We start from the raw sequence: 144,179 nt of genomic DNA on the forward strand, positions 1-144,179 counted from the left end.
TTTCTGAGAACTCAATAAATTTGGTATTGATGGAACATACCTCAAAATAATAAGAGCTATTTATGACAAACCCACAGCCAATATCATACTGAATGGGCAAAAACTGGAAAAATTCCCTTTGAAAACTGGCACAAGACAGGGATGCCTTCTCTCACCGCTCCTATTCAACATAGTGTTGGAAGTTCTGGCTAGGGCAATCAGGCAAGAGAAAGAAATAAAGAGTATTCAGTTAGGAATAGAAGAAGTCAAATTGTCCCTGTTTGCAGATGACATGATTGTATATTTAGAAAACCCCATTGTCTCAGCCAAAATCTCCTTAAGCTGATAAGCAACTTCAGCAAAGTCTCAGGATACAAAATTAATGTGCAAAAATCACAAGCATTCTTATACACCAGTAACAGACAAACAGAGAGCCAAATCATGAATGAACTTCCATTCACAATTGCTTCAAAGAGAATAAAATACCTAGGAATCCAACTTACAAGGGATGTAAAGGACCTCTTCAAGGAGAACTACAAACCACTGCTCAGTGAAATCAAAGAGGACACAAACAAATGGAAGAACATACCATGCTCATGGATAGGAAGAATCAATATCGTGAAAATGGCCATACTGCCCAAGGTGATTTATAGATTCAATGCCATCCCCATCAAGCTACCAATGAGTTTCTTCACAGAATTGGAAAAAACAGCTTTAAAGTTCATGTGGAACCAAAAAAGAGCCCGCATTGCCAAGACAATCCTAAGTCAAAAGAACAAAGCTGGAGGCATCACGCTACCTGACTTCAAACTATACTACAAGGCTACAGTAACCAAAACAGCATGGTACTGGTACCAAAACAGAGATATAGACCAATAATCAATACAAACTTTCTAAACACACCATGACAAATTGAACTTTTCTGGACACACACATTAAAAACTTTACTGTTTTCTTGATGAGTAGGACTATGTATTTGGAGAGAAGAAATCTAAGTTTTTACTTTATAACTTCTTTATTGTTTATTTTTATCAATATATGCATTTATCATATATTGTTTGTATAATTGTTATCCATAGGTCCATTCAGCATATATTGTTTGTATAATTTTTTGACATTAAAATGTTAAAATTGGCCAGGTACAGTGGCTCATGCCTTGAGTCCTAGTATTTTGGGAGCTGAGGTGGGAGGATCACTTGAGCCCAGGAGTTCGAGACCAGCCTGAGCAACATGGCGAAATGCTGTCTCTAATTAAAAAAAAGAAAAAAAAAGTTAAATCTGTAAAAAGATATCTAGGAAGTCACTCGAATGTGATAGAACTTAACACTTAGATAGATCGAGCTAGATTGCCATTATTAAGTTTTCTTCTTAATTGCCTTGCTGAAATTTACACAGTCAGTAATAAATATGATAATAATTGTATGACCCAATACATTTTTGATTAGAACCAGTTTCTGGATTCACAGTCTAATTTTCATTTCACTACAACATAGAATTTTCCTATGATGCCACAGTATACTTAATTCTTTTGTAGTTGTGATTTTGTGGCCATAACTTAAGATCTTATTTACCAAAACACTGAAAAATTATGACTCTGGTCCTTATCCTGGAGGCAGAAGAAGCATGGATTTTGGAATTAGAAAAATCTGAATTTATACTTGATTTCATCTGTTACTAGCTGTGTGATCTCACACAAATTTGTTAAACTCCTTTAGTTTCAGTTTCTTTATCTGTAAAATGAGGATACTGTCTTAGTCCATTTAATTTTGCTATAAAGGAATACCTGAGCCTGGGTAATTTATAAAGAAAAGAGGTTTATTTGGCTCATGGTTCTGCAGGATGTACAAGAAGCATGAGGCCAGCATCTGCTTCTGGTGAGGGCTTCAGGCTCATGGCAGAAGATGAAGGGAAGCTGCTGCATGCAGAGATCATATGGTCAGAGCGGAAGCAAGAGAGGCAGGGTGGGAGGTGCCAGGTCACAACCAGCTTTCACGGAAACTAACAGAGGAAGCACTCACTCTTCCCCCGCAACTCCACCTGAGAGAGGGCATTAATCTATTCATGAGGAATTCAACCCATGACCCAAACACTTTACCCTAGGCCCTATCCCTAACATTGGAGATCAAATTTAAACATGAGATTTGGAGAGGTCATACAAACCAAACTATAGCAGTCATACAAGGGATATAATAAATAGTAATCTTTGAAAGTCAATAGATCTTTTGGACTACAGCTAATATTTCATGATCTCTAATATGCAAATGTTTATTTTTATTTTAGGTTTATGAGAACAAAACACTTCAATAAAAATTATTTTTCTCATGTCCTTATGATTTAAACTCAAGTTTCTTATCTTCTATAAAATTATCATAAGGTTTATAAATATCAGTAATTTTTATGGGTTCACTTTTATATTAAAATCACCCTATAGATATGAGGGATCTTAGAGATAAATGAGGTAAAAAATAAAATATTTGTGACTTCCAACAAAGTCACAAATCTTTACAAAATTTTTTTAGTAGATTATCATGATACTCTTTGGTGGTATACATAGTAATCCTCTATAGATTTTCGACTATTAAACTTTTGGTGAATACCAGTAAAGCTGTAGCCTCAGGTAACCCTGAGATAAATAACAGCCACCAGGAGAAGGCAATGATGATTACAGCAAAGTGTACTTTTGAAGTTCCAGAATCCAACCAAGCCTATGTGTGTAGAAAAGGGGTTCTGTGTAGCTAAATGTAAGTGTATTTAAAGTTATATCTCTGTGAAAATATTTGAGGAAAATATATTGACTCTGTTGCTTTAATCCCAAAATTTGGTCTTAGAAAACTCATCATTCTTCATATGCTGAATTGAAAAAAAATTTGAATGCTCACAAAAATGTCAAGTACTCTTTCAACTTATCAGCTATCTCCTAATAAATGTTGGTTTGAACAGAGTCAATGAAGGACAAGGTTTCATGAAATAATAAGATTTTAAAATTAATAATTGGAATTAATTCAATTAGGAAGGAATTAAGTATTTTTATAATGTGGTTCTTACAAATATGTTAATTTCACCATCTCAGTAGTAGATTTTGCTTTCATTAAATGAGTTCTACCTAACATTTTAGGGAAAGGGAGAGGAAAAAGAATTAATGTTTATCGCCCAAAGTGGTACAGGTTCTTTGTGTAATTTATTGTCTAATACCAAAAGAAAATCTTACAGGTTAGAGATTATTTCCTTCACATTACAGATTAAGTAACAAAAATCCAAAGAGTTCAGGAAACTTGCCCAACATTCCAAAGATAGGTGTAGCAGAGATTCAAAGCCAATTCTCTCTCAGTCCATAGCCAGTGTTTTGTTAAAATGATTTGGTTGTATTAGATTGATTGCGTTTATTTTTATTTATCATTAAATTGTAAGCTTGTTCATATTTATACATATATTGTTTGCTAATTTATATTAACAACAAGGGGCTGAATATTTTAAAATTACATTTCACTTTATGTTTTTGATAATTTTGTAGTTACAATGATTGTAAGTGTTATAATGTGGCAAAATTTTAAATGATTTATTTTCTAATAATTAAGATCTTCTTCCTTGGGCAAAAAAATCAGATTCATATTTGTTAATGTAGGTTGTACCTTAACATTGTGCATTGTAGAGACACATATATAGATGTCATTCAGAACAGACAACAATTCAAAAGGCTTTTGGATGGTCTAGAATCCTTTTGTATAGTGGCCTGAACCATATAAAAGCAACTGAAATCACACTACAATTCTAGAATTCCTAGCTGCTGTTTACTTTTGATGGTATGTAGAAATGTCTCTCAATCCTTCCCAGAGTTTTAGAATTGTGTTTATTAAGCCAGAGGCTATATATACTGGAAGTCACTGGAAACATTTTCCTTGGGTGAAGATAGGAGTTTTACCCTATTCTTTTTCTTGTCATTTGGGGATGATTTTAGTCTTTGGGTGAGAAAAGTGACCAAGTGTAAAGAAAAAAATTCTCCAAATGATTAGTACCATTTTCAAAGGACCATCAAAACATTTCTTTCTTTTGAAATAATTTCCCTCAATTTTTGGAGCGACTAGTTTATTCTCATGTGTCTCATACATTCAAGATTATTTGAAGATTTTAAGTTTTACAATATTATTTTAATTACTGGAACCACGTATTTTATAATACATCTTTTTTTTTTAAAGAATGGAAGATTGTGGGAATAATATCTATCTCCTGCACCTACTCATTCCGCTTCCTTCTTCCTCTTTCTCTGCATTGCTCATACTCATCCCATAGAACTCAGCTGAAAAGTTACTTTCTGGGGCGGTGCCTTGTCTGATTTCCTAGACAAGACTAAGCTTCCTTTGTGTGTAGCCCTACTCACCCTATGTTTTTATTCTAAACATTTTTTATTTGTCAAATAATAGATGAATATAATCAATGGTTTTCCCAAATAGCCTCTAAATTTTCTACAGTTTTGTTTTTCAGGCTTGTTTTTATGTTGTTTTGCTTTTCTTAAAAGTAGACCGGCTGAGCATGGTGTCTGAAACCTGCAATCCCAGCACTTTGGGAGGCCGAGGTGGGCGGATCACCTGAGGTCAGGAGTTTGAGACCAGCCTGGCCAACATGGTGAAACCCCATCTCTAAAAGTACAAAAATTAGCCAGGCGTGGTGGTAGACACCTGTAATCCAAACTACTTGGGAGGCTGAGACATGAGAATTGCTTGAACCTGGGAAGCAGAGGTTGCAGTGAGCCGAGATCGCGCCATTGCACTCCAGCCTGGGTGACAGAGCGAGACTCAGTCTCAAAAATAATAAATAAATAAACAAACAAATAAATAAATAAATAAAGTAGACCATGGCCACCCAGATCCATTTCATTTATGGTACTGTTGAGCTGGGTCCTTAATTAAAATGAAGTTATGCTAAATGTAAAAATATACATATAAGTATGCATTAAACATAAAGAGGTATAATAGTTTAAATCATCCTGTCACAACCTCACAGAAACATGTAGACCTCATTTGCCTTTAGCAAAAGTAGAGCCCTTTACCTTTCTTATCTTTCTTAAAATGCCATGCTCCTCAGGTTCAACATCAAAAGCAACCATCAGTCCATAGAGTGTACACTACAAAGTCTCAGTTGCTTTTGTAGTACTCGTTAAGCCTGAAAGACACTCTTAAGTGCCTAAAATGTATGTAAACAACTATACATTAATGGGTTATAAATGTTACTACAGTTTAACTGGGCTATGTTCCAAAATATACAAACTTTGCATGTACATTTCCACAGTATAAAAATACTTTTCTGTTCGTCAGAGTAATTAGGAGATTGTAAAAAGAAGTTGACAAATTATGCGAATTCACTACCATAGACTTATGAATAAAAAGTTTATTTACAATGAAAGCTTGGAAGAGAGACCTGGTGAAAACTGGCCAAACATTGACTCGGGATGGGGCTGCGGGAAGTGACGAGGATATAATTATAGACTGAAAATATTTGAAGGTACTGATGCCCAAGAAGAGAAAAAAATCCTCATATTTGATGTTTTCCGTTTTGATTTTTATTCATTTATATACATTCAATTGTTATTTGTACACTCTTTATCCCAAAATGCCAACATAAGGCTCTTAATATAGGAGGCATCCGATTTTACTGTTTTACTGATGTGAAACAGTAAAATTGTATAGAATAGATGGTAGTAGCAGACTGAAGTGAGCAAAATAAAAACTTGTGTGTGTGTTTCTGTGTACACATACACACTGCTATAAAAGTGGATTCCTTGAAAGGTAGTGATAGCTGAGAAATAAAACCATGAGATATCTAAATAGTAGACTTTTTAACAGTTTGCAAATTGCAAGGAAGGCAAAGAGGTGAGTAATTGTACATATTAGGTATGGTAAAAGTTGTGTTAATCTATAGCAGTGCTGATCAATGGAACTTTCCAGTGATGAAAATGTCTAAAGAGTAGTCCTAGATACCTGTGATTACTGAGCACTTGAATGTGTCCAGTGTAACTGAGAACCTGAATTTTAAATTTTTTATTTAATTTTAATTAAATGGGTAAAGTCTACCATATTGGACAGCACAGATCTACAGTCAGAAGCTTTCCCAAGGCTCACCAACCTTCTTTAAGTTTTGTTTATGTTTTGATTTCAATCCCCCCACAAGTCTCAAGTAGTTTAGCTTCTAGATAGCAACATACAGGGACCATCTTGATCTCAGTAAAGAAATGTAGCCTGATTCTGTAAACATCTTATAGCTACATGATATAATCACATTTCTCTTGTTCATTAATTCTAAAAATATTTAGGGAATATAAGCTATATGACAGAGAGGAGAGGGGTCAGCATTGGCCAAGTCCCTGAGAAGACAGTATTCTTAGTATGTTTAAGAAGCATCAAGGATGACTCCAAGGTTTTAGACGAAGCAACTAGATGAATAAAATTCATCTAGTTTACTATGATGAGAAAGCCTGGAGGAGGACTAGTGTGTGGGGGGAAAAATTGAGAGTTTAGTTTTAGATAAGTTCCATTTAAAATATCCATTAGATATCCAAGTGCAAATGTTGAGTGACAGTGCAAGTTCTGGGCATAAGATATGAACCTGTCAATTACCATCACTAAGATGATATTTAAAACTGTGAGCCTGGATATAATTTCTTTGGGAGTGAGTATAGATATAGAGGAGGACTGGGTCACTATAACATGTTGAGCCTGAGAATGTATGACGGAATCAATAAAGAATTTGGGCCAGAGAAGCTGGCGAGCAACAGAGAATAAGTAGGGACTTAGAGGTCAAGTAAGCAGAGGGTATGTAATGGGAGGGAGTGATTACCTACACAAATACTTCAGAGAAGTCAGGTAAGATGGGAGCTGAGAATTGGCCATTAGATGTGACTTGGAGGTGATTAGTCACCATGGCAAATAAAGTAAGAAAAGATGACACGGTTCTTTTCCAGAAAAATCTTACTAGTAGGCAATCAAGCAGGCTGGTGGATTCTAGGGAATGGTGCAAAAGAAGTCTGTCCTTTCTCTCTTGGGATACCAAACAATTCTGAGTTCACCTTGGATGGCAGAATTCCTCCAAGGACGTCTCTTCCTTATCTCTTCCTCTTCTACAATTCCCTAAGCCTCCTTAACCCTATGCTATCTCTGCAAGGTTTTACTGATTGATTTGCTCTAGCCCTGGCTCAGTTCCTTTGATTTTTCCCTCCATGGGCCTAGGGAGGCTCTGGGGATGGAGTCCAACCTTTATATTAAAATCTACTATTTCTTTTTATGATGTCAAATATTATTATAATTTGAAAATGTCTATCGGTCTCTATATTTTCCTGACAAAATAAAACCCCCTTTTGTTATTAGTTTGATTTTAAGTGGTAACTTGCACGTCTCAAACCCAGTAATTCCAATTCCCCTTAGCCTGATTTTTTTTTTTTTTTTGCGCTGTAGTGTGTATTACCTTCCTGCATAATGCTTGTTAATTGTATCCCAGTTCTCCTTAGCCTGATCCAATTCCAGTAATTCCAACTCCCCTTAGCCTGATCTTTTTTTTCTTTTTGCTATAGCATGTATTACCTTCCTGCATAATTACTTGTTAATTGTATTCATTGATTATTAATTGTCTCTTCTGCTAGATATAGACCCCAAGTGGGCAGTTATTTATTCCTGTTGTTGCTCACTGGTACATCCTAAGTCCTTAGTATATTGTGGAGCTTGTAGTAGGTGCTCAGGAAATTGTTGCTGAAGAAATGAATGCTGTGGTCTCCAGGAGTGGATATGGGTTGTGCTATGTTACAGGAAGTGGATATGGGCAGCAGTGGAAACATTATGCTGTTACAATTAATATATGGTTTTAATTGATGTGCAGATAATTCCTTTACCCTAATCAATTGCATCTGCTTTGAAAATTAAGTCCATGCCATTGGAATAGAAGGCCTGGCTTATAATATTTTAATATCTCTTGAAAGAGTTAGGTTGTTGCTGATCCTCAGGAATATAAGGTATAGGAAGGGATGGTGATACAGAGAAACACATTCTGGAAAACTAGTACAGGAGCTTGTTACATTGTTCAGATAAAACCAAGAGAAAACAAGCTAAATGTAGACTTGTCTCAAATATCAAAGCCCAGAGAGAAGCCAGGCCTTCCTCAATTCAGGAATCAGTGAAAATCAGCCTGCTGACAATTCTTTTTCCAATACTTTTTAATGATCCAACTAAGGAAAAAGCAGTGGGAAGATTGGTGGGAAATTCATAGCCAGACTGTAGTCACAGGCAGTTTGCAACTCTGGAAATACAGGGCTGGAATGGTGAAAGAGAGTTTGGCTCTGTCCACATAAGAAAAGAAGAATCTCATGGTGACAAGGAAGTGGTGGGGTCTTGTCTGTATTCCTAAACTTCCTTGAAGTTTCCACCTGCTTCTCACTTTGTCCCTTTCTTTTGCCTACTTTTGGGTGGAATGAAGTGGTTTATCCTATTTTAGGTTAGTAACTTTTGAGGTGTTTATCCTGAACAGTCTGAGTCTTGGTTAGCATTTCTACTTGGCTGAGATCCACCCATCCACACTCCCATAACTTGTTTCCCTGTCATTGCACACTGGAAACTGAAGCACCTGTAGTCATGCTGTAAAACAAATGTGATAATATGTGTGAAGCAGTGGTAAATAATAAAAACTCAAGATTTCAGGATATGAGTTATAAGATTATTTACTAAATTCATGTACTGATTTAATATTTCTTTCCTCTTTTATATTTTCTTTTTTTATTTTGAAAATTTTTAACACTTGCAAAAGAGTTGCAAGTACATTACAAAAAAAATCCTCCAGGACAATTTTTTTTTAATTTTTATATTTTTATTTTTTGAGGCGGAGTCTCACTTTGTCACCCAGGCTGGAGTGCAGTGGTACAATTTCAGCTCACTGCAAACTCTGCCTACTGGGTTCAAGAGATTCTCTTTCCTCAGCCTCCTGAGTAGCTGGTACCACAAACGTGAGCCACCATGCCCAGCTGATTTTTCTAATTTTAGTAGAGATGGGGTTTCACCATGTTGGCCAGGCTGGTCTCAAACTCCTGACTTCAGGTGATCCACCCGCCTCGGCCTCCCAAAGTGCTGGGATTACCGTCCGGCCCCCATATACAATTTAATCTCCTGAAAACAAGGGTATTCTTCCATATAAGCACAATACAACCATCAAAATCAGAAACTGATACCCTGCTACCATATAATACTCACATCCCATTCACATGTCATCAATTTTTCCAGCAATGTCCTTTAAAAAAGTATCTACTTCACACATTGCATTTAATTGTCAGTTCTTTTTTTTCCCCTCAGTCTGGAACAGTTTCTACATATTCCCATGACTGTCATAATCTTAACAATTTGAGTATTTTAAAAAATGTTTCTCAATTCCAGTTTGTCTGAATCTCTGTGTTAACAATATTTTCTTATTTTGTGTATTCTTAATACTCTGGCATCTGGGGCCTTGCTGACTGGGCAGAAACTGCCTATCTCAAAACTGGCCAATTCTTAGTCTGGCCAAGCTATACTCCCTGAGAGAATGTATTTCTTTCTTTATTTTTTAAATTGTACTTTAAGTACTAGGATACATGTGCAGAACATGCAGGTTTGTTACACAGGTATACACGTGCCATGGTGGTTTGCTGCACCCATCAACCCTTCATCTACATTAGGTATTTCTCCTAATGCTATCCCTCCCCTAGCCCAACCCACTGACAGGCCCCAGTGTGTGATGTTCCCCTCCCTGCGTCCATGTGTTCTCATTGTTCAACTCCCACTTATGAGTGAGAACATGTGGTGTTTGGTTTTCTGTTCCTATGTTAGTTTGCTGAGAATAATGGTCTCCAGCTTCATCCATGTCCTTGCAAAGGACATGAACTCATCCTTTTTAATGGCTGCATAGTATCCCATGATGTATATGTGCCACATTTTTTTAATCCAGTCTATCATTGATGGGCATTTGGGTTGGTTCCAAGTCTTTGCTGTTGTAAACAGTGCTGCAATAAACATACATGTGCCTGTGTCTTTATAGTAGAATGATTCATAATCCTTTGGGTATATCCCCAGTAATGGGATTACTGGGTCAAATGGTATTTCTTGTTCTAGATCCTTGAGGAATGGTCACACTGTCTTCCACAATGGTTGAAGTAATTTACACTCCCACCAACAGTGTAAAAGCGTTCCTATTTCTCGGCATCCTCTCCAGCATCTGTTGTATCCTGACTTTTTAATGATTGCTGTTCTAACTGGCACAAGATAGTATCTCATTGTGGTTTTGATTTGCATTTCTCTAATGACCAGTGATGATGAGCATTTTTCATATGTTTGTTGGCCACATAAATGTCTTCTTTCAAGAAGTGTCTGTTCATATCCTTCGCCTACTTTTTGATGGCGTTGATTTTTTTTTTCTTGTAAATTTGTTTAAGTTCTTCATAGATTCTGGATATTAGCCCTCTGACAGATGGATAGATTGCAAAAATATTTCTCCCATTCTGTAGATTGAATGTTTACTCTCATGATAGTTTATTTTGCTGTGCAGAAGCTCTTTAGTTTAATTAGATACCATTTGTCAATTTTGGCTTTTGTTGCCATTGCTTTTGGTGTTTTAGTCATGAAGTCTTTGCCCATGCCGATGTCCTGAATGATATTGCCTAGGTTTTCTTCTAGGGTTTTTATGGTTTTAGGTCTTACATTTAAATCTTTAATCCATCTTGAGTTAATTTTTGTATAAGGTGTTAGGAAGGGGTCCAGTTTCAGTTTTCTGCATATGGCTAGCTAGTTTTCCCAACACCATTTATTAAATAGGGTACCTTTTCCCATTGCTTGTTTTTTGTCAGGTTTGTCAAAGATCAAATGGTTGCAGATGTGTGGCATTATTTCTGAGGCCTCTGTTCTGTTCCATCAGTCTATATATGTATATTTTTGGTACCAGTACCATGCTGTTTTGGTTACTGTAGCCTTGTAGTATAGTTTTAAGTAAGGTAGCGTGATACTTCCAATTTTGTTCCTTTTGCTTAGGATTCTCTTGACTATACAGACTCTTTTTTGGATTCATATGAAGTCTAAAGTAGTTTTTTCTAATTCTGTGAAGAAAGTCAATGGTAGATTGATGGGGATAGCATTGAATCTATAAATTACTTTGGGCAGTATGGCTATTTTCACAATACTGTTTCTTCCTATCCATGAAAATGGAATGTTTTTTCATTTGTTTGTGCCCTCTCTTATTTCCTTGAGCAGTGGTTTGAAGTTCTCCTTGAAGAGGTCCTTCATATCTCTTGTAAGTTGTATTCCTAGGTATTTTATCATCTTTGTAGCAATTGTGAATGGCAGTTCACTCATGATTTGGCTCTCGGTTTGTCTATTATTGGTGTATAGGAATGCTTGTGATTTTTGCATATTGGTTTTGTACCCCGAGACTTTGCTGAAATTGCTTTTCAGCTTAAGGAGATTTTGGGCTGAGACAATGGGGTTTTCCAAATATACAATCATGTCGTCGGCAAACAGAGACAATTTGATTTTCTCTCTTCCTATTTGAATACCCTTTACTTCTTTCTCTTGTCTGATTGCCCTGGCCAGAACTTCCAATACTGTGTTGAATAGGAGTGGTAAGAGAGGGCATCCTTGTCCTGTGCCAGTTTTCAAAGGGAATGCTTTCCAACTTTTGCCCATTCAGTGTGATATTTGCTGTGAGTTCATCATAAGTAGCTCTTATTATTTTGAGATACATTCCATCAATACCTAGTTCATTGAGAGTTTTTAGTGTGAAGGGGTGTTGAATTTTATCAAAGGCCTTTTTTTGCACCTATTGAGATAATCATGTGGTTTTTGTCATTGGTTCTGTTTATGTGATGGATTGCATTTATTGATAGGCCTATGTGGAACCAGTCTTGCACACCAGAGATGAAGCCGACTTGATTGTGGTGGATAGGCTTTTTGATGTGCTGCTGGATTCGGTTTGCCAGTGTTTTGTTGAGGATTTTCCCATCGATGTTCATCAGGGATATTGACCTGAAATTTTCTTTCTTTCTTTTTTTGTTGTGTCTCTGACAGGTTTTTAGTGTCAGAATAATGTTGGACTCATAAAATGAGTTAGGAAAGAGTCCCTCTTTTTCTATTGTTTGGAATAGTTTCAGAAGCTATGGTACCAGCTCCTCTTTGTACCTCTGGTAGAATTCGGCTGTGAATCCATCTGGTCCTGGGCTTTTTTTGGTTGGTAGGCTAATTACTGCCTCAATTTCAGAACTTGTTATTGGTCTATTCAGGGATTCGACTTCTTCCTGGTTTAGTCTTGGGAAGGTGTATGTGTTCAGGAATTTATCCATTTATTCTAGATTTTCTAGTTTATTTGTGGAGATGTGTTTATAGTATTATCTGATGGTAGTTTGTGTTTCTGTGGGATCAGTGGTGATATCCCCTTTATCATTTTTTATTGCATCTATTTGATTCTTCTCTCTTTTCTTCTTTGTTAGTCTGGCTAGCCATCTATCTATTTTGTTAATGTTTTCAGAAAACCTGTTCCTAGATTCACTGATTTTTTGAAGGGTTTTTCATGTCTCTATCTCCTTCACTTCTGCTCTGATCTTAGTTATTTCTTGTGTTCTGCTAGCTTTGAATTAGTTTGCTCTTGCTTCTCTAGTTTTTTTAATTGTGATGTTAGGGGTTGATTTTAGACCTTTCCTGCTTTCTCTTGTGGGCATTTAGTGCTATAAATTTCCCCCTTAACACTGCTTTAGCTGTTTAACAGAGATTCTGGTACATTGTGTGTTTGTTCTCACTGGTTTCAAAGAACTTATTTATTTCTGCCTTAATTTCATTATTTACCCAGTAATCAGGAGCAGCTTGTTCAGTTTCCAGGTAGTTGTGTGGTTTTGAGTAGTTTCTTAATCCTGAGTTCTAATTTGATTGCACTATGGTCTGAGAGGCTGCTTTGATTTCCATTCTTTTGCATTTTCTGAGGAGTGTTTTACTTCCAATTATGTGGTCAATTTTAGAAGAAGTGTGATGTGGTGCTGAGAAGAATGTACATTCTGTTGATTTGGGGTGGAGAGTTTTGCAGATATCTATTAGGTCAGCTCGGTCCCGAGCTGAGTTGAAGTCTTGAATATCCTTGTTAATTTTCAGTGCCTTCAATCTAATATTGACAAGGGGGTGTTAAAGTCCCCCACTATTATTGTGTGGGAGTCTAAGTCTCTTTGTAGGTCTTTACAAACTTGCTTTATGAATCTGGGTGCTCCTGTGTTGGATGTATATATATTTAGGATAGTTAGCTCTTCTTGTTGCATTGATCCCTTTACCATTGTGTAATATCCTTCTTTGTCTTTTTCGATCTTTGTTGGTTTAAAGTCTGTTTTATCAGAGACTAGGATTGCAATTCCTGCTTTGTTTTGCTTTCCATTTGCTTGATAAATATTCCTCCATCCCTTTATTTTGAGCCTATGTGTGTCTTTGCATGTGAGATGGGTTTCCTGAATACAGCACACTAGTGAGTCTTGACTCTTTATCCAATGTGCCAGTCTGTGTCTTTTAATTGGGTGTTTAGCCCGTTTACATTTAAGGTTAATATTGTTATGTGTGACTTTGATCCTGACATTATGATGTTAGCTGATTATTTTGCCTATTAGTTGATGCAGCTTTTTCATAGTGTCAATGGTCTTTACAATTTGGTATGTTTTTGCAGTGGCTGTACTGGTTTTTCCTTTCCATATTTAGTGCTTCCTTCAGGAGCTCTTGTAAGGTGGGCCTGGTGGTGAGAAAATCTCTCAGATTTGCTAGTCTGTAAAGGATTTTATTTCTTCTTCACTTATGAACCTTAGTTTGGCTGGATATGAAATTCTGGATTGAAAATTATTTTCTTTAAGAATGTTTAATATTGCCCCCCACTCTCTTCTGGTTTATAGAGTTTCTGCAGAGTGATTTACTGTTAATCTGATGAGCTTCCTACAGGGTAACCCCACCTTTCTCTCTGGCTGCCCTTAACATTTTTTCCTTCATTTCAACCTTGGTGAATCTGACGATTATGTGTTTTGGGGTTGCTCTTCTTCAGGAGTATCTTTGTGGTGTTCTCTGTATTTCCTGGATTTGAATGTTGGCCTGCCTTGCTAGGTTGGGGAAGTTCTCCTGGATAATATCTCGAAGAGTGTTTTCCAACTTGGTTCCATTGTCTCCGTCACTTTCACATACATCAATCAAACATAGGTCTGTTTGGTCTTTTCATATAGTCCCATATTGCTTGGAGGCTTTGTTCATTCCTTTTCATTCTTTTTTCTCTAATCTTGTCTTCAAGCTTTATTTCATTAAGTTGCTCTTCAATCCCTAATCTCCTTTCTTCCACTGATCAATTCAGCTATTGATACTTGTGTATGCTTCACGAAGTTCTCAGGCTGTGTTTTTCAGTTCCATCAGATCATTTATGTTCTTCTCTAAACTGGCTATTCTAGTTAGCAATTCATCTAACCTTTTTCAAGGTTCTTAGCTATTTTTCATTGGGTTACAACATGCTCCTTTAGCTTGGAGGAGTTTGTTATTACCCACCATCTGAAGCCTTCTTCTGTCAATTCATCAAACTCATTCTCCGTCCAGTTTTGTTCCCTTGCTGGTGATGAGTTGTGATCCTTTGGAGGAGAAAAGGCGTTCTGTTTTTTGGAATTTTCAGCATTTTGCGCTGGTTTTTCCTCATTTTCGTGGATTTATCTACCTTTGGTCTTTGATATTGGTGACCTTCAAATGGGGTTTCTGTGTGGACGTCCTTTATATTGATGTTGATGCTATTACTTGCTGTTTGTTAGTTTTCCTTCTAACAGTCAGGCCCCTCTGCTGCAGGTCTGCTGGAGTTTGCTGGAGGTCCACTCCAGACCCTGCTTGCCTGGATGACCCCAGTGGAGGCTGAAGAATAGCAATGATTGCTGCCTGTTCCTTCTCTGGAAGCTTTGTTCCAGAGGGGCACCCACTAGATGCCAGCTGGAGCTCTCCTGTATGAGGGGTCTGTTGACCCCTATTGAGACGTGTCTCCCAGTCAGGAGGCACGGGGGTCAGAGACCCACTTGAGGAGGCAGTCTGTCCCTTAGCAGAGCTCGAGTGCTGTGCTGGGAGAGCCACTGCTCTCTTCAGATGCAGCAGGCAGGAACGTTTAAGTCTGCTGAAGCTGTGCTCACAGCCACCTTCCCTCATGTGCTCTGTCCCAGGGAGATGGGAGTTTTATCAATAAGCCCCTGACTGGGGCTGCTGCCTTTCTTTCAGAGATGCCCTGCCCAGAAAGGAGGAATCTAGAGAGCAAGAGAATGCATTTCATATGCAAATAAACCTATCCTGAGCACAGACCCTGAGCTACTTCCTCTCTCCAGCTCTTACATGCCAGGAAGCAATATTTCTTTGCAGGAATCATGCCAGGGCCAGGTATCGGAAAACTGGAGATACCACTATATCTCTGAGCCTACTGAAATTCTTCAAATTAGCCAATCCTAAACCTGGCTACTCTGCCTTCCTTTGCCTTTTCCAAGGAAACTACAATAAAGGCTCCTGCTTGTGCTTTTCCCTTGCTCTTTCTCCCTCTTGATCCACCCTGGTGAGGCCCTGCATGACAAGGTGTGCTCCTTCCTCTTGGGAACTGTAATAAACTCTGTATTCAATGATGATTTGTCTCTTAATCTGTTGGCTTCACCATACCTAAATACAGGTTTACCACAGAGATATTGTGGATTTGGTCCAGACAACCACAATAAAGCAAGTATCACAATAAAGCAACTCACATGACTTTTTTTTTTTTTTGGTTTCCCAGTGCATATAAAAGTAATGTTTACACTGTACTGTAGTCTATTGTGTGATAGCATTATGTCTTTTTTAAAAAGTACATACCTTAATTTAAAAATACATAATTGCTAAAAAATACCAATGACCATCTGAGCCTTTAGTTAATCCTAATAATTTTGCTGATGAAGAATCTGGCCATGATATGGATGGCTGCTGATGGATCAGGATGGTGGTTGCTGAAGGTTGGGGTGGCTGCAGCAATTTCTTAAAAAATGACAATGAAGTTTGCCATATCAATTGACTCTTCCTTTCTTGAAAGGTTTTTCTATAGCATCTGATGCTATTTGATATATTTTTCACATCATATGAACTTCTTTCAAAATTGGAGCCATCTTATCAAACCCTGCTGCTGTTTTATCAACTAAGTTTATGAAATATTCTATATCTTTTCTTGTGATTTCAAGAATATTCATAGCATCTTTACCAGGGGTAGATTTCATCCCCCAAGAATCCACTGTATTTGCTCATCCATAAGAAGCAATTCACCATTCACTAATATTTTATTGTGAGATTACAACAATTCAGTCACATCTTCAAGCACCACTTCTAATTCTAGGTCTCTTTTTGTGTCTGCCACGTCTGCAGTTACTTCCTATGTTAAAGTCTTGAACTTCTCAAAGTCATCCATGAAAGATGGGATCAACTTCTTTCAAACTCCTGTTAATATTGATATTTTGATGTCCTCCCATGAATAAAGAATGTTCTCAATGGTTTCTAGATTGGTGAATCCTTTACAGAAGGTTCTCAATTTCCTTTGCCCAGATCCATCAGAGGAATCCCTGTGTATAGCAGCTCTAGTCTTATGAAATGTATTTCTTAAATAATGAGACTTGAAAGTTGAAATTTGTCCTTGATCCCTGGGCTGCAGGCATGAAACAACATTAATCTGCTTGTACATCTCCATTATAGCTTTTGGGTAACCAAGTACACTGTCAACAAGCAGTCATATTATTAAAGAAATCTGTTTTACTGAGCAATGAGGCTCAACAGCAGGCTCAAAATATTCAGTAAACCATGCTATAACCAGATGTGCTGTCATCCAGGTTTTGTTGTTCCATTTATGGATCACAGGCAGAGTAGATTTAGGATAATTTTTTTTTTTTTTTTGAAGACGGAGTTTCACTCTTGTTACCCAGGCTGGAGTGCAATGGCATGATGATCTCAGCTCACTGCAACCTCTGCCTCCCAGATTCAAGTGATTCTCCTGTCTCAGCCTCCCAAGTAGCTGGGATTACAGGTGCCTGCCACCACGCTCAGCTAATTTTTTGTATTTTTAGTAGAGACAGGATTTCACCATGTTGACCAGGTAAGTCTTGAACTGCTAACCTCAGGTGATTCGCCCACCTCGGCCTCCCAAAGTGCTGGGATTACAGGTGTGAGCCACCATGCCCAGCCCAATTTAGGATAATTTTTAAGTGCTCTAGCATTTTGGGGATGGTAAATGAGCATTGGCTTCAAATTCAAGTCACCAGCTACGTTAGCCCCTGAGAGTCAGCCTTTCCTTTGAAGCTAGGCATTGACTTTTCCTCTATCTATGAAAGTCATAGATGGCATCTTCTTCCAATATAAGGCTCTTCCATCTACATTGAAAATCTGTCATTTAGTGTAGTTGCCTTCATCAATAATCTTAGCTAGATCTTCTGGCTAACTTGCTTTAGGATCTACATCAGTACTTGCTGATTTACCGTGTACTTTTATTTTATGGAGATGTATTTTTTTCCTTAAACCTCCAAAACTAGTCTCTGCTAGCTTCCAACTTTTCTTCTGCAACTTCCTCACCTCTCAACTTTCAAAAGATTGGGAGACTCAGGGCCTTGCTTTGGATTAGGCTTTGGCTTAAGGAATGTTGTGGCTAATTTGAGGTTCTATCTACTTTCTCCATATAGGCAATAAAGCTGATTTTTTGTTTTCTTGTCATTCGTGTGTTCCCTGTAGTGGCACTTTTAATTTCCTTCAAAACTTTTCCTTTGCATTCACAACTTCGTTAACCAACATGAAAGGCCTAATTTTTGGCCTATGCTGGCTTTTTACATGACTTTCTCAGAAAGCTTATTCACTTCTAGCTTTTAATTGAAAGTGAGACATGTGCGTCTCTTTTTTTCTACTTGAACATGAGAGGCCATTGTAGGGTTATTAATTGGCCCATAATTGGCACATATTTCAGTATTGTTGTGCCCCAAGGATAGGGAGACCTAAGGAGATAGAGAGGGAAAAGGGAATGGCTGGTCAGTGGAGCGGTCGGAACACATAATATTTTTCAATGAAGTTTGCTGACTTGCAATTGCTGTGATGCCCCACAGCAATTACAATAATATATAAAGTCAAAGACCACTGATCATAGATGATCATAACAGATATAATAATAATGAATTTTTGAAATACTGCAAGAATTATCAAAATGTGACACAGTGACAGGAAGTGAGCACATGCTGTTGGAAAAATGGCACCAAAAGAATTGCTAGATGCAGGGTTGCTGCAAACCTTCAATTTGTAAAGCATTACGATATCTGCAAAGTGCAATAAAGCAAGGTGCAATTAAATGAGGTATGCCTGTAATTATGGAACTTAAATTTACAAACAGTCTCCTCATATTTAGATTCAGGTTATGCATTTGTCATAGGCATGTGACAGGAATAATACAGTTATTCTCACTGCATTTTATCAGTTGGGGCACAATTTTGATTTGTTCCATTATTGATGCTGCTGACTTTGCTTGATTAAGTTGATGTCTTCCAATGTTCTCCACTGTGAGTTATTTTTTTCTTATTTGTAATTGTTAAGTCTTTTGTGGGATAGTACAATGTAACTATGTAAATATTATGTTCCTCATCAAATTTTCAATTTCTTTCTTATTTATTAATATCCATATGGAATAAGTTTTCTATTTATTCAGTTATTTATTTTGATGCTCAAATTTCCAAGGATTGACTAGTGGGATCCCCTAAAACCAGTCCTTAGGCCTTTTTGACAAATCCTCATAGTTCTCTGAGCATTTTCTTACTTTTTGGCACAATAAGATATTCCAGGTTTATTTTATACTTTCCTTGGCCCAGCACTGATATCAACCATTTCTTCAAGGAGTCCTGCTTCTATGATCTGGGTGCTAGATGTACTCAATGCAATTGGGGTGTCACTACTCCAGACCCTCTCAGTAGATGAGCTAGGAAATATGCCATATGGTTATGCACACTTACATATGTGTGTGTATGTATGTGTATATATGTAAATATGTATACATACATATATGTTTGCATACATTTACATGTATACTTGTTTTTATTTCTACCTATGCGTATACTAAAACCCAATAGCTCCGATTTTAATCTAACATAACTGTCCCTACTTCATTATTTAGTCTCTTTACTCGCATCTACTGCCACTCTCCACCTAATAGCCTCGGCTGCATTCAAACTGAATTACTTGGAGTTCCCTAAATATGTCATACTCTTTTTCTCCTCTAAGCTTCTGTGTAGGTTGCAACTGCCTAGAACATCTTGGCACTTGTCTCTATCTGATGCAGTTTTATTTGCTGTTCAGGAGCCAGTTGAGACATCACCTTTTTGGGGAACCTAACTTAAACCTTTCCCTCCTACTCCTAACCTAAGGCTTTGTTAGATGTGTCTTAGCACCCCGTAATTACCCTTTGTGCCCATCCCCCCTTGCATGCCTTTTGCACCATATTTGGTCTGTGATTCCTCATACGTGCCGTTCCACATTAACATTCCACTCCCTCTACTCAGATTTTGACACCACATGCCAGTCCATCCAGGTAATACATTTTGCTTTGCAATTTACACCTATGGGAACATTTTGTTTACCTTAAAATACTCTTGAATATTGACTGTGATTTTTAAGCATTAATTGATATGTATCAAACCATACTAGAAATCTATGAAAACATGGTTTTCATTAGAGGGATAGTACATTAGAGGGATCAAGAATCACTCTTAAAATTTTTTAGAATTAAAACTTGCTTTCAAACCTCCACATTATTGGAGTTCAAGGAATTACCTTTGCTGGCTGAAGTAATAAAGAGCAGCACATGGCTTTACCGGGTTACATGCAATATGCATCAGAAATTATTTTATGGCAACTTATAGCTTGGTTTTAGTACATAATAATCATATCCAATTCTGGTTAATCTATAAGCACTCTGGTAGGCCACAATGGAAACGTGGGAATGGTACTTTCCAAACCATGACAATGGATCAGGAATACAGGGTTACTTCCTTAATGCAGCATGGTCAGGTTAGCGTGGGTGAAGAGTAACCATCTCAAATCTGATGATCATTGATCAGGAGATTGGCTACTAAGATTACTAGATATAGCTAGTTGTCTAACATCTGACAGACGTCTGTGACTCTCCAGGTCTCTTAGTACTTCATCTGCAAATTAAAAGTGTTTGTATTGGTTAGGATGCATATGGCTGATATGAGCAGACAATTCTGACTCAGGTTAACCATACAGACAATTCCTTATCTACCATACCAAGAAGTTAGTGTTTTAAAGACATCATTAGGAGCTGGCGTGTGTGTGTGTGTGTGTGTGTGTGTGTGTGTGTGTGTGTGTTTTCCTTTCCCTAACCATTCTCAGCATGTTTACACATCTACTAGTTACTAGGCTAGCAGCCTTAATAACCATAAAATGGCAACAGCAGAACTAGATATCCTATCATGACATACAACATGCAATGGAATAAGGGGGACTTCCTCTGTTTCTATAATTCTTATTATTATGGAGGAAGCATTTTCCCAAAGACTGTAGCAGAATTTTTCTATTTTAATGGATAAAATTGTATTACACGCCCATTTGGAAACCAGTACATAATGATTGCCTCCTACCAATCATTATTCACTTTGTAAATGGAGCTAAGTCTCATACCCCTTAAAGTTGTGGCTGGAAATAGGAGAGCAGATAACTCGGGGGAGAAAAGGTGGGAGGTTTTAAAAGGTGGTAACAATTGGGTAGGCAGTCACACCATGCCTCCTGATGTATTGTATTATGCCAAAGTCCTTTTCAACTTTCTTTCTTTTTAAATTCAGTTCTCCCACTTGGTGTTCTTATAATGTTCTCATGGGCAGGACCATGACTTTTCCTCCTAGTGCTTAGCACTAAGATTAGACTCTTAGCACATATCCATTGAAATAATGAGCAAGTAACAATTTCTTAAATCATTGTCTCATCTTTTTTGTCGTGGTCCTGACTATTTAAGTTACCCTTAGCCGTGGCCTTATATGGTACATCTACCTACTCATTTCATATACTGATGGTAGGAAGACAGATTTATTTTATTTCTGTATTTCAGTTGAATAAAACATGTGGACTTTTAAGCAATAAAAATTACTTTCCCTTATATACAGATTTCTTCTAGTTACTCAGGCCTCAATGTGGCATATGAGAGCACTTTGTTGACCATGCCTTGTATTTATCTTCCGCTGGATGTGGTGAGTAAGCCTTTGACAACATATAGCCAATATCCGCAGCAGTTGTGGGAGTCAATTTGGTTTGCGTGTCTACCATTGCTTTCCACCCACTGAAAGAATTCATGGATCAGTGTGGTTAAACACAGTGATATTATAGTGCAGAAGGAATTAACAAATTCCCTCTCTGCTTTGTACTTAGAAAGTATCAAAAGTACTCAGGATGTATAACAACTGGTTTATAATTCTGAGAGTTGGGGAAAAGTCCATTCTTTAAGGTATTTGCTTTTATTTATATAAGAAGAATTTTATTAGGAACATCAGCTTCCAGGCATAACTAGAATAAATAAGGTTTTTAATTTGTTTGTTAATTGACAAACTGATTAAGGCTTTACAGAATCGCACATGAAGTGAAACTTAATTATATGGAATGCTAAAGTTGTTTGTTTCTATTTAAAAATAAAAGCTGAATAATATGATATTTTTAAATGTTCTAAAGGAAATTAACAATATTATTTTCTTTATCTGCATGGATTTTAGAGTTCTTTACTTAGGAATATGTATTCATATATACATAAGAATGTATTCCTTTGTGTCAGAATACATAAAACCCTGTCCATTTCCTATACTTTAGGACACCTTGGGAGATCACTAAATATCTCTGTGCTTCAGTTTAACTGTTTTTAAAGTAGGAACTTGTGACAAATTAATAATTACTAAACTAAATGTATTTTGATAATAATTACAGAAGAAATTTTAGAAAAAAAGTTTCTGTTATATAGTGCTGTTCTAATAGAAAGATTTTGAATGGCATAAACATAATTCTTTAAAAAACCCTACTTGTCTCAAATGTCCCTATATTTATGATTCCTGTAGTTTAACAGGTTCTCAATCTGAAATTAGTGGAAACCTAGAGACACAGATGTGGCAAATCGTATTGAATGTTTGTGACTAGCAAAAATAAAGGCTAAATTTAACGGAAATTTTCTCGTGTTCATTTTGCTTACTTCTCTGTAGCATTTGAACTGTTGACAAATTCTTCTTTTTAAATAGTTATATTTTCTTTGCTTCTGTGATTCCACTCCCTTTTGAGCTTCCTCTGACCTGTATGATTGTTCTTTTTTAGCCACTTTCTCAATGTTTTCCTTTCTTTCATTACCTATAAATAACATTGGTTTCCACATAGTTAATCGTCTATATATCCTCTGTATATCTCACTTGATACACTCTCTGAAGTTAATTTCACTTGCTCACCATCTATAAACTATTGTTCTTCAACTGCTAGCTCTAAAATGAATCATTTCTCTGAGCTCCAGATAAGTCTCTTTAGCTCTCCACCTGGGTGTTCCATCGGCATCTGAAAGTCAATATTTCTAAATATCGATGTCTCTCTTAAACTCATTGCAATCAGACATTCTGCTTATATTTCTTGTTTCATAAATTGGCACCAGCATGGTCTTAATTGTTCAAGCCAGACATTCTGGTACATTCTCAATTCCAATACCCTTTCTCAACTTTACAAACAATAAATCAACAAATTTCATTGATGGTGCTACCTTAATATCACTCAAATCTGTCTGTCCACTTTTCTCCAATTCCTTCGTCCCTATTTATTTGAGGCCTCTACTACCTTTTCCTTTGATCAATATAAAGTACCTTCTAATTGATTATTTTGCTTTTTATCCTTTTTGCTTCCATTGAGAGAGATCTTTACAGAAAGAAATCTGATCATAACACTCTCTTATGCAAAACACTTCAAAGTCATAGCATGAAACCTGAATAGAAATGATGTGTGGGGTACATCACATTCTGTCCCTACTTCCTTATTTAGTCTCTTTACTCGCATCTACTGCCACTCTCTACCTAATAGCCTCGGCTGCATTCAAACTGAATTACTTGGAGTTCCCTAAATATGTCATACTCTTTTTCTCCTCTAAGCTTTTGTGTAGGTTGCAACTGCCTAGAACATCTTACCACTTGTCTCTATCTGATGCAGTTTTATTTGCTGTCCAGGAGCCAGTTGAGACATCACCTTTTTGGGGAACCTAACTTAAACCTTTCTCTCCTACTCCTAACCTAAGGCTTTGTTAGATGTGTCTTAGCACCCCGTATTTACTCTTCAGTAAATACTTATCCTACTGTGTGAATGAATGATTTAATTACCTTTTAGCTTATAACTCTATGCAGAAAATAATTAATTAGTCTCATCTACCGCCTATGACGTTTATGTATCTAGGTGTGACAACAACCACAAACCCAAAGGAACAAGTAAATTACACTCAGATCATATCAGACAGTACAAAACGACACACATTCATAGCAAAGGATATGCTTGTTCTATATTAACTGATAAATGCTAAGTTATTAGTTAAAACAATTCCTTACTATAGTAGTAGTGAAAAACATTGCATTTTATCCACCTTGTGACTCTGGTGACTTATCAGAAATGTATCTTAAAGTTATATTCAAAAGTGCTTTGTTTTCCTTTTTAAAATTGGTTTCCAGCCTCAAACCACTTATTTTATTTTATTCTACTATAGCAATTTCTTTTGTACTGCTATATATATTCTCAAAGTAAAAATGTATCTTTTCCACTTTCTCCTATTTTGTTAGTCTTTGCTTTGGATAACTGAGGCTGAAATCAAGGTTTTCAACCATTAGAGTGAAATTGGGTGATTTCCCTTTTGCAGTAAGGAATTTGCTACTTATTCAATATTTTCAAAACTTCAGTTTTGATTCTAAGCATTTAAGGCAAGATGATTCGATTCTCTTTTAACACAGTTTTATTTTTTATTAACTCAATGATTTTTGCAAACCTTTAATTTGCTCTCTTTGGTATTGGGACAGTTGATTGTCTTATTGATTTTTTTATTTCTTCTCTTCTGGAGGAAAGTGACTATTTCTCTCATGGGGAGGCATGTGTTCCAAATATTTATTGATGTAAAACAAAGCACCCCATCTCAGTGGTGCAAACAATAATCATTTTATGGTCACATATTTCATGTTTCAGAAATCCAGGAAGAGTACAATGAATGTCTTAATTCGTCCTGTGCTGCCATAATAGAGTACCACAAACTGGGTAATTTTTTTTTTTTTTTTAAAGAAATGTATTTGTCTCATGATTCTGAAGGCTAGGAAGTCTAAGATCAAGGGCCCACAGCTGGTAAGGGCCTTCTTGCTATGTCATAACATGGCAAAAGGGCAAGTGAGCATTGCAGACAGAAAGAGGGAATCAGGCCAAACTCATCCTTTTATCAGGAGCCCACTCCCAGGATAACTAAGCCACTCTAGAGATAATGGCATTAATCCATTCATGATGGCAGAGGCCTCATGACCTAATCACCTCTTAAAGACCCTACCTTTCAGTACTGTTACAATTGTAATTAAATTTCAACATGAATTATGTAGGAGACAGTCAAACTGTAGCTATAAGTATGGCTTATTTGGGGCTTCAAGTGAGAAAATTCAGAGAAGATTTGATAGCTGGGGAATGGATTAATTTTTAGACTTCTTTACTCACATTTCTGGGGGTTGATGTTGACTATTTGGAGGACTTTAGCTGGTAGTGTTGATCAGAATGAGATGACGTATCCCCAACATGGGTTAGATTGGACCTCTTCACACTGTGGTGGCAGTGTTCAAAGAAATAATGTTTAAAAAATACCAACCAACCAAACAAACAAACAAACAAATAAACAAACAAAAAACCAAGATGGAAATGCATGGCATTTTTATGATCCGATCATGCAAATCATTTCAACACACTCTTTTGGGGGATGTGCTCACAAATGTCAGCTGAAATTCAAAGGGAGGAGACTTAGACCTCCCCATTAGGTGTCACATTGTAAGAAGAGCCTGTGAGATGAGGCATATTGCAGTGGCCCTCCTTGGAAATTACAATGTCTCAGCATACATTCAATACAACATAGCTTCTGGAAAGGGCAAATGTATCATTGTGAAACTCTTTAATTTCAGACATCTAAAAAGCATTTCTAAAGTTTTTATTTAGGATGATAAAAGTAATAGGTATTCACTTTAAAAAGCTTGAAAAATACACAAAAGGAATACAGTAGAACTATTTGCCACAATTTACTTACTAACAATTTTCTAATGTCAATGAATTGTTTTCATTTGTCAGTTATTTTAGGGAATGCCATAATAAACATTTTTTCATAAATCTTTGACTACTTCTTGATTTCCTTAATATGTAGTTCTAGAGGGTAAAATTACTACAACAATGGTGTTTATAATCATTGTACAGAAAAACAACTCTCAACCACAGCCAGTATACGTTTTCATTAATAAATTGGTTAATAATTTGTTGGCAGTATACTATAGGTGCCTTAGCTTAGATATTTTATCAAATCTCAGAGTTATTGTTAAAGTACAGCCTTGAGAATAGGAATAGAATAGAGATACCTAATTACTATATAACTAAGTATTCCAGTAGATACCAGTGACTGCTATATGGGAAAATAGTATTGGTCTAAAGGAATAATTAAACATTAATTCTGAGCATAGCATACCTTAACTCAATTCTGGACTAACTGCAGCCAAAGAGCCATTTTTAAAAATACTATTTAGACCTTATTAATCATTGTAGAAAAATAATACACTAGTAGCAGCACCATAACTGTGTAAAAGTTATAGAATATTCTCTAAAAACCTTTTCAATGTATTTTATGACTGTTACTTAAAGTATGTCCTTATTATTACATTTTCCTAGATATCTTCTACTATTCCATATAATATGTTATAGAAGGCTTTACATTTTGAGAAAAAAAGAAATGGTTCATATACAGTACAGATACTTCCCGACTTCATGATAGTTTAGTTTATGGATTTTTCAAATTTATGATGGTAGAAGAGTCATATGCATTCAGTAGAAATATCCTTCGAGTACTCATATGACTATTCTGTTTTTCACTGTCAGTAATGTATTTAATAAGTTACGTAAGATGTTCAACATTTTATTCTAAAATAGGCTTTGTGTTTGATGTTTTTGCCCAACTGTAGGCTCATATAAATGTTCTGAGCATGTTTAAGGTAGGCTAGGCTAAGCAATGTTGTCTAGGTTAGGTATATTAAATGCATTTTTAAGGTAGGGTATTTTCAACTTATAATGTGTTTATCAGGATGTAACCCAACCATAAATCAAGAAGCATCTATATGCATAGTTCAACTTCAATTTTTTGGATTTGATAAATTATATAAGAAAAATATGAGGCAAAACTGCTCTAAAATTGTAAGTTATAAGAACAATTTTAATAATGCTGAAACTTCATTGACTTACTCCTTACATATCTGGAAATATTCTGAAACCTATATAATTAAAATGTCTCATTGTAGGAAAAGTATTTTATGCTACTATAGCTACTCTATTATGGGTCAAATAAAAATCATTATCGAATTTAGGACATACTACGTGGATATAAGAATATGCTTTAATCTACCAAGTACCATTCCTAGAAAGAGTAATAAACAGTGCCCAGAGCTTCTTTGGTAGGTCATGTGCCCCCCGCCCTCCACCCCATGTACTGTAGTGATAGAAATCCCAGATGAGGTGTCATATGATCTAGGTCTTCACTATGTGACCTTGAGCAAGTCATTTAACCAGTTTACATTTTTAGTTTCTTATCTGCAACACGAGGAAGGGGACCACAGTGATCTCAACCTTCTAAGGTTTTGTAATCATGGCTTGATTTGTGGTTTAATGAGAAAGCTGAAAACTAACAATACAGAATTCATTAAGAGATATTAATTGTATATGCACAGAGGAAGGCTATGAAACATTTGACCCACATTCTTCTGTAGCTTGTCTCAGAGGTTTCTACCTGAGAAGTGGTTTATGTAATCTTCTGATCATTCTACCCAATTAGCTATTTATGTGGCACTTAATACTAGTGCCTAGTTTCCTGACAATGAAAGAAAAAAACGTTGTATCACTTACGTTAAGAAAAGTCAGGAAAATTCTAAAAAGATGCTTATTTGCACATACCTTTTGAATTCTTTACTGCTGTGTGCATGATACACTGAAAATTCAGTTCTATAACAGTAAAACTACAGCTGATATTTAGTGGATAAATCAAGTATCTTATCACTTCTATCTGAACTTAGAAACAGTTCTCTAGTTTCCTTGGAAGAACTGATGTTATGAATGACAAATTCTGTGCCTACCTTTAGTCATTTATGATTCTTTAGGAAAAGGGAAAGGAAACAGGTAGAAAATTTAAGTCTCAAAAGAAATGCAAATAGGAATTGTTTTAAAACTGGGGATGGGGTATAAAACCTATTGAATTATCAATATATTTTTCTTTTTAAACTGAATTTTCTTATTTATGGGACAAATTGTTAACATTTGCATTTGGCTTGTATAACAAAAATGTAGAAGAGGTATTTTCAAACTGGTAAAATTTAGATATATAAATTGATCAGAAAATTTTGAAATTATTTGTGTATGTTAAGTACTAATATATACTTCTCACATATATATATCTCTGGATATGTTGGTGTCATTTGGTGGAGGTATCACATAAAGTCCTCATATATCTTCTCATGTATCTTCATATAAGGTGTACACCTTTCATATGTTTTGTAATTTAAAATTAAAATGATTATACCTAATTTTTGATATTTAAAATTTTTCATTGTGGGGGTTGGGCGCAGTGGTTCACACCTGTATTCCCAGCACTTTGGGAGACTGCGGTGGGCAAATCACTTGAGGCCAGGAGTTTGAGACCAGTCTGACCAACATGATGAAACTCAGTCTCTACTAAAAATACAAAAAGATTAGCCAGGCGTGGTAGTGCGTGCTTGTAATCCCAGCTACTCTGGAGGCTGAGGCAGGAGAATCGCTTGGACCTGGGAGATGGAGGTTGCAGTGAGCTGAGAATGCGTCACTGCAATCCAGGTTGGGTTGCAGCCTGGAGTGGAGTGAGTGAGACTCCATCTCAAAGAAAGAAAAAAAAAAATTCAGTGTAGGAAAGGAAGCAGGAACAAAAATTTGTAAAGGAATTATTTAGTAATTTAAGTTTAATTAAAATTTTCTAGAAATACATTGTCAGCTTTCTGGCACCTAACTTTGAATCCAAGAGAAACCCTGTGGTCATAAAAGAGACATCTTCAGTTTATTACCTTCCTCCCTGTGACTGCTTGCACAAGCAGCATTACTAAGACAGATAAAAAATCATCTCTGTATTGCTTTAAAAAATTTAACTGTTTTCAGAATTTTCCATAGCCTACCGTGAGTGTATCAAGTATTGTACTAAATAAGCATTGCAAGGTACTGAGCCATGACTAATTTATTACCTGTAGAAATGCCGTAACGTTTAATAAGGTGTTAATTGCATTCAGGTGACACAACTGTACTTGGAAAGATAATTTGGTGCACCTTATCTGAGCTGCTGGAAGTGTGGAAAGCATTCAGGTTACACTGCATTAGGAAGGGCAATTTCTTGCAGCTCATCAGCACTTGATAATGGACACTTAGCAGTCTAACTAGTAAATGCCAATTATCCTATCACCATTAATGAAAGCATTTCAATTAATAATAAGAGAAAATGGAAGTTTTGATTTTTAAGATTTTGAGTTGCTCTCTTTTAAAAAGGCATTAGTGTGACTAACAGGAATATAAATTTTTATTAAATGCTTATTATCCCCATCAGTAAGTCATTTAGGAGCTTTATGAGATACCTATCCCGAACAACACCAGCATATTCAGATAGAAGGTGAAAAACTCAGTGGATCATCCGCAGGGCTGCAAGTTTCCACAAATGAGGATATGAACTAGGGTTGATGTTTGTAGCTGAAAGAACTGAGTGCAAGATCATAGTATTTTGAGTTGTTGTTAAAATCTACTGTCACACGTTAGTTTGATTTGTCATGGGTGTACCACAGACACAGTTTGCTAAAACTTTACTCGCTGTGCAAATTGCAAATATTATTTCCTTAGCTGGTGCTCAGGATCACTCACATGTTTTACATGCTGAACTTATTCAAGATAACAAATGATTAGCATTTACAGTAGATCCATATGTTCTAAACCAAAATAAGCCAATATGAAATTGAAAATGTTTACAGTTTTTCATATATATCTTGTACTTAAACATTTTTTTTCTTTAAGTTGGTTTTCACCTTTCTCTGGTATCTCCTTGAGTTGCTTAGTAATCAGCATTCTGAATTCTTTATCTGGCAATACAGACAGTCCTAGAAAATCATTGCAGGTTATTAGGCCCATGCTGGCTTTATCTTTTTATTTCTCACAGATCAGTCTCTGGAATAAAATTTATAGTTGATACTTGTATTTGCATTAGTTTCATTTTGGTTTTATATACACACAGATTGGCATAAATGCAATAGTTATCACATAAAAATAATAGCTGACTTTTTTTAGCACAAACTGTGGTCTAAACACTGTTTTTGTATAATGTGCATTATTTTATTTAATTCCCATAATAGCTCTATGAAGCAAGTACTAGTTTTAATCCCCATTTTCCAGATGAGGAAACCAGAGCTCACTATAGTAAGACTATTATTACATGCCTAGTAAACAATGCTTACTAGTAACTGAAGTGAGGCCAGCTTAGACTTTTTTGATGTCTTAGGCTCAAGTATCATATAAATTGGGTGAATGAAACTTGAATGAAAGTTGTTTTATTCCACAGTGCATGTCTATGAGGTATATTTTTCTTTTATGAAATCAGTTTAACTTGATTTTCTTTCTTTTTCTTTCCTCCTCCTCCTCCTCCTCCTCCTTCCTCTTTTTTGGCTTCTTAAATTGTAGAATGGAATTTGGCAAGATTGTAGAGGCCTTACAGAATTCGTACATGCGCAAACACCAAGGGAATGTTTTGTGGCATAGATGCACCTGCCTATTGAAAGACCGTAAAGTTTGGACCTTTTAAAAGTTATACCTCTTGGTGATGGTTAAGTTAACTAATTGGTACTAAAAGAAATTGTTAGGTGATAGCATAATTGGCAACATTGAAGTTGAAGCATGACTCCTTTAGCTTTGATTGATTTATTTGATTGATGCTGCATTATATGCTTGTGAGTCATCAACATGGTGCTCGTAAAATATTATTTTAATAGTGAAAAAACTCCAGATAAAAAGGGAGTAATATGAGAAACAGTAGGAAAACTTATTTATCTTCATTATATTTCACTATTTTATATTTTCTGCTTATGGATAATGTAGAAGATTTGAAAATAGTTGAAAAGGTTGTTAAAATTTAGGGAATTTGATAAGATAAATACATTTCTGAGTGAGACAATGTATGTTTTAGTGCAAATCAAATCTTTTCCCCTTTCAAGCCTCCCATGATTTTATGCATGTGACATCTAGCTTACATGGGCATTAGGAATCATCCAGAGAGAGAGAAAAAAAGCAATAAAAATTCAACAGACAGCCTCAGATGTGTAGAGAATAGGCTAGGAGGGAAGGTTAATGTGAGTAAGGGACACTGTGCTAGGATCTGAAGATGTAGTCCTTGTCCTTAGGAACTTTCCAAATAATAAATGAGTATACATAACATACACACACACACAAACACACATACACCATACACACACAAACTGCCACACAAGGAGGTAAAGAAGCCCCATTTGTGTAATATGGATAAACTGCTATAAGACTTCCTGGAAGAGGTAGTTCATTTGTGAGTGGGTGATGTGGAAATTTTTCATGCAGAAAGTAATATTTGAGCTGGATCTTGCAATATGGGTAAGTTTTCAAGACATTCTAGGTAGAAGTAATGGAATTAGAAAAGGCATAATGGAAGCAGTGTGTAAGATTCATTAGATGGAGAAATGAGAGTTAATTAGGGCCTGGATCATGATTATGACAGTAGGAAATGGAGAAAATGAATTAAAGGGAAATTGTGAAAGAAGACTCACTAGATATCTCATGTCCGTGATGTGAATGTCCCTTGGTTTACAATGACTTTAGATTTGAATCCTCAGCCTGGAAAGTCCAAATAGCAATGATTTTACCAGTTTAACCAAAGGTAACCCCACTCAGGGAAACTGGTAACTAAACACACACATACACACGAGAGAGAGAGAGAGAGAGAGAGAGAGAGAGAGAGAGAGAGAGAGAGGAGGCCAATTTATTTATTTATTTTGACAAGCTGCAAGGAAAAATATAATAGGAAGTAAAGAAATTAAAGTTTGCTTAACTTTTACTATGACAGATATATTTAAATACGTAACAATTATTAGACTTCACCTGTTTGTGGGTTCAAACAAAATATCTTTTTTTTCATTTCAAAACTGCTGTCTCAATCTTAGCCCATACCTTAAGGATACTAAGACCTCAAACATTTGCTGTTTCTCCTCTTTTCTAGCTTTCTCTGAAAGAGCCCACAGTGTATTTAATGACTCATTTATCAGGTACCTTTATCTTGGTTTTCAATTGGATGGTCTTGGAGAGACTCTTGGGTTGCTGCTATGCAGTGAATTTACTCAAGCTATCACCTCCAGTTTCCCTGCACTATTGGCTTTGTCCAATTGGCTGCTGAGTTTGCTAAGCCATCATTTGGAGCTCCCTTAGGCAATAATCCACTAGCTATCAGTGCACTAGTCTTGACTTACCTCTGCCCCTTTTATTCTACTATCAATGTCTGTATATTACTAAACCTTCATGGATGTCCTGGTCTGTACTCTATCCTCACTCCTGCTGTAGGAAAATGCTGTCCTTCTCTATTTTATTATTATCTGAGTGCTTTTCAGGCCTTATGGGTAAAGTTCTTTTTAATTCTGTTAGCACTGTTCAATGTATACACACACACACACACACACACACACACACACACACAGAGATCATTTTCCTCCCTGGGGTGCAGAGTCACTGTGTTGACCAAGATTAACACCAAACCATAGTAATGCCCCCTTATCTGCAGCCTTGCTTCCCATAGTTGCAGTTATCCATAGTCAACTGTGGCCCAAAAATATTAGATGGAAAATTGAAGAAATAAACACTTGATAAGTGTTAAATTGCAGGCCGTTCTGAGTAGTGTGATGAAATCTCACACCATACTTCTCTGTCCTGCACAGAACATGAATCACACTTGTCCAGTGTATCTTCTACCTGCCCATTAGTCACTTAGCTGCCATCTCAGTTATCAGATGGATTGTCACCTTATTTTACTTAATAATAGCTCCAAAGTGCAAGAGTAGTGAGACTGGCAATTCAGATATGCCAAAGAAGAGCTGTCAAGTGCTTTCTTTAAGTGAAAAGGTGAAAGTGCTTGACTTAATAAGGAAAGAAAAAAAAACATATGCTGAGGTTTCTAAAATCTACAGATCTATGGTAAGAATCAATTTTCCATCCTTGAAATTGTGAAGAAAGAAAAAGAAATAGTGCTAGTTTTGCTACCACACATCAAATCCAAAAAGTTATGGCCATGGTCCATGATAAGTGCTTAGTTAGATGGAAAAGGCATGAAATTTTTGGCTGGAGACATGAACAGAATTGTGTTTCAATTGACGGCGGTTGGGTTTAGTATTATCTGCGGTTTCAGGCACTCACTGGGGGGCCTTGAACATATCCCCTGAAGATAATGTGGGATTACCAATCTCCTCTGACTCTTCAGCCTTGTTGCTGAGTCTAGATCTTCTGCCTGGATTCCTTTATCCACGGTGAATTATCTCCAAATGCCTAACCTTTATCCTTGCGATTTAGCTTCTGTTACCTGCCCTAGATTTGTCACATACCTTTTAACTCGGTAGCAGCATGACCCACTTAGAAATTAACATTAGACACTCAGATATCTCTGTAGAAGGGTGACCCACTTAGAAATTATCTTGCTTTTTTTTTTTGTTTTCGTTTTGTACTGTTGTTGCTGTTGTTGTTTTTCCCTTGCTGTGGGGAGAAGACCTCCAATCTGTTCCTGGGACAGGGTTGCACATTTAGAAAGAATGAAGATTATCCAATATGGCAAGGTAAACAGAAATTTGTGTGTCTAAGATCTTAGTTCTTTCTATCCCTAAAGAAGACATTGAGGCTCTTTTGAGTTTCTGAAGGATACAATTTTGAGATTCTGATAGGGGGCTAAGGACCATCACCCATAGAAAGAGGAAGAGTGGGATAAGAAGGAAAGTAGAGTTATGCAGAATGGGAAACACACACTTGAGAAGACGAATACTGGTTTGGGGTCCTTCAGGGTAGAGGTCTGAACCTACTCTGGGTGAGTGGCGGCACTAAGACGAGAAAGGCTCTGTGTGAACTGAAAGGATAGAGTGCCATGACCTGCAGCCTTGGGAGCCTGGACATGGGATGTGGATAACCAAACTTGCCCCAGAGAAAGTATAGCTGCTGGTCAATCATCCTTCCATGAAGGACAAGGCATGCCTGGGCAGGGCTTTTCTTGGACCCAGGGTTGCAGCTTTGAGCAGGGAGTGGAGAGCTATCATCCAATTCCTGCCATGTGTGGCAGCAAAGTGCAATGGCAGCTGAAGAGTGAGAGATACCAGCATGCCTCCCTTCTTGAAAGTGGAAGTACCAGATGACCTTTTGGCACTGGGTAAGTCTCAGAATGCTTAAATGATCAAGAGTGGAAGGAGAAGGCAACTTGACTTTCTCTCAATCTGGTGGGTGAAGTTTTAAGCCAGTACAGATCAAATGTTAAACATAAAGACATGCGAGACTGCTTGCCTCTTGAGAGTATTCAACAGTGACCCCTCCGAGCCCCACAGAAATCACTGAATTGGCTAACAGATATGATGAAGGTGTTGGTTTTGGTAAGGGTGCTTATATGTTTCTTCCACCACACATCTAGCAGGTCCAACTCTTAGAGTCAACTCTTTCATGACCCCTGATTGAATTCTCACAATATCCTGCAATAGATGGCATTATCTTCATTTTTATCGATTCCTGTTTATTATGCTAAGTGTATGTGGTAATAATTAGTGAAGAGTTAACTAATTGGAGGAGAAGTTTTGATAGTCTAAATTGCTAGTATAATAATCATGACAGATTAATGCATTTGTTGCTATCAGATAATGTCTGCCAAAGTATTTAAAACATAAATGGTCACTCTCAGGCATCTTTTTCTATAACACTGCTGGGAAATTTTGACAAATTTTTACTCTTTGATGCACATGTTTCTGTATTATACCAACCTTCTACTTTACCAGCACTGCAAATAACTCAGATATTTGAGAAATCAAAGACTGTTTCTAGAATTACCTTTATCTTCATAACTAAATTTGGAGTATTGTCTGTGTGAACAACACTTTTACATTAAATTTATTGGGCAAAGTAAAATTGAGGAAGACCCCTACATTTTTTTTTTATTATACTTTAAGTTCTAGGGTCCATGTGCACAACGTGCAGGTTTGTTACATATATATACATGTGCCATGTTGGTGTGCTGCACCCATTAACTCATCATTTACATTAGGTATATCTCCTAATGCCATCCCTCCCCCCTCCTCCCTCCCCACAATAGGACCCAGTGTGTGATACTCCCCTGCCTGTGTCCAAGTGATCTCATTGTTCAACTCCCACCTGTGAGTGAGAACATGTGGTATTTGGTTTTCTGTTCTTGCTATAGTTTGCTGAGAATGATGGTTTCCAGCTGTATCCACGTCCCTACAAAGGACATGAAGTCATCCTTTTTTATGGCTGCATAGTATTCCATGGTATATATGTGCCACATTTTCTTAATCCAATCTGTCATTGATGGACATTTGGGTTGACTTCTAGTCTTTGCTATTGTGAATAGTGCTGCAATAAACATACGTGTGCATGTGTCTTTATAGCAGCATGACTTACAATCCTTTGGGTATATCCCCAGTAATGGGATGGCTGGGTCGAATGGTATTTCTAGTTCTAGATCCTTGAGGAATCGCCACACTGTTTTCCACAATGGTTGAACTAGTTTACAGTCCCATCAACAGTGTAAAAGTGTTCCTATTTCTCCACATCCTCTCCAGCACCTGTTGTTTCCTGATTTTTTAATGATTGCCATTCTAACTGGTATGAGATGGTATCTCATTGTGGTTTTGATTTGCATTTCTCTGATGGCAAATGGTGATGAGCATTTTTTCATGTGTCTGTTGGCTGTATGAATGGAAGACCCCTACATTTTGTGTTGACTTCCGTTTCAAATTTCTTTTGGGAGTTTTTCCTGACTGTCCCACTGAATTAATTCCCTTTATTCTGGCAAAATCATTTTGACAGCTCATGTCAGAGTGACCATATGTATGGTCCAACAATTAAAATAAATATAGAAGTCAGGAAAAAGGGCTGGTTTTTCAGGGAAAGTTCAATCTGGATATATTGAGACTGAGATTCTGGTGGGACAGCCAGGTAGAATTACCTAGGAAGAATCAGGAAATGTTGAAGTAAGTACCTGTTCATTTAGGAGACATTCAATTAAAACTTTGAATTGAAGACTGCAGAATACAGCACAGCCACCGTGGAAGGGAATTAAAGGGAATAGAAACAGGCAGAGCATTTTAAAGCATATCTTGGGCAGTGGGAAGGTGGCACTCAGGCAGCATTGATTTTTTTCTCCCAGTTGGTTTCTTCTCTAACTCACTAGCCAAATTTCTGCAAGCACAGCAGCACCAGGAAAATGAAACTTGACAACCTTCACATTAAACAATTACTGCTTCTGGTAAATCAGTCGAACCACATGTCATGATTCCTGCCCAGGAGGAGCAATAATCTCAGTCAGAGAACAATTCAGAAGCCTGTTAAAGCAACATTGCCACCTCATTTCCAGAACAACCCTGGCTCCAGATGACAAAATCCATAACCGAAACTGAAAAAGCCACATTATCTCATCCAAATTACCAGAGCAGGCCCTGCAGATGATTGAGAGGGAAGCGAGGAGGAGATCCTATGCAAGGAGAGCCCATAATGTATAATTTTCTAAATGATTATATGTTTTTGTTCCTCTTGGTAGAATTATGTTAAAATTCACAATGACATTATTAAATTTCACACACTCACATACACATAATTTATCAGGCAGTCTCAGAAATAAATGTTACCAAAGGGACCTATCTGTCAACAAGACAGGACTTCCAAAGGATTTCCCTCATGAAAGGTGCCTTTCTATCATAACAACTAGGGAGAACTTGCAAGTGTTGCAATTTTCCTCAACAGGTTTTTAAAAGACTCCCTCTGTGTGTCACCCTTTATAGTTGATAGAGTCCATAACTATTTCATAACCTAAACTAAAACCTCGGTGCTCACATCAGAGTTACTATGTCACCAACCATAGAAGTCTTAAATTTATTGAGCAGAGTAAAAGTAAGGAAGATCCCTACATTTTGTGTTGACTTCCACTTCAAATTTCTTTTGGGAGTCTTGATTTTCATAGAAATTTAAGACTTATTTACATTTTCTTTATTTTATTTTTTGTTTTTGAAAGTATATCCTCTGTCCCAGGAGTGAGTTAAGGAAATTCTCTTGAATATCTTACATGCCTACCTAAGCTATAAAAACTTAGTTTTTCTGCCGGGCATGGTGGCTTACGACTGTGATCCCAGCACTTTGGGAGGCTGAGGCTGGCGAATCACCTGAGGTGAGGAGTTCGACACCAGCCTCGCCATCATAGTGAAACCCATTCTCTACTAAAAATACAAAAATTAGCTGGTCATGGTGGAAGGCGCCTGTAATCCCAGCTACTTGGGAGGCTGAGGCAGGAAAATCGCTTGAACCTGGGAGGTGGAGGTTGCAGTGAGCTGAGATCGCATCATTGCACTGCAGCCTGGGGAACAAGAGCGAGACTTCATCTCAAAAATACATGGCCGGGCGCGGTGGCTCAAGCCTGTAATCCCAGCACTTTGGGAGGCCGAGACGGGTGGATCACGAGGTCAGGATATCGAGATACATCCTGGCTAACACGGAGAAACCCCGTCTCTACTAAAAAATACAAAAAACTAGCCGGGCGAGGTAGCGGGCGCCTGTAGTCCCAGCTACTCGGGAGGCTGAGGCAGGAGAATGGCGTAAACCCGGGAGGCAGAGCTTGCAGTGAGCTGAGATCCGGCCACTGCGCTCCAGCCTGGGCGACAGAGCCAGACTCTGTCTCAAAAAATAAAAATAAATAAATAAATATTAAAAATAAATACAAACTTAGTTTTTCTGCATCACTCTGTAATGATTATTTCTTTGCTCACATTCTCTCAGGCAAACCATTTGTTCTCCATTATCTTAAGTATATCCATGTCCTTTATTTGGCATGCATATTTTCTGTAGTTTTCTCAATCAGGTTTAAGTTCTTTAAGAACTAAGAGATTGCTGGACGTGCTGGCTCATGCCTGTAATCCCAGCACTTTGGGAGGCTGAGGCCGGCGGATCACGAGGTCAGGAGATCAAGACCATCCTGGCTAACACATGAAACCCCGTCTCTACTAAAAATACAAAACATTAGCCGGGCATGGTGGCGGGGGCCTGTAGTCCCAGCTACTCCAGAGGCTGAGGCAGGAGAATGGTGTAAACCTGGGAGGCGGAGCTTGCAGTGAGCGGAGCTCACGCCACTGCACTCCAGCCTGGGTGACAGAGCAAGATTCCGTCTCAGAAAAAAAAAAAAGAAGAAGAACTAACAGATTGAAGAATCTTCTTATAGTTTTTAGGTGTGTGCTAAGTCTGAGTAAAAAGTTCACTAAAGGGTAGATTAAACTAAATCAAAATAGGCTTATAAGGCATATGCTTGATTGACCTGCATTCACATGATTTTAAGCTAATAGTTGACCTAAAGTATATTTTTAATAAACGGTCTCATTACTCTAAATAAAAATCTGAAATAGTATAGGAACAGTCACTGTAGGATTAGAAAGAATCACACATGTAGTTGCCAACACATTAGGCACTCTTGGTGTGTGTGTGTGTGTGTGCACATGTGTGTGTAATAGTGACAATAACAATAAAACAAGATTGTTGTGACTGTTATTTCCTTGCCTTATAGAAATAAAAATAACTACAGCATAGAAAATATTTGAACCACTGAGTAAATAACTTAATCAAATTTTTTAAAAAGGAGTGATAGGTAAAGTATTTTCTACAAGTATAGTGTTTGATTTCCATATAGGCAAAATTTCCAACTAGGTATTTTGTAATTGAGAACTTATCCACACTTTCCTACTCATTTTAAAGTCAGGATTTCTTGACACAGTCAAATTACTAAAGCTTATTCTAACTTGATACAAAATAACCAATAACTTGGGTTGTATACAAGTCGAAATTATCTGCTAAGAAGATCATAATATAAAGCGGATACTTTCAAACTTCAGTATTGAACTATAAGATTGGTCTCAAGATGCTTCTGCAAAATGAAACTCTGGCAGACTTGTTAAATTTGTGCCTTTCTCAACACCTCTAAATTCATGTGACTCCAAGACATGAAAAAAAGATTAGGGAAGGTTGTAAAGTCAATATTAAATCAAATAATCAATATCAAAGCTTGTCAGTATCTACACTAGACTCTTATTATTTGGCATCAAAACCTCTAATGAAGGCAAAAGAGAATTAAAATGTGAACTTGCTTTGGGAATTTCATCAGAATAAATATTCTTGGAAATTGTCTCATTCTCTGAAAAAAAAAAAAGTTTGATTTTCCTCAATCACTTCTGATTAAGCCAGGAGTAAGGCAAGTCAGATTGAGGAGCTATTTGTTTTCAACTCACAGGTTACTCAAGTAAGGAGTGAAAGCTTGAAATGACTCAACAAAGCCCTTATTGCAGCTGTTTCATGTGAATATAGGTCTTCACATGCCATGAAATTTGACAGTCTATTTTCAACCTATCAGTTCCAGATATCTGAGTGCATGGGATAGTTGAATTGAGTAGAGGAGCTAGATCACTTAATAGATGGGTAATACTGTAAGAGAGGCAGAATGATAGTCAACTTTTACAGATGGAAGGATAAGCTGCCATGGAATTTTAAAGGATTTCTTAAAATCTGTGGTATTGTAAGAAGTATAATATGTTATTACAACAAATGCATATGTATGTTTCCTTGTGGTGGTCATATTATTACTTGTGCTTGTAAGAAATAGGCCTTTATATTTGAGGCTTTATAGAACCCTGAGCTAACTCTCTGAACACCTCAAGTAAATAGTCACATATATTGTATGATTTTAAAAGGCGTAGGGAAGTTCCTCTCTTAAATATGTTTTTATAACCAAAGAGCTTTCTCTTTCACATAATTTCCTGAGATAATGTCCTAGAAATCATCTCTACCTTTTCCTTTTTCATTCTCCATGCTTCTTCCACATAGCAACTTTGCCTATCCATCCCATTATTACCACTTTCTGTTCTACCCTAGCCCTTGTCATGTCTTATACAAACTTTTCCTATAGCTTTTTTCTTTTATGATTCTTTCCATCCAAGTTTCCTTCTTCTTGTCTTTTAAGAACCTGATGGTTGATCCATACACAATACAATATGTAACATGTATTGAAGTCTAAAGCTTAATCCTATCATGAATGCCACCCAACCCAAGGAAAGAACAGTGATCTAATTCTAGGTCTGCACCATCCACCTATGTGCCCCTCTCCTAGCCTATACTCTCCTTCTCCCTAGAGGTAAGAACTCTCTTGAATGTTGTATTTGTTATTCCCTTGATCTTTTTTAAAAATTTAATGATATATAGTGTTTTCATGAGTCTTCCTGCTATTAGAGCTAATTATGCCATTTCTCTTCCCCAGTTCTTAACTGTCTTTGTGATAAATTGAAATGCTTTGTATACAAGGTCATTCAGATTATTGCCCCCTTACCTATCTATTCTCAAATTCTGTCACTCTCCCTGAACGCAGAAAATATTCTATATACTTTTATTTCTACATACTTTTTTATATACTATATTTTGTATTTGGTATGTTCGCTTAGTCACTTTACAAATTCTATTTAAAATGTGGATCAAACTTCATTTCTGTAAATCTGTTCTTTGTCCTTCCCACCTCTTCCTCTCTTCCAGGTCTTAAACTCAGGCAAAAGTAATAAATTCTCCATTTTGTTCATATAGTGTTTTGTATATATCTTTGCTGTGCCTCTCATCATGCTGTAAATTGGTTGCTTATTTCATATTTGCCTCCTTAGTCAGAGTGAGGATTCTACCAAGACCGTGGTCAGTATGTGTGAAAGTGAAAAAAAATTTGCTCAACTGAGGCTCATGAAGATTTTATCATATATGTTATTTTATACATTTTATAATTTTAAGCTGGGCATTATGGCATGTGCCTATAGTCCCAGCTACTCAGGAGGCTGAGGTAAGAGGATTGCCTAAGATGAGAGGATCACTTGAGCCAAAGTGTTTGAGGCCAACTTGGGCAATATTAGTAAGACCCTGACCCTAAGACAAAAAAGTTTTCTAGCTTAGTTTTTACATACAGATCTAGAATGCAAGTGCTGGGCATAGTGGCTCATGCCTGTAATCCCAGCATTTTAGGAGGCCAAGGCAGGAAGATTGCTCAAAGCCCGGAGTTCAAAACCAGCCTGGGCAACAAAGCAAGACCCCTGTCTCTACCAAAAAATAAAAAAATAAATCCAGGTGTGGTGCATACACCTGTCGTCTCATGTACTCAGGAGGCTGAGGCAAGAGGATCCTTTGAGCCCAAAAGTTCACAGCTGCAGTGAGCTACGACGGCACCACTGTACTCCAACCTGGATAACAGAGTGAGACCCTGCCTCTAAAAAAGTAAAAACATTAAAAAAGTAGGATTTATTTAATTTTTGTTTATACTATGAGGTAAGAATCCATGGGTTTTTCGTTTGTTTTCTATACAGATATCCAGTTGTTCTATTTTACTGAAAAGACTTGGCTTTTCCTGTTGAATCTCTTTTGGACTTTTGCTTAAAATAAAATGACCAGGCTCCCATATATATTGCATTATTATTTACAATAGCCAAGATAAGTGTCTTTCAGTGGATGAATGAATAAAGACAATGTGGTGTAATCTACATAATGGAATAGCATCCAGTCTTTTAAAAAGAAGGAAATATTGTCATCTGTGACAACATGAATGGACGTGGATGACATCACATTAAGTGAAATAAGTCAGTCAGGAATAGAAAGACAGATACATCACGATCTCACTTATGTGCGTAGTCTAAAAACACTTGAACTGACAGAAGCACAGAAAAGACAAATGAAAGTTGTATATATTTATGGTGTACAACTTTTATTTATCAATTTAAGAATATTAGAATTTTTATCTAAAAAATAAAAATAAAAAAATAAAATGACTATGTATGTGTGACTCAAATTCTGGAATTTCTGTCCCTTTTCCTATGTCTCATTTTTACTGCTACCAAACTGATTATGAAGGTTTAGAGTAAAACTTCAAATCAGGTAGCTAATTATTTCAACTCTGTTCTTTTTAAGAAATTGCTTTTTCGGCCGGGCGCGGTGGCTCAAGCCTGTAATCCCAGCACTTTGGGAGGCCGAGACGGGCGGATCACAAGGTCAGGAGATCGAGACCATCCTGGCTAACACGGTGAAACCCCGTCTCTACTAAAAAATACAAAAAACTAGCCGGGCGAGGTGGCGGGCGCCTGTAGTCCCAGCTACTCAGGAGGCTGAGGCAGGAGAATGGCATAAACCCAGGAGGCAGAGCTTGCAGTGAGCTGAGATCCGGCCACTGCACTCCAGCCTGGGCGACAGAGCAAGACTCCATCTCAAAAAAAAAAAAAAAAAAAAAAAGAAATTGCTTTTTCAACTCTAGGTTATTTGCATTTCCATATAACTTTCAGAATCAGCTTGTCAGTTTTGACAAAAAAAACCTTTTGGAAATTTTCATCAGGATTGCATTGAATTTCTAGGTCAATTTGGAGCTAGGATACTCCTTTATAATTTAAGTACTTCTGCAAATGGTAACAACAAATTATTCGCATCATAGTGATTATGTAAATGAGAGAGATTTAGCAATAAAAGCAGAAAAAGGTCTGGCAAGGATTTCATCTACTGCCATATCTCCATAATTTCACTTAGAGGTAGCCTCAATTAAACCTTGAATAAGATTTTTCTCTAAAATCAGAAAAATAAAAAATTTATCTATACCTAAGATCCCAGTTTATAATGAAATATGTTTTGCAGTCTTTTTCCTCCTATTCTAAAGAAAAACCGCACAAGGTATCTTTTTACACAAAATACCTATGCTTGTTTTAAAAACTACTGTTTCAACGTGCAAACAGCCCAGTATTGAGAAATACAGGTTACTGGGTGTTGGGGAAGTACCGTCCACTTGGAACCTTGTCCTTTCTGCATACTTAAGCACCTACTGATGAGCAAAGGAAGGAAATGTTTTCATGATTTAGACAGTAATGCATCAAAAGAGTGAAAACCACTTTCAAAACTACTTCACTTGGAGAGGTATTTTGCCCCTAAAGAAGTTTTCAGAAAGCCTCAGAGGACAAATGCACAGAATTCTAGCTCCTTGAAATTTTTCTTTGACCTTTTAAGGGACTCATATTTTCCTTCATTTGCTTTTGTTTGTTAATCACTGAGTTATTTCTGATGCTTTTTGGTGTTTAGTATGTTCACATGGGCACTTCTTATTTTGAACAAAACTTTGTAACACTCTTAGAATATATTGAAAGTAGAAAAGTACTACTTAAAACTATTATTAATAGAATAATCCAGAATGTATTTTATCATGGAACTGAGATAATTGCTGAATGGAAAAGACAGTTTCCTACCGGTTAAATATATAAAATTTAGATTCTATACCTAGAAACATGGACTTTGTTTTTTAAGATTTACTCATTTTACTCTGTACTCTTGGAAACCTTCTTTTTGCCCTAGGAAGGGTACTTGGTTCTCATTCTGAAGATGAAGGAGACGTAATTTGAAAGTCTTAAGCTCTAACTGGAAGACAGGAATTATACAAACACTGTCTCTCTGGACTGGTTTATATCCCTAATAATTCAAACATTATTTCCACAATTATTGTCACAATATTTTCTGTTTTAACTATGGTAGCAGTGCTAATATATTCATTCAAGAAAATGTTTTCTAGACTATAGAAGGTAAATTGATTCAGATGCTTAGAAAACTGTGGTTTTGTGTATTTGTTTGATTCTTGTGCAATTATCATCCATGAAATTCAAGAAAATCTGAGAGAATCAAAGATGAGTCCTCCTCCCCAGGCACTACCAAATTACTTAACTCGATCTAAACTCAGATAAAAACAATTGAAGTTTTGTAACAAACTTCTAGAGGAGTTCCACAACTTCTTGTGTTATATTTGTTTTGATCTTAGTTACATATATTACATATACATGCTCCATACACATAAACACAGAGAGAGGGAGAAAGAGACCCTGATTTATTATGTTACTCCTCCTTTTAATAAAAGATCTAGCTACATTTTTACTTTCAGACTTGATTAATCATGCTCATTCATTAATATACCGAAATGACCCAGTGTCCAATGCATATCTTTTTCTGATACTAGCATGGGAGGATACCAGGACATGAGGGATCAACAACTACAGCTATTGCCCTACTTGTGTCCTGTCTTCCCACAGTGTTTGTCCCCTCCCTACAGCTCTCTGGAGCCTCTGGAGCTGTTAGGACCATGATTACCATTTCATATGTACTCTTGGGAAGGAAGAAAACTGTCACTGCTGAGTGCTTCCCACGTGCCAGGTGCTCTGTTAGGCACATAATACATGTGAGTCAGTGTTTCCCCATGGTATGTGTACCCCTGAGGGTACGCAAATAATTTTAGATAGGGTGATCACATCATTGATTGTCTAGACTGGGACATTTTGTGAGTCAAAAGAATGTTATTAATAATTACCCCAGGACAACAGAAATAAACAACAGAAATAATCCCAATGGGATTCCCCTAGTTTTCGGAGATTCATATTTATCTTTTGTGATGCTTTCTATAAATGGTACGGGATAATGTTAATAATGATACAAAGTTTTCTTTTGAAATGTGTTTAAGGTAAAAATCATAGTAAATAATAAAACTGGTCTTAGCTAGACTTAATACAATTTTTGAAACATTATAAGAAATAAGAAATACTGAGGTTTGGAAAATGCTCCATTAATCTCAGAAAACCTGTGGGAAATGTTAGTGTCTTTTGTTTTTAGTTAATGTGGAGAGTGAAGCTAGAAGAGTTAAGAAATTTGCTCAAGATTATACAGATAATAAATAGGTGAACTGGTATTTAAACCCAGTGCTATATGGTTTTTTCTTAGTAGGAGCTCTGAGTTTTATTTTTATTTTAACCAGGGTCTTAGATTTTCCCTGTTTCTCTTAAGTTGAGAAAAGGTAGAAAAATTTCTGCTCCAGTTTAGGTAGACTCTGTGTAGTTTACTATAGTTTGATGTCTTTTTGGCTGAGGCAGCTGGGACTTGGACCGGTCTTGGGTCTTATAGAATCTTCAGGCTCTCTGAGACCTTCCTCTGTTACAGCAGCCTCTTCAGTCTTCCCTAGTGTTCAGTTCCATTTAAAAGAAGATGCTTTTCTTTCTGGCCCACAGAGAGGCCTGTTTGGGGCCTTACATAATTTTGTTTAATGCTTCTGTTATCCAGAGGACAAGCTATCTGATGGATGCCACTGATGGGTACCATAGACTGAATGTATATGTTCCCCTTTCTCCCCCAAATTCATATGTTGAAACTTGATCCCCAATGTGATGAAATTTGATGGTGGAGTCTTTGGGAAGTGACTAGGTCATTAGGGTGGCGCCTTCATGAAAAGGATTTATGTTCTTATAAAAGAGACTGCAGAGAAGTCCCCTATCCCTTCTGACATGTGAGAAAACAGGAAAAAGCCATCTATGAACCAGGAAGCAGGCTCTCATCAGACACTGAAACTGTTAGCACCTCAATTTAGGACTTCCTAGCCTCTAGAACTGTGAGAAATAAATGTTTGTGGTTTATGAGCCACCCTGTCTATGGTATTTTTGCTATAGCAGCTCTAACAGACTAAGATAATGTATATCTTTCTGATCTATACGATTTGACCAAAGCATAAGCACTATTTGACCTTCGAAGCTGGTTTAATCATTTTTCTAAAACTTCACCTTTATCACACTCATTTTCAGCCAGTAGTCTCCAATCTTTGTGATCAAGTGCATTCTAATTCACTCAAAAGCAATTTTTAAAAATGTTTCTATATCCCAGCATTCTTCTAAAACTCAGGAAACTTCAATAAACAAAACAGACAAAAAGATACGGTCAATGACAAACAGAAACTGAAAGACACTTGAACACAAAGCCCACAAATATGTATATATTTAGTAGATATATACTCTTTTGAGTCTATACATTAAATATTAGTAATGTTTAATTCTTTTCTTAGGCAAATACATATAAATGTTAACTTTTTTTTTTCATCATTCATGTGGATGATCCTGCACATTCTTTGGGTAAGCGCATCCCAATTTGGGCACCATGTTTAAGTAACTCTCTGCAGAAACTAAGTAGCCTCAAGATTGATATCATGTGTTCTTGAAATGTATATACCTGTATTAGTCTGCTCTCACACTGCTAATAAAGACATACCCAAGACTGGGTAATTTATAAAGAAAAAGAAGTTTAATGGACTCACAGTTCCACATGGCTGGGGAGACCTCACAATCATGGTGGAAGGTGAAGGAGGAGAAAGGCATGTCTTACATGGTGGCAGACAAGAGAGTTTGTGCAGGGGAAATCTTATTTATAAAACCATCAGATCTGGTGAGACTTATTCATATGATGAGAACGGTATGGGGGAAACCACCCCCAAGATTCAGTTATCTCCACCTGGCCCTGCCCTTGACACATAGGGATTATTACAATTCAAGGTGAGATATGAGAGGGGACACAGAGCCAAACTATATCATTCTGCCCCTGGCTCCTCCCAAATCTCATGTCCTCACATTTCAAAAGGATATACTTTCACTCCATCTCTTCACTACTACCCAACTTTTCTTGTTTCAAAGGAACTGCCTTTTGGGTTTTCACTAGGTTCCTGTTTCCTACCTGAGGAATCTACTCTGGGAAGCAGATCCCAAGTGACTGAGCAGTTCTGAGCTCCTCAAATGAGGAAACCTTTCCCAACTCAAGTTACTACTTGGTAACTTAAGTTACCAGTTCAACAGGTGATTTTGTGGGGGCCAGGAGATTCATTATTCAGTTATTACTCCTAGCTTTTCTCCACTCATATAATACCCAAAGTGGTAGTCCAATCATTACGTTTTATAAAAATAAATGTAATATGCAGTAAATATTAAAACAGTGAAAAGGAATATAGTTCTTATTTGCCATGTATATTTCAAATTGCAATGTGAAATTGATACATGAAACAGATGAATCAACTTGTTCTTTGACAATCATTGCTAGTTATTCCACAACAGATTTTATCAATCATCTTTCAAGTACAAACCACTATGGGAAGAATCTTGTGGACTACACAGAGTACTCAGCCAGAATCCCTGTCTTTTGAATGAACTCTTTTAGCCCAGTAGTTTTTTGAACTTAGCCTACACTCTAATAATAGCAACATTTCTAATTTTCAAACATTCTTGTAGCTATTCTCTTTGCTCCTTCTAAGACTCTAAAAAGGCAATAACTGCTTTTATTTATTTATTTATTTATTTTAAAAATGGGTTGTCTATAAATACACCTGGTAATATGACTCACCAACCACCAAGCCATCCCACATAAAGAGGCAGAATTGTTTTGGGGCCACAGAAATCTGGTTTTGAGGGGGTGCTGTCTGGTTTCACAGCCTTGACTCCCATCTCTCTTCATTGGAGTCTTTCAAGGACGTCTCTGAATGGCTTTGCACAGTACAGTGAGATGTGGTTTTGTGCAGAACTTAGGGCAAGGGGGAAAAAAAGAAAAGAGAAAGAAAGCTTCCCTCTAGTAAATTGGCAGAAAAACATTTCTAAAGGTTACACACCACCCACACATTCCTTTCAAATGATCAAAGTCTTACAAGAGGTCATGGAAGGAGAAAACAAGAGGAGAAAGGGAGCCTGAAATATATTTTTTAAGTGTTCTGTGTTGCAATTCTTGCTGAATAAGGAACAAATTAGGACTCTTGTTAACTTTTCGAAAATTTTTGGATTGAAAGAAACAAACATTAAATTGAATCGGTAAACTGATATCTCTAGAATGAACGATGCCTATCCCTTTCTACATCTCATTCCAAATTCAACACTGTTTTTGTCCATCGCATTTTTAAGTATTTTATTTATTTATTTATTTTTAGATTTAATTTGCATAGTCCTCTATACTTTCTGGTTGCAGCAGAATGCACTAAACTAGTCATTTTCGTATGCCAGTCCATCCCCAAATGGGAAATACTTGACATTTAAAAGAAATCTGTTTGGACATGATTTTCTTACCTACCAGTAGTTTCTAAACTCACACTTTGTCTTTCAAATTGGCCTTAGTTTTGTATGTATCTTGGGTCATTCTTTATAGCTTGGTTGTGGCTCTCTACTCATTTTCATCAGGTAGGGTAGAATGATCCCTTGTCTATATTTTCATAGCAATATACACCTTGGTTAGAACTTATAAGTTTTGCTTGCTGGCCTCATACTGTTAGTGTAATCTGCTCAAGGGAAAAGACTGTTTTCCACGCAGTTGCATCCCTAACTCCTGGCAAACTGTCTGACAGGTGATGGATAATCAATAAATATTTGTTGAAAGAATTAATAGATCTTTTTTAACTTGCAAAGCTCCAGGTATAAATCTGTGGTTTTTCTTGACACTCTTTACCAGGTGCAAGTGGCTAGAGGCCAGAAATTTTTGTTGTTGTTTAATCCCTCTTTGCCATCTATTGCCCTACCTTCCTTTCCAGGTTCCCTGTTGCCTTGGTCCATACACAAACAGATTTCTATCACAATACAGAAGAAAAGATACAAGAAAAACCTCTAGAAGGTACTTTAGGTTTTCAATGAAAGGAAATTTTACAACAGGTTTGTGCTTGATTCTAATAAATACTCTGATTGCTTAATGCCTATGGTGACTTGCTCATCTCTAATATTGTATGAGTGAAATTCTAGACATGACACTCTCTTCTCTTACTCTCCAGTTACAGGTTCTGTTAGCTGCTTTCTCCATTGACTTCTAACATCTAAGCGAGCTGCCCCTAACTCCAGGTATATTATTTGAAGACTGCAGTACCTTTCCTTGACCTCTGGCTTTAAGATGTACCTTGGTTTTGAAAAGCATTTTACTTATGCTTTTTTCTGTCCTGAAATCTAGAATAAACTTAGGGCCAGTACTTGCTTTCTGGAGCATGGTCTGGTCAGAGTCCCCATGGCTGCCGTAAGCAATCTGAGATATCTGGAAGATCATGAATGCCTATACAGATCTCTTAATTTGACAACTCTCAACACAGCTCAAGTTGGATTTACTGAGTCCCCACTTTTTTCCTTTATTTTATTTGCTGTCCTCATCCTGATAGTATAATCTCCTCAGGGGGAAAGACTGTCTTCTACATCTTTGCATCCCTAACTCCTAGCAAACTATCTGACAGGTAATGGATACTCAATAAATTACATGTTGAAATAATTAATAGATTTTGTTAAATTTGAAACTGAATTCAGTTGGCATACTATAGAATATTATTCTCTCCAAGATATTCTTAAGCAGATTTTTAAAAAAGAAACTACCAATTGTTTTATTAATTAAGTAAAGTTTAAAGATATATTCTTATCTATCTACCATATATACACCTTTTTCTGTCTTTACAAAGATCATATATGATATGGTTTGGCAGTGTCCCCACCCAAATCTCATCTTGAATTGAAGCTCCCATAATCCCTGTGTGTCATGGGAGGGACACGGTGGGAGGTAATTGAGTCATGGGGGTGGCTTTTCCCGTGCTGTTCTAGGGATAGTGAATAAGTCTCACAAGATCTGATGGTTTTATAAAGGGGAATTCCCCTGCACATGCATGCTCTCTTGCCTGCCACCATGTAAGACGTGCCTTTTCTCCTCCTTTGCCTTCTTCCATGATTGTGAGGCCTTCCCAGCCATGTGGAACTGTGAGTCCATTAAACCTATTTTTCTTTATAAATTACCCAGTCTCAGGAATTTCTTAATAGTAGTATGAAAATGGACTAATACAATATATATATGCAATCTTTTTATTGCTATGTAGACTTAAATAAGTAAAAAGGATATGTTTGGTGTCATTGCATTGTTAATTGTAAATACTTTGGGAATTGATATTTATTGTTTGGCTCAGAAAAATTGGTCAGCTCTGAGAATGCTGTGCAGTTCTGAGAATGCTGTGCAGTTCTGAGGGGAAGAGGGTCACAATCACCTCTTCCCCTGGCCATAGGGGAGAGCTGTTATTCTGGCTGGGCCATACAGAGGATACCATGGCAGTTGGTCCAGGCATAAATATGTGACCCAATCTGAGTTGCCTAAAGTCCTTCTCTGAACTTTGTCTAACCAGTACTAGAGGTGAAGACTTTCTGCTCTGGTTATAAGCTCTTGGGCCATAAGCTCTGAGCTGTAGACAGACATGTACCATGTAGAGCTAAAATGAGAGACGAAGGCTGACACAGGGAACAAGGCATGTATGTAGGAGAGAATGTAGAAGGCACTCCGTTATCTCCAAGCTATGTGCTCCCAGTTTTGTCTGTGGTTTCATAACATAAGCCTATGGATTCACTTTTCTTTTCCTTTTTCTTTTGTTTTAGTGTTCTTCTTTTTTGTAGTTTCAAAAATTTCTTCCATTGATGTGTCTTAATTTACAATAAGAAAGAAAAGATTCTTAAATTTATATCTTCCTGAGCAAAATTCTCAGAAAAAGGAATACATATTTACTATTTTATTCTCAACCTATATAAAATAATAAGCTCTATCTTTCAGGGAATTGTTTTTGTTGTGTTCTGCTTTTTTAAGCTCAATTCCTTGTTTTAGACTCTGAGGTACAACTCAGTTTTTAACACACTCAAGGCTATTATATTCAGAAGTTGACTTCCTTCAGAAAGATTCTAGTTCTGCTTTGAAGAGTTCTGGTTCATGGAAGAAACACGATCATACTTATATTTCTGAGAAACCCTTTTGGATAACACCCACTCTACATACGTTTTATACATGGAAGACTTTTTCCTACAAAGGTGGTTTCCAAAATGTCATCTCAGTGTCTGTAAACATGGGAACTGCTCATCTTCATGGATGTTGATGAAGTCTCTTGAACACATATGTAATTAGAGTTTAGTCTTTGGGTCAGACTAAGTTTGCCAAACTTTTAATGACATATCAGGTTTAAACTCCCTTTGGACAATATACTCTTCAAATATCTCTTCAGAATGACTCAATTCTTATAGGATGACTCAATTTTATAGGACTGGTAATCAATAGTCCACTGGGTCCACATTCCTAAATTATCCTTCTTTGGTACTTGATATTGGTTTGTTCACATTTACCAACAGACCAACATAAATTTCTTATCTAATTTCTCAGCTAAACAAGTGTGGAGGCTGAATGCCTCTGGCATTGTCCATTCATCAGCCATACTCCTCTGGTGCAGAACTCCCAAAGACTGCCTGTGAAATTCTGGATGTTTCACTACTGTCAATGCAAGTCACCTTTGTATTGTACATAGACATAATTTAAAATATGATGGAATGAAAATTGTAGTCTGGTGGGGAAATTTCTCCTTTCTTTTACTGAAATATAGTTGCCTGCAGGGCACCAAGCAGGTTTACTGGGTAAATTTTTGTGGGTATGTAGGTCTGAGGTGACATCTGAATAGCCTTCACCTCTGCTTATTCCTCCAGATTTTAAAAAATGCCTATATTAAGTTGCATGTGTGGTACCATTCTTAGTAATGGTGGATAAAGATGGTAAAATCAAAAGGTATATTAAAAATTCTTACTTTAAAGTAGCTTCATACATTATTATTTATAAGGCTCCTACTTTCTAGTTGTTTGGATTACAAGGTTCAAAAAAGAATATGTCTGAGTTAATGCTTCCCAATTGTTGATTAATTATACACCCCTACTTTCCAAAACAATTTTAGAAACGACATGGAAAATGCTACAAAAATGATTTAGCCAAGTAAATGATAATAAATAATTAAATGAGAAATTCACATAAAATAAGCTATGTTATTTGAGTCAATAATTTCCTAGGAGACATGGAAAAGAGGAAATCTAGTAGGTTCACATGATTTTCATGATCGATGAGGAAAAATGAAACGTTTTGTCAAGAGAGGCAATGGGAAAGTAGAGTGGACTCTTAGGATAGACAGAAGTCGGTTCTGATTTCTGTTCTGCCCATCACTCACAATTTACTTTGGGCAAACAGTAACTTCTCTGAGCTGTGCCATGCTTACCTGTAAGATTGGTAAAAAAAAAATAAATAAATAAAACAAAAACAAAAACAAAAAACAGACAAAAAGAAGCAAAACTTACCTCCTGAGCATTTGGTGAGGAGTAAAATGAAACAAAAAGGTACGGCACCTAGATGTTTTCAGTAAACTTACTTATTTCTTGCCATTGTTCTAAACTCTAAGATAAATTATTGCAAAGGTTTTATACAATGATGAGTGACCAACATTTTAGTAGGCATGCTGTCATTAAGAAAAAAGAAGTAAGAGTACAACATCAAAGTAATTCTTTGTGATGTCATTTCTGTGGAGGAATTAGAGTAAGTCTAAGTTGCAACTCTGGTTATCTCAAAGGTAAAACTTTGAGATGGGATGGGAGGAAGTGTTTAGCATACACCTTAGACTATTCCTCACTAATATCAGTTGCATCAGGTCAACTTTTGATGGGCAGTGAAAGGTTGAGACCAGTCAGGTAAAGAAACCTTTCTTTTCAGTGAGATGAGTTTTACACAGAGTATTTGCTAATTTTGTTTTCATTGTACAAGTCTCATAATTGGTAAATATATACAAATTAGACTGTTACCATGCACACAAACACCTTGATGTTTATGTTGTTCACTTGGTGCTCCCATTGGTGCGAGAGGACTCAGCTTTGAGTCTTCAATGTGCATAAATAAGTCTCTTTGTGTCCTTTGAGTCAGGCTGTGCATGCTGTTAGTGTTCATCATCAAGGTATCTGAAGATATTTGGTGCCTACGACTGCTACACAAAAAGTGTGCCTTACCTAGTGTCTTCTACAGCTCCCAAAGCTGAAAACCTCTGAGATGTTAAAAACTTGCTATATTCTTTTCAGGTGTCATTGCAGAATCATAGTGTGATCTGAATAGAAATAGGAAGAATGCTGTCTCTATCAACAGGACACAGGTCCAGGGCTGAGTCACACTATTTCACCAAATTCCACTGTTGCTTCCCTTCCCAAGTACACCGTCCCATTATTCCCATCTTGTATCCTTTCATACTTTCACTCCAACCCCAGAAACTAAGTTCATAACAACAAGCCATTTGGCCACCATGGTAGTGTTGGTAGTGGTGATGGGAGAACTATCCTGCCATATTCATTGAACCACTCAGTCTTAAGTCCAGTCAGCACACCCTGCTATATCTCTAATGAACTGGCAAATTGTTCCAATCTAGCAATCTTCCAAAAATAATTTGATTTGTTAGGCATCAGATAATTATGCTTTTATGGAGTCTGAGATGGAGGGAAGTCTATGAACAGATATCTAGAGGGATAAAGAGTGGTACATCTTTAGGGAACAGAGCTCAGAACAGAACACATTGTGATTCTTTCCAGTCCACTCCTCTTCTTTCTCTCAAGATTGATGAATGGCGAGGTAAGAGGGGTCACAAAAGTATATCATAAAATCTGACATAGTTTTGTGGAAGGGTGAGGTCAGTAATGCAATTTTGTACTGGAGATTGAAAAACAAGACCTAGGAGGGCTTAAGGAGCCTATGAATCAACTGCAACAGATTAACCTGGAATGCTTCTTTAAAATGTGAATTCGTGGTCTTGGGCTTAGTCCTCCAACTCCATTATTTACTGAATCAGGACCTTTGGCATCTGTTCCAGTGTTTAGTGTGGGACCTAGAATTCCCTGCTGGATGTTGAGTAATCCCCATCTCCGGAATTTGTGGATGTTGAGATGATGGACACATAGGTACCATGGAGATGAAGTGAAGTGTACATAGTAAATAGAAGAGGGAGTCTAAAAGAAGAAAGCATATAAATTTCGTCAAGAGAGAAACAAGAGCCAAAGAAAGAGAGTGGACTGGGCCCTTATAATAGCTATGAAGTGGGTTAGGGAAGAATTTGCAGCAAGGGCTAGGGATTTGTGAAATGTGAACTCCCCTCCAGCACCAAACAATGGTTGGCACATGTGGACTCTCTAAATTTGGTTGCAAATATGGAGCAGGCAGGGAGGGTTGGGGATCTAAAAGCTGTCAAGTGTCAAACATTAAAAACAGGTCACTCCCTTTATTCCAACACAGATTATGCAGTTTAATAAACTTCTAAGGCAACTCCTTTGCATTTTTATATTTGAGAACCACTGGTTTGTGGGCTGCTCTGATGGATGTGAGCCTCTGGTTGTCTTAATTCCTCTGCTAGAAGAGAGGCTTTCGTCTTCTGATTCCAAATTTGGTCCACCATTGTTTGGGTCACCTAAAGGCACTCCAGAAGGGCAATCTGCTCTGACTTCCCACACTATCAGGACCGTGCGGAGCCTCTGCGGTGAGTCTGCGCATTAGGGACAGCAAGGACTTTACATCAGCGCTGCAGAAAAATCTGGTGGCCCAGCTGGCCACTACAGAATGGGATTCTGAAAAGGGCAATGGTGACCACCATCTAATCACTTCCCTTTATTTTTTTATGCATGTCTGCACTTTGCTTTTCCAGTTCAGTGAAATGATTTAATAGGCAGCCCTAAAATAACTTTTTATTTGTCTTCCCAGTGACAGGGTCACCAGGATGTTTTATTTTCAGATTACCTTACCAGGAGTAAGTTTCCTGTCTGGCCCATTTCAGGTTTTTCTTTAAGATTTATACTTTTTCCTGGTAGATGTTTGTTATACTGTGTTCTAGGGACTGCTTTTGGAGTGATACAAAGTAGCTCAGCTAGTGTTTAGGAATGGGCAGAATAGTTCTACCTAAAAGACAGGTAAGGATTCCTGACCGAAAGAAATATCCATGGCTAGAGAACAAAAGCATTTAGTGAATGCTTGGATAACTATGTTGTTACTTAGCAAGACTGCTAGCATTTTAAGTGTGCTTATATGCATTAAATTTTTGAAGTATTATTTGATATTTTACTTTAAACAGAAGAGAATAAGCCAGTTGGCAAATTCCTTGGATTAGTAAAATGGGCAAGGCACACTTTAAATAGCAGGCCAATATCTGCAATCTAAATGGGTACACCATATTTTTCATTTGAGAAGCACCAAATTCAGCTAGTGGCACCTGTGATATGTTCCATTTGCATTTCTCATCATGGTTCTTAACAAATCTCAGTATATTAACTGAATATTTACTGTAGTAGCTGTTTTAAGTTGATGCTTGTATTACCTTATTGAATACTTACCAAAAACCTGTGAAGTCAGTACAGTTGTTGCCCAATTTGATAAAGGAGGAGATTGAGAAGAAGAGGGCCTAAGTAACTTGTCATACAGCTAGTAAACGGTAGAGCTGAAAGTTGGTAGAACCAGACAACTGACTCCAGAGCTGGGCACATAAACATTGCAATGCATTACCTATAAGCAAGTCACTCTCTAGAATAATTTTTTAATAAAACTATTAGAGACCGGCAGTTGTTAGAAATCATCTAATCAGCTCCTGACAAGTCACAAGATAGTTCACATAATCCCAGAACTCATTTCACTTGACAATACGTAGTACTCAATGTCTGCTTCAGATAAAACTTACGAATAGCATGATGTCTGAGTATTATCTTCTTCCCTCTGTTTTTTGGTTTTTGTAAAGTGATTTTGAATTGTGTTTTTCAGAGGCCCTATAATGGCAGGGGAAGGGGTTTGGAAGTGCATAGCTGGGCTCTCTCAGCTTGAACATGAATGGTGTTTATATGCTCCACATCTTGGGCTTTCAGATAAACTCCTTGTTGAAAACAGGATTGTTTTACTAAAAAAAAAGAAAGGAAAGAAAAACAAAACAAAAAACGTTTGAAAAGCATTAGACTGAATGTCTTCAAGAGTTGTTCTATGGGAAGCTCCTATGACTATAGATTAGCTTGAGTTTATCATCTTGCCAATGCAGATGTTTTCACATCGATACAATCCAACAAATACTTGAGTGTCGAACCTATGCAAGCACTGGGGTTTATACAGAAGGAAGGAATTTCATTTCAAGGATCAGAGAGTCTTCCTGGGGGACATGAGGTAGGTAGAAAGAAGGTGAAAACAACAACAACAACAAAAAAAACCAGCTTACATAATGTGCCTTAAGTGAGATCTCCAGAAGGGTGTTTTGCAGCTTCTTGTTATGCGGCACACTGGGAATAAATGTTTACCTGGCATGTCCCCAACAACAAAAAAACACCAAACATTTAAAGACGAAGTACACCAAAGGGAATGACGTATTAAAGGCTCTAAGGATGAGAGAGGTGGTAAAGAAGTTCTGTTTGTGAAGGAGGAGTAAGGTTTTGACAGGTGCAGGTGAGGAGAAGGATATTCCAGGGCAAAGGGAATGGAAGAGCAGAGGCTCCAGCATTTGGAAGCAAGTGGAGTGTTCAAGAGGGTTGATTGGCAGAGACACAAATGGTGGTGAGCAGGTAAGGTAGGTAGGGGTAACTCTGTAGTAGGCAGGTAAGTGATGGTTATGCTGGAGTTGGAGTTCATCCTCTGCCATCAATAGGGGAACATTTTTTTTTTGTTTGAGACAAAGTCTTGTTCTGTCACCCAGGCTAGAGTGCTGTGGCATGGCCACAGCTCACTGCAGTCTCAAAATCCAGGACTCAAGCCAACCCCTGCCTCAACCTCCAGAGTAGCTGTGACTATAAGCACGTGCCACCATGCCCAGCTACGTTTTTCCATCTTTATTTTTGTAGAGACAGAGTTTCAGTTTGTTGCCCAGGGATGGTCTCAAACTTCTGGCCTCAAGTGATCCTCCTGCCTTGGCCTCCCAACATGCTGGGATTACAGGTGTAAGCTACCACACCCAGCCCGAGCAAAAAATTCTTTTTTGGGGATGGAGTTTCACTCTTGTTGCCCAGGCTGGAGTGCAATGGCGTGATCTCGGCTCACTGCAACCTCCTCCTCCCAGGTTCAAGTGATTCTCCTAACTTAGCCTCCCAAGTAGCTGGGATTACAGGCATGTGCCACCACGCCCGGCTAATTTTCTGTATTTTTAGTAGAAACAGGGTTTCTCCATGTTGGTCTGGCTGGTCTCAAACTCCAGGCCTCAGGTGAGCCAACGCGCCAGGCCCAAAAAATTATTTTTTCTTTTCTTATGACTTTTGGTATATTATACTTTAAGTTCTAGGGTACATGTGCACAATGGACAGTTTTGTTATCTATGTATATACGTGCCATGTTGGTGTGCTGCACCCATTAACTCGTCATTTACATTAGGTACATCTCCTAATACTATCCCTCCCCCCTCCCCCCACCCTACGACAGGTCCCAGTGTGTGATGTTCCCCTTCCTGTGTCCCAGTATTCTCATTGTTCAGTTCCCACCTATGAGTGAGAACATGCAGTGGTTGGTTTTCTGTCCTTGCGAGAGTTTGCTCAGAACAAATTACATTTGTGTTTTGGGAAAATAGATACTCTGACACTGTGAAGCGTAGATTAAGGAAAAAAAGATTGGAGAAAGATAAACAAATTAGGACATTATTTAAATTGTCTAAATCAGAGAGAATAAAGCCTGGAACTGGGGAATGGCAGTGTGCTTTTTTGTTTGGAGAAGTCAGCTTTTGATGAGAAAGGTCAGGAAGATACTTCATCAATAATAAATAACTATAGATTTTTTAAACTTTCAATTATAAGATTGAGTTGAATGGGTAATTTGATGATGTGGGGGGAAATTGTCACACAATTACTCTCCATTTTCTAAGTATATCTGGTTGATAGGTAAATACCTTTAGCAACCTTTCATGCCTATTGCCATGGTTTGAATATTCCCTCCAGAACTCATGTTGCAAATTAGTTGCCATTGTGATGGTATTAAGAGAAAAAACTATTAAGAGGTGATTAGGCAAAGAGGGCTTTATCTTTGTAAATGAATTAATATTGTTTTGGGTGAGAATAGGTTATTCATCCCAGGAATTAGTTCCTGATAAAAAGGATGAATTTTGCCCTCATTTCTCTTTTTCCCTCTCCTGCCCTTCCTCCTTTTACCATGGCATGACGCAGCATGAAGACCCTTGCTAGATTTGGGCACCTCAACTTTGGACTTCTCACATCCAAAACTGTGAGAAATAAATGTATCTATAAATTACCCAGTCTGTGGCATTCTGTTATAGCAACACCAAAACAGACTAAGTTACCTTTTATTGTCTTTGCATAAGGGAACCATTTATACATACAAGTGATTTTTCTTCTATCACAATCCACAGCTACCTAGACATAGCACTTACGACTGCTTTATAGGCATATCTGACAGTGATTCCTCAAGTCTATAATTAGCAGAGGAGATAAAATGAGTCTTTAAATATGAAACAGTTCGCCCTTTAAATTTTGCTACTTTTACAAATGAACTTTTTTTTTTTTTTAACAATTGGTTTTTCCAATTAGATAAATATTTAACATGAGTCCAAAGGAGACTGACAGTGACCATTCTCTTTTAGTGGTAAGGACTTTAGGCTTTTCCCATTGCTTTAATCTCATTTTAACATTGACCTGGTGTATTAGTCAATTTTCACACTGCTATAAAGAAATACCTGAGACTGGGTAATTTATAAAGGAAAGAGGTTTAATTGACTCACAGTTCTGCATGGCTGGGGAGACCTCAGGAAACTTAAAATCATAGCAGGAGAAGGGGAAGCAAGCTTGGACGTTCTCATATCGCAGCAGGAGTGAGTGAGAGCATGAAGAGGAGCTGTCAGACACATAAAACCAGCAGATCTTGTGAGAACTCACTCACTATCATGAGAACAGCATGGGAGAACCGCCCCCATGATCCAATAACCTCCCACCAGGTTTCACCCTCAACATGTGGGGATAATGGGGATTACAATCCAAGAGGAGATTCAGGTGGGGACCCAGAGTCAAACCATATCTCCTAGTAAATTTTACTGAAAGCATTTTTGACACAAATCGTGGGTGTGGTGGTAATGGTGGTGGTGGTTGTTTTCAGGTAACATTTAGTCTAATTTTTAAGCTAATTTTAGTTAGTCAAAATTATAATTTGGAACAAATAGTGAAATGAATATAATTGAGTCCTCAGCACCATTTATATTGGTTGTATAACTAAAAAGAGAGCAATGGATAACATATGTAAAAAGTGGCAAAGCAAAGGAAAAATCAGGGGGTAGAACTATTGGTTTTTTCTTAGATTTCCTATTGTAAACATATTTACAGAGCTTAGGAAAGGAGCTCTATAAAGTATGTGTGATGTGTTTGTAATAGCCCTTTTGTGTCTCCTTTAGAAACTTATTTTACAGTGTTATTACAAAATTTCTATTTCCTTTTTTCTTTATGTTTTATGAAATATAAAACTATCCCTTTTTTAAGAGCCCAGACTGGTCTCAAACTTCTGACCTCAAGTCATCCTCCCACTGTGGCCTCATAATGTGCTGAGTTTACAGGCAGGTGTGAGCTACTGCCCCCAAATCAAGAAAAAATTTCTTAAATTAGGCTTGTGTCAAGAGCATAGCTCTTAGCTCTTGACATTCCTCTTTAACAGTTCTTTGTTAATTTCCATTCTTCATGTTATTGTTTGTTTTTCTTTATGGAAAAAAACATACAACAAATGACTGATTCTATATGTAGCCAATTCCCCCCCCCCCCCCATTAATTCCAGAACCACGTATGTGCAAAATCTGTTTGGCTGGTAAAGTGCAATGATACCTTATGTGAAAAAATATTTTAAATTATGAAAAGATTTTCTACAATTTATTAACTATTCTAAATCTCTGTTTCGTGTTGTTTTCTAGAAATAAATGTATCTATAAATTACCCAGTCTGTGGCATTCTGTTATAGCAACCCCAAAACAGACTAAGTTGCCTTTATTGTCTTTGCATAGGGGAACCATTTATACATATATGTGATTTTTGTTCTATCAGAATCCACAGCTACCTAGACCTAGCACTTAAGACTGCTTTATAGGCATATCTGACAGTTCAATTGAAAAGTCAGCTTTACCATCTACAGCTAAACATATCCAAAATAGTTTGTATTCATCCTCCAGAAACAGCATCTCATTCCCAGTTTCCCTCAGCCACATTAATGGTAATTCATCTGTCCTTCATTGCGTATCTTTTCTTGTGTGGAACTTTCCTAAAGCACTCTTTTTATCCTGTTTCTCATTGCCACCATTGCCTATTTAATAATACCTTGTTATGCATCACTGTCGGATCAGTTTTCCCAAGGTGTTCAGTATTTGGGAGACAGAAGACAAAATGGTTTGGAGACAGCACTTATTGAAGTAGGCATAGCTTTATTGATGACTTTGGTGTAAGATTCTCTTCCAAGCAAGGGTATCTCCTGATACACTCTTCGGAGAAGAGAAGTGAGCTCATATCTACATTCACTGTCGACGTACACTGTCTTCGGTGTGCCCTGTGTGTACATCGGGCTCACCTCTCCCCCATGCCAATGTCCTATTACTCCCCTCTGGCCTCTCTCTTTCTTGCTTGCTCTTTCTCATTCCTTCCTTCTTGAACATTGACTCTTAAACATTTTTATTGCCAGATAGCCAGTTTCTGGGCCCTGTCCAGAAAGCTAGAATCTGAAACATCCTTATAGGTTAACAACACATTTATGTAAAAAAAAAAAAAAAAAAATCAGATGATAATTTGAATGGGAATCTTCCCCAGGTCCTTTGTTCCTCTGGGATACTTGTCAAACTAAATCAGTCTAATAAACATGAATCTCTGGAATTCCTGTGTTAAACATCTGCAGGGATAGACAGGTATTAATATTTCTTTACTGAATGAGTGAATAGATGAGTGAGCAAATGAGTCTGTTGGAAGAGAGCCTCATCATTCTTTCTCTCACATTCTGTTTTTAAAACATCACTGGAAAATAAGTGGCAGAAGTGAAGGAAACAGTGGGTAGAGGGAGGGTCTAGCTTTTCTCCATTTGTTTTCCAGTGTGGCACTGTGTGTCAGATATAAAGAAATCCTGGTTTTTCAGGTCCCAGAAATTCTGTTCCTTAGACATAAAAAAGCTTCATTAATATTGTGTTCTGACTTTCAAGAAGCCCAGTTTGATATATGAAGGAGAAATAATAAGGTCTTATTTTAAGACTTCTGGCATCAATGCAAATAGAAAATCTTTGGTTGATAACAAAGACGAGTCAATTTAAGAAGGTGGAATAAGAAGTAAAACCTGTGTTCAAGTGTTGTTTTTTTTTTTTTTCTTTTTGACCTGCTTCTTCTGCCAAAGGTGAGATGCCTGAAATCCTGATGACTATTAATTCTCACAGTGGTACAGGGCTTTGTGCTCTGAAAAGCATGTTCATACACAGTTCTCCTTTAATTCTTGTAATAACACTATGAGTCTTATCTCCTGCCACTCTCCCCCTCAATGTAGCTACTTAAGACTTCTTGCTGTTCTTGGACCACATCAAACTCCTCCTTGCCTTGAGGCCTCACACACATTATCCTCTGGCCTTGGAATGTTCTCCCCACCCTTTACCTTCTCACCCCCTTTGCTTACATGTCATTCCCTAATGGGATGTTCTTTGACCTCCCAGATTAAGTTACATCTTTCTGTTATCCTTTTTAATTTGTTGTCCATACTTTTTCTTCTTGATGATTTCTGTAAGGTACTTACATGTTGTTTGCATATCCAGTTGTTTATCTTCCTCTCCAAAGAAATGATAAGCTGCCTAGAAATAGGGATTGTATCTAGCATAACATCCGCGACTGTCCTGGCACATAGTAAGTGCTCAATAAATATTGAATGGGTTGTGGCAAAGCAATCATTTGAGTCCTTGCTTTACCAGTGGGGAGAATGAGACTCAAATTGGTAATGTGATTTGCCCACTTCTCTCATAGGCATTATAAGTGGTAGAAATGGAAGAGAAAACCAGGACTTCTGTTTACAATTTAGTGATGAGGGGCCTTCTCTCACCCTTTCTTCAACTTCAGTCTCTGTTATCTCTCTGACATAGTTAGTAATTTGGACCAAATGTCCAGAGTAGAAGTGATCAGAAGTACTGGGGCAGACTCCAGCTTGCAGCTACTTTCTCATTTGCTGATAGTTATCTCAGTAGTGGATATCCTCTTTCCACAGACAAATTCCAGTTGGCATGGCATAGGTTTTAATGCAGCAAACCAAGAAGTTCCCACTGCTAAAGGCTGTTCACATACTGTAAAGAAGAGAGTCCAAGAATTTTAAAAAATACAATTTGAACTCCCAGAGCTTATTTGGGCAAAATTCCCAAGGATCACAAAGGGAGAATGGCTTGGATGATACCTGTAGAATCCAATTTGCCTTGCTAGATCTATTTTTGTTTGTATACCTGGAATTACTTCAAAATACCAAATCATATTGGTCTTTACAATTTCCAAATTCTCATCTGTGGGTTTGTATTTTATTCATTAGTGGTTGCTAAGGGTGTGCATTTTTTTCTAAGTGTGAGCATTCTCCACGGCAGCTCTCAACAAATACCCTCCAGCTGAAAGTGGATGTGTCTGGCATTGAAATCACTAACATTCAGGATGAATCAGAGCCCTGTGTTTATGGGTAGATCACCTCATCTCTCAGGCTGCCATTAATGACTTGCATTCCTGAGAGATGGAATAAGCCATCTGAATCAACAGAATCCTAGCGATTTCTGAGTGATGGTGCGGCCCTTTTGATGAACTTTCATAAGGTTTTTGTTAAATTAAATAACATAATTCTAATATTTCTTTAACTTTTAGCAAAAAGGTCTAAACATATCCTCTTTTTTAACTTTAGGGTTTTTTTTTTTGATCTTTTGATTTTTAATTTTATTTTAAAAAATCTCAATCTGAGACTATTTACCTAATATCAGAAGCCTTAAATTTTCAAGATTTGTATATATATATACACATATATATGTATATACATATAGATGAGGTTTTGGAAGTTTATCTGTTGAACTTTGGACTCTCAATTTACATTTTAATTATTAAAATATATATTCAGCAATTTTAGGTATTATAGAATTTTTACATAATCTCTGTTTGGAACCTTAAAAATAATGGGGCTTGCGATGAAATGTAAATAAGAGGTAGGCTTCGCAAATGAGAAGGGAAGAGGGAGCCCCAGGCTGCCACCATATGGCTTCAGCCATAGAAATGGGTTTTACTTGTTCAGGAGTCTAGAAGGAGTTAACCTAGGCTGCAGCAAATCTAAGATTGGTTGAACAGGTAAAGTGGTGGCCAGATTATAAAAGAACTTGCATAAGTGTTATTCATTTAAAAATATTAGGTTTGGCTGGGTGCAATGGCTCACACCTGTAATCCCAGCATTTTGGGAGGCCCAGGCGGGCTGATGATTTCAGATCAGGAGTTCAAGACCAGTCCGGCCAGCATAGTGAAATCCCATCTCTATTTAAAACACAAACAAATTAGTTGGGCATGGTGGCACATGCCTGTAATCTCAGCTGCTCGGGAGGCTGAGGCAGGAGAATCTCTTGAACCTAGGAGATGAAGGTGGCAGTGAGCCGAGATCATGCCACTCACTCCAGACTAGGCAACAAAGTGAGATTCCATCTCAAAGTAAACACACAAATAAACAAAATGAATAAAATAGATAAAAATAAAAATAAAATAAAATATTAGACAGGTGCAAAAGTAATCGCAGTTTTTGCCACCCACATAATATATATTATATTGGAGTATAAATGTGTATACTTATGATTTACTTTGATGAACTGAGTATTGTTATTATAATTTAGTTTAGATATCTGTCTTAGGACATTATGAGATAATCTTTGTTCTTCATCCTAGGGTGACATATACCTAAAGGCCCCTGTGCCCTGTGGAGATGGTAGGAGGCATAGGTCTATAAATGACTAATAGGAATATTTTGCAAAAATCTTCAAACAACACAAGCTCATGTAATGAGAGACTTGTGGATTCCATACAAAAAAAATCCCTGGCATGGAACTTCCATAAAATGTAAGAGGCCACCCTGAGCAAGGAAAAGTCACTTACCGTAGCCTTATTTCTGACCAGAACTAAAAGAAAGAAAGTGAGGTAGCTGGATGTTTGGATACTGTGGATCCTGCACAGTCAGCTCATCCAATTCAAATCCTGCGGGGTTTAACAAGTTGGTGCCTAGTTGTCTTTGTGATGCTGGAAATCAATGTAGTGCCTGGTACTGAATTGGACTCAATATACTTATCAAATAGTTACCTAAATGAAGACTTGATCTGGTGGCACTCTAAATCCTACTTGAATGTCTCAAATAGGCTTCCTTTCCCATTTGCATCAGAAGACCTTATGGACCTTCCTCATTCTTCTGAGGCCCTGGGCCTTGCTATTTTGACACCCATTCTTATTTCCTACTTCACTGAAGAGAGAGAGGTTATCAGTTGGGATTCCTTTATAAGATTCTCGTCCCTTTCTCCAACACCTCCACTGACAGACATATTTACATCTCAACTACCATGTTTCCTTTTCCTTTATTCATGACAAAGAACTCTTCTGGTGCTGTCACCTTTCGAGGACATTCCTCTATCAATGGGTAATCCATGACAGTCTCTCCTTCCTGTATTTTCAAACTCAACAATCTTCCATTTAATTTAACCTTTATTAGGGATGAGAAACAAAAGCTGAGCAAATCAATGCATATTCTAACATTCAAGTCAAAACTGTACTCAGTCATATGAACATCTCCCTCACTGCCACTGTTGCCAGGATGTTATGGAAGAAAATAGCAGGGAGCGTTTACTTTAGATTTGTTTGTCAAGGACACTCTCTCTAAAGAGATGACTCTTAACTAAGACATGCCAAAAGAGGAGTCAGTCATGCAGAGAGAGGGGAATGGAAGAAACAGACTGAACAAAGGCTCTGAAGTAAGAAAGGTTTTCCCATCTGACAGCAACTCAAAGAATAAAATTGTGTCTGGAGCATAGCAGGGAGGTCAGAGTTATGAGAAGAGTTAGAGATTCACACACTAAGTCATTTGGTCTAGGAGGTGGAGTCAGAGGGGAAGTCAGAGGCCAGACCATAGTAGGCATTGTAAGGAAAGTTAGGATTTTGGATTTTAGTCTAAGTAAAAGGATAGGATCCATTTTATGCTGTAAGAAAATTACTTTTACTGCAATATGGAGAGGATGTGGAGGACAGAGGGCAAGACTAGAAGTAGAACGACTTCTTGGAGACTGCTGAGAACTCCAGGTGACAGATGATGATGGTCGAGATGAAGGTGGAGCTGCATACAAATGGACTCATTTAGGGACTAGTTTTGCATCTGTGATCTCAAGAAGCTGAAGGAGGTCATACTGAATTATCTCATAGTCAACCTATGCATGGGTTATGGCACCATTAAACAGAAGTGCTAGAGAACATGAAAGAGAAAGAAAGAAAAATGGAGAATAATAGAAAAACATAGAGAATAAACCTTTGAAAAGGTAGATGAAAATATTGTTTGGTCTATTGATTCCAATTCCTCCTGCTACTCAAATGAGGTGAAACCAAGGGAACTGCTACCTTCTGAGAGTTAAAGACAAGTGAAATGAAGTTCAGGATTACTTATTTTCTTCACAAGCACCCCATGTCATGGGACTTCTTTTCTTCTCCAGGCTACTCCAGCAAGCCTGTTCTCTTTGGAAAACTCCAGAGGAGACAGAGGTGTCAGTGTCTATGGAAATGTACAACTCACACATTTGGGAATCTGACATGCCCTTCCAAGAACTCCCTCTTCTACTCTGTTCTATTTCACTGTGAGATCAGTTCCAGGAAAGCTGCCAGCAGTCATTCAGTTGGAGAAGAAGATGCAATCTCCATTCTTACAGGTCTCTAAAGCCCAGACACTAAAATTTTCCCTTTGGAGGCTGCTACTTCACTTGGTCTCTAACCATGATTGCTGCATTCCATAGTAAGCTAATAACTTCTTCCATCATTCATGTCTCAGTTCCCTTTCTCATTCTTTCTTGCATGTTATTGATGGAGTAAGGGAGGAGAGGGCAGTAGTTGAATCAAATAAGGACAATTGTGCTCTTTCCTAGTAAGGCTCCACTGGAGGTACCTACAATCCAAGTGCTCACAGGCAACTGCTTTCTTTAGAATGTGGGATACATAGAATGCATTGCCCTCAAATGTAGGTCTTTGTTAATTGCTGGACTGCAGGAAAATTTCCATACAACCTCCTCTTAGATTTGTTTTGTTTATTTGATTTTGTGACTGCCAAAGTTGACATCAAGAACTAGACAAGAGTTCAAAATTCTCTTGCTACCTTCATTGTCACTTGGGTATTTTATGACTTACAATTGGACTCTTACTGGGTCTTAATGTTTCATGTCTTCTGGCCATGAGCATTAATTGGATGGCCCTCCACAATTTTTTCTTTGCTAATAGGTCTCTGTTCATTCTTGGCTTTCTTTCTACAGATCTGTCACTTTCTCTGATGGTTCTGGGTACCATTGGTATGTATCAAGATATTTACAGCCAGTGACTACTTGCTTTAGGGATAGATATTGTTGTCACTTTCTTTCTCTTATTCTTGTCCAGTTTTATAAAGTTTGTGATGCACAACTGGAATCATAGGTAGAGGGAAAGAACTGGTGAAGCAAGATAATAGAAAAATAGAAAGAAAGCTACAGGAAGTTTATCAGGAATGGGGCTTTTTGGAGAGATTTTGGACTTCAAATTGTGAAAGACCCAAGGACATCTGTGTGGTACAACAGGCTTGGGGAGAAGAAAAGGAGAAGGTTTGGTGAGACAGTGCTGTGGGTTTTGAGTGGATTCACGGTGATGGTTTCTAAGTGGTGAAGGTAAATGTAGTGCTTTTACAATTACTTTTTAATGCTGATCTTCATTTCTTGAAACTTAAGTTTGTCCTAGGCTACGCTATGTGACTTTCTGATTTTATTCTGGTTCTACAAAGAAAACAGAGCCTGATAATTTCAAAATAGCCGCTATTTCCTTATATTAAAATAGGAGAGACCTGGAATCAATGACCTTGTGCTTAGTAGAGCAACTGAATGAGGTTTTAAATCTGCAGATATAGATTATGATAGGCTTTCCCCACCCCATTCCCCCCAACCCAAAAGAGGGCAGGAAGCAAAAGATAAATTATTTTGCATAAGAAAGTAAAAGAAATAGGGAGGCAGAGGCAAATAGTTAGAAAAGGGGCAAGGGTTCAGAGAGCCAAAGAGAAGAGGACAATGAGCAAGGAAGGAAGGTGGACAAAGTGAGAAAGAAATGTCTCTACCCTTAGAGTATAACTTATGGAATTTTAGCACAATGTTGTATAGTATTATGTTTTAAGATAGTATCTTACTTGCTGCACTCTAATTATCTTTGTTATTCCAAATCATTGGAAAATTTGTTTACTGATAACAGCACTTTGTAAATAGTACTTTGGAGGAATTAAGGTACAGAGGCACACGGGAAAGCTGCAAAGGAAGGAGACAGAAGACACAGAAGACAGGGAGCAGAGAGAACACTGATAATTCAGTGAAAGAAACAAACAAACAAAAAAAGAAATCCAGACCAGGATATAATGAGCACTCCACCCATCTTTGTGTATTTGGGGGTGGAGTATAGGGAGGCTGAATTTCCTACAGAATCTGAGACAGGTAGCCATACATTCTATTTAAATATTAAAGGAAATGGTGATATCAGAAGACAAGAGATCTTAGGAACACCCAGGTGGTGAGAACATGAGGTTCATAAATATATGACTTTAACTGAAAGATAAAACCTTGGCTTTTGATGCTGAAAAACTACTAATTTTGTAGTAGTTCCAAAATTGTCATATACAAATAAGGGCTATTCACTAGCAGTGTTTACAGTATATTTGCTTTCTATCATAACCTATCAGTGTTCAAGACAGCTTAGAATAGCAGCAATCTTTGGTCTATGGGCAAAGCTGATTACTCGTAAGGGGGGAAAAGTCCTGTATCAGGAGGTGGAATGTGATACGTGGTTTTTTTTGGATTAAAACTTAGAGTAAAACGGACTTATTTTCCATAATTCGGTAACTTAAGGGACTAATGTTTCAAAGAAGACATTGGAAAACAATTAGTAGCTATTTCATTATGCATGGAGTTCCATGTGGAGTTAGAGTCACAAACTTATAGAGCTAGGAAGAACTTCTGTGACTTTGGCAATGACTTCTAGTGACCCAGCCAATATCCATTCTCTTCTTTTGCCTTACTAACATAAGCTGGTTTTATTCATGGCGGGAGCAACCCTCTTAAAACAGTGTATTGCCTAGCCTTCCCTTCCTCATAGGTACGACTAAGGAATTGTAACTACAAGTCATTGGGGAGGGCTTTGGAGGTGATTTAAAGGGTAGTGCCTCCTTTCTGCCTGGGATAAAGATGTGCTGGTCAGAATCTCAGGAAGTATATTATAGCCATGAAGATCCAGGCCACACAAGAAGGGTGATGAAGCAGAATAATAAGGCCCATGAAACACCAGTAACATTGTAAAATGATAATACTTGCACTAGACTACTTTTATCTGGGAGAAAATAAATCTCTGTTTCGGTTACTTCTTTGATATTAACAATCAAATACAATCCCTAATTGATGTGGTGATTATTTCGTAAGGCTCCTGCATTTTTCATCAAAGGAGGCACAGAGAAGTCAGCTTAGACCCTCTTCAATGTTATTCTTGTTACATTATGTGCATCCAATATGAAATTATAACATAATTAATTATAACATAAAATGTTATAGGCAGTTCTCTCTTTGAGACATGTTTGTCAACTGAAGACAACGCTTCACATTAAAAGCATTCAATCCAAAATCTCATAGAATTTTCAATTTATAATTATGAAATGGAAAGCATATATCAAGTATATTCTCCTGGATTTAAATTATGAATATGGAATCTCATTTGTTTCATTATTTTATTCATTGATTATCAATTTCTATTACTATGGTTCAGGTATGGCTCTTCTTTCTTTGGATAAATGTAACAGCCTCTTGGCTTTAAACTTGTCCCTGCTGATTCAGTCTATATACCTTCTACAAATTAATTTACACTGAAATATACATTCCCCTTTGTTTAGAAACTTTCAATAACACCCCATTACTGACTGATTAAAATTCAGACTCTTAAACCTAGAAATTCTTGAATTTTCTATAGACTACTCTGACTTGTATACCTTCAAACCTTTGCTCAGACTCTCCCTTTTACCTGTTATTTACCTCTCAGTTCCACCTGTTTCTCAAAGTTCAGCTCCATAACCAACCCAAAGCCAAGTCTCCTTTCTTTGAACTAGGTTAAGGCACTTACCATATTTAGCCATTTAGCTCCTGGAGGTCAATTCATTTGGCACCACCTTCTCGGAGTTCCTCTCATCTCTCTGCAGTGTCCTTTCAGCTTTTGTTTTTAAGTATTTGTGTAACCATTGCATTCATTAAAAGTTACATATTGGATGACTTGGACAGATCTATCATTCTCCCTGCCCAACTTGCTTTAGTCCTAAGCAGAGAATCAGATTTCCTTGCACAGGAAACAAACAAACAAACAAACAAACAAACAAAAAACCTATCCATATCACAATATGATAGACCCAGCTGTATTTTGGGTAGAATTACACTAAATTGGCCATTTTGTGTAATTTAAATTATATATGCAATAAAAAAGTATCTGAGAGGCTTACATAATTCTTATTGAACTGATGTCATTTTGATTCTTTTTTTTTTTTCCAGTGTGATCTTAATTAAGCCCAATGATGAATTAGTCCTGCAGAGGGTTGACAAAAAATGGGCACACCAACACTTAACACGTTTCATACAAGTTATATGTTATTGTGAGAAGTTTAGGGAATACAAGGGATATAAGGCTAAGGAAGTTTAGAGACTAAGAATCCCACATTTGCATACTTTCCTTGGAAAACTGGGCCTGGATGGTGGGAGGTCATTTTTCCTGTCTGGGGTGAGGTCCTGCTAGGTCTTGCATAGCCCACATAGGAATTATTAAGTTTCTTATACCCCAACCATATCACCCCAAAACTCCAGGAGTTACTTTAGATGACCACCACAACTACCTTTAAGGCACCATGTCACCTGGCCCTCAAGTCTCAGTTTTTGGTACAATTAGAATTGAGTAACAAAACGGACTGCAAGTATGTTACAACAGATAAGAGAGTGGTAATGACTTATTCTTTGTTACAGGATTAGGAATGTACTATCATTTGGCCTAGGGCTTATCACAGTTTAAAATTCAGTTTTCTTTCTGGCTGGTGATGTGTGTTTGTGTATATATTTTGTTACATATATATCCACATATGCATGCATATGTAGAGAGATTTATACTCTGAAGAGGATAATACATGCACATCCAAATATATTCATATGTATGTATGTGTGTGTGTGTCTATATCTAATCTACATCTATATATGTTTTTAAAAACCCACAAATCACCTGTGTGTGCCTACGCATCTACACACTTAACAACTTAGTTTATTTCCATTGTTGTTTGATCTTCTAGAAGAATATAATAACAAAACAGCTACTTTTGAATGGGGCAAGCTTTTTGAGTCACAGGCTGTTTGTATTTCAAAATGACATTGAGGATTAATTTCCCTCATGATCACCTGTTACTGTTTTGCTCAGGCTCCTATATGACAGAAAAACACAATAAGTTAGATTTGATTTAAAGATTCTGATATCTAGTGAACTGAAAATCAATGTATCCTGAGGGAAAGTCATAAATTTGTGAAATAGATTTAGAAAGCATGAGAATTTGTTTCCTTTGCTAAATCTTAAGATCTTAAAGGATTCATCTTGGTCTCTTGGCAAATAAATGGGCCAATTTGTTTATTTACAGTGCTCAGCTCACCCAGTAGCTTTTCCTTATTGGATTCTGCTACCCTCTTATTGGAACAAGAACCGTATTATCTCCTCTAGTGTATGCGGCCTTTAAAAGAGGGAAAATCATGTCCTCTTGAAGACTATGCACATATTAAACATCTATTATCAAGGAAAGTGTGGGTCTTTTTAAGCATTAAGGGCTTCATATAAGGTTCACTAAAATAAAGTACTATATAAGATAGGGCATTACAGAACTGACTGAGTGGTAATACCAGATTTTGCCTAGAACTTTGTGTAGGAATTGAGTGAAGTAAAGATGCCTTTTAGGGTGGGACATGTCATTTGGAAGAAACCACAATGCAGTGTGTGGGAAACAAAGTGAAAATAGAGTGAAACAAGTTTATATTTGCTATGTGCATGACTTGTTAGCAGGTATTCATATCTGAAAACCTATACATGGATGAGATACTGAGAGCATGGATTATCATTTACTCTGGGAGTAGAGGGTAGAATAATTTTCTGTTCATATTTGGACTATTAAGAATAAATGAGAAATAGTTTACCTTTTCATTGTTGGGTAGAACTCAGAACCATTTGGTTGTAACCTTTGTTTTGCTATACATATTTATCAAGGTGAAGAACCATATGAGAGCTTCCCATAATAGAACCACATAGGTTAATTATCAGATCTGTAGAATTAGGCTTTTCCTCTATTTAAAGTTTTAAAGGTCTTAAATACTCTCACATTTAAAAAAAAAAAAAAAATCCCTGTCTCTAAGTTCTAATCTTTATCAAGTTTTTATCTTTATCTTCATAGGTTTTTTTTTTTTTACATATGAATTCCTTGACCCCAACTATTTTATTTGTCATTGTTTTCTATTGATAACCAGGCTTTATATAGAATACAGAATGGAAGGTGGGACATCATGTACTTGGAGAAGCCTGGGAAAGTTTACCTTCTTTGCTGGAGAAAAAGAGGAATGATGTTATATAAGCAATTCAAATTTCACAGCTGGAAGGAATTTTAGAGAACAGTAAGTTTAGACTCTCAATATAGATAAGAAAATTAAATAAAATACTTAGTCACATAGATAATAAGTGGCAAAGTCAACATTTAGACTTATAAAAACAAGAATATATTTGCTTAAAGGGGCAAATATCTAAGTACATTTTCTTTTTCAATTAAAGAGCATCCTTGTTTTGTGGACAGAGACTTGGATCAATTCCAAATACCCAAGCTCTAGCATTCCCTAACCACTCACTGGCTCTGTGACCTTGTGTCTCTCCCTCTCTCAACCTCACATTCTCCATCAGTAAAATGAGCGCTGACCTCTCATCATAATCTGAATCATCTGAAAAATTAATGACCCTGTATTCATTTATTCTTTCATTCATTTCTTCAGCAAATACTTGTTGAATATCATGGTGTGCAAAACTATGCAATGTATATATGGAAGGGAAAAATACATAAAATCCAACTCTTGCCTTTAAGAAATGTATAATCTCATGTAAAATATAAACTATGAACTTTTTTAAATATTAAAATTTGAGTGCTCTGTGCTTTTAAATGTAAAGTCCTCAGAAATGTACAAAGAGTTTAGAGAAGAAAGGGATTATTTCTCACAGGGAGAGAGCCCTTAGAAGACTTTATGAAGAAATATTTGTTTTAGCTTTGAAGGATAGATAAGGTTTCATCAGGTAGAAATGGTCTGGGTGAGGAGAGGTCAGGAGGGCACCCCGAACACACAGAAGAAATGCTGAGGAAAAGATGCCAAGAAAGAAAGAAAACACAGATTGTATCTGGAGAACTGACAGAAGGTCAAATTATTGAATTGGTTGGAGCATAGAATCTATGAAAGGAAATTGAGACATACCTGGAAGGATAAGTTGGAGCTGGGACACAGAAAGTTTCTGACATCAGGATTCTATTAGTCTATTCTCATGCTGCCATGAAGAAATACCCAAGACGGGGTAATTTATAAAGGACAGAGGTTTAGTTGACTCACAGTTCTGCATGGCTGGGGAGGCCTCAGGAAACTTACAGTCATGGTGGAAGGGGAAGCAAACACATCCTTCTTCACGTCGTGGCAGGAAGGTGAAGTGCAGAGCGAAGTGAGGAGCAGCTCCTTATAAAATCATCAGATCTCATGAGAACTCACTCACTATCACTAGAATGGCTTGGGGGGACCACTCTCATGATGTAATCACCTCCCACAAGGTCTCTCTCCCAACAAGTGGGGATTACAATTCAGATTACAATTCAAGATGAGATTTGGGTGAGGATACAGAGCCAGACTATATCAAAGATCAAAAGCTAGACTCTCTTGAGCTAGGTAGATATTGAGGATACAAACATGAGTAAGACAGGGTGTCTGCACCCAGGGAGTTTGGACTTTATTCAGTGGCAATAGAGGAGACCTGAAAGTTAGTGACCAGGAGAGTGTCATGACTGATTATGAGCTTCAGGAAGATGACTTTGACAGCTCCATATAGGACAGATTAAGATGACAAGAAACGAGCCAGGAGACTGGATGTAAGGAACTACAATGTTCAACAGAGACTGGATGTAAGGAACCGTAATGTTCGACAGAAAGACCACTGGACCTGGGCTTGTTTGGTGACAGTGAAATTGAAAATAGAATAAATAGTTTAGCTCAGTGGCTCTTAAACCTTTTGGGTGTTAGCCTTATTTGAGAATCTGATAAAAGCAGTGAACCCTTTCCTCAGAAAGAGAGTCCATACATGAGGTATGCAATTTTACATGCAATTTCAGGAGGTTTACACACCCCGTAAGGTCATCCAGGTACCCCAAGTTAAGAAATCCTGGCCTAAAAAGAGACTATGGCAGTTGAATGGATAGAGTGTGTTCCATGCAATAGGAAGCTGAAAATACTTCTGAGATTGTATACCTGGATGCTTGGGAGAACTGCAGAAATAGGGATGTCTAGAAGAAGAATTGCTTAAGGACAAAAGTGTTACTCTGTCCTCTCTACCCTCTGCTAGGAGCGTTTTTGTAATTTGGTTCTTGCCTTCTTCCACTTTTCTGAACTCTCTACTAAGAGACAGCTGGATTAATTTGAGTGAATGGAGAACAAGTGCTCTAGATTTAGTGCACTTGAACACACATGGACATATTACTTGTGACATAGGATTCAGGAGTCTGCATATCTCTTTCTTATCATATTCATGAGTATTGCATATTTTAATAGCTGGAAATTAATTTCCTTCATTGGTATTCTAAACATGATGAATGTATTCAGTATTCATGTGGCTGTGATGTAAAATTATATGGAAATTCTAGTAAAATTTTAGTAATTAATGTCTGCCAATTATAAAGGGTTACAATTATAGCAGTCACAGGGAATTATGTAGTATATGAAAAATATACAAATAATCAGATTAATTTCTGATACCCAACCCTTCTGATAAATCAAGAAAACTAATTACTAGGTAATCATAATGTGAAGAATGCTAATAAATGGTCAAGACAGATGAATATTTTTAGATAAAAAGAAATATGAAAACAGTTTAAGAGACTAAATAAGAATAAAATCATTTACAATATCAAATATTAAATGTGCATTATAATAAAATCTTTGGCATGATAAACATTTGGATCAATTTTGTAGTTCCAAATCATATATTATAAAAAATTTGGAAGGGAAGTAGCCTCTTCTTAGTAATCATCTAATCCAACAACATTCTCACTTAGCACATGAAGAACTGAAACACAGAAATTGTTATTTTCTCTGGGTTCGGGGACTTACCAGAAGAACTAGTGCTCTGAAGTTGGAAGGAAACCTTTATTTTACCATTAAGTTAAAAACTAGTCCATTTTCACACTGCTATAAAGCTAATACCTGTGACTGGGTAATTCATAAATAAAAGAGGTTTAATAGACTCACAGTCCCACATGGCTGGGGAGGCCTCTGGAAACTTACAATTGTGTAGAAGGTGAAGGAAAAGCAACCACCTTCTTCACAAGGTGGCAGGAGAGACAGTGCACACAAAGGAAACTGCAACTTTTTTTTTTTTTTTTTTAAGAACAATATTCTGCTATACAACAGCACTTTAGTTTAATGACTATTTCAGTATGTTCAAATAGCCTGCTGGCATATCAGGCTGTTTGAAACTGCAACTTTTAAAACCATCAGGTCTCGTGAGAACTCCCTCACTACCATCAGAACAGCATGGGGGAAACCGCCCCCACTATCCAATCACCTCTCACCAGGACCCTCCTTGAAGTCGTCAGGATTACAATTCGAGATGCGATCTCAGTGGGAACACAGAGCCAAATCATATCATTATGGTTCTCACAAATGGTGTTCTTTTGAAGAACTGAGGTGTTCAAGGGTGTTGAGTGGTTCTCTTGCCAGCCTAGGGAGGCAAAGAGCACATTCACATGCAAATCAACTTTTCCCAAAGCAATTGATAATAAATTAGAAACATTGGACTCTATAATCCTAACATGTATATAGAACCTTGTTAATAAATTAATAGCTGTGCTACACCTTGCCAAGTAGAGACTTAATCAAAATACTTTAATTTTATAAAAGCTACTGAATTCTCCATCTATAGGATTGCTCTATATAGTTGAAAGGAAGGAGTCTACTGTTCCCATGCCAAAGAAAGGCGCTCCAACTCAAATGTGTTACAAACATCAGACCTGATAGATATAAAGGTAAATTTTAAAAAATGATGAAACTCAGTTATCTTATTGTGTATTGACAAAATAGGCATTATATATATTACTATAATTAAGCAAAACTTAATAAAAATCATATAATTACAAATACACAAAATGCTGCAAAGGATTTGTCTAGGATGTTAGGTGATCTGGTCACTGGTTCTTGCCAGAATCTAAAAAGTTATCTGTCTAGGGCCGCTCTTTGCATTACCTCTAAGATGTCTTTGACTCTGGTGTCTGATTTTTGTCCCTAGGCTGTTAGCCTTCTTCATTTTACTCATAAAAAAGGAATCACAGTGTTTCACAGTGAGAAGGGACTCAGGACTATTTTTTTTTCCTCAAAGAGTGTTTTATGACTAACTGCATCAGAATTACCTGTGATGTTTATTAAAAAGAGAATGCCCAAGCCCTACCCCAGACCTACTTAATTTAAATTAGGGCTGTGGGAAGATGGGTGACACAATTTTAAAAGCTTCCCAGGTGATTCTTATACCTGCTACAGTTTGCGATACATTGATCAGTGTTTCTTAACATCTGGTCCTAGACCAGCAGTATCAGCATCACCTGGAAACTTGTTACACATGAAAATGTTCAGTGCTTGCCCCAGACCTACTGAATCAGAAACTCTGGGGGAAGAGCCTAGCAACCTGCATTTTAACAAGCCCTCTAGATGATTCTAAAGTGAGCTAAAACTTGAAAACCATTGATCCCAGACAACCTCCTAAACTGGCCTAGAAGGAAACCAAGGCCAAGTCTTGTTCACTTTAAACATGGGTTAATATTATGAGAAACAAAATTAATCACAGCGATCCTTTAAAAAACGAATCCCTGACTTACTTAAAACTTGAAGTAGACCAGACATGTATTGTAACTTTCTATTTTCTTCATATTTATGGGTTAAACGAGCAGGGATATAACAGTGGTGGTAAAGGAAGGATGAATTTAAGTATATTTTAATGTTTGCATTTTTTAAAAGTCTTTGAAAACTATGTTCAAGAACGTTTGCAAAAATGGAAGAATTACCTTTAATATGCCCCAAATGCTTTGCATTCACTGGAAGAAACTCAATTTAAATCTAAATGATGATTTCCAGAAATTTTGGTATGGCAGAACAATTTACACAATTTATTAGAAATTAGACTATAAAATGTTCGATATTATTCATGTTTTGAGTAGAACGTACACTTTGTGAAGTATTTTATGGTTGCCAATTCAGACATTAGAACCGGAAAAAGAACTCATTTGGTTTGGAAGATGGTATTTTTGCCAGAACAGAAGTGATTAAAAGGGCCTATTCACCTGCATAGTGAGAGATGAAATTCTAGTCAAACACATCACTGGTGAAATTGGAAATTTCACAATCTTACTACCCCCTTTTAAAAACACAATTGCCATCCAAGCCACCATAAACTTTGCCAGAACTCTGGAGCTCATTGTGCAAATGCTTTCTGTATCTCATTTCTTGTAATACCCTCAAATTTCTAAGTGTCAATGAAAAAAGGTTCCAGGGGAGAGATGGTCCAGCCTTGAGGTCCATATCCTGTCATTGATTTCTATACAACACTCTCATCGACTTCAATGGGAGTTCCGCACTTGGATCAATGTCAGGATATGGGCCTTTACATTTAGAAGTGAAAGTGTTTTAATAGTGGTTGGCAAACTAGTGATGAATTAGAGTGAAAGACACAAATAATTGGCTGAAAACTTTCAGACCTATAAGCTACCCTTAACCATTAGCAGAGTTATTATTTTTTTAAAGCAGTGAAAAATGTGTATATGTTGATTTTGTAGAGTAAGTGTCCCAGTATACTAATTATATTATTCAAGTCTGTTCTGGATTTCTTCTAAAAATGGGGAAAGTAAGTCCATAAGTGGCCAAGCAATTTGAATTAAATTGTCCTCTGGACCAATGTGTAACAAAAGCATTTGCCTTCTTCTCTTGAGTAGAGGCTCACGGTAAGATCAACCATCAGGATCTCATGATTTAGGACATCTAATGATTTTATCAAATCTCATGATTTTATCCCTAAAAACTTAACTGGAAGCACTAAAAAAAAGTTTAGCTATTTAACCCCTCTCTTGGGATCTAAATCTGTCCATGCAAATATGAAACTAAAAAGTGAATTCTAAAAATGAATTTTCGTGACCTCTTCTGGCATTCTAAGTGCTTAGCAGTCATAACAATCACATGTTTTCTTTTAGCAAAGTACATATACATATGCATATATAATATATACTAAGGTATGTGTGTATGGACACATGCGTGTATTTACAGTCATGTGCTGCATAACAATGTTTTGGTCAAGAACAGACCATGTATATGACAGAGGTTCCATAAGATTGTAATATATATATATATTTACCATACCTTTTCTATGTTTAGATATACAAATACTTACCATTATGTCACAATTGCTTACAGTATTCAATACAGTAAAATACTACACAAGCTTGTAGCCTAAGAGCAATAGGCTAACCCTATAGCCTAGGTGTGTTGTAAGCCATACCACCTATGTTTGTAAAAGTATACTCTATGATGTTTGCACAATGACCAAATTGCTTAACAATGCACTCACCAGAACATATCCCTGTTGTTAAGCAACACACAATTGTATGTATGTATGTGTGTGTATGTTTATATGTGTGTGTAAATGTATGTACTATAGTATATATTATATGTATGTGTGTGTAAGGTTTTTATTTCTAAATAAATGCAAAGAGTATGTGGCCATAATCTCAATCTAGATGAAAAGATTAATTAAAATTTTCACATCCCTGTCTTCTAGGCCAAATGTTACATGTCAGTTGAAGCTTTCTTCACTTACTTCATTTACTAATTGTTTTATGTCTTTGCTATCCTGTTTCTTCTGTCAAAAAGTTATGTGACTATTCATGTTTATTATGGAATGTTACCGAAGTTAAGTCTTAGTTTTCCACTATAAACATTCCCAGAGCCTCCTGTCATCATAAAAGGAAAACACTTAATGCTGAATTGGGAGACAAACATGGCTACAATTCCCAGATTCTCCACTGGATTTATTTACTCACTTAAGTCACTGTTCTTCAGGCTTTAGTATAAGGAGTATTGGGTGTAAATGTTTTCCCTTTCAATCTAAATGCAGATTCAGTTATAAATCTCTGTTTTCCTTTCTGACCTTGACCTTCATCATAATCTCCTCTTGCATGATCATCAGTTTGGGAGAGGGGCAAAAGTTCAAGGTTTTTATTTCAATTGCATCAAAACATCCATCCCAATAATGCTCCCATTCATAGAGCAGTCTGCAGTTTAAGTTATTGCTAAAGTTACACAAGTCTGCTCTTCAAATCTCATCAATATTCTAATGTAGCAACGTGGTTATTTCTAGTGCAGATAGTTATGTTTAAAATAAGCCTAATGAGGAAAGACTTTTGTAGAAAGGAGTGATGTATGATTAAATTCTGTGCTTTAGAGCAAAAGGACTGGCACTTATGCTTCCATCTTTCTTTTAACTCTCACACTAAACATTGCATATTCTTACTGCCAGGGTTGCAGAGATTAGTTACTGGAAGAGCACATATGTGGGAAGGGAGGAGGAAGAAAACCTGTGCCAGGAAAAAGCAGGAAAGAGAATATTTTTGTTAATGGAATAACTGATGAACTCATAATGACAACATTACATAAATGTGTGTACAGAATAGAGAAAAAATGCTAATGTCAATTGAGACATATAAAATGTGGGCATCACAAATGAATGTTTTCTCTGTATATGGAACTGAATATTTTACTAGTTACTGTCAATCTGTTTTTAAATTGATTTGATTTTAAAGCAAGACTCCCTGCACAACTCATTGCACAAAGATTGATAGATAAATTCTGACACAGGCCTCTTCTGTAGTTTGATCTAGCCAGCTCCCTACCGAGTACATTTATGCAACTCAAATAAAAACCAAATGGGGAATTACTACATAGGACAGAAAGATAAATCCAGGAATTATCACAATACCAATCGCAGGGAAAACTAAACAGCACTCTAAGAAACAATGAGGGAATAGTTATCATAAAGAAAAAAGTCAGGCCAGGCGCAGTGGTTCGTGCCTGTAATTCCAGCACTTTGGGAGGCCAGGGCGGGGTGAGGTCAAGAGTTCAAGACCAGCCTGGCCAACATGGTGAAACCCGTCTCTACTAAAAATACAAAAATTAGCTGGGCGTAGTGACACGCACCTGTAATCCCAGCTACTCGGGAGGCTGAGGCAGGAGAATCGCTTGAACCCAGGAGGAGGAGGTTGCAGTGAGCCAAGATTGCACCATTGCACTCCAGGCTGGGTGACAGAGCAAGACTCCATCTCAAACAAACAAACAAACAAACAAACAAAGAAAAGAAAAGAAAAGAAAAAAGTCAAATATTCTTTTGCTTTTACTGTATCTTCAGACTCTTACCAACCCAGTATCTCCATCCACCTTTCCAACATTTGTGTCATTTGACTTATAGATATCCTTTTCCCCATATATTAAATAGGTATTATATTGGTCACTTCAAGTAGATTTTGAGAAAAATAATTGTAATTTGTGATGTGTTTGGGATTCTCTAATGACGGAAACAAACCTAAGTAAAATACTGTGATTTAATTGCTCTTTTGAATGCAAGCTTCAGAATAAATTAAATCTGTAAGCATTTTTAAAAAAAACTTTCCAAAGCATCAGGTGCACCATATATGATTTTTTAAAACCCTGATGGCAGTATAAATATGGACTAAAAATTTGCTAACTTAAAACCTCTTATTTGTTTAAAACATATAAAAATGTATCTGGAAGGCATCTTTCACAAAGTTACACAGACTATGCTTTTAAATTCACTAACATAAAAAGTATTTTTACCAACATTCTTTTTAATGCTTTTTTCTTTATCAGTGGATGAAACATAAGATTGGTTGCTTCTTGCCTTGCATATTATAGACATGCCATATTTTGCCAAATGAATGTTGGCTCTGTAGCTATCCAAGTTAGTTGTTACTTCAAGACTGACTTAGTGGTTGTTATCTGTGCAACTTTAGTTTGTGCTTTCTTGGGTCCATACATGGGAAGATTAAGCTTTCTTTACTCTTGCTTTTTTTTTTCCTATTGGTGTAGCTGATCAGTGTGTAAAGCTTCCTTCAGGGTCAATGCAGACTCAAACTAGTGTCATTTAAAGTGATAATCCAGTGAGATTAACTCCACAAAGAAACAGAACAAAATAGAGCGTGTGTGTGTCTCTGTATGTGAGTGTGTGCGTATTGTGTGGGAAAGAGAGAAAATGAACTCAGTTTTCCATTCTGAAACTGAACAACAGCTCCTAATACAACTTTGTGGATTTATGCCCTCTGCTGCTAACCTCAAACGTACTGTGCTCATGCAAACCAAGTTTCTAGTTTCCATTAGTTTGGGCCTATAACAATGGGTGGCATTTGCTAAGTATAGCCCCACCCAGTAATTTTTCTGGTGTGCAGCTGTGTCTGGGAGCACAGCTGTTCTTCCGTGAGCCCTCCAACATTTTACTATGCAGCTGTGAGAGTTACTTAGGAAATTGTGAAGAGGCAGCTGCAGAAGCTGATGCTTGTAGCAATCTGCTGGAAACTGACCTGAGTCAGGATTCAGTGGTGAATGTCAGAGACTCTTTTAACCTTCGTATTCTGAACACACACTGATATGTGCTCTGGAATCTGAAAAAAACAAGCTGGGCTTCCATGTCTTGTGATATTTTAGCTACTTTCATTATGGATCTCACTTGACTCTCAAATCATGACTCTATTCAACAGCCTCCAGATATGTTAGTCAATTTCCATGTGAATAGTAACATCATGGTAAGGTGTTTGGTTCTGTTTGCGTTTGAGGGCTGAAAAATTTCCCTGTATTAAGTACGTTAAACAAAGTACCAGCTCATGTATCGCTGAAAATCAAATAATATATTTAACAGACTGTACTAAGTCAGATTTATCCCCCTAAACTGTCTTCTAAATGCTGATTTATTATTGTAAGGTTAACATTTTCTATTCATATATTATTTTATATATTAGTTAAATTCTTTATTTTGTTGGTTTGAAAGGTATTTGTGAACACAAATGTATGCTCAGTACCATGCCAAATTTGGTAAAAAGTATTATAAGATCCATTCTCTGACCTCAAAGACACTCAGGATATAAGTATGAAATTTGACACTGAACTTGACTGAAGCTCCAAATAAAGGATAAAAATGAAAAATACATGAGAAAAACCATCAATATGTGTTCAAAACTTGAAAGAGTAAGCAGAAGCAGAATAGGATTTCGGACATTAGGTCATACATCAGGAGGAAAAAAAAGAAAACAAAAACTTGTAAAACTAAGAGGTCAGGCATGGTGGCTCACGCTTATAATCCCAGCTCTTTGGAGGCCAGTATGGGAGGATTGTTTGAGGACAGGAGCTCGAGACCAGCCTGGTCAACATAGTGAGACCGCATCTCTATTAAAAAACAAAACAAAACAAAACAAAACCTTGTAAAACTGTCCTAGAAAGTGGAAAGAGAACTTCATGAGCAATGATAGGAAGGTAGGGAGGAAATATGGCATATTCAGTAAATAGACATGGACTCTGTGAGGCAGGGGGCACATATTAAGGGAGTTAGAGATTCAGGTCAGATAGATAAGGAAGAAGTAGATTATAAGGAGATTTAAATGCCTGGTAAGTCATCATATTTGATGTTGTGTAAATTGGAAAATGTTAGGGGTTTTAACAAAAGGAAAAATCTGCTTATATTAGGAAGAGTGAATTATTTATCCCCAGAACCTACCATGGGGCCAGATTTAAAGTAAATACTTGGCTAATGTTGAATAAGACAATGTTCATTGCTGAATCAAATATCAAGGGCAGTCTTAAATGTAGAGTGAATTTAATTGGTGTATTTTTCAGGGTTCCAGCAAAAACCAAGTGCATTTGCTGATACTTTTGAAGAAATGATTTAATGAAGTACTATTTACAGAGATACAACCAAATTTAAGGTAACTAACAAGGACTGTAGAGGCACCTATGGACTAAAAGAAAGACATTAGCTCTGGAGACCGAGTGGTCTGGAGGAAGAAACAAGAGTACTTGAGCCCACTTGAGAGTTGGAACCATGAAAGGGAGACTCCTAAACAGAAGCTGCAATACGGTAACCATGCCAATAACGAATGAAAGCAGAAAAGAAATGAGAGGACCGCATACTTGCACCTCTCTCCTTCTGCAGTATAACTCTCATTGGCCAAACTCAGCCAGGAGCCAGAAAGCAAGGGAGAGTAGCTGATGCATTTTGGTAGAGTTTGGCCTCCTAGAGCACAGAGCAGGACTAAGATGAACAGAGAAAGGACCTACAGGGAAATGGCGAATAATCAGCTTTTTAAATGGGTTTTTAAAGATTTTTTAAACTACATTTCTTAAATGTGAAGACAAAGATTTTATCTAAAATTGGGTAAGACAACTATATTGATTTTCATAATTTATATAGGGCTACTTGAAAAGCAATTATGCTTCTCTTTAATACGGCAGGATTCTCTGATTATAAAAGTGTTTTGACATATTGTGTTAAGAGTAACATGGACCTAAGTCACGTACAGAGAGTTCATAAGAGAAATGTAGACACCTAATAAAAATATGACAACATAGTTGACCTCGTTATTAATCAAATAAACAATTAAAGAGTAAATTAATCAAAGAAAAAATTAAATAAACCAAGGTGATTCCATGATTTTCTGATCAAACTGGAATGACAAGAAGAAAGATAAATTCTCAGAGTGGTTTAGAGTGTAGTCTGATAGAATCTTCTCACATTGATTGTGAGAATGTAAAATTGGTATAATCTTTCTGGAAATCAATTTTGTAATTTATATCAAGAAACTTAACTGAATTCATTTTCTTTGCCCTAAAAAAAAAAATTCTATCTAGTAGAATTTATCCTAGAGAAACAGCCATGAAAATTTGCTTTACTGTTAATTAAATAGCAAACATTAGCAACAACTTAAATAGCTACCAATTTTGAAATGGGTTCAAATGATAGATCTCATTATAAAATAAGTGATTGAGATAGCTTTAAAGGAAATTTATAAAGACAAATGTTAATTACAGTATAAAAATTACAAAATGAAATGTATTATTTAGCAGGAAAAAATTGGAAAAAGGCAGAGATTGTAATGATGAACATTCAAATGTTAACAGTAGTAATCTCTGAATCGTGGGTTACTGATAAATTTTTCCTTCTAGTTTTCTTTTCTTTCTTTTTTTTTTTTAATATAACTTAGCAGTAGATATATTAGGTTGGTGCAAAAGTAATTGCAGTTTTTGTCATTAAAATATTTTTCATTTATGTAAATGACATTGTGCTGTAGATTTCATTTTTTTCTTTTAAAAAATTTCAGCACTGTTTTTAAGATCTATTTACATTGTTGGGCTTACATCTAGTCCTCCATTTCTTCAGTTTAATATTTCACTAGAAACAATATAAATTATTTTTATAATCAGAAAAATAGAGTAAAATAAAAATACCTTTCTAAAATGCTATATTGGCATTATATAATCCCACAGTTAATCCTTAACTTGAAGGAAAGCTTTATTAGAATGCAGAGGTCTCTGAGACCTCGCTAAGTATAAGTACAATTTTTTTGTTACTAGAAACTTAGACTTTGTGTTTTTACTGTAGCTCTTGAGGATTTTATTTTTTGGACAAAGTAAGCAAAGTCATTACTGCTGCACAAGCTAGTTAAACATGGTCTAGAGTAGCAACTTTCAGACATTTTAATCTCAGGAACGTTTTTCACCATGTACAAAATTATCGAAGAACTCAAACACCTTTTGTTTATGGAAACCACCCTGCCTGGCTAATTTTTCGTATTTTGTTGAAGGCAGTGCCTCATCATGTTGCCCAGGTTGGTCTCTGTCTTAAACTCCTGGGCTCAAGCAGCCCTTCTGCCTCGGCCTCCCAAAGTGCTGGGATTACAGGCATGAAACCCTGTACTGGGTCCCAAGAACTTTTTAAAATATAAGAATACAGAAGCACATCCATTAGCTGGTAGAGTGATGATGTCATCACATGTCATATAGCCTCTGAAAAATTCCACCGTCTACTTGTGACAGAATGGGAATGAAAAAGTCAAACAGCATCTTACTATTATTATAAAAATAATTTTCATCTCATGGACCCCTTAAAAAGGTTTTGGGGACTCCAGGCGTTCCTGGATCATCCTTTGAGTAGTGAAGGCTTAGATTTTTTCATTCTTTTGCACTGACACAGCTCTCACTGGTTCCCATTCCAGAGCCCTGAAATAGCATATGCAAGGGCCTAATCTCACTCGGGAGGTTTAGTCTCAGGATTATATCTTCATCACTCTGATTATGTCAAATTTCTTCTACCATTGCACTTACATATTTAAAAAAAAATTATTGGGCAAACAAAACAAAACAAAACAAAAAAACCTTGATGTTAAAGTGACTAATGTATTTTCTTAATCAAAAATGAGGAAGTTGGGTCTGACATAGGTTTTGTTCTTTCCACTTATTTTGTTAGCTTAATGATATACCTTTCCAAGACGTAAAAATGAAATCATTTTCCCTGGTACTTTAGCACTTCCTCCTCATTAAAAAAGAATAGCAGTGTACGAGATTCGATTTCCAACTTATTGGACCTCTGAAGATTACATCTGGCTTCCTAAACAGGTTAACCAGTGTGGCACCTATTACAGAATCCTAACAACAACCAGAAAGACAGAACTCCAATACTGAGAGGTGGGAATGCCGACTATCTGCTTGTATTGACAGTATGTGCCCATCTGGCTATATGGACAGACTGGGAGAAAACAAGGGTTATAAGCTGTTGATACATGTTGAATAGAGATCCTCCAGCTTACGGGCACTACGGAGTGCCTACAGAATTTAGAGACCTGTGAGTGAAATCACTAACTGGGGAGAGAGGGCTGTAGAAAGAATACAAAGGCAAGGCTCTTCAGGAAGAAGTAGGTCATCTTGTTGAGTCGCTGCTGGTAGAATAAAGAGAAGAAACCCCAAAGAGCTCAAAATGGAAGTTCAAGAGGGACTTCACTGTGAAGCTGAAAAGCTATACAGTGCAGAAATATCACTGCAGAAACACAGGTAACCACTGAAACGAAACTGCCATGCGGAATTTGTTTTGAAGTCCTCCATTGCCCCATTCCCTTCTTCCATTGTCTTGTTCCAGTTATAGAACAAAAATTATCCTCAGAAACTTGCTAAGTTGTTCACCATGATTATTACAATAGCCACCATTTGTTAGGCCCTTGCTATGTGCCAGGTCTGAGCAAGGTGTTTATGTGAATTACCCTACTTAAGTGAATTCTCAGAACAACGAAGTAAGGTAGGTCCTACTATTTCCTCTATTTCACCCATGGAAAAATGGAAGTACAGACGGTTGGAGTAATTTACCGAAGGTCACAAAGCCAATGAGTGGAGCCGCTAGAAATTTAGTATTACTCCAGTAGAAGAATTTGTGTTTTCGAAGACCAAGCACAGAAGGCAACATTTTACCCAAAAGAACTCTCTAAAAGTGGAGTTTTAGGTACTTTATCCTCCTGGGATAGGACAAGAATGAATTTCTTCTTCTTCTTTTTTTTTTTTTTTTTGAGACAGAGTCTCACTCTGTCGCCAGGCTGGAGTGCAGAGTGGCGCGGTCTCGGCTCACTGCAATCTCCTCCTCCCGGGTTCAAGCGATTCCCCTGCCTCAGCCTCCCGAGTAGCTGAGACTACAGGCGTGCGGCACCACGCCCCACTAATTTTTGTATTTTTAGTAGAGACGGGGTTTCATCATGTTGTTCAGGAGTGAACTTTTTTTTTTTTTTTACAGTGATAAAAAGTGGTTTACTTCTGGTCACTGCAAAGCACAAAGCCTTTAAGGACCTCTGGTTTACACTTATTATGAGGAGGTATCATCGATACTATTCTGGGACACAGATGAAGAGAATTTTCTAAAGATATTTTGTAAAATATGTTTTAAAACTTTTAGAAATGCAAAACCTTTCGGTGCCCTGGGATTCAGAGAATCCAAAACAATAAAGTCAAAGCTATAACTGTAGTCTCTCAGGAGAGGTTACTGAATATGTTTTAAATTGTATTTGCTTAGGATTGTCCTGATTCTATTGAACTTTTGCATGTAACATACATAGCTTGTGTACCAGCAAGCACTGACTAAGAAAAAGATGGCTCTGTGAAGTGTGAACTCTTATGGTAGAAAACAGCACTATGACCACCGAATAAAGAGGATTAAATAGTAAAACACATTTTGAGCCAGCACAAAAGAACACTGCATGGCACGCTTCCGCCACCTTGTGGAATGACATATATTCGCATGTCTTTTAGGAACCCAAAGCATTTTTTTCCATAAACTTTGTTTAAAAGAATTAAATAAATGGCAATATTATTTTCAAACATGTTGCCCATTATTCGGTGTCTTTAATGATTATAGTGTAATTGAGGCATATTTCTGGTGCCCAAAAAGAACGTTATATGTTTATTTTGGTGATCTAAATAAATACTTTATTTTGGTGATCTAAATAATACCTGTTATTTTTTTAAAAAGTAGTAATGAAATAATCTTCCTTCCCACCTTTTCCCTAATTTGCACCTGTGAAGGGGATATTAAATCAAATCTAATTTAAGATAGTACAAACATAAATTGTTTCACGTATAATCTTTTAGATTTGGTGAATAATGCATATCATGATCAGTATCCAGGATTCTAGGTTTTTTGTTTTAATATGCATTTGTAAAATTAATGAATATAGGCAGGGCACGGTGGCTGACACCTGTAATCCCAGCACTTTATGGGGCCAAGGCGGGCGGATCACAAAGTCAAGAGATCGAGACCATCCTGGCGAACATGATAAAACCCCATCTCTACTAAAAATACAAAATTAGCTGGGCGTGGTGGCACACGCGTGTAGTCCCAGCACCTTGGGAGACTGAGGCAGGAGAATCGCTTGAACCCAGGAGGCGGAGGTTGCAGTGAGCCGAGATCATGCCACTGCACCCCAGCCTGGTGACAGAGTGATACTCTGCCTCAAAAAAAAAAAAAAAAAAAAGTAATGGATACACGTGTTAGAGTGCTATATGATACTCATAATACGGGCATGTAAAAGAAGAAAAAGTGTCAACTGATTGGTGGAACTTTCAAATTTAAAGACAGCACAAGTCACAGTTTTTTGTTAATTTTCCTTCATTTTGGTAGACTGAAAATTTATATGCTTTAGGTAAAGAAGTCCATATACAGGCAATTTCACTATACCACCTGTTTTGAACTAGAAGATTTTTCATTTAGATTAAAAAGATAAAATGGAGTCACACTATATCCCAGTTAAATGATGAAAAGAACTATTTCTTCCTTTCCTTTATATATGTAATCTCTAATACTCCTATGAACAATGAATATTCCTGACACTGAGAGCTATTATATTTCAATCAGATATCTTTTGAGGGACATTTAAAATGTAGAGATGAAAATACGGTGATAAAATATCATATGTTCATAACTAAAGTGCCCCTGTTTAAATTACAATGGAGAGTTTCTGTTCTATAAACAGATTATGGTAAAAAATTTATAAGATGAAACTATCTTATGTGATTTGTTTCATCAAAGACAATCTTCTCTGGATTTTTAAAAAAGGATTATCATCATCATGGCCAGTCTTTCATCTCGGCCTGGGTTTATCCACAGCATTTCTCTCATTCCACTTTGTCTAGATAACCTTCCCTCAGGAAAAAAACAATACTTATTTTAGTATAGTTTGAATAAAAATAAGGGGGCTGTAAAAATAATACATTTGAAGGTAAACATGGCAGGGATGTGGGGACTATCTACCGTTTTGGATTTTGAATCACTGAAACCATCAGAAAAAGGATGGTATTAAAGAATAAGGAGTCTGGAAATGAACAGGCCTGGGTTTGAATCCTAGCTTGAACACTTACAAGCTCAGTGATATTTGGCAAAATGTTCAACCTCTTAGAGCCTTGGTTTTCTCATACTAAATAACAGTACAGACATTACAGGACTGCTGAGAAAGAAGAATGCAATAGCAACAGTAAAGCAATGATTCATATAAATGGAAGGAGAAGACAGAACAAGAAACATATCTTTCCCTTCAATAGAATAAAAGACATTGACAGACTAGAATGTACGGGCTACAAGCTTAAACTCAATGAAGTCTTTGGATTAAAATAGAAATGCAAGTTAGCTTGTACTCAGACTTAATGGAGTTAGACAGTAGATTCAAAGACATTCAATAAATCCAACAAATGGTTTATCTCATTTACATCTCTTTCATTTTACAATACAGTGATGGAATTTATTCTTTTTGGAAGTCCTAGATGCTTTTGCTGAAAGTCAATGCTTAAGCTAGAAACTTAGGAATCTACTTCCATTTCATCCTCATATTCATGCCTCAGAAGAATCCACCAGCAAATGTGGTCAATTATCTCTCCAAAATATTTCTTGCATTCTTTGAAGTCTCTCATTTTTGTTAGTGTGCCCTTGTCTGGCTTACCTTCACCTTCAGCTTGGAACATTTAAACAGTCTCCCAACTGGCCCTCTATCCTTTTATTCTTGCCACCTCCAATCTGTGCTTTTATAGAACAGCCAGGGTTTATGTACTTCCCCAACTTAAAATTCTCCTTTGGCTTCTCTTTGCATGTACAAAAAAGTCCATATTTCGTATTCTGTCTTACAAGACACTATATAATCTGTCCCATGCTTACTTCTAGGACCCTTTCCCCAGGCCACCAGCCCCCAACCCATTATGCCTTTTCATATAAACTCTCTTCCATAGTCCTGGCCCCTGCTGATCCCTTCCTACCTGCCACAGGGTGTTTGTCTTGCACACGCTTCTGCTTCTACCTTCTACTTCCTTTTGTATGGTTACATGTCTAGCTCTTTTTCATGCTTTATATCACTTCCTCAGCAAGTCCCGATCCCCTTTCCCCAATCTGAAATAGACTTTCCTTCCTTACTTCCTCTTTATATATCTTAGAAAAAATATCAACTCTGGACCAGGAACTATTCCAGACACAGGATAAATTAATGAACATAAAGACAAATATCCCAAGTAGCTTATATTCTAGTAGAGAAAATAAAATAAATAGCTAAACTGTGTAATATGATACTAAGTGCTTTGGAGAAAGAGAAAATGAGGAATGGGGATGAGAAGTTGCTGGGTTAAAAGGAACCTTTTAAGTTGTACAGTAAGCAAAGTCCTCCCTGAGGTGGTGACATTTGCATGAAGACTTAGGGGAAGCAAGAGTTGAGTCATGGAGATACAGGGGGAAGATCATTCCAGACAGAGGGGAGCAGTAAATAGAAAAGCCATAAGGTGGGAATGCGCCTGGCAAGTTTGAAAAACAGCAGAAGGTCAGCAAATTTGGAATAGATTCAACTTTTGGCAAACTTATCATAATATGCAAGTTAACTAATCCTTTTGTTTGTTTCTCCTGTCTCTGTGATCTCCACCAGAGAGGAGTACTTTCTCTTTTATTCTTTGATGTGTTCAATATACAAGGCACTAACACATAGTAGATAGTCAATAAAATTGATAAATGAATGTTCCTTTCACCTAGTGATGTTGAGAGCAAATGACTCCACTAGGACATGAGTTGTATCGTGTGGCAGCTCCTGGATTTGTGCATTCCTATGGAGAGAAGCTAACGTTAGAGGAGGAGATGCTGGCTGACTGTGCGGCAGCTCCCCACACATGGGCAGGTCCTTCCAGAAACAATTGCAGGAAAAGAGCTTGGCTGGAGGCCATCAAATAATAAAGGAAATTGCATGATCCCAAGAGATAGTTTTTCAAGTAATTGCAGGTATAGTGACGAATTACTGCTCCCCACCTCAAAGCTATTGCTTTTTATAGGATGAGCATGGACACTTAGAATCAGAGCACTTTACCAAAAACATGGAGTAAACAATAGCTGGAACTTCCTTGTCCTTAGGTCTTTCCTTTGCTAGATCCCAGTCTCTGAAAACATCTCTATCACATTAAATTAAAACATGAATGCATGGACAATGTGTTTCTTTGCCTTAGTTATATTCTTTTGTCTGTGGATACATACTGGTCATTATAATGTAATTTGCCACTAGGCTGATCTTTGTACTATATTATTTTCTACCTTATCATGAAAATCTCAGAAAAACAATGCCTTATAGGAAGCAATATTCTCTGGCCATTTAAAAATGGGTTTTACATTAATATAAGGCCAAGATGATTATCATGTGGGGGAAAAAAATCTAACAGTCTATCTGAGTGTGCTCCTAAGGGTGATCCAGAGCTTACTGGATGAGTTCTTTTATCCAAAAAGCAAATTAATTCCAGTATTTGATGAAAAGTTGTCATGACTGGAATAATAGCTATATGGATTCATGTTCCTCCTGCCATCTAGGTTTTGAGTAGATATGGACACTCCCTCTTAATTTTGCATTCAGGATTAGAAACTCAAATATTAACACTCTTCTCAATCTTGACATCTCTCACTAATTCTGTGAGTGTTCTTCTGCAATTTGCCTTGGTTTCTGTTCCTTTCCTCAGTTTTTCGGGCTACAAGCCCTGTTATTTTCCTCTTCACAGAAGATTTAACTAATTGGAGCTCATTCATTCTCACAGTTTTAGAGATCATCTATACCTCAAGGAGTCCTAAAATCTGAATCCACTAGCCCTCCTTTCTCTCTGGAGCCTCAGACCTGTATTTCCAGTTAGTTGCATGTACATTTTCACTGATTTCTAATCATCAGGTGCTTCAATCCCAACCTGTAAAACCAAACTAACTTTTTCCCTTTGATCTGTTTCTTGCAATCTTCATTCTCATTTAGACATATTATTACCGGCCGGGCACGGTAGCTCACGCCTGTAATCCCAGCACTTTGGGAGGCCGAGGCGGGTGGATCACAGGGTCAGGAGATCAAGACCATCCTGGCTAACACGGTGAAACCCCGTCTCTACTAAAAATACAAAAAAAAAAAAAAAAAAAAAAAAAAAAGCTGGATGTGGTGGTATGCGCCTGTAGTCCCAGCTACTAGGGAGGCTGAGGTAGGAGATTTGCTTGAACCCGAGAGACAGAGGTTGCAGTGAGCCGAGATTGTGCCACTGCACTCCAGCCTGGCCGATAGCGTGACTCTGTCTCAAAATATATATATATAACCAAACATAGAAATCATGTTAGAAAATTTAAAATTATAATAACGTCATTCTTCTCCCTCCCTCCCTCCATACATTCAGCATTAATTTACTCAACAAATATCAAACACTAACTGTGCATTCGGAATATGAGTAGGCTTTGGGGACAAAATTGTGAGCAAACATGATGTTTACCCTCTATTCCCATCACTAAGCTCTTTTTATTCTGTATGAAGATATCAATGCATCCCCTCCTCTCCATCTTCATAGTAGTGCATGGTTTAGGTTTCAGCATTTCCTGCTTTAATGGTGAATAACTATCAAGTTGGTTTCAGTGCCTCCATCATTTTGCCCCTCCAATCAATACACATTGCCAACAGTCCTCTCTTTTAAACACAAGCAAATTTGCAACAGTACTTGATCCTCACCTAAGCATCTTTGTTGGATCTCCAAGGTAGACAGAATACCATGTGTACTCAGACAGGTTTGCCCTGACTTACCTTTCTATTTGCATCTCCTTCTTTCCTTCTCTGCACCTTATATTCCAGGCACACAGAGCATTTTGACACATCCTGATTATGTTGCTTTCATGCTACTTCTGTTTAAAAAACCATCTGGGGCCGGGCACGGTGGCTCACGCCTGTAATCCCAGCACTTTGGGAGTCCGAGGCGGGCAGATCATGAGGTCAGGAGTCAAGACCAGCCTGGCCAACATGGTGAAACCCCGGCTCTACTAAAAATACAAAAATTAGCCGAGTGTGGTGGTGGGTGCCTGTAACCCCAGCTACTTGAGGGGCTGAGGCATGAGAATTGCTTGAACCCAGGAGGCGGAGGTTGGAATGAGCCAAGATTGTGACACTGCACTATACAGCCTGGGCGACAGAGCAAGACTGTCTCAAAAAATAAAATAAAACAAAATAAAAATAAAAAAATAAAGAAAGAAAGAGGGGAAAGGGGGGAAAAACAGCTGTGCTTTTCAGTTTGCGTGAACTCCAACTCAAGCATCCCTCTTTCTTTGAAGCCTTCTCTGATCTCCCTGCTTCTCTGGTGCTACATAGAAAAGTTTATTGGATTTATGACCTTTCTTTCTTATATTACCCCCCACCAATAATACATCATTTATGGTTTCCGGGTTTAGCTTCTTACAAATGAAGCAAGAAGTAAGAGCACTTTTGAAATATTCGAAACATAGAATCATTATAGATTTTTATGTTTTTTTCCCCTAGTGTTTTTTCCACTGTCTTTCTGTCTTCTAGCAGGCCATATTTACCGACTCTTTCCAAAGCAATGGGTCTAATTGGTTTTCTCCTAACCGTACTATTTTAAAGTATTTTCACAGAGTTTGACAACCATTGCCAAAATAAATTTTAGAACACATTTGTTACTCCTCCAGAATTCCTATACTCGTTATCAGTCACTCCTTATTTGTCCCTAAATCCTCAGCCTAGGCAACCAGCAATTTACTTTCTGTCTGTATGAATTTGTCTATTCTGGATATTTCATGTAAATGAAATCATAAGTGATGTGGCCTTTTGTGTCTGGATATTTCACTTAGCATAATGTTTTCAAGGCTCATGGATATTGTAACAGGTATTTGTACTGTATTCATTTTTATGACTGAGCAATATTTCATTGTACTGATATACCATATTTTGTTTATCCATGTATTAGTTGATAGATATTTGTGTTGTTTCTACTTTTGACAATTATGAATAATGTTGCTATAGATGTTTGTGTATAAATTGATGTGATTAATTTACTTTTCATAGAAATAACTTTCTTTTTTCACTCTTATTTGCATAGTGGTTAAGAGCATAGATTCTAAAGTTAGACTGTGCTCAAATTCTGCAACCTACCATCTATGTGACTTTGGACTAATGTCTGACTTTCTTTTGACCTCAGTTTTCTCACCACTAAAAGGAGTATGATAATAGTATCTTCCTCATAGGTTAAATGAGTAAATTTATAGAAAGTTTATGGAACAGTGCCAGGAACATAGTAACTGCTCTATCAATATTTGCTATTAATATAATTTTTCATGTAATATTTATTAAATTATGTAATTCCAATAACAGGTGGAGCTATTATAACAGTATTAGTAACCAACATAACTCATTCCTGAAAAACTTAACCTGTGGAATACCTAGTCTCTGGTGAGGTCATTCAATGTGCAATTCACATTAGTCACTAATTTACAGGGAAACTTAAAATTATTAAAGTTAACCCCTTTGATTACCTAAAGGAAGGTCAGTTAGGAGGGCTTCTACCATACTGAGATTGCTCATAAGGACAAGGTTAAAATTAGATTACATAGATCAAAGGTTAAAATAGATAAAATTACAGACAGTGTTCTGCATTGCATCTTTTTAATTTGAGACTGCATTTAGACAAGGAAAGAAACAAGGATTTGGAAAGAAGTTGTATCTATAAGTTTCCAGGTTTCATGTTAAATATGACCACTAATACCAACTACATCTATTTCTTTTTTTATTTTTTTACATTTTTTATTTTTTTATTTTTTTATTATACTTTAAGTTCTAGGGTACATGTGCATGACGTTTATATCATGTATAACTCCCCAGTGCAATCCCTCCCTCCTCCCCCCTCCCCATGATAGGCCCCAGTGTGTGATGTTCCCCTTCCCGAGTCCAGTGATCTCATTGTTCAGTTCCCACCTATGAGTGAGAACATGCGGTGTTTGGTTTTCTGTTCTTGTGATAGTTTGCTAAGAATGATGGTTTCCAGCTGCATCCATGTCCCTACAAAGGACGCAAACTCATCCTTTTTTATGGCTGCATAGTATTCCATGGTGTATATGTGCCACATTTTCTTAATCCAGTCTGTCACAGATGGACATTTGGGTTGATTCCAAGTCTTTGCTATTGTGAATAGTGCCGCAATAAACATACGTGTGCATGTGTCTTTGTAGTAGAGTAATTTATAATCCTTTGGGTATATACCCAGTAGTGGGATGGCTGGGTCATATGGTACATCTAGTTCTAGATCCTTGAGGAATCGCCATACTGTTTTCCATAATGGTTGAACTAGTTTACAATCCCACCAACAGTGTAAAAGTGTTCCTATTTCTCCACATCCTCTCCAACACCTGTTGTTTCCTGACTTCTTAATGATTGCCATTCTAACTGGTGTGAGATGGTATCTCATTGTGGTTTTGATTTGCATTTCTCTGATGGCGAGTGATGATGAGCATTTTTTCATGTGTCTGTTGGCTGTATGGATGTCTTCTTTTGAGAAATGTCTGTTCATATCCTTTGCCCACTTTTTGATGGGGTTGTTTTTTTTCTTGTATATTTGTTTGAGTTCTTTGTAGATTCTGGATATTAGCCCTTTGTCAGATGAGTAGGTTGCAAAAATTTTTTCCCATTCTGTAGGTTGCCTGTTCACTCTGATGGTAGTTTCTTTAGCTGTGCAAAAGCTCTTTAGTTTAATTAGATCCCATGTGTCAATTTTGGCTTTTGCTGCCGTTGCTTTTGGTGTTTTAGACATGAAGTCCTTGCCCATGCCTATGTCCTGAATGGTACTACCTAGATTTTCTTCTAGGGTTTTTATGGTATTAGGTCTAACATTTAAGTCTCTAATCCATCTTGAATTAATTTTCGTATAAGGGGTAAGGAAAGGATCCAGTTTCAGCTTTCTACTTATGGCTAGCCAATTTTCCCAGCACCATTTATTAAATAGGGAATCCTTTCCCCATTTCTTGTTTCTCTCAGGTTTGTCAAAGATCAGATGGCTGTAGATGTGTGGTATTATTTCTGAGGACTCTGTTCTGTTCCATTGGTCTATATCTCTGTTGTGGTACCAGTACCATGCTGTTTGGTTACTGTAGCCTTGTAGTATAGTTTGAAGTCAGGTAGCGTGACGCCTCCAGCTTTGTCCTTTTGACTTAGGATTGTCTTGGCAATGCGGGCTCTTTTTTGGTTCCATATGAACTTTAAAGCCGTTTTTTCCAATTCTGTGAAGAAAGTCATTGGTAGCTTGATGGGGATGGCATTGAATCTATAAATACCTTGGGCAGTATGGCCATTTTCACGATATTGATTCTTCCTATCCATGAGCATGGTATGTTCTTCCATTTGTTTGTGTCCTCTTTGATTTCACTGAGCAGTGGTTTGTAGTTCTCCTTGAAGAGGTCCTTTACATCCCTTGTAAGCTGGATTCCTAGGTATTTTATTCTCTTTGAAGCAATTGTGAATGGAAGTTCATTCCTGATTTGGCTCTCTGCTTGTCTGTTACTGGTGTATAAGAATGCTTGGGATTTTTGCACATTAATTTTGTATCCTGAGACTTTGCTGAAGTTGCTTATCAGCTTAAGGAGATTTTGGGCTGAGACAATGGGGTTTTCTAAATATACAATCATGTCATCTGCAAACAGGGACAATTTGACTTCTTCTTTTCCTAACTGGATACCCTTGATTTCTTTCTCTTGCCTGATTGCCCTAGCCAGAACTTCCAACACTATGTTGAATAGGAGTGGTGAGAGAGGGCATCCCTGTCTTGTGCCAGTTTTCAAAGGGAATTTTTCCAGTTTTTGCCCATTCAGTATGATATTAGCTGTGGGTTTGTCATAAATAGCTCTTATTATTTTGAGGTACGTTCCATCAATACCAAATTTATTGAGCGTTTTTAGCATAAAGGGCTGTTGAATTTTGTCAAAAGCCTTTTCTGCATCTATTGAGATAATATGTGGTTCTTGTCTTTGGTTCTGTTTATATGCTGGATTACGTTTATTGATTTGCAAATGTTGAACCAGCCTTGCATCCCAGGGATGAAGCCCACTTGATCATGGTGGATAAGCTTTTTGATGTGCTGCTGAATCCGGTTTGCCAGTATTTTATTGAGATTTTTGCATCGATGTTCATCAGGGATATTGGTCTAAAATTCTCTTTTTTTGTTGTGTCTCTGCCAGGCTTTGGTATCAGGATGATGTTGGCCTCATAAAAAGAGTTAGGGAGGATTCCCTCTTTTTCTATTGATTGAAATAGTTTCAGAAGGAATGGTACCAGCTCCTCCTTGTACCTCTGGTAGAATTCAGCTGTGAATCCATCTGGTCCTGGACTTTTTTTGGTGGGTAGGCTATTAATTGTTGCCTCAATTTCAGAGCCTGCTATTGGTCTATTCAGGGATTCAACTTCTTCCTGGTTTAGTCTTGGGAGAGTGTAAGTGTCCAGGAAATTATCCATTTCTTCTAGATTTTCTAGTTGATTTGCGTAGAGGCATTTATAGTATTCTCTGATGGTTGTTTGTATTTCTGTGGGGTCGGTGGTGATATCCCCTTTATCATTTTTTATTGCGTCTATTTGATTCCTCTCTCTTTTCTTCTTTATTAGTCTAGCTAGCGGTCTGTCAATTTTGTTGATCTTTTCAAAAAACCAACTCCTGGATTCATTGATTTTTTGGAGGGTTTTTTGTGTCTCTATCTCCTTCAGTTCTGCTCTGATCTTAGTTATTTCTTGCCTTCTGCTAGCTTTTGAATGTGTTTGCTCTTGCCTCTCTAGTTCTTTTAATTGTGATGTTAGAGTGTCAATTTTAGATCTCTCCTGCTTTCTCTTGTGGGCATTTAGTGCTATAAATTTCCCTCTACACACTGCTTTAAATGTGTCCCAGAGATTCTGGTATGTTGTATCTTTGTTCTCATTGGTTTCAAAGAACATCTTTATTTCTGCTTTCATTTCGTTATGTACCCAGTAGTCATTCAGGAGCAGGTTGTTCAGTTTCCATGTAGTTGAGTGGTTTTGATTGAGTTTCTTAGTCCTGAGTTCTAGTTTGATTGCACTGTGGTCTGAGAGACAGTTTGTTATAATTTCTGTTCTTTTACATTTGCTGAGGAGTGCTTTACTTCCAATTATGTGGTCAATTTTGGAATAAGTGCGATGTGGTGCTGAGAAGAATGTATATTCTGTTGATTTGGGGTGGAGAGTTCTATAGATGTCTATTAGGTCCGCTTGGTGCAGAGATGAGTTCAATTCCTGGATATCCTTGTTAACTTTCTGTCTCGTTGATCTGTCTAATGTTGACAGTGGAGTGTTGAAGTCTCCCATTATTATTGTATGGGAGTCTAAGTCTCTTTGTAGGTCTCTAAGGACTTGCTTTATGAATCTGGGTGCTCCTGTATTGGGTGCATATATATTTAGGAGAGTTAGCTCTTCCTGTTGAATTGATCCCTTTACCATTATGTAATGGCCTTCTTTGTCTCTTTTGATCTTTGATGGTTTAAAGTCTGTTTTATCAGAGACTAGGATTGCAACCCCTGCTTTTTTTTGTTCTCCATTTGCTTGGTAGATCTTCCTCCATCCCTTTATTTTGAGCCTATGTATGTCTCTGCATGTGAGATGGGTCTCCTGAATACAGCAGACTGATGGGTCTTGACTCTTTATCCAGTTTGCCAGTCTGTGTCTTTTAATTGGAGCATTTAGTCCATTGACATTTAAGGTTAATATTGTTATGTGTGAACTTGATCCTGTCATTATGATATTAACTGGTTATTTTGCTCGTTAGTTGATGCAGTTTCTTCCTAGCCTCGATGGTCTTTACATTTTGGCATGTTTTTGCAATGGCTGGTACCGGTTGTTCCTTTCCATGTTTAGGGCTTCCTTCAGGGTCTCTTGTAAGGCAGGCCTGGTGGTGACAAAATCTCTAAGCATTTGCTTATCTGTAAAGGATTTTATTTCTCCTTCACTGATGAAGCTTAGTTTGGCTGGATATGAAATTCTGGGTTGAAAATTCTTTTCTTTAAGAACGTTGAATATTGGCCCCCACTCTCTTCTGGCTTGTAGAGTTTCTGCCGAGAGGTCTGCTGTTATTCTGATGGGCTTCCCTTTGTGGGTAACCCGACCTTTCTCTCTGGCTGCCCTTAAGATTTTTTCCTTCATTTCAACTTTGGTGAATCTGGCAATTATGTGTCTTGGAGTTGCTCTTCTGGAGGAGTATCTTTGTGGCGTTCTCTGTATTTCCTGAATTTGAATGTTGGCCTGCCCTACTAGGTTGGGGAAGTTCTCCTGGATGATATCCTGAAGAGTGTTTTCCAACTTGGTTCCATTTTCCCCCTCACTTTCAGGCACCCCAATCAGACGTAGATTTGGTCTTTTTACATAATCCCATACTTCTTGCAGGCTTTGTTCATTTCTTTTTCTTCTTTTTTCTTTTGTTTCTCTTCTCGCTTCATTTCATTCATTTGATCCTCAATCGCTGATACTCTTTCTTCCAGTTGATCGAGTCGGTTACTGAAGCTTGTGCATTTGTCACGTATTTCTCGTGTCATGGTTTTCATCTCTGTCATTTCGTTTATGATCTTCTCTGCATTAATTATCTAGCTGTCAATTCTTCCACTTTTTTTTCAAGATTTTTAGTTTCTTTGCGCTGGGTACGTAATTCCTCCTTTAGCTCTGAGAGGTTTGATGGACTGAAGCCTTCTTCTCTCATTTCGTCAAAGTCATTCTCTGACCAGCTTTGATCCGTTGCTGGCGATGGGCTGCGCTCCTTTGCAGGGGGAGATGCGCTCTTATTTTTTGAATTTCCAGCTTTTCTGCCCTGCTTCTTCCCCATCTTTGTGGTTTTATCTGTCTCTGGACTTTGATGATGGTGACGTACTGATGGGGTTTTGGTATAGGTGTCCTTCCTGTTTGATAGTTTTCCGTCTGACAGTCAGAAGGACTGTCTGTTGGTCTGTTGGAGATTGCTTGAGGTCCACTCCAGACCCTGTTTGCCTGGGTATCAGCAGCAGAGGTTGCCGAAGATAGAATATTGCTGAACAGCGAGTGTACCTGTCTGATTCTTTCTTTGGAAGTTTCCTCTCAGGGGTGACGCCACCCTGTGAGGTGTGGGGTGTTAGACTGCCCCTAGTGGGGGATGTCTCCCAGCTAGGCTACTCAGGGGTCAGGGACCCACCTGAGCAGGCAGTCTGTCCGTTCTCAGATCTCAACCTCCGCGTTAGGAGATCCACGGCTCTCCCCAAAGCTGTCAGACAGAGTCGTTCGCGTCTGCACCGCCCCGCTCTTTCCCCTAATGGACTGCAGCTGTGCGCTGTCCGCAGAGGTAGAGTCTACAGAGACAGGCAGGCTTCCTTGAGCTGCTGTGAGCTCCACCCAGTTCGAGCTTCCCAGCGGCTTTGTTTACCTACTTAAGCCTCAGCAATGGTGGGCGCCCCTCCCCCAGCCTAGCTGCTGCCTTGCGGATAGATCGCTGTGTTAGCAGTGAGGGAGGCTCCGTGGGCGTGGGACTCTCCCGGCCAGGTGTGGGATATATTCTCCTGGTGTGCCTGTTTCCTTAAAGCGCAGTATTGGGGTGGGAGTTACCCGATTTTCCAGGTGTTGTGTGTCTCAGTTCCCCTGGCTAGGAAAAGGGATTCCTTCCCCCTTGCGCTTCCAGGTGAGGCGATGCCTCGCCCTGCTTCAGCTCACGCTGGTCAGGCTGCAGCAGCTGACCAGCACCGATTGTCCAGCACTCCCTAGAGAGATGACCCCAGTACCTCAGTTGAAAATGCAGAAATCACCGGTCTTCTGTGTCGCTCGCGCTGGGAGTTGGAGACTGGAGCTGTTCCTATTCGGCCATCTTGCTCCGCCCCTATCTACATCTATTTCATAAAATTGTCATATTTAACATGGTATTGTTTGTGATGTTCAAAGACATATTGTGAAATCTGTCTGTGAACTGAAAATTATTATCTGAATTGTTGTTTGACCGTTTGAGGATTTGCTTCATGTGTAAGTTAAATTTGGTCAGGAAAGTGGAAGATATGCTTTGGCTCTGTATCCCCACCCAAATCTCATCTTGAACTGTAATCCCAATTGTAATACCCATGTGTTGGGGGAAGAACCTCATGGGAGGCAATAGATCATGGCAGCGGTTCCCCCATGCTGTTCTCATGATAGTAAGTGAGGTCTCACGAGGTCTGATGGTTTTCTACATGGCAACAGGAAGGAGAAACCCAGTGCAAATGCTCCTCCATTTACACTGCACTTCTCGTTCCTGTAGCCATCTGAAGAAGGATGTGTTTGCTTCCCCTTCTGCCATGATTGTAAGTTTCCTGAGACTTCCCTAACCCTGCACAACTGCAAGTCAATTGAACCTCTTTTCTTTATATATTACCCAGTCTTGGGAAGTTGTTTTATAGCAGCATAAGAATGGACTAATACACCACCCTAGTTATTTACAGTAAAAAGGAAGTTAGATGTAGGGAATCTGGAAGGATGAAACTTTACAAGGTTTGGACTGATAGTTTCAGCTGCCTGTAGTGATCAAAATGGTTACTTCTCAGGAAACTACCCAAAGCCTCAGGCAAAATCCCATGTGAAATCTTGGTCTGGCACACACACCTCTGCAACTGCCACCTGGGAATAGTGGCTTTTCTTTACCTTCTGCCTTCCAAATCTCATACAAGCTTCTCTCACTGAAGGATTTTAGCCCAGTCCTTACTGGCATAATAATCAGGAAATGCAGTTTATAGGCTTTTACACCCTTGCTACCACAGAAGGTGATCTCAGAAAGCAGGAATGATACAGAGGGCCAAGTAATTTCCGGCAGTGTTTGATAGTTTGATATTGAAAATATTTCCATTGATACTTAGCACTTGATTGAGCATTATACAAACATTTTTATTTTCCTAAAAATAAATGACTAGTTCAGAGTGCTAAAATGATGAGTGGGAAAAAAGGAATGACTTCTACAACTGCATGCACGTTTGAAAATTTCATTTGAATAGTTTCCCTCCAAGATAAATGGCTGCCCCTGGGTCTTAGGGTAGCCCCCAGTGATCACCAGTGTCACACCCATGTTTCTCTTTCTTTCTTTCCTTCTCTTCTCTCCTCTCCTCTCCTCTTTCTTCCTTTTTCTTTCTCTTTCCCTCTTTCTCTTTCTCTCTTTCTCTCTTTTGTGTTCAGGACCACAGGGCCCCTTCAGGCAAAGGCTGTGAAGAGATGTGTGCTATACCCTTTCTGTACTAGCCCTGTGGAGGGAAGTATGCACTCCTCCATCCCAACCCAGGAAGTTGAGTGTCTTGCCCCTCTCAGTGCTCTGAGGGTACGGGCTCCTCCCCTACTCAAGTGTCAGTCACAGATCTCTGCTCCATACTCCTGAGCTCTATGCTCAGCAAAAACCATATTATCATCCCAATAGATGCAGAAAAGGCTTTTGATAAAATCCAACATCGCTTCATGATAAAAACCCTCAAGAGACTAGGCATTGAAGGAACACACCTCAAAATAATAAGAGCTGTCCTTGAGAAACCCACGGCCAACATCATACTGAACAGGCAAAAGCTGAAAACATTCCTCTTGAGAACCAGGACAGAGGCAAAAATGCCCACTCTCCTCACTCATTTAAACATAGTACTGGAAATTCTAGCTAGAAAAATGAGAAAAGAGAAAGAAATAAAAGACATCTAAATAGGAAAAGTGAACGTCAAGCTATCTCTCTTCACTGATGATGTATTTTTATACTCTGAAAACCCTAAATACTCCACCAAAAGACTAAAGAGCTGATAAACAATGTTAGCAAGGTTTCAGAACACAAAATCAATATACAAAAAATCAGTGTTTTTTTTTTTTTTTTTTTTTTTTGAGATGGAGTCTCACTCTGTCGCCCAGGCTGAGTGCAGTGGCTCAATCTCTGCTCACTGCAAGCTCTGCCTCCCGGGTTCAAGCCATTCTCCTGCGTCAGCCTCCCGAATAGCTGGGACTACAGGCACCCACTACCACGCCCAGCTAATTTTTAAAATATTTTTAGTAGAGACAGAGTTTCACCACCAGGATGGTCTCGATCTCCTGACCTCGTGATCTGCCCATCTCAGCCTCCAAATTGCTGGGATTACATTCGTGAGTCACCATGTCTGGCCAAAAATCAGTAGTATTTCTATACACCAATAATACCCAAGGCAAGAGTCAAATCAATAACACAATGCCATTTACAATAGCCACAAAGAAAATAAAATACCTAGGAAAACAGCTAACCAAGGAGGTGAAAGATCTCTACAAAGAGAACTACAAAACACTGCTGAAGGAAATCAGAGAGAACACAGACAAATGGAAAAACATTCCATGCTCATAGATTGGAAGAATCAATATTATTAAAATGGCCAGACTGCCCAAAGTATTATAATTTACAATTTCAATGCTATTCCTGTCAAACTGCCAAAATTATTATTCACATAATTAGAAAAAAAAGATTCTAAAATTCATATGGCACCAAAAAACACCCTGAATAGCCAAAAGATTCCTAAGCAAATAGTAGATAGCCAGAGGCATCACATTACCCAACTTCAAACTAGACTATAGTATTACAGTAACCAAACCAGCATGGTACTTGGATTAAAAACAGACACATTGAGCAAAGGAACAGAATAGAAAATTCAGAAATAAAGCCACACACCTAGGACCATTTGATCATTGAAAAAGCCAACAGAAACAAGCAATGGCAAAATGACTCCCTATTCAATAAATGGTGCTGGGATCATTGGTTACTCATATGCAAAAGAATGAAACCAGACCCTTACCTTTCACAATATACAAAAATTTACTCAAGATGGATTAAAGATTTAAGTGTAACATCTCAAACTGTAAAAATTCTAGAAGAAAACCTAAAGAATTTTGGCTAAGTTCCCCAAAGAAATTGCAACAACAAGAACAAGAAATTGACAAGTGGGACCCAATTAAACTGAAGAGCTTCTGCACAGCAAAATAAACTATCAGCAGAGTAAACACAGAGCCTCCAGAATGGGAGAAAATATTTGCAAACTATGCATCTGACAAAAGTCTGTTTTCCAGAATCTACAAAGAACTTAAATCAACAAACGAAAACAAGTAACCCCGTTAGAAAATGGGAAAAAGGATATGAACAGACATTTCTGAAAATAGTAAATAAAGCAGACAACAAACATATGAAAAAAATGCTCATGATCACTAATCATCAGATAAATGCAAATCAAAACCACAGTGAGATGCCATCTCACATCTGTCAGACTGGTTATTATTAAAAAGTCAAAAAACAACAAAGACTGGCAAGGTTGCAGAGAAGAGGGAATGTTAATACACTGTTAATGGGAATGTAAACCAGTTCAGTCACTGGAAAGCAGTTTGGAGAGTTCTCTGAGAACTTAAAACAGAATTACCGGCCAGGCGCGTGACTCATGCCTGTAACCCCAGCACTTTGGGAGGCCAAGGCGGGTGGATCACCTGAGGTCAGACCAGCCTGACCAATATGGTGAAACCCCATCTCTACTAAAAATACAAAAAAACACAAAAATTAGCCAGGCATGGTGCTGTGTGCCTGTACTCCCAGCTACTCAGGAGGCTGAGACAGGAGAATTGCTGGAACCTGGGAGGCAGAGGTGGCAGTGAGCTGAGATTGTGCCACTGCACTCCAGCTTGAGTGACAGTGAGACTCCATCTCAAAAAAAAAAAAAAAAAGAACTACCATTCATCTGATTACTGGGTATATACACTCAAAGAAAAGTAGATCATTATACTAAAAAGACATGTGCACTGATATTGTCATCATCATGCTATTCACAATAGCAAATCTACAAAATCAACCCAGGTGCCCACAAATGGTGGATTTGGATAAAGAAAATATTGTACATATAGATCATGGAGTACTATGCAGCCACAGGAAGAAGGGAAATAATGTCTTTTGCAGCAACATGGATGGAGCTGGAGGCCATAATCCTAAGTTAATTAACACAGGAACATAAAATCAAATACCACATGTTCTCACTTATTAAGGGGGAGCTAAACATTGAACACACATGAACATGAACATGGAAACAACAGATATTGTGGACTACTAGAATGGGGAGGTTGGGAGGGGATCTTGGGTTGAAAAACTATCTTTTGGGTACTGTGGTCACTACCTAGGTGCAATATACACATGTAACAAACTTGCACAGGTACTCTCTGTATCCAAAATAAAAATTGAGGCTGGGCGTGGTGGCTCACACCTATAACCGCAGCACTTTGTTGATCCTAGGTTGGTGTGTCACTTGAGGTCAGGAGTTTGAGACCAGCCTGGCCAACACTGCAAAATCCTGTCTCTCCTAAAACTACAAAAATTAGCCAGGTGTGGTGGTGTGGACCTGTAATTCCAGCTACTAGGGGGGCTGATGTGGAAGAATCACTTGAATCCTGGAGGTGGAGGTTGCAGTGAGCAGAGATTGTGCCACTGCACTCCAGCCTGGGTGACGAAGTGAGACTCCATTTCATAAATAAATAAATTGAAATAAATTAAATAAATTTTAATAAATTAAAAATTGAAATAATTTTTAAATAACTTTTTAAATTAGAAAAGAAGATGTACAAATAGCCAACAGGTTCATGAAAAGATACTCATGATTACTAATCCTTTGGGAAATAAAAATTAAAACCATAGTGAGATATCACAGCATACCTGTTAGATTGGCTTTTATTAAAATGATGAATGATAACTTTGGCAAGGATATGGAGGCAAGTGAAATGTAATCCAATTAATGTAATGTAAATTAGTACAACCTTTATGGAAAACGGTATGGAAGTTCCTCAAAAAACCAACAATAGAACTACCATGTGATTCAGCAATCTCACTTTTGGTAATACACCAAAGGAATTAAGTAAATATTTTGAAGAGATATTTGCATCCCATGTTCACTGCAGCATTATTCACAACAGTCAACATGTGAAATCAATCTAAGTGTTCATCAGCAGATGAATGAATAAAGAAATGTGGTGTACAAACACAATGGAATGCTACTCAGCTTTACAAATGAATGAAATTCTGTCATTTGTGGCAATATAGATGACTCTAGAGGATATTATGCGAAGTGAAAGAGTCAGGCACAAAAAGGCAAATACTGCATGATCTTACTTACATGTGGAATCTACAAAAAGTTGCACTCATAAAAGTAGAGAGTGGAATGATGGTTACCAGAAGTTGAAGAAGAAGAAAGGGGACAGTGAGGGAATTGGGAATTACTGGTCAGAGGGCACAAAGTTCAGCTATTAATACATAGGAGGAATAAGTTTTGATGTCTATTCCATAGGAGGGGAACTATTGTCAGTAATAATGTGTGGCATATTTCAGAATAACAAAGAGTGTAAATTGAAAATGTATCACCACTAAGTATTAAGTGAGGTGATAGATGTGTTAGCTTGTATACCTAGAATACAAACTACATGTAATAGAATTATAATTTTTGTCAGTAAAAATAATATTAAGTTTAAAAAGAAAATAAATAAATTCCAAGAGAAAGGAGAGTTGGAGGAGGAATCTAGAGATTAAAATGTCTTAAAATGTCATCCGAGGACAATGTAAACCTTATCAGGAAATTACTTCAAACAAAATATAAAAAGATAATGACCTTTATGGGGCAATTGGAATTTGAACACTTATAGGATATTTGATATTAAGGATTTATTGTTAATTTTTAGGTATAAGAATAATATTGTAGTTGTGTTAAAAAATAGTCTTTATCTTTTAGAGTAAATACTGGAACATTTATTACTTTTTCTTGTATATGTGTGTATGATAAAGCAAAATAAATCTTATACATATCAGAAAATTTAAAAGTGGAATAATTATTCCTAGTTAATATTGATGTACTTTTTTTTTTTTTAGAGACAGAGTCTTGCTGTCTTCCCCAGGCTGGAGTGCAGTGGTGCGATCGTGGCTCACTGCAGCCTCCACCTCCTGGGTTCAAGCAATTCTCCTCTCTTAGCCTCCTGAGTAGCTGGAACTACAGGCATGGACCACCACGCCAGACTAAGTTTTGTATTTTTAGTAGAGACCGGGTTTCGCCATGCTGGCCAGGCTGGTCTCCAACATCTGACCTCAAGTGATCCACCCACCTTGGCCTCCCAAAGTACTAGGATTACAGCCATGAGCCACTGTGCCTGGCCCATATTTATGTACTTTTATTAGCTCCTTAGTCATAGCTGTCTAATACATGGAACACCATGTATTAATATAATCTTTTACGCATTTTTCATGCATATCACATACTACAACTTGTTGGTATAGAACATGGCCAGTAACCATAGCAGTCATATTCTTCCTATAATTCCAGATGAAGAATTAGCTTTTTCTAATCATTTGTGTCCAAGGGACCTACATACAGGCTGTGAATGGAAGGCATTAGTTATGTTGAGTCTGGATAGGTTTAGAAAAGCGACATCAGTTGTTACTGGTTGTCCTTCAGATTTTTCTTTTTAAAAAATTTTTTTTTATTATACTTTAAGTTCTAGGGTACATGTGCACAACGTGCAGGTTTGTTACATATGTATACATGTGCCATGTTGGTGTGCTGCACCCATTAACTCGTCATTTACATTAGGTATATCTCCTAATGCTATCCCTCCCCGCTCCACCCACGTGACGACAGGCCCCAGTGTGTGATGTTCCCCACACTGTGTCCAAGTAATCTCATTGTTCAGTTCCCACCTATGAGTGAGAACATGCGGTGTTTGGTTTTCTGTTCTTGCAATAGTTTGCTGAGAATGATGGTTTCCAGCTGCATCCATGTCCCTACAAAGGACATGAATTTATCCTTTTTATGGCTGCATAGTATTCCATGGTGTATATGTGCCACATTTTCTTAATCCAGTCTGTCATTGATAGACATTTGGGTTAGTTCCAAGTCTTTGCTATTGTGAATAGTGCCACAATAAACATACGTGTGCATGTGTCTTTATAGAAACATGATTTATAATCCTTTGGGTATATACCCAGTAATGGGATGGCTGGGTCAAATGGCGTTTCTAGTTCTAGATCCTTGAGGAATCGCCACACTGTTTTCCACAATGGTTGAACTAGTTTACAGTCCCACCAACAGTGTAAAAGTATTCCTATTTCTCCACATCCTCTCCAGCACCTGTTGTTTCCCAACTTTTTAATGATCGCCATTCTAACTGGTGTGAGATGGTATCTCATTGTGGTTGTGATTTGCATTTCTCTGATGGTGAGTGATGATGAGCATTTTTTCATGTGTCTGTTGGCTGTATAAATGTCTTGAGAAGTGTCTGTTCATATCCTTCGCCCACTTTTTGATGGGGTTGTTTGTTTGTTCTTGTAAATTTGTAAATTTGTAAATTCGTTTGGGTTCTTTGTAGGTTCTGGATATTAGCCCTTTGTTAAATGAGTAGATTTCAAACATTTTCTCCCATTCTGTAGGTTGCCTGTTCACTCTGATGGTGGTTTCTTTTGCTGTGCAGAAGCTCTTTAGTTTAATTAGATCCCATTTGTCAATTTTGGCTTTTGTTGCCGTTGCTTTTGGTGTTTTAGACATGAAGTCCTTGCCCATGCCTATGTCCTGAATGGTATTGCCTAGGTTTTCTTCTGGGGTTTTTATGGTTTTAGGTCTATCATTTAAGTCTCTAATCCATCTTGAATTAATTTTCATATAAGGTGTAAGGAAGGGATCCAGTTTCAGCTTTCTACACATGGCTAGCCAGTTCTCCCAGCACCATTTATTAAATAGGGAATCCTTTCCCCATTTCTTGTTTTTGTCAGGTTTGTCAAAGATCAGATGGTTATCCTTCAGATTTTTCATGTCTTAAAATAAGAACTGTTTTCACTGCATATAAATGTCACACACTACTGGATGAGACCATAACTAGCTGGAAATACAAAGTAAAAATTGGGATCTTAATCCCAATTTTGACTAAATCTCAACTGTGTTCAAATACTGGTTCCATACTAATTTGTGCAAATTTGTGATTTGTAATTTTCTATGGCTCAATTCTCTCATCTGTAAAACTGGAATTCTGTGGGAATTGTTGGGAGGCCTAAATATATTAATAAATGCAAAGCACTTATTACAGTGTCTGACACACATAAAAAATACTAGCAATTACTTTAGTATTCTATAGAGATTTTCCCCCTCCATTACATAGATTATATTGAAGACTGATTATCCTAAACTTTCAGAGTATTCTTAAATATCTTCAGGCATCCCTTTAGACATTTCAGAGACTATGCCTTTTCGTCAAATGACTTATTAATCATTTAAGTATATTTTAATTTCATTTATTTTATACAGATCATATCTATTGTTGCATCATACTAATTTTTTTCTTCATGGCTTATTTTTACGATTATAAATAAGCTTTATATTCTAGTTGTTGGGGAAACTTACTATCTCTTTTTATATTGATTATAGTGTCACCTTTCGGATTCGAAAAGGAAGAATGTTAGAAAATGTATAGCTATAAGGTAGAATAGCATAAACATTAAGGCTAGGGACTTTGTAGTCATTAAAATCTAGGTTGCATTTTAGTATTTCCATTTCCAAACTAAATAATCTCAGGTAAAATTTATGAAAGATATAACCTTTCTGAGACAGTCTTCTTCTTGTTGGTGGGGTGGTTCAAGTTCTTGACTTGGTCACACAAAAGAATTTGAGAGAGATTCCAAAGTATAAGCAGACAAAGAAGTTTATTGCAAAGCAACAGTACACTCTGAGAGGCAGAGCAGACTGCTCAAAGTGACAGACAGCCCCTGGTGCCTTAAGGGAAATTCCCTAACTATACATACATATTCATAAAATACCGATGAGGTCAAGTCTGCAAAGGCAGACCTGTGGTTGTACGTGTACTCAGCATATACATGCTCTAACATGCATCACATATATCATTAGCATATAAAATCTCCACCTAGGGGTATATTTTTTTACTATTTAAATGAGGAAAAGGTTACTGTAAGCTAAATCTTGAGCCTAGCTGTGCATGTGGGACCCCAGAGAAGTCTCCAGCTCCCCTAAGGCAGGAATTTGTAGCTAATAGCTTCTTGGGCTTTGGTGCAGATTGGATGGAGAGAAGCTACAAAATGAATGAGGGTTTTTTTTTTTTTTCTCTTTCCTGGGGGCCTATCGGGTATCAGGAATGATCTAGCAGTCAGCTGGTATCCTATAGGATTGCTTATCTTGCAAAAGTGTTAGATGCTGACACAAGGTGGGGTGCAAATGATGCAAAAGGAGCCTGCAGGGCTTCACGCAAGGGGAGAAGTCAGTATGGCCTCCTAACCTTACTTATCCTGTTTCATTTTCTCTATCCAAATGGAGATCCGATTTTCTCCTCGGGGTTATTGTAAGGCTTAAGTAAGCCTACATACCTGAAACAATGAATATACTATCCAGCATGTAATAAATGTCATAATATGTTCCGGAAACCATTAGTAGAGTTTTACATTCATTTTATTTCAATCCTTCCAATAACCTTATACATAAGACATACACTGTTATCACTGGTATTCAAACAACAAACTGAGGTGCAGAGAAGTCAAGCTATTTATTAAAAGACATGAATTTATACCCACATATATTCATGATAGTGGCCAAATTCTTTTTTTTTTTTGGTTAAGTATAGCTTACATAATAAAATGCGGAACTCTTATGAATACAATTTGAACATTTTTTATATTCATATAGACTCTTATAATTACCATGCAGATCAAGGTATGAATTATTTCCATCACATCAGGAGACTCCCTGCATGGGTCATCCAGTCAGTGTCCTCCCTTGCCCTTCGAACATGACCTCTAGTCTGACTTTTAACACTAGAGCTTACTTTTTTTTTTTGAGATGGAGTCTCCCTCTGCCCCAGGCTGGAGTGCAGTGGCACAATCTCGGCTCACTGCAACCTCCGACTCCCTGGTTCAAGTGAATCTCCTGCCTCAGCCTCCCAAGTAGCTGGGATTACAGGCACGCACCACCTCACCCGGCTAATTTTTGTATTTTTAGTAGAGATGGGGTTTCACCATGTTGGCCAAGAGGGTGTCGATCTCTTGACTTTGTGATCTGCCCGCCTTGGCCTCCCAAAATGCTGGGATTACAGGTGAGCCACTGCACCAGGCCGAGGTTAGTTTTACTGTTTTTGAACTTCATACAAATTCAATCCAATGTGCAATCCTTTGTGTCTGGCTTCTTCCACTCATCCTTTTATTTGTGAACTTGATCTCATGTTGTTGCATACATGAGTAGTTTATTCTCAGTTGCTGTGTCCCATTCGATAGTATGATTATATTACAATTTACCCATTTTATTGTTGAAGGACATTTGGGTTATTTCCAGGTTTTATCTTTTCTAAATAAAGCTGTTATAAATACTTTTGCTTAGGTCTTTTTTGCAGGCATATACATTCCTTTGTTTTGTATAAAAACTTAGGAGTTAGATTGCAGGGTCATGGGGTATAGGTTTGCAAATTCTCAAACAGTGCTTGAATTCTTAAACATGTCATTTGCAACATCTTCATCAGCAACAACTGTTGACAGTTTTAGTAAGTCTGCCTTGCCAATAAGTTATTTGCCCTCTCTGAACAAGAGGGATATCATGTATTTGTGTGAAACAACACTTCCTCTTTTCAGCCCATAGCCTATTGTCATAGAGGTGGACATCACACTCAAGATGGAATGACCATATTCTCACTCAAGAATCCGGTTGAGACTAAGAGCCATTTACTCTTTGTGGATCTGGAACATGGAAACTTGGAACTGTAATACAGACATTATGCCAAATAGAGAGGCAAAGACAGCCAAGGTGTACAGAGAGAAGAATTACCCAGTTACGCAGAAAGTAAAAGAGAAATACTTCCTGGATTCCTGAGAGTTTTCCAGTGTCTTATTCAAGTGTCTAATTAAAGCTTGGTCCTTTATACTATTTATAGATTCTCTGAAACACTCCTGTGTTCACTGAATACATTCTTCTCTTTTCCATAAGCTTGCTAGAATGAGTGTTTGATACCAGTATTCAAAACGTTTTTCTAATACAGGTTTGTACCATATCATTCCTGGAGTTAACTGTGACAATAATTTGGAAAATTATTTCTATTGTATCAATTCACATTCCTCTAATTACAAGCATATATAGCAAATGATACAGCCAATAAATAATAGGAGGGTGATAAATGTTCTTATATGTGCAGCACTGAAAGTAAAATGTTATCCTTACAATGTCACTGGCAGCATCGTTTGACAGATATCAGAGGAGGGCTTCATTTCTTCACAAGGCCTCAGCTCAAATGGCAACTTTGGTGAGCCCTAAAGGCCCCTCTGTTTTCTCAATGGGGTTTACCACCCTATCCCCATAAACCAATAGCCCTACATCTCCTCACATACAATTCTGTAGCAGAAAATTTACATGTGCTTTACTTACACATACCCAGAGTCAAGATGTTTCCTCCTAAGATACACAGATGTTTACACATCTTCCAACACACATGCAAACAAGAGGGACCCTTTGGAGTTTGTTCTATGCATCCATCACTCCCATGAGTCAGAGCTCTTGGGAGCAAAAGGTATTTGGAGTTGGTGCATTGAGAAATATTTTGGAAGGACACTGTTGGAGGTCAGAATACCTCATCTGGAGAGCTGGTGAAGAAGCTATGTAATTTAATTGCTCATTCACCTTCTACCCTCACTGGTCTCTTCACCTGATTTGAAAATGAACTTGAATACCGAAGATTGTTTGCCAATTCAACCTTGGAGAAATTAAAGGAAGCCTCTTACTCTTTCCATTCTTTTCTCCCACTCTAATCTATTTCTGATTTATATCCAAATGCCATGGAGGATAGGGGTTCATAATTCTGCTAGATGGATTAAACAGATGAATGGAACAAGATAGCATCTTCCATTCTAACCTTCTTGTTTACTTTAACCTTTTCCCTCACTGCCAGTGACACTTCACTCTTTTATAAGAATTTGTTCCAGAGCTTGAGCGACTAGAATCCTGTTGAGGGTTTGGAATCTAAGGAATTGAATTTCAGAATGACTATGAAAAAGTTATGTGGGACTCTCAACCCCATTTCAAGGACAAGTCTTGAAAGTCTTTATTATGTTCTCACCTATTGATTCTCTTCATCCTGAGATAGTGTTGACCTCAACCTAACTCCTATCTTGTTTCACTTCCTACTGTCTCTTTTAGTCCACTGAAATATGGTGGTCACGATTCCTCCACAGGCCCAGAGTGTCTGTGTCTCAAAGTCTTCAGCCACTAGATCATCACCTGAGGCCAGATAGCTACTACATATGGGAGTGGTACTCCAGGTGGATTATAGGCAGGCCAAGCACCTTGGTTAGAGACATGGTTTGAAAAGCAGGGGCCCCCAAACATAAGATAAAATGTAAATATTCATAGTAATAACAAATGTTTATTCAAGACTTACTGTGTGCCTGGTACTACACTGGACATACAGAAGAACTTGGTTAAAGTTCACAACAGTCCTATGATGGATATACTACTATTATCCTCAGGAGAAAAAGGCACAGAGAGGCTAATTACTGTCCAACTCACAGAGTGAGTAAGTGGCTCAGCAGGAATTTGGACTCGAGCCATCTGAATCCAGAGTCCAGATTCTTAATCTCACCTCCCAAATAAAATAATTAGATATTCAGGGGGAAAAGTATTGAGTAAAATAAGATCTTGGTGGGCCTAGCCATTATTTTCAAGCCTGGAATTATTTTAATTTTTAGTTTATCATGGATGCATATTAGGAAAGCACTAAACTCTCTTCTGTGTTTGGATTCTAGTGTTTTTAATCTAACCTTGGACTATTATGCTATGAGGCCTTGGGCAATTTCTCTGAGACTCAGTTTCTTGTTTTGCATAAAAGGGCATTAAAATATTCATTCTACAGGGGTGTTTGGGAGGACAAAGGTAAAATATTTGCATCATACGGTAGTGCAGTAACGCATTATAAATACTCAGCAAATAAGGATAATAAATAATCGCTGTCATTTAATAGGTGGTTATTAGGTGACAGGCAATGCTCATATATTATCTCAAGTAATCATATGGAGGCACACTTATGGAAAAGTACTATCAAGTGAATAATATTTAAATCCCTATGGTAGGACTTATGTTCCTTTCTGTTTCCTGTTTTCTTGTTAGCAAGGCTTATTATAGGAGTACTGAGTATCCCCCAAATATTTGACTTTGTATACTTCTTTAAAAGAATTATTCCTAGATCACTAACTTTTAAGAAAATAGTTTCTAGTTAGCTATTCGTCTAATCTTTTTTCAAAGTTTATAGCAAAGACTTGGAGCCAACCCAAATGTCCATCAATGATAGACTGGATTAAGAAAATGTGACACATATACACCATGGAATACTATGCAGTCATGAAAAAGGATGAGCTCATGTCGTTTGTAGGGACATGGATGCAGCTGGAAACCGTCATTCTCAGCAAACTATCGCAAGAACAGAAAACCAAACACCACATGTTCTCACTCATAGGTGGGGAATTGAACAATGAGAACACTTGGACACAGGTTGGGGAACATCACACACTGGGGCCTGTCGTCGGGTGGGGAGGGGGGTAGGGTTAGCATTAGGAGATATACCTAATGTAAATGACGAGTTAATGGGTGCAGCACACCAACATGGCACACGTATACATATGTAACAAATCTGCACGTTGTGCACGTATACCCTAGAACTTAAAGTATAATAATATTAATAATAAAGAAAACAGAAGAGAGTACCATCTGCATGTCAGCATTAAAGAATAGAAACTTTGTACTAGAAAGTACGACTGGCTAATTTAATTCTCTCAGAATGTTTATGTCAGATTTTCTTATAGCTCAGTTTCAAAAGGATTCTATGGTCTGAGAATGAATATGTAGAAGGTGTTTGGATTGTTTGCTTTTTGAGTGATTTCTGTTTACAATAAGATGAAAATTTAATGGAAAGAAATGTGATTTTTTTCTGAAGCACTACTGATATGCTTTATCTCTAACTGGTAGGTATAAATTAATGTGAAAAAGGGCAATACATTTTTAAATCTTACATAAAATGGAGGTATCTAAATTTTATTTCTTCTTTGAGTGCTAGGAAAGCTATAGACAGTAATGAAAATAGTGCTACTGTTCCCTCTGCCAGCATCATTCTTGGGGCTTTGACATTTGAATTCACAAGTTAGCTTTTATTTTTAACAGTTGTTGAAAATATATATTTTTAAACTCAGAAGTAATTCCCTTTTTCCTAGCAATTTACTCGTAGCATTTAGTTGAATGATTTTTACCTTCGTTGAATTTTACCTAGAATTATTTGGAAATGTTAACTATTGAGAAAAAAGCATTCCATAATTTCTAATGGGTTATGCCACTAAGTGATCCAATCTAGAACATGTATGTAGGTGTGCGTATTTGTGTGTGTATATTTGTGTGTGTGTGTGTGTGTGTGTGTGTGTGTGTTGACATAGTTGTTTTAATTGAGGTAGCTAATTTATTGTTCAGTATCTAAGGGAAAAAGGTATAAAAGCAGAAAATGTTCACTATGAACTTGCTGATAATTCAGATATAAATTATTTCATGTAGCAAAAGTTCATAAAAATACAGGTGGTACAGAACAAAAACCAGTGGATAAAAAAATTGAATTAAATTAAGCACCAGCAGCAGCACATTAAATTGCATTAGGATTGACAAGAGAGTTTTTGTATGGTGTAATAAAGTACTTTCCAAGGTTCTGTGACCTCCTGGATGTACTTGTACAACGACCACAGAACAGGCACGGAACTGTGACTATCCTTCATATTTGCATTAATGCCAAAGACCATCATAGAAGTTAATGAAGAGGAAATGTTAGAAAAGATTTCAAGGTTATTCTCACATATTTATGAGAATATTTATGCACGAGGTTATTTATTTAGAATGGGATTGTATCTTAACAACCATAAAACAAGAATACATATGACCTTGGCTGATCCTTTTTTCCACTTCTTAGGCTTCCATTAGTCTTTCTTTTTATTTGTAGTACATCAGACTCTCCATGAATACAGAGTCTTATTTTCCCCCGGTATTGTTTTATTTTAAATTGGAAAAGGGAAATAAATATTTTTTCCCCTCTCTGAGTTTCCACTAGGTGGTGAGACCTTGGATAACAAGGATAAAAATGAACAAATACTATCAACTGTCCTTGAGGAATTTTCCATCACATATATGTTTGAATGTATCTCATGTTTAGGCAGTTTCATTCTATTTCTATTTTACTTAAATTCAGTAGCATACTGAATTTATCAAATTTCAATATCTATTGGTATATCCATTTGTTTTTTTAATCTGCTGTCTTAATAAATCACCTTAATAGATTTACTAATATTAAAATTAAAATATTCCTACATTCCCAGGAAAACTTCACTTGGTCTTGGGACCTGATTGTATCAATACACCACTGTATTTAGTTTATGAAGCAGCTATTCAAAATTTTTCATTAGTAGTCATAAGTGAAATCAATCTACAGCTTCCCTTTTTGTCATATTTTAAGACTAAATTTAGGTTCTAAGCTTTGTAAACTTAAATGTGGGAGGCTTTCAACATTTTTCTGTATGAATACTGTAATAATCCTGTCTTCTCTGAAAGACAGGCAGAACTTAACAGAATCCATCTAGACACAGCATATTTTTTAATGCTAAATAATTCAGTCTATTTTTTCCATAATTGACTTATGTTCAATTTTCCACTTCTCTTGGTATAATTGTAGTAACCTATATTTTGCAGAATATATCCCCTTTTCTCTAGATTTAAGACTTCTTTTATAGACCTCCAAATTATATACTTTAATCTCTTCCTCATTTGTGGTTTTTATCTATTTTTAAATTTCCAAATGAATACCTTTGTTTTTCTCTCTTCTTTACTTATTATCAAGCCTATGTTTCCTTTTATTGGTCTTTTCAAAGGAACTATTTTTAATTTTAATTATTATTTCTATTAATTTTTAGTTTTCTATTTCCAATACAGTTACATTTTTCTAGAGTAATTCCTACTTTTTAATTTATTTTGCTTTTCTTTTTCTTGTTTTCAAAGTTACATAACTGGTTTGCCTGTAAATTTTTTATTAATGATGGAAATTATTTAAGGCTATGCATTTTTCTCTAAACAGAGAATTCACTAATCTGATGAGTTTTATGATGATGTTCTCTTATTTATGCTAATTTCTAGACAAGTTGCCATTTTAATTTTTATTTCCTTTTAGTTTAATGGTTATTTAAAATAGTATTTCTTAATTTTAAAATATTTTATTGTTTGGGAGGTCTTATATTTTTATTGTTGCTTTCTAAAATTTTAGACTAATATAGAATATGGAACATAAAAACTTTGATTTTGCAACTAATCTTGATCAGTACTGATGGAAATTTTAAATGTTTTATGAATGAAAAGAGAAAGTGGATATTCTATTTATGAAATCAAAATTCTAGACCTATCTATTAATCTGAAATCAGCAATTAAATGACTTCAGTATTTTGTCTCCTGGTTTATTTTTTGTCAAATTCTGAAAAATGTATTAAAGTGTGTCAGTGTCAGGTCTGATTAACTTTAGCTTCAATTGATAGCATTTTATCTTATCTGAAGCACTATTTTTATGACTATTGAGGATTCTCTATGTATTATTTATTTCACCATTGTAAATCTATTCTTTTTTGTTCTATTAATGTTTTCTACCTTAAACTTGTTATATCTACTATAATATCTCTCTCCTGGTGTTTTTTCTGGTTTCTTAATTTGCTTTATATTATTTTCCTATTTATTTTTAACACATTTTATACTGTTTCATACATTTATTTCTTGTAAGTAGCATACATCTGAGATTTCTTTTTAAATGTAATCTTGAAATCTTTGTCAGTGCTGTATTGGCATTCTCAATGGCAATTATAGTGTTTAATTAATTTTTATCCTCATTAGGCAAGGTCTTCATCACCTGTGGATATTTACAAAGGGAAAAATGTAATCACATTTACTTCTGCATATTATTTTTTCCTCCTCAATCGGTTCTCTTCTCCTCCTTCTTATTCTTATTTTTCACATGCTTTATCTCCCAGCTCTAACTTTCTCATGTCTGTTTTTGCTCATATTTTAAAATTTCTTTAATATTTTCTGGTTTATGATGATTCTTCTCTTTACTATTTCAGTGTTATAATTTAGTGATGACCAATTCTCTTTTCAATTCCCCTATTAAAATATAAATTCAGAAATCATGCTATTTGATGAATCTCGGAAATTTTTTAGCCTCTAATCCTATCTAAGAACCTCAAGATCTCATTGAGATGCCATGTTACACAGTTTTGATTGGCAAAAATTAAGAAGTTTCCCTCAGATTTCAGATCATTGAGGTCTCTTATTCATTGCTGGTAGTAAGGTAAAATGCTTCTACTTTGGAAAACAATTTGACATTATTTTTTAAGATGAACATTTCCACAAATTGGACTCACAAGTTCCCAAGAGGATCTATAAGTATGTGCACTAAAAGATATGAGAAAGAATGTTTGTAGCATCACTGTTGGTAACAGCAAAAACTAGCACAGCCCAAATATACAATAATTGTTGAATATATTGTAGTACATCCAGTTTTGTTATATAAAAGTGAAAATAAATTAATGCTTGGATTTTTTTTGCATCAATCTTAGTAACATCAAGTTGAGTCAGAAAGCAAGTACCAGATTCCTTTTTTTAAAAGTTCACAAGACAAGTAAAAGTGCAAATATTTGGGCATACTGGTTTAAGTAATACATCTCTAAATAAAAGGAAAGAACAAATTTAGAATGGTAGTCACTTCTATTTTTTAATTTTTTTTAATTTTTTATTTTTTGAGACGGAGTCTCGCTCTGTCGCCCAGACTGGAGTGCAGTGGCGCAACCTTGGCTCACTGCAAGCTCCGCCTCCCGGGTTCACGCCATTCTCTTGCTTCAGCCCCCTGAGTAGCTGGGACTACAGGCGCCCGCCATCATGCCCGGCTAAGTTTTTTGTATTTTTATTAGAGACGGGGTTTCACCGTGTTAGCCACGATGGTCTCGATCTCCTGACCTCGAGATCCGCCTGCCTCGAGCTCCCAAAGTGCTGGGATTACAAGTGTGAGCCATTGTGCCCCGCCCGGTGGTCACTTCTATGTAGGGGACCAGACAAGTGACATCCACATAAATGTAAGTAATTGGTAATATCCTAGATCTTGGGTTAGGTAATGAGTTTATGAGTCTTCATTTTATTTATTAAAACCAAGTAAAGTGTGTGTGGTAGCTCCCACCTGTAATCCCAACACTTTGGGAAGCTGAGGCAGGAGGACTGCTTAAGCCCAGGAGTTTGAGACCAGCCTGGGCAAGATACCATCTCTAAAAAAACTTTTTCCCATCCATAGATCTAACGGTCCATGTTAAAATTAGCTATAGCTGAAATCTAGCTACTACCTGCCTCATCTTCTCAAATCAAGCATTTACTATCAGCTGATCTCTTAGGTTTCCTAATTATTTAATTTTACTTGGCTGAAATGTCTCAATAAGTATTTTTAGAATGGTTCTTTAACATCAGTGTATTGAGTGCTTGCTTTGTTGCCTTCTTTGTAACTATTTTCTTTGTGGTATTTAATAAAGAGAGTGTTTTTCCTTCATATTTCCTGTACATTGGATCACTGTATATCTCCTCTCCCAAACTGTACTACAATCTTTTTAATCTGAGAAGAGAATGATTTTTTATCTCAGATAAAATCAGATAAAAAATCTGAGAGAAAAAAGAGAGAAAATTTTAAAAGATGATCAAAATAGATATAGAATAATAAAATTACTTCTTATTAAAATAAGATTCTCACAAAAATTGAAAATTATCTTGCTATTAGTACACTAGTAGTCTTTGTAGTTAATTTCTTGCTGAGAGAATCTTAGTGTGCCAGTTCCACATTGTTTCACACTAGTTTGGTTCATCTGATTATCTTATCAAAAAAACTAATGGAATCTGACCAAGATCAGTGATTAGAAATTTCAGAGACTGGGACAAGGTTTCTGACTAGAGACTGCCAAAAAAGAGCTTCTCCCACTGAAAAAGACCAGAATATTGAGTAGACCAGCATACTCTATACAGAACTTCTAAGAGAATGCACTGGGAGTGGATAGAGAGATGACACAGACACCAGGATTGAAAGGGGAGAAAGCTGGGAGCCCTGCACGAAGTTACCGATTGCCAGGGCTTGTTCTTGCCCCTGAACAACTCCTAAGAAAGGGGTGAGTAAAGTACATAGCAGCCCACTCTCAATGTGGATATCTGGGATCCTAGCTGCAGGAGATCCCATAACCCCCATGGACGTTTGAATTGGCATGGGCTGTTCAACTTGAGAGTCAGCAGAGACAGAGCCTGAGTCTGCACAGAGCCCAAGGAATTTGGCATGAGGAAAGCTCCCGAAGAACACAGCCATAGGCACCCATCCCCTGAGGCTCTCCATATTCCTCTTGGTGGCTCTGACATTCATTAACTGCTGGGCCTGAAAAGAGCAGGGCTGTCTTTCCCACAGGACCAAGGTGAGTCTGATCTGTTTGTCCCTCTGTCTGCTGGTCCCTCTCTGTCCTTCCCTGGCCAGTCCTGTGGGAGCAGGCACACAGTACACTCTCCAGTGTTATCCTGGAACACTTTGACTGGAAACCATCATCATAGCCCTTTTACCAATGGCCCCCACAACCCCACCAGAATGCTTTCAATGGTGGTACCTGCCACCCTGCCAGAGCACTTTTGCCAGCATCCTAGGAGCACCTTGCCCCCTAGCACAGCTGGTTTTCAATATTGAGAAGCCAGAGGACAAAGCTGTGGGCCCAGTCCCAGACCCCTAGGGTTAGAGCACACAACTCAGGAGTGCTGAGCTGAGAATGGGAACTCTGAAAGCATCCAGAAATGAAGCCAATCAACTATACCCAACTTACACCACAGTCGAATTCTGAAGGAAAATGAGGAATATAAAAACAAGAAGCTACATCCAAAGTACAGCAACTTCAAAAGATAAATGAAGTCCTAACAGATGAGAGAGAACCAGTGCAAGAACTCTGGCAACTGTAAAAGCCAGAGTGTCTCCTTACCTTTAAATGACCACACCTAGCTCCCTAACAATGATTTTAAATGGCTAAAATGACAGAGACAGAATTCAGAATCTGGATGGCAAGGAAGCTCAATGAGGTACAAGAGAAAGTGGAAACCCAATCCAAGGAAAACACTAAACTGATCCAAGTGTTGAAACATGGCATAGCCATTTTAAGAAAGAACCAAACTGAACTTCTGGAATCGAAAAATTTACCACAGGAATTTCATAATACAATTGGAAGCATTTACAACAGAACAGGCCAATCTGAGGAAAGAATTTCAGAGCTTGAAGACTGTTTCTTTGAACCAACACAGGCAACAAAATTAAAGAAAAAAGGAATTTTTAAAAAGTGAACAAAATATCTTAAGAAATATGGGATTATGTAAAAAGATCAAATCTGTGGCTCATTGGCATTTCTGAGAGAGAAGTAGAGAGAATAAGCAACTTGGAAAATACATTTGCGGATACAGTCTGTGAAAATTTTCCTAATCTTTCCAGAGAAGTTAACATGCAAATCCAAAAAATACAGACAACCTTGGCTGGATACTATACAAGACAACCATCCCCAAGGCACATAATAATCAGATTCACCAAGATCAGTGCAAAAGAACAAATCTTAAAAGCTGCTATAGAAAGGTACAAGTTATGTACAGAGGAAACCCCATCGGGCTAACAGCAGACCTCTCAGCAGAAACTTTACAAGCCAGAAGAGATGGCAGGTCTATATTCAGCACCCTTAAAGAAAATAAATTACAATCAATAATTTCATATCCCACCAGAGTAAGTTTTATAAATGAGGAGAAATAAAATCCTTTTCAGATGAGCAAATACTGAGTGAATTTGTTACCACTACACCAGCCTTACTTACTCAGAGGTCCTTAAGGGAATGCTGAACATGAAAACAAAAAAAGATACCTGCCATCACAAAAACACACTTAAGTATATAGCCCACTGATGCTATAAAGCAATTACATAACCAAGTCTACATAACAGTCAGTTAACAACTTGATGAGAAGATTAAAATCACACTTGTCAATACTAACCTTCGATGTAAATGCTATAAATGTCTTCAGTTAAAGGTATAGAATGGCAAATTGGAGAAAGATGCAAGACCCAACTGTATGATGTCTTCAAGAAATCCTTGTCACAAGTAATGACACTCATAATCAGAGTAAAGGGATGGAGAAAGATCTATCATGCAAATGGAAAAAAGAGCAAGGTTTTCTATTCATATATCAGAAAAAGCAGACTTTAAACCAACAATGATCAAAAGTTACAAAGAAGGGCATTACCTAATGAGGAAGGGTACAATCCAATAAGAAGACTTAACTATCTTAAATATATACACACCCAATGTTGGAGCACCCAGAATCACGAAACAAGTTCTTAGAGACCTATAAAAGGACATAGATAACCACACAGTAATAGTGGGAGACTTCAATACCCCACTGACAACTTTAGACAGCATACTAACAAAGATATTTTGGACTTAAACTTAACACTAGACCAATTAGACCTAATAGACATCTACAGACTATACACCGAACAACAACAGAGTATACATTCTTCTCATCTGGGTATGGCACATTTTCTAAGACTGATCACATGCTTGGCCATAAAGCAAGTCTCAACAAATTCAAAAAAGTCAAAATCATACCACCCATACTCTTGGACACAGTTCAAGAATAATACAAATCAATACCAAGAAGCTTTCTCAAAACCATACAATAAAATGAAAATTAAACAACTTGTCCCTGAATGACTTTTGGGTAAAGAACAAAATTAAGTCATAAATCAATAAATTATTTGAAACAAATGAAAACTAACACACAACATTCCAGAGTTTTTGGGACACAGCTAAAGCAGTGTTAAGGGGAAAGCTTATAGCACTTAACACCTACACCAAGAAGTTAGAAAGATCTCAAATTAACAACTTAACATTAAACCTGGAGAAACTGAAAAAACGATCAAATCAACCCCAAAGCTGGCAAAAAAAAGAAAAATAATCAAAATAGGAGCAGATCTGAACACAGTTTAGATGTAAAAACCCATACAAATATAAACAAAACCAAATGTTTGTACTTTGAAAGAATAAACAAGATTGGTAGACCACTAGCTAGGTTAACAAAGAAGAAAAAGAGAAGATCCAAATAAGCACAAAAGAAATGACAGAGATGACATTATAACCAACCCCACAGAAAGGCAAAAACAACTTTAGAAACTATTCTGAACACATCTATGCACACAAACTAGAAATCCTAGAAGTGGAATAATTCCTGGAAACACATAAACCCCGAAGATTGAACTAGGAACGAATTGAAATCCTGAACAGACCAATAATGAGTTCCAAAATTGTATCAGTAATAAAAATAGCTACCAACCAAAAAGGCTTTTGACAATATGTATTCACTACCAAATTCTACCAGATGTAAAAGAAAAGCTAGTATCAATCCTACTGAAATTATTCCAAAAAATCATTGAGGAGGGATGCCTTTGTAACTCATTGTACAAAGGCAACATATTCTGATCCCAAAATCTGGCAGTGACACAAGGAAAAAAGAAAACATCAGGGAAACATCCTTGATAAACATAGACACAAAAATCCTCAACAAAATACGAGCAAACCAAATCCAGCAGCACATACAAAAGTTATTTCACCACAATCAAGTAGGTTTTATTCCTGGGACTTAAGGTTGGTTCAACATATGCAAATCAATAAACGTGATTCACTACAGAAACAGAATTAAAAACAAAAACCATATGATCATTTCAATAGACACAGAAAGGTGTTTGATCAAATCCAACATTCCTTCATGTTAAAAAAAAATCAACAAATTAGGCATTCAAGGAACATATGCCAAAATAATAAGAACCATCTCTGACAAACTAACAGCCAATATCCTATTGAATAGGCAAAAGCTGGAAGCATTTCCCTTGGGAATTGGAGCAAGACAAGGATGCCCACTCCCACCATATCTGTTTAACATAGTAATGAAAGTCCTAGCCCGAGCAATCAGGCAAAAGAAAGAAATTAAAAGCACCTAATTAGAAAGAGAGGAAGTGAAATTATCTCCTTTTGCAGATGATATGATTCTATCTAGAAAACTCTGAAGACTCTGCCAAAAGATTATTAGAACTTATAAATGACTTCAGTAAAGCTTTAGAATAGAAAATCATTATATGAAAATGAGTAGCATTTCTATGCAGCAGTAAAATTGAAGCAGAGAACCAAATCAAGAATGCAATCCCATTACAGCAATCACAAAAATAATAAAATACCTGGGAATACAGCTAACCAAGGAGGTAAAAGATCTTTACAGTAAAAGTCACAAAATATGGTTGAAAGAATCAGAGACAATACAAACAAATGGGAAAACATTCCATGCTCTTCGATAGGAAGAATTAATATTGTTAAAATGGCCATACTGCCCAAAGCGAATCAATATTGTTAAAATGGTCATACTGCCCAAAGTAATTTACAGATTCAATGCTATTCCTATCAAACTGCCAACATAATTTTTCATGGAATTAGAAAAGGCTATTCTAAAATTCATATGGAACAAAAAAAAAGACCCCAAAGCAGTCCTAAGCAAAAAGAATAAAGTTGGAAGTATCACACGATGCAACTTCAAACTATATTACAAAGCTACAGTAACCAAAATAGCATGGTATGATACAAAACAGACACAAAGACCAATGGAACAGGATAGGAAACCCAGAAATGAAGCCCCACATCTGCAACCATTTGATGTTTGACAAAATCAACAGTAATAAGTGATGGGGAAAGGACTCCCTATTCAATAAATGGTGCTTGAATAAATGACTAGCCATATGCAGAAAAATGAAACTGCACCCCTACATTTCACCATATACAAAAATTATCTCATGATGAATTAAAGACTTAAATATAAGACCTCAAACTATAAAAATCGTAGAAGAAAACCTAGGAAATACCATTCTGGACATTGGCCGTGGCAAATACTGTATGTCTGGGTCCCCCAAAGCAATTGCAACAAAAACAAAAATTGATAAGAAGGACCTAATAAACTAAAGAACTTTTGCACAGCAAAAGAAACTATTAACAAGGTAAACAGACAGTTTCTAAAATGGGAACAAATACTCACAAACTATCTATCTAACAAAGGTCTAATATCAAGAATCTATAAAGAATTTAAACAATTCAAGGCAAAAAACAAGAAATCCCATTAAAAATGGGAAAAGGACATGAACAAACACTTCTCAAAAGAAGACATACAAGCAGCCAACAAATATATGGAGAAGTGCTCAACATCACTGATCATTACAGAAATGCAAATTAAAACCACAATGAGATACCATCTCACACCAGTCACAATGGTTACTATTAAAAAGGCAAAAAACAACAGATGTTGGTGAGGTTGTGCAGCAAAGTTAATGCTTATAACTGATGTTGGAAATGTAAACTAGTTCAACCACTATGGAAAGTAGTTTGGAGATTCTCAAAGAACTTAACACAGACTACCATTTGACTCAGCAATCCCATTACTGAGTATATACCCAAATGAAAAAAAAAATCATTCTACCAAAAAGACGTGTGTGTGTGTGTGTGTGTGTGTGTGTGTGTGTGTGTGTGTTCATTACAGCACTATTCAAAATAGCAAAGAGATGGAATCAACGTAGATGCCCACTAACGGTGGACTGGATAAAGAAATGTGGTACAAGGCCGGGCATAGTAGCTCATGTGTATAATCCCATCACTTTGGAAGGCCAAGGTGGTGGGGTGGATCACATGAGCCTAGGAGTTTGAGAACAGTCCAGGGAACATGGAGAAACCCCATCTCTGCCCCACAAAATACAAAAGTTAGCCAGGCATGGTGGTGTGCGCTTGTAGTCTCAGCTACTTGGACAATTAGAGTGGGAGGATTGCTTGAGCTCAGGAGGCAGAGGTTACAGTGAGTCAAGATCACACTGCTGCGTTCCAGCCTGGGTGACAAAGTGAGACCCTATCTCAAAAAGGAAAATGTGGTTCATGTACTCCATGGAGTATTATGCAACTATAAAAAAGAACAAAATAATGCCCTTTCCAGCAACATGGATGCAGTGAATTAATGCAAGAACAGAAAACCTAAGTGAATTAATGCAACAGAAAACCAAATACTGCATATTCTCACTTATATGTGGGGGCTAAACATTAAGTATACACAGACACAGAGATGGGAACAAGAGATACCAGGGGCTAATAGATGAGGGAGGCTCAGAGGGGAGCAAGGGTTGAAAAACTATCATATCTTATGCTCACTTCCTGGGTGATTGGGATAATTAATACATTAAATCTCAGCGATACGCAATTTACCCATGTAAGAAACCTGCACAGCTACCCCCTGGACCTAAAATAAAAGTTAAAAAAAAAATGTCATATAGGGCTCTTGTCTTCTGTATTGTTTCTCTTTCTTCTCTCTTCCCTTCATTGCCCCAATCTTTTGTCAAGTTCAACTCATCTTGAAACAGAAGCTCTGAAGTCACTAAAATGTCATACAATTTATTCTGTTTGTGAACAAAATTTAAGCAATATGTAATCCATGGAATTGCATTAACACCATCTGTCAATTATTGATGCTCACTGTTTGTCAGGTACTGTGCTTAGCACATTATCTATGTTGTCTCTCATAATCTTATACACAAACTGGCGAGGTCGATACCATTCTCTTCATGGAGAAAGATAAGGACACTGGTGCCTAGAAAAATTATGCAACTTGATCAAAATCAGACAGTTGGTATTGGACGGATTACGTATGATTTAAATCCAGGTTACCTTGACCTAATTTCCTTGCTCTTAAATACTTCACTTTACTCCTTGTACTCTATAGAATTAGAATCTTAAAAGTGGAAAGGAGCTTATACATTTTCTCATCTAACCTAATGCATAACTACTCTGTATGTCTCTGAGATATTTTTGAACCTTCTAAATGATGGAAACCTAACTTCAGCCCGAGGCAGCATCTTCCATTTTCAGAAAAGTTTGCAAAGGGTTATGTGTATCCAACACTTGCCTTTGCCTGTACTGTTATGGGAAAGTCCATCTCACAGGTGTCATGCATAATCATTTAATGCTGTGTAGAGGGGCAGTATAATGTATCAGTAAAAGGAGAACAACAATCAGAATAATGTGTGCAACTTTAAAACAGTGGAGGGTTAAATGAGGTAATACATGTAAAGTGCCTGGTACTTAGTAACTTATAAAAAGTGTTAAATTACTTCCATCAGAGCTCAAGCATTCCTTTAAGGCTCTGGGGAGTTCCTTTACCTCCTCTTTCTGGAAGCAAAAAAAATAAAAAGAACTTTCAGCAAAGTGATAATTGGTTCTAAATAATGAACTTATTTTAAGCTGAGATTCTACTACAGTCTTATCTTTAGTCTTTAACTTTATTTGATATCTGACATTTCTGTTTATTCTTATTCATGTTTTGGCTTAGCCTTTTCAGACTAACACATTGTTTGTGTGACCTAGCAGCGTTAGTCCAAGCTTTGACACGTTTTTGTTCCTATTAGCTCCAAATGCTTCAATCTGAAGGTGACTGTTTCCAGGATCGAAGGGCCCTAATAGTACTCTAGCTTCACCACCCTGCACACTTGGCTGTGGGCAGGAGAAGATGGGCAACCTTCATGTGATGGCCTCTCAAAGGTTTGAGGGTAGTTTTTAATGCCATTTCTAAGCTAAATGATACTTGTTGGATATCAATTATATAACATAGCCCTTCCTCATCCATGTGTATTTTGTCAATATCCACCAAAATTTTGTTTTCCAGAGTTGGGCAACATATTCCAAGTCTGGTCTGATCTTGACAAAGTACCACTCTTACCTTCTATGTTCCAGCAACCTAATCTTTTGAATTGAATACAGGAGGCAACCCACTTCCACACTGTGGAAGCTTTGTTCTTTTGCTCTTTGCAATAAATCTTGCTGCTGCTCAAATAAATAAATAAATAAATAAATAAAATAAAAATAAATAAATAAAATAAAAAATAATAATATAACATAGTGGTTAATTTTTCAGCCACTCTATCAATTTTTATTCTGTTCTAAAACTACACAAGAAACACTCTTTGATTCAGTTACTCATAACCCCCTCTTTTTTTGCTATAATAGAAGGAACTCACACAGAAATGTTATTCTATTTTGTCCATTCTTATTTATAGATGTGCCTTTACTTTGACCAAAATGCCACAAAATAAGAGTAAGAGGAGACAGTTCAGATTTAAAATGTTTCTTTCCATTTCAATTAAAATTTAAACTAGTGGTGGTGTGTATAAAAAAGTTAGTATGCAAGTTAACTCTATTGAAGGAAGTGGAATATGAATTTACCATCTTTACCAAACCAATTCATTCTCAGTGTCACCTCAGTCCCTGGTCAATTTCTCATGCGTTTCATTTGATATGGTCATGTGTGAAAAGTTTTTAAATTAACTCAAATGCTGTCACTTTACTCAGTATGTTAGGCTTCTTTTTATTTTCCAAAGACTACTATTTTAAATATGCTGGCTTTCCATGTTTTTTTTTTTTTTTTTTTTTTGACAACTTTTGGAAACAAGACACATTGGTTTAATTTCTTGCAGGGTGGGTATAAGTAACCAACTTGAGCTAGTTTATGAGAAAAAAAAAATAGGGGATATAATTGAGGAAAAGGAGAGCTAGAAGAAAAGACAGGAACCAGAGCATCCTCAAAAACCCCAGCAGTGGAAATTTGTGGCATTTCCTCCAGAGTTAGATTTCCCAACCCTCTTTTGAACTCTTTCATGATAATATAAATCTTGTAAACTCCCTGTAGAATTTTGAAATTGTTTCATTATTTTTCTATTTTAATTATAAGCAAATGGTTACATGAGAAATATTTTCTTCTTACCTCAGTATGTCAGTTGCAGTAGTTTAAGCTACTATAGCAAAATCTCAAATATTCAGTAAGTTTATTTTTCAGTGTGTGATGATCTAAGTAATACAAATAAAGCAAGCTCTCCCAAGCAGCCAGGTGGCTGGCATTGCTCTACACAGTCATTCTATGTTTGTTCCTCCATCTCCTAAAGATTTTATTGTTTTCAACATGATACAGCATCAAAAATAGACAAAAATAGCATTCATGATTTGATTTTTAAAAATATTTTTCTTTTTTAGAACATAAATATATTTTAATGTTTTTCTGAACTTTGTGCTTAAATAATGAAATAAGAATGGTTTTCAGATGTGAATAACCTTTCTTCCCAATAGATGAAAAGCTACACATAATCGTTCTTACACTGTCTCTTAGTTTTTTTTTTTTTTTTTCTTTTTTGAGATGGAGTCTTGCTCTGTCACCCAGGCTGGAGTGCAATGGTGCCATCTCGGCTCACTGCAACCTCTGCCTGTGGGGTTTTAAGTTATTATTCTGCCTTCCTGCCTCAGCCTCCCGAGTAGCTGGCATTACAGGCATGTGCCACCATGCCTGGCTAATTCTTGTATTTTTAGTAGAGACAGGTTTTCACCGTGTTGGCCAGGCTGGTCTCTGACTCAAGTAATCCGCCCTCCTTGGCCTCCCAAGGTGCTGGGATTACAGGTGTGAGCAACCACACCTGGCTGTTGTCTCTTATTAACGTTTAATTTCTAGAGTTTTAAAAACATTTATATAGGCAAGGCAAGAATTTTAATCAGATAACTTCAATTTATAATTGTGTTATCCACATATATAGTTTTTACTTGCTCACCCTTCCTTCACCATTCAACCCATGTCCATTCTATTATCAGTCTCTGTTTTTCTATAAACCCTGCTCTGCCGAAGGTCACCAATGATCTCAGTGTTACAGATCTAATGGATTTAAGATTTTTCACTGTTGACTGTCTTTTTAAAGCACTCTTTATGTTAGTGTCCTTGATGTCACACTGTCTCAGATGTCAACTTCCTCCTTGGGTACTCTTTATCAGTCTTCTTTATTAACTCCTCTTTTTTATCTATACCTAAAGTATTATGTCTTCTTGTGGCTCAGCCTGGAGATCTCTTTTCTTCTCATTCTGTGTGCTCAATGGCTTTAGATACCATCTCTATGTCTGTAACTCATGAACTCATATTTTGGATTCTGGCCTCTTTTCTGGGCTCCAGATTTATTTCTAATGGTCTACTCTGAGTTCTAACAGGCATATCAAACTGAATGTCTGCCAAAATGTAACGCCTCCAGTTTTCCTCTTCTTAGTGAATGATACCTGCGTTAATTTAGCTATATGGGACAATAATTTCATTCATTTATTCAAAAAATATTTATTGAGTATCTATTTTGTGCCAAAGGTTATCCCAAGTGTTAGGCCTACAAAAAAAATTACTTTTTTATATCTTGTTTTTTTGTATATCCAATTTATGAGCAAATCTTAATTGTATCCAGTTCACTGCCAAAGCTTTCTCAATCACATCCAGTTCTCTCCATTACCACTGCCCCCACCATAGTCCAAGTCAGTTTGTAGACTTGCTTACAGCATTTGCCAAGGTAAATTTTTTTCTGGATTACAGCCATAGCCTCCTGCTGTTCTTTCTTCCATCTTTGTTACTTATTGACATTTCCACATAGAAGTCATGATAATCATTGAAAGTGTAAACCATTTTATTCCACTATTCAGTAGCTCCAACTGCAAGTAGAATAAAAGTCTAATTTCTTACCAGGTACAACAATGGTCTGTCACTGCCCACCTCTCAAAATACAAGTTTCCTCTGGATGCCAAATTCTAGACACAATGACATTGTTCTGATTCCCAATGGCACCAAACTATTTTTCATTTCTTTTCCTGGACTGCTTCATAATTTTTAATTACTCTAATCTCATGTTAAATATTTATTTTTCCAGAGATGAATCCTGATTTAAATTTTGCTCTTATTTTCTCTTAATCATTTTCCTCATAGGGATCATGGAGTTTATAATTATATGTTTATTTGCATGTTGAGGAGTTATCTCACTGACTAGATTCTAAAATCCATGAGATTAGGAATCCTGTCTGTTTTGTTCATTTTAGACCAAATATTTAGCATGGTGCCTGATATATAGTAGTCATTTATTATATATTTGTTGAATAAATGAATGAATCCTCTTGAGTAAATTTGGGAAAATGGCAACTTTTCTATGGTTATCCTAAAGTGGCTATCTTTTAACATCCATGCTTTCTGTTTTTGATCAACAGTTCATCATGGATATAAAATAAATAGTATATGGCCAAGAATAAAGTAATTTAAAAACTAAAAGAGTCAGCCTGACTGCTATGGTTTGAATATACCCCCTTCAAAATTCAAATGTTGAAACTTAATGGCCAATGTGATGGCATAAAGAGGTGAGACCTTTACGAGGTGATAAGGTTATTAGGGCTCCTCATCCTCATGACTGGGATTAAGGCCATTATAAAAGAGGCTTCACCATTAGCTTGCACTTTCCACCTTCTTCCATGCGAGGACGGAGCATTTCTTCCCTCCTGAGAATGCAACAACAAGGCACCATCTTGGAAGCAGAAAGCAGCCCTTACCCAACAACCAAACCTACCAGAGCCTTGATCTTGAACTTCATAACCTCCAAAATTATGAGAATAAGTTTCTGTCTTTTATAAATTACCCATTCATAGGTATTAGGTTGGTGCAAAGGGAATTGCAGTTTTTGCCATTGAAAGTAATGCCAAGACCTCAATTGCTTTTGCACCAACCTAATATTTTGTTATACCAGTGAAAAATGTACCAAGATACTGACCATGCAAGGGTTGATGAACTGACCGCGTGAAGACTCATGAGCATGGTGTTTGTCCTCCACTGAGAGCCACACGGGCTCACTTGACAATTCTTGAACTTCTCAGTCACTGTGGTTTGTAACTCCTCTTCTTTTTTATTTAATCCACAATTTTTCAGTTGAGTTTTTGAATATTTTAGGCATATAATTAAGTATTCTAAAATAATTTTTCTTTCTTTCCAATTTTCATAATTCTTTATTACCACACTCATCATTTCTGATTCATCAGAAACTTTTTTTTTTTTTTTGAGCAACTGGACTCAAAGTCTCTTGAGGTTCTATGGTAAAGCCAATTCCTTTAGGACATACTTCAGAATAAGTTAATTGGAAATTTAAAAAATATCACATTTACCAAGTTGTCACTCTGTTTAGTAGTATATGTTAACTAGTGCAATCTAAACAAGTGGGAAAGTACAATTTATGTTTAGAATTTATAATTTATTTATACACAATTTTTTAATGTGTAAATGACCTATTTGAGTTTACTTGGCATTTTTTTATATGCCACTTATTTAAGAATTTTGGTGAAAGAGAAGAACAGTAAGGAATAATACTAATCTGTGAATATTGAAGTTAGTTTTTTTCCACTCCAGAAAAAAAGAAACAAAAGTAATAGGAAGCAAATATATAACAAACTACATATTCTTTTAAAATTAGAGGTTAAAAAACCTCTTTTGAATAATGAGACTAGGAATGGAGGTAATTAAGAAAAACTGTTGGTTTTTAGGACTATGCACATATATACACAAGTACACTCACACTTTCTACCTAGGTGTCTTTTTTTGGGGGGTGGTGGGGGTGCAGGTGTGGCTATAGTGATATGTTAACAACACTGGTTTTCCTACCACTTAACTAAATGGGTGATCTTTTTAGATCCTGTTATTGGCAGGAATTTTATCTCCCAGAAGGAAATATTTGCTTGAGATGATTAACCCTGTATTTAAGTACTGTTTGCCAGTGTGATTTAAGTGCTACCATAGTTCCCCAGCAGTTCACAATTCTGTCATTTTAGAGCTGACCTCACACTTACTTCCACTCACCTTCCACTTATCCTTTAAAACTGTGAACTTAGTCTTCATACTTATCATTTTATTAGACTATAAAATCCTGAAGGGCTGCTATTATGTTAGTCTCATCGTTGCATCCTCTACAAGGTTTAGCCCAATAGCTTATATGCAGTACAAACACAGTAAACACAGTAACATTTTTTTTATTTGGACTTTTGTGTGTATATCTTGTCTCTAAAACTAGTTTCATGATAGCAAGGGCTGTGACAGTTAGAAATTTGAATAAAAGTCCCACTTACCTTTATGAAGTGATTCCTTTAAGAAAAAGGAGGCTTCTATTGGGTATCATTATTCCTCTTCAAAAATACTGCATGGAATGTTAGTTAACCTCAAGCTTTAATACAGAAAACCTACCTTCTCTTGCCCTGTTACTGAACAGCTGCCTTCTGCTCTTATTCCTTGGTCTGCTCTGCTGTGATTTTCTCACTTTCTAAAGCAGTCCACTTGATCAAGCAAGTATTTATCTATCTTAGCCAGGCTAACTTAAATTGTCATGCCTGAGCTGGAACACTCTGGTGACGTTACCATGTTTTTTCTCAGTTTTACTCCTCTTCAGACTGAGAACTAATTTAGTCTGACTCAGTTCCTGAGTCAACCACCCAATATGTGCTGGCTGCCACAAGGTCAATATCTTCTTAACCCTATTTAGTAAGTTGTGTTCTCATTGCTTCCCAACTCTGGGTCATGCTGGTTTTTGTGACACAGCTGGCAACTGTTTATATCACCAGGCTCTAACACAGTACTATATGTAGAAGCCATCAAGTACCTATTAGAGACAAATTCTTACAGCAAATGGTGTGAACGGGATTCAGAAAGTCCCCTTCGACTCCCACCACCAAGCCTCAAGTAATTTTAATCATTTGCCTGTGCTTGAAACCCCTACATGCTTGGAGATAGTTGACTGGAATCCATGCAACTTGAGACAAGGGAAAAAAGTCTACTGCCAAACTAATTTATTTGGGTAGATTTCTACATTCAGTGTTAGATTAAGTGCATAAACATTAGCTTAATCCTCTAATAAATACAATTTTAGAAGAGTATTTATTTTATATTTGTAAATGTATTTATATTACATTTACTTGACTTTCATCTTGATTTATCACTGTCTTAGGCAGACCTTTTTTTCCTTTAGCAAATCTATTGCTTCTTCCATGCTTAAGTTATCCCAGAGAACCCTCCTGCACTGAATTTAGGGGATGGTATTTCCTTTGGTTTGATACCTGTTTACAATACTCCTGAAGTAATTTGTTACAAAGTTTTTGGCTGTTTTTATTTTCTCTACCTAAAACTCATTTTCTAAATAGAAGTTGTTTTCACACACAGGAGAAGTTGTTCATGTGTAGGGAGACAACATCTAATTTGATTTTGAAGATCACATAGGAAACACAGCATGTCCATTGATTTCTTGATAACCTGCTAAATCCAATCACTGTTAGTCATGCATTGTAGTAAAAGATGTTTGTTACAGTTTTCCATTTCAAGGGATTTATAACCTAGAGGTAATAACTTATCCAAATATCTATAACACAAACTATATTATGTGATTCATTTCTTTCTAGATCTTATTTTCCTGTTCCTTCTGTTTCTGCCATTTGGAAACAATACTTCCTTTTGGAAACGTCTTCCTTGTCAGTTCTTACAGGGATGTTATGTGGAAATTAATTTATATCAATGATAAACCCTACATTGAATTGCTGTTAATGCTTTTGTCTGCATTTAATTTTTAATTTCCTGTAATAGGACTTCACTGTTTTCCAGTATTATCAATCAATGGCATATTCAAAATTTTCAGTAGGGTACGTAATTCCTATATATTTCTCATATGTGTTTTATTAATGGTGACAACTTGGAATATAAAATCAACTCTTCTGACTCAAAATCAGCTTTTTCCACCTCATTATGAATGCTCTGCAATGCCACATTGTACCCTAAAGTGGTTCTTGATCATTTTTGGTAATACCTTCTTTGTGATGCAAATTATGAGCTCTTTTCCCAGGAAAAATGCATATATGAACATACAGTTCAGATTTTGCACACAATTTCAGGTGTGTTTTTGGACACTCTGAAGCTAATCCAGGAACTCTCTCATAGCTTTGCTCTAAATTTATGTAATTAGGATCCTGGGAACACAAGGTTGGGCTTGCTATTAGAGAATATATTGGATATTATTTGACTCACAATTCTTCCATATTAGTGGCAAATAAATGATGCCATGGATCAGAAATGGGATTGAGTTGAGATTTGTAAAATAGGAAAAAAGGAAGGTAATAATCAAAAGTCATACCAGAATTATTTGTAAAAAATTCATTACATTTATTACATTTATTACCTTAAGGTAATAAAAAGCCATCTATGACAAACTCACAGCCAACATTATACTGAATGGGGAAAAGTTGAAAGCATTCCCCCTGAGAACCGGAATAAGATAAGGATGCCCACTTGTACCACTTGTATTCAACATAGTGCTGCAAGTCCTAGCGAGAGCAATCAGACCAGAGAAGCAAATAAAGGGCATCCAAATTGGTAAAAAGGAAGTCAAACTGTCACAATTTGCTGATGACATAATCTTAGAAAACGCTAAAGATTCATCCAAAAACTCCTAGAACTGGTAAATGAATTCAGCAAAGTTTCACGATACAAAATTAATGTACAGAAATCAATAGCTCTGCTGTACACTAACAGCGACCAAGCTGAGAATCAAATCAAGAACACTCAACCCCTTTAACAGTAGCTGCAAAAGCAAACAAATGAAATACTTGGGAATATACCTAACCAAGGAGATGAAAGACCTCTACCAGGAAAACTAGAAAGCCCTACTGAAAGAAATCATAGATGACACAAACAAATGGAAACACATCCCATGTAGAATCAATATTGTGAAAATGACCATACTCCCAAAAACAATCTACAAATTCATTGCAATTCTCATCAAAATACCACCATCATGATTCACAGAACTGGACAAAATTCTGAAATTCATATGGAATCAAAAAAGACCCCACATAGCCAAAGCAAGACTAAGTAGAAAGATCAAATCTGGAGGCATTACATTACCTGACTTCAAATTATACTATAAGGCCATATTCACCCAAACAGCATGGTACTGGTATAAAAATAGCATATAGACAAATGAACAGAACAGAGAACCCAGAAATAAAGCTAAATACTTACAGTCAAATGATCTTTGACAAAGCATACAAAAACTTAAAGTGGGGAAAGGACACCCTATTCAACAAATGGTGCTGGGATACTTGACAAGCCAATGTTGAAGAATGAAACTGGATCCTCATCTCTCACCTTATACAAAAAATCAACTCAAGATGGATCAAAGACTTAAATCTAACAAGTGAAACCATAAAAATTCTAGAAGGTGACACTGGAAAAACTCTTCCAGAGATTGGCTTAGGCAAAGACTTCATGACCAGGAACCCAAAAGCAAATGTAACAAAACCAAAGATAAATAGTTGGAACTTGATTAAACTAAAAAGCTTCACACAATAAAAGAAATAATCAGCAGACAACCCACAGAGTGGGAAAAAACCTTAGCAATAAATACTTCTGACAAAGGACTAATATCTAGAATCTACAAGGAACTCAAACCAATCAGCAAGGGAAAAACACAATCCCATCAAAAAGTGGACTGAAGACATGAATAGACAATTCTCAAAAGAAGACATACAAATGGCCAACAAACATATGAGAAAATGCTCAGTATCACTAATGATAGGGGAAATGCAAATCAAAACCACAATGCGATATCACCTCCCTCCTGCAAAAATGGCCATAATAAAAAAAAAATAGATGTTGGGATGGATGTGGTGAAAAGGAAAGACTTTTACACTCTTGGTGGGAATGTAAACTAGTACAGTCACTATGGAGAACAGTGTAGAGATTCTGTAAAGAACCAGAAGTAAATCTACCATTTGATCCAGCAGTCCCACTCCTGAGTATCTACCAAGAGGAAAATAAGTTATTAAATGAAAATGATACTTGCAAACGCATGTTTATAGCAGCACAATTCACAATTGCAAAAATGTGGAACCAGCCCAAATGTCTGTCAGTCAATGAGTGGAGAAAGAAAATGGTGTGTGTGTGTGTGTGTGTGTGTGTATACCATTGTACATACCATATATATACACCATGGAATACTATTCAGACATTAAGAAAAGAAATAATGGCATTCACAGTAATCTGGATGGAATTGGAAACCATTATTCTAAGTGAAATAACTTAGGAATGGAAAATCAAACATCTTATGTTCTTACTCATAAGTGGGAGCTGAGCTATAAGGATGCAAAGGCATAAGAATGATACAATGGACTTTGGGGACTCATGGAAATGGTGGGAGTGGGGGAAAGGACAAAAGACTACACACTGGGTACAGTGTACACTGCTTGGGTGATGGGTGCACCAAAATCTCAGAAGTCACCACTAAAGAACTCATTGATGTACAAAAATAAATAAATTTTCAAAATATGTAAAATTTTATGCTAATCAAAAACTTCTTTTGTTTAACATTTAATATACATCGTGTATTACCATTTGAAGGATTATTGGATTTACTTAATAAATAAATCCCACTAATTCAGAATTTACTACTATCTCCATAGTTACATAGATCTCATCATTATTCATCTAGATTTAAAATATTAGTCAGGTAAAAACAATTCACAAGTTACCAGGTAGCTTTTAAAATATCACTAGTATGTCAATTTCCATTGTCATATATCTTATCTATCAACCAGGTAATTTTTTCAGTAGGATGATAAAATGCTCATGCTTTAGATTGCTATCATGTTTGGTTACTTTTAGTTTGGAAGCTTGAAGTTCATTTGAAGTGTGAAAATCTACAGAAATTTATCGATTGTTCCTGATTTTAACCAAGTACTTTAAGAACTTCCATGTAGGAATGACACTTAAACTAAGTCTTACAGGTTGTCATGACAACATGGGTAGTGTTCCATGAAAAGGGATTTGAGTTTCATCATATTTGAGGTTGTCCTGGCAATATGACAACTGACTTCATGAATGAGGTGTCACCTTACCAGTTAAACTGGTTTTAGGATGATTGGAAATCTACTGAAAAAACATATATATATATATATATACATATTATATATATATCTTCAGAATATATACATATAATATCAGAAAAAGTCTTGCTGTTCTGAAAAAGGCACAAAAGAAATAACATTTGAGGCTGAGAAGTGAGGGAAATACACATTAAAGTTGTAAAAGAGATATGTGAGAATGAGATGGGGAAATGGAAAGACAGAGAATAACAGAGAAAAGGTATAAAGACAATAGAACAAATAAGGAAAAGGAGAATGTCATTAATAAATCAAAGAATTTCATTTTACCATTAGTGAGTTAGAAAGGTTGAACATGGGAAGAAGGGAAAAAGTCACTATGAAAACATTAGGGCACTTTGACAAACAGGAGTGCCCTATCATGTTGTAACTATGTTGTTGTTACTATTGTTATTATCAGAGTGTCAGATGCAGTATCGATCTAGAAGCATACCTGCAGCATTTATTTACAGGTATCTGACAAAGGAGATTTGAAGGAAACAGCTTCAAGCTAAATGAGTTCAGCACAACAGAAAATAGCTCTTTATCCCGTATCACTTTCGTACATTGACAATGAGAAATAAATCTCACATCAATCAGAGCAGCTGTGAATGCAAATTTTAACAGTAAATATTAACAGTTATGCTTCTAAAATGTTTAGATATCTAAGTTGAAATATAAATGGAGTGATTTTACTTTCTTCAAGGAGAAAACCTAGTTCTATTAAGAAAAAGGAGAAGTTTGGTAAAATGAGATGAAAGTAAATAATATACAGTAGGTTTCTGGCATGTGTATATATTTGCACGTGTGAATAAAACTCTGATGTCTTTATGTCTCTATTTATTATATACTACATTTTTAAAACTAGGACTTCTAAACCTTGGTTCCATGGTCCAGAGGCTTTGGGGGTTCAATGGAAACCCTGAAATCAATTGCCAAATTTGTGTGCATGTTATATAGGTATGTGCATTTTCTGGGGAAGATGATCCAAAATTTTAATCAGATAATTAATGACCCTCAAAATATTAAGAATCATTTACTAATGAAAAAATGTTGATTCTGTGCAAAAGTCCTGAAGAGGAAGGAAAAGAGATAAATAGCCAGGAATTTTTCACTCTGTGCAAGGCAGTCATGGGAAAGGACTCCTGTCTCTGAATACTATTGGGTACCTTGAAGCTATTGGTGTGATGTTTAACCACCCTCAATATTGCCAGAAACAGAGACTAACGCAGAAGTTAGTTTATAGCACTTACTTAAGAAATAAGTCACTAAAGCATAGTATAAAGGCATCACCAATGATCATCTGTGAACAAAACAAAGATCCCTGCCTTCCTGAAGTTCACGTTCTAGCAGGAAGGAAGAGAAGTACAGATACAAGCACAAGATATGATGAGATTTAACTACCTAAGAATTTCTAGAGATTTGTAAGTGTCTGCTACTGAGTAGATGCTTAACTAATATTGATGGAAGAAACAAAGGAAGAGAGGGAGATAAAGAGGGAAGATAGTAATGAAATAGAGCTTAATCAATTAAATATTGTTCTTGTTTTGCACATCCTAACATATTCCATACATTCTTGTTGTTAAAAGAAAACTAATTAAATGAATCTTCAATCAGAAAAATTAAATTCAGCAGTTTATTTGAGCAAACAACAATTCATGAATTGGGCAGCACTCAGAATCAGAAGTTCAGAGAGCTCTACCAAGCAGTGTGAGCAAATTAGGTCATATTCCTGGTTCTCAGTTTCTTCTTCTACAAAATACAGGAAATTCTGCTGATTCTTACTACTGTCTTATGGATTAAATAAGATAAGGTAATGTAGTGTGGCCATACAATACACGCTCAATAAAATTTTTATTCTTTTCTGAATGAGAAAGAAAGTTTCTCTAGGTTAGATTGCCATACTCAACTTACAAAATAAACTCTAATTAAATAAAGCAAACACTAAATTTGAAGCAGTTTACTAAAGCCACTGAAATAAGTGCTTTAAGAATCCATCTAAAACAACCTCTTATTGAGGGGCCATCATCACGGAAGACAATTTCAACATCTTTTTTTAAAATCACATTAAAATTAAAACATACTTTCTTTGTGATTTATAGATATACCAGTCGAAATCAATTTGTTTATCTTCTGGAAGGACACATAATATGGTTTCTATTCTTTTATGAGATAATCAGTGTGGCCACAAGAAAAGGCAGAAGGAGAGGCTCAGGGAAACAAAGGTTATTATACCCACAGAAGGAGGGCATGTCATGTGGGGCTACACGGGAAAGACACAAGGGTGGTCAGAGGACAGAAGCAAGGAGAAGGGTTAGACCACTACTGGTATGGAAGTTTCCTGGGGAAGGCAAGGCAAGGCCGGACAGTTTGGAATTAGCTGGTTTGAATAATTTTGGTGTGCTTTGGATGATAGAGGTGGTCGCTGCTTGCCTGGCATCTAGCCCTGGGATTATTAAGGCAGAGAAAATATTGCCTCCTGGGGTGTAAGGGCCAGATAAAGAAAGTATAGTTCAGAATTGGTTTGCACGCATATCAAAGAGATGGTTCTGACTGGGTTCTTTGTTATCTTTCAGAATTGTCTAGATCTGAGAGCAATCTCCTTGCCCAAAAGGATTTTTTTTAAGTTGTCAAAACATCACAGTACACAGAAAATTTAAAAATATTTACAACACATAGGGTAGTGATTATGAGCACAAACTCTAGGCTACAACTTTAATACTTATATTTACTTAGCTTGAGTGCATAATTTAACCGCATCAGTGCCTCGGTTTCCTCATCTATAAAATTGCAATAGTTGGAGTATATGCTTCATAGGACTTTGTGGGGATTAAGAGAGTTAATACATGTTCAGTATATAAAACAATGCCCACTATATATACATTAATGTATAATGGTTATTAAATATCATGTTTTAACAATTATAATATTTAAATTCATTGGTGACTATGTAAATTTTGGTTTCAAATGGTTACCACCTTTAAGTTAAATAGGAAAGTTTATTTTAACCTTCTCACATTTGTCTGATTTCATGCATTTCGTTTAGTGACAAATTTTAATTTTCATTTAGCAGAACTTTTGGCACCTAGACAAATTACACTAAAGAAGGTAGTAGTTGAAAGGTTTACGTATTTATATAGATACCTGAGGGTAAATTATCTTAGCTGATTAAACAAGTAGACATTCTGCTCGAAATTAAATAGTAGAGTTAGGAATTTGGAGAAATCTTTTGGGAAACAATCTTCGAGACAAAACTTAATTCTTTCATAATAGTGCAGAAAGTTAGGTCTTGAAGAGGTCTCAGTCTACTTTCTGGGAAAAGTTTTGGGCCCACTTACAGGGTCTTGAGATACCCACTTATTTAGGAAACATTGATTATTTGTCTTTGACTTCTAGAATAGGAGCTCTATGGCAGAATTTTATGCTTTTAGGTATTGGGATATCTTCAGCATCTAGAGCAGTGCCTAGAACTTTCCTATCACCTGCATCCAGTGATGTCTTAGAATCAGAACTTAGCTCCTTAGAACTTAGTTTATTTCAAGTATAGTAGCATGTAGTTCATGTTAGAATAAATTATTACCATCTGCTATATGTTCAATATGTTCCAGAAATGTTACATCTGTAAGTCTTTTTCAACGTTTACAACACCTCTTGGAGATATGTATTATCATTCCAGTTTTAAACTGTAAAAACAGAAAAAAGAAACAAACAAAAGCAACAAGAGATGGGAGGGAAAGTAAGTTATCCCTGGAGACACAGCAAGTAAGAAGTAGACAAGGAATTCAAACACAGGCCTGATAACTCTAAAGTTTGTATGTGTCGTGCTTTGATAAGATGTCTATGAAAGCTGTGTGATTTCATTCAGTTGTTGATCTCATTGGTGTATTTCTCTCTCAAAAATTTAACTTTGTCTTATTAGACCATTTTTATACCCAATAACCCCTGGTCTGATGCACTACCTTTGCAGAAGGCAAAAACCCAGGCTAGATCTAAATTGTTGCCCATAGTAACAGGCTGTACTTGAAGCTGGGTTCATTTAAGATATCAAATCACTCCAAAAACACCCTGGAGAGACTTTGGAATTATTCATAATTACCACAAATTGAAAGTGATGAGAAAATTGGTGCTATTTTTCTATCAATCTCTAGAAAGATTACTATGCTATCTACTCACTACTAGCTTTTTTTTTTTTTAATTCTTAGCTGTGGAAATTTGTTTCATAAGCTTCAATATTAATTCTCAATCTTTGTTTTTCAACACTCCAGCATGCCTCCAATTACTTCAAGGACTACAATAAAATTCTTGATATCCAAACAAAATTAAATGTAATTAAACTTTGTTTTAAATTTTTTATTGTAAAATTTTAAAACATATTCCATAATAATAGATGAGTAACAAACCTCCATGCATCCATCAATCCAGGTTCAAGAGTTATCAATAAATGTCAAATCTTATTTCATTTATATCCTCTGATTCCTCCCCTATGCCCATCACTGGAGTATTTAATAACAAATTTCAACTATCATGTCATGCCATCCTGATAAAACTTTATTTTAAATTCAAATGTCATTGAATCAAATGGACAAAGACAAAGAAAAGGATGGGAACACAGGAACAATGTAAAACAAAACCCAGAAAAAATGCAGTGAAAACTCCTCACATTAATTTTACTACAAGAAGACAAAAATCGTGCCTCTTTTATTCATTTTACAGAAATTAATATCTAACATATGTTTAAGTTGACGGTTTCTCTAAAATGTGTGGCAGAATAATTCCTGAGTGGACATCAGACACTGAGAGAGACAGACTAGATTGCAGCAAGCCCAAAATGTTAAGAAGCTGGAAATCACTGATGACCTTGTAATCTCAAGCACTATTTTTTTCATACTGACCAAATCAAGCTTGCATTTCATTTTAGTGTACTGTCAGAGATGCTTTTGTAGAATTTTTATTTTTTTGTGAGGCATGGTCTCTCTCTGTCGCCCAGACTGGAGTGCAGTGGGTAGGATCTCAGCTCACTGCTACCTCTGCTTCTAGGGCTCAGGTAATCCCCCAACCTCAGCCTGGGACTACAAGTGCATGCCACCAAGTCTGGTTAATTTCTGTATTTTTTTGTAGAGACAGAGTTTTGCCATTTTGCCCAGTCTGGTCTAGAACTCCCCAGATCAAGTTATCCTCCCACCTTGGCCTCCCAAAGTGCTGGGATTACGGGTGTGTGCCACCGTACCCAGCCTAGAATTCTGTGTGCTCTATCAAGATAATCTCTGTAGCATCCAAACAACTCCCACATTTAAACTGCTTTTCTGAGACTAATAAAAGAGGCATTTTAGAGTTATAAGTTTTGTACTGCTCATCAATAACTACCAAGAATAGAGCTGTAGAATTAGACCTTATTAGCTCTTTAAATTGAGTCATTGAAATAAAGATTTCTTTTTAACATGCATTTCGATGGTGATAAAAATATCCTGTCTTCATTATGCTTCTTTTTATTGTTTTTAGAATCCATCTAGTTATTCAAAATAGTTTTCTGTTTGTAGTCATATCAATGGCATTGGAAAGCATATAAAGTGATTAGTAGTTTAGTTTATCAAAAAGTCAAATGATGAAATAAAATATTCAATATTATTATGTTTTATAAATTCATTTCAATTCCAGCCTAAAATATCAATGCTTTGGCCAGGCATGGTGGCTCATACCGATAATCCCAACACTTTGGGAGACATGTTGGGGAATCGCCTGAGCCTAGGAGTTCAAGATCAGTGTGGGCAACATGGCAAGATCCCATCTCAACAAAAAATAAAAAAAATTAGCTGAGTGTAGTGGTACATATCTGTGGTCCCAGCTACTCAGGAGACTGAGGCGGGAGGATCTCTTGAACCCAGGAGGTCGATGCTGCAGTGAACTGTGTTTGTTACCATTGCACTCCAGCCTGGGTGACAAAGCAAGACTGTCTCAAAAAATATTTAGTACATAAAATAAAATATTGATGCTAGATCTGGACAAACTTATGCTTCATTAACAACTAGTATTAATTTCCATGTTGTTATCTAACATGAACCAACAGCTGTCAATTCTTAAAAATGCAATTTAAAAAAATTAGACTGCACATCAGTTAACACATATAGAATTTTTTTGTACATTTTATAGAAAACTTTGTAATCCCTCAAACTCAAATCATAATAATTATAATGGCTTTGGTTGGAAAGTAGTGTAATTGGTATTTTAGTAAATATTTTGACTTTATCATTTAAAGAAAATGGCTGATTCTAGATTCTAATGTACTCTAAAATGAAAGCTTACATTCACCTTATAGCATTTTATTTTAAAAGATAATTTTATAAACCAAATGTGCCCAGACAATTTGTGTAAAGGTAAATTAGATAAGGACGCACAGTAATCCCATGGATGGCAACCTATAATTCACATAAGAATCACCTGGAGGGTTTCTGAAGGCAGCTTGCCTAACCCCACCCCGACAGCTTCTGATTCAGGTCTGGGGAAGGCCCCAAGATTTTCATTTCTAACAAGCAAGTGAGATTGATGTTGCTGGTCCAGGGACCAAACTTTGAGAACCACTACAGTAGACTGATATGTTCAAAGAATTCAGGGTTTAAGACTGTAATAATAATATTATGGAAAAGTCTGCTTTAAATTGGGTAGTGCATGGGGAAAGATAAAAATAAGGAGACAGGGTTTGCCAGCACTAATTCTAATACTTTCCCTAGTCATCTGACTACTCTCAGGATTTCTATTTCCCATCAACTATTACACATTTCTTCTCTTTTCAAACATTCAAAACACACCTTACCTCTCCTTACCCCTTAGCCGATAACATTGCTTTAAATTTATCAGAGTTAATTAAAGAAATTAGAAGAGAACCTTATCCTTCCACTGCCATATTTACCAGGTGGTTCACTCTTGTACTCATATGCTTTAACATTCATCTTGGTGCAATGGATGCAGCTTCCCTGATTCAACTGAGGCTCTTCCTCTCCACTCGCTTACTGGATCTCACTCCCATTCCCTTAAGAATTTGCTCCCTCAATTATTTCATCCCTTTTCTGGTTTTCTTAGCTTCTCATTTGCATCTCCTTTGTAGTCTGCTTTGCTGAATTCTCCTTCTTTTATCCAATTTAATGATCATATTGATTCCTAGAATATTATTCCACCTGGGGAAAGAAAGAGAGAAAAATTTATCCATTGGATCCCATCATCATTGCTCAAGGGCTGTCCTATGATTCATCAACTTCCCTGCACTCCAAGGTGCAAGTTCATGAGGGAGGGGTGGGTTCCCTCAGGGATCTAACAATTTAGTGTAAGACAAGGCCCTGGCTGAACAGGACATAGACGTCTCCCACCCAGGCCTCGTGTAAGGTATAGTCAAATTGCACCTAAGTTACAGACCTGGTCTTTGCAGCAGTGTTGGCAATAAGAGGCAAATCTGAGAGGATTTTGAATTGTTACCCAAGAGAAGTCTATTCCATGACTCTTATATACAGACATGTTTTACTAGCTTTAATAAGAAGAGATTTTTCAGAATGGATCTGAGG

Source organism: Trachypithecus francoisi, unplaced genomic scaffold (genome assembly GCF_009764315.1).
Source record: "Trachypithecus francoisi isolate TF-2019V2 unplaced genomic scaffold, Tfra_2.0 Lachesis_group13, whole genome shotgun sequence".
NCBI classification, from domain to species: Eukaryota; Metazoa; Chordata; class Mammalia; order Primates; family Cercopithecidae; genus Trachypithecus; species Trachypithecus francoisi.